General features: G+C 34.3%; 10 protein-coding genes across 16 annotated transcripts; 5 read left to right on the top strand and 5 right to left on the bottom strand.

Moving 5' to 3' along the window:
* Positions 1-2,391: 2,391 nt before the first annotated feature.
* On the bottom strand, positions 2,392-4,683 carry Snap29 (Synaptosomal-associated protein 29kDa). The gene is made up of 2 exons (XM_088268001.1): positions 3,977-4,683; positions 2,392-3,070 (listed from the first exon to the last, which is right to left on the bottom strand). The coding sequence occupies exons 1-2, from the start codon at positions 4,525-4,527 to the stop codon at positions 2,809-2,811; spliced, it is 813 nt and encodes a 270-aa protein (XP_088124127.1). The 5' UTR covers positions 4,528-4,683; the 3' UTR covers positions 2,392-2,808.
* Positions 4,684-5,788: 1,105 nt separating this feature from the next.
* Positions 5,789-16,536, top strand: MED31 (mediator complex subunit 31). 2 transcript variants are annotated; one of them, XM_088268006.1, is made up of 3 exons: positions 5,789-5,814; positions 6,034-6,123; positions 14,935-16,536. In XM_088268006.1, the coding sequence occupies exons 1-3, from the start codon at positions 5,802-5,804 to the stop codon at positions 15,351-15,353; spliced, it is 522 nt and encodes a 173-aa protein (XP_088124132.1). In that variant the 5' UTR covers positions 5,789-5,801; the 3' UTR covers positions 15,354-16,536. The 2 variants fall into 2 exon arrangements, with proteins under 2 accessions (XP_088124132.1, XP_088124131.1); XM_088268005.1 differs by having other exon boundaries at positions 5,792-5,820.
* A 4,405-nt stretch (positions 16,537-20,941) lies between these two features.
* Gos28 (golgi SNAP receptor complex member Gos28) lies at positions 20,942-29,256 on the top strand. The gene is made up of 6 exons (XM_088268003.1): positions 20,942-21,034; positions 23,194-23,369; positions 25,082-25,171; positions 26,142-26,299; positions 27,274-27,390; positions 28,323-29,256. Exons 1-6 carry the CDS (start codon positions 21,004-21,006, stop codon positions 28,441-28,443), a joined length of 693 nt encoding a protein of 230 aa, XP_088124129.1. The 5' UTR covers positions 20,942-21,003; the 3' UTR covers positions 28,444-29,256.
* A 1,497-nt stretch (positions 29,257-30,753) lies between these two features.
* On the bottom strand, positions 30,754-40,968 carry LOC148304648 (uncharacterized). Its single transcript, XM_088268000.1, has 5 exons — positions 40,715-40,968; positions 38,975-39,139; positions 35,606-35,797; positions 32,006-32,074; positions 30,754-31,350 (listed from the first exon to the last, which is right to left on the bottom strand). Exons 1-5 carry the CDS (start codon positions 40,931-40,933, stop codon positions 31,108-31,110), a joined length of 888 nt encoding a protein of 295 aa, XP_088124126.1. The 5' UTR covers positions 40,934-40,968; the 3' UTR covers positions 30,754-31,107.
* A 4,634-nt stretch (positions 40,969-45,602) lies between these two features.
* On the bottom strand, positions 45,603-50,431 carry LOC148304647 (uncharacterized). Its single transcript, XM_088267990.1, has 4 exons — positions 50,005-50,431; positions 49,179-49,274; positions 48,812-48,921; positions 45,603-46,925 (listed from the first exon to the last, which is right to left on the bottom strand). Exons 1-4 carry the CDS (start codon positions 50,320-50,322, stop codon positions 46,844-46,846), a joined length of 606 nt encoding a protein of 201 aa, XP_088124116.1. The 5' UTR covers positions 50,323-50,431; the 3' UTR covers positions 45,603-46,843.
* Positions 50,432-50,654: 223 nt separating this feature from the next.
* On the top strand, positions 50,655-62,731 carry LOC148304646 (phosphoglycerate mutase 2-like). Its single transcript, XM_088267984.1, has 5 exons — positions 50,655-50,843; positions 53,292-53,524; positions 54,655-54,846; positions 55,672-55,744; positions 60,787-62,731. The coding sequence occupies exons 1-5, from the start codon at positions 50,744-50,746 to the stop codon at positions 60,951-60,953; spliced, it is 765 nt and encodes a 254-aa protein (XP_088124110.1). The 5' UTR covers positions 50,655-50,743; the 3' UTR covers positions 60,954-62,731.
* l(2)k10201 (zinc finger protein 511 lethal (2) k10201) lies at positions 62,727-70,851 on the bottom strand. 5 transcript variants are annotated; one of them, XM_088267988.1, is made up of 5 exons: positions 70,761-70,851; positions 66,513-66,672; positions 65,579-65,658; positions 64,323-64,441; positions 62,727-63,553 (listed from the first exon to the last, which is right to left on the bottom strand). In XM_088267988.1, exons 2-5 carry the CDS (start codon positions 66,668-66,670, stop codon positions 63,182-63,184), a joined length of 729 nt encoding a protein of 242 aa, XP_088124114.1. In that variant the 5' UTR covers positions 66,671-66,672; positions 70,761-70,851; the 3' UTR covers positions 62,727-63,181. The 5 variants fall into 5 exon arrangements, with proteins under 5 accessions (XP_088124114.1, XP_088124115.1, XP_088124111.1 ...); XM_088267989.1 differs by having other exon boundaries at positions 70,767-70,829; XM_088267985.1 differs by lacking the exon at positions 70,761-70,851 and adding an exon at positions 70,428-70,636.
* On the top strand, positions 70,145-90,115 carry LOC148304643 (ectonucleoside triphosphate diphosphohydrolase 5-like). 2 transcript variants are annotated; one of them, XM_088267983.1, is made up of 10 exons: positions 70,145-70,361; positions 71,767-71,884; positions 81,923-82,066; positions 82,522-82,601; positions 83,960-84,215; positions 84,889-85,033; positions 85,599-85,745; positions 86,766-86,983; positions 88,160-88,323; positions 89,888-90,115. In XM_088267983.1, exons 1-10 carry the CDS (start codon positions 70,338-70,340, stop codon positions 89,963-89,965), a joined length of 1,374 nt encoding a protein of 457 aa, XP_088124109.1. In that variant the 5' UTR covers positions 70,145-70,337; the 3' UTR covers positions 89,966-90,115. The 2 variants fall into 2 exon arrangements, with proteins under 2 accessions (XP_088124109.1, XP_088124108.1); XM_088267982.1 differs by lacking the exon at positions 70,145-70,361 and adding an exon at positions 70,534-70,772.
* LOC148304644 (uncharacterized) lies at positions 76,189-78,591 on the bottom strand. The gene is made up of 3 exons (XM_088267936.1): positions 78,568-78,591; positions 76,889-77,324; positions 76,189-76,302 (listed from the first exon to the last, which is right to left on the bottom strand). The coding sequence occupies exons 1-3, from the start codon at positions 78,589-78,591 to the stop codon at positions 76,259-76,261; spliced, it is 504 nt and encodes a 167-aa protein (XP_088124062.1). The 3' UTR covers positions 76,189-76,258.
* A 5,190-nt stretch (positions 90,116-95,305) lies between the features above and the next one.
* LOC148304642 (ectonucleoside triphosphate diphosphohydrolase 5-like) lies at positions 95,306-108,016 on the top strand. The gene is made up of 9 exons (XM_088267959.1): positions 95,306-95,470; positions 97,002-97,148; positions 99,147-99,229; positions 101,321-101,579; positions 102,626-102,740; positions 103,351-103,485; positions 104,616-104,782; positions 106,046-106,215; positions 106,947-108,016. The coding sequence occupies exons 1-9, from the start codon at positions 95,407-95,409 to the stop codon at positions 107,106-107,108; spliced, it is 1,302 nt and encodes a 433-aa protein (XP_088124085.1). The 5' UTR covers positions 95,306-95,406; the 3' UTR covers positions 107,109-108,016.
* Positions 108,017-114,118: the final 6,102 nt, after the last annotated feature.

The following is a 114,118-nucleotide window of genomic DNA, read 5'->3' as shown; positions in this document are numbered from 1 at the left end:
CATAACAAAATATAATGCGGCCCGAAATATACGGAACTCAAATTGAAAACCTTAAAAAAAACATGTTTAAACACTTCAAAAAACTTCATGTTATATTATAAAGAGATATCTCTGATTTTTTGGTTTTAAAATTCCATTTTTTTATATATGTGTAAAATAAACTATTTGTCAAAAGTGTAAAAATGTAACTGTCCCGTCAGGGTAGTAATTTTAATACAATTTTTACGCAATGCGAAAGTGTCAATACACTTGACTACGTAAGAAAGTTATCGCGCTTCAAATGCATCTCTAGAATGATAGCCATTTATCACTCGTACCTTTTTGGCTAGCAATATCTGTAAGATGAGCAGTACAATCGATGGTGATTCTTGTCTTAAACATATTTTTAACCTTATAATAAAATAAAATAATAATGAGATAATTATGATACAAAATAATTATATTGTTGAAACTTCTCTTCAAAAAAACAAAGTCCCAACGATCACTTTACACTACTACAAATACTACTTATACTTAAGTAATGTGCAAAGGCAAATAGCCGCAAGTTAAAAACAGTAGTTTTGAGATAAACGAGTTTATACGATGCTTGTTGCCAAAACATGTATCAAATTAATACAATTTTGAGGGTATTTGGATAATGAATATCTCGGTAAAGGAAAGAGATAGAGCGAAATTTGTGATTGTATATGATAGAGGCCAGTTATAAGAATGCTTTGAGCCGTGTTACGCCAAACAGCCGCAATTCGAATTATGGCTAGTTGCCTTTAAACATTAGTTTAGTGACAATACGTTGAAAAGGTATGCCGGCAAAATATACAATTATTTTTTTAATGACTATGTATATATGCACCACAAAAAATTAACTGAATGAACATTTTTAGAGGCCTCCACACTATCCCATTAAATAGGAACATCAGGCAGCGAGCCAAGGGTGTAGGTACCTTGTTTTCCGGAATGTTTATGCGATTTCCTTCAGTGGCCGGGAAGACTGCATACAATTTTGTCAGTACCGTAGAACGGGGCTACTTGAACTTTGATACGTTACTTGAGCCCAGTACTAAAAAAGGATTTAAATCTGTATTTGGTCTACAATAATGAACGTATCTTGACAATAAGTGTCACCTGTCAGGGAAACAATGAATCATGTCGATACATTCATTATTGTGCACCAAATACAGATTCAATTTTTTTTTGTACTGGGCTCAAGTAACACATCAAAGTTCAAGTAGCCCCATTCTACAGTATATAACAGCGTGATGATTTATTTAAATGGTTTATTACGGCAACTACACCGATAAAAGACAACAGCAATAGACTTGCCGATTTGTCAATTCTGAAAGCATCTGATGGCCCGCCATTTTACTTGCGAATTTTGTGACAAATGTGGAGGGACTCTTATAAAGATTTATTAATAATAAAACCCTTATCCGCACCCAATGGTGCATAGGGCACTGCGTCATATAAACGCAGTGTTATTTTGATCGTTTACACATGAAGGAAAGGTGATCAGCCCTCCGCTTCAGGTACCAGTCCAGGGTAATATTAAATAAATATTACAGTGAAAAAATCACTTATATTTATTTTACCCCCCTTTCGGACTCGAACGGGAATCGAACCCGGGACCTCCAGAACGGTAGCCGAGCATGCTGACCATTACACTACGGAGGCGGACAGAATTAAATAAATGTATGACATTATTTTAATCTAGTACCTACCTGCCAAATTCTCTGCCTAGATGTTAACAACAATATACAAAGTCCACCATTTATGATTTTATCATTTTAAACTACAACAACTAAAATTCTTAGTTTCAAATAGTCGAGGAATGATTTACAATACTTATTTTTATACATTATTGGAATAACAATGTTAACAAACATATTCAACGCCATATTTAAAACTATAAGTAATTATGATTCATCTATCCTTCACGGGACATGACTGTCCCGTAATATGATTCATAGAACATATAAGGTCTTATAAGTATATGCCCACAATAGATTTTATGAAAAAGTGGTATTCACTAAGTAAAACTTCATTTTGAGAAAAATTAAATAAACTCTTGTGAAAATTTTCAAGCCAAAAAAATAATGGTGTTTTTTTTCTGGCAGGAAATGATGAAAAAATCTTAATTCACGACCTATTATAAAATTGTAAAGGTATATAAACAAATCATCAAATTAGGGTGGTGACTGACCGGAGCATTTCGTCGTAGCGTAACGTCGTAACATCGCTCGCGGCGAGCATCAGCGAGCATCCGAAACTATGGATGGAGCACTCGGCTCGCTGTACTGACTATACGAATGCTCGCATCGTAACATGTTATGTTACGACGAAATGGCTCCGGTCAGTCACCACCCTTACTGGCAAAAAGGATCCTTATTTCTTGACTTAATGATTTAATTAGTAATTTGTACATTTTTTTAAAAACCCCCTTTTCCCTCAAAAACACCATTTTTGATCATTTCACACTGTAGATACCTACATTTTTTTTGTCACAAATTCCAAGTCTAAAGTTTGTTTTCTATAAAAACAGTGACGAAATGTGTCGACCAATGATATTGAGTCACATTGTTTACCTTAAAAATCTATTTATTACAAAGTTACACAAGTGTATAAAGTGACCGCTTAAGCCAGCCAAATGCCAGGTAAGCCTTGGGATGCTCAGACTTCTATTTTCTTTCATATAAAGAGGAACGATAGATGTTTTACATTAAGTTGAGACACCTATAATAGCAATAATTTTCAGTTAACATTTTTTTTTTCCAGTAATAGGATGATATATAAAATATTTATAGGAATACGGTATTATTTTCCGAGTAGTTTGTTCATCTGCTTATTTTGTCGGTTGATAGTGAGATCGGCCGATTCCGCTTTATCAGATATGACATCCACCAGATCATTCTGACTCTCGATTTCTTCACCGAGGTTGGATGCCAGCCCCTTCAGTCTAGTTATGGAGTGCACCATTTCGTCCAGGTTGGCTTCCAGAAGCTCGTTCATCTTCTTACTTCCCGAGGCCTCCCCGGAGTACGCCTGGCGTTGGGACCGGTCATCCAAACCCCGCAACCTTAAATAAATTATGTTATTAGTTAAATTGTATGAAATAGAACTACAACCTTAAATACCTCAATTATGCCAGTTCCAATCCGTACGCAAGCAAAAGCGGAAAACCTTAGGGCGAAGACTGACCGGAGCATTTCGTCGTAACGTAACATGTTACGATGCGAGCATTCAGGCAGTCAGTACAGCGATCCGAGCGCTCCATCCATAGTTTCGGATGCTCGCTGATGCTCACCGCGAGCAATGTTACGACGAAATGCTCCGGTCAGTCTCCACCTTTAGAGACAAAACCATCATGTCGGACCACGGAAGAGCGGCAAAAGAGGATAAAAGCGAAGTCCCGTTTGAACTGTGCTAGTCTGGAAGTTGGATGTTGGCCATCCACAATAACGAGGAGCTCAACAAGCTGCTTTCCAGCAAGACCTTTCCAGCATCGCTCAGGGAGGCGTCCTGCCCAGCATCTTGGTTATTCTCCAGCCCACGAGGATCGAGAGGAAGGCGTTACAATTTGTCGGCTCATCTTTTCACAGCTCCAGACTCAGCCCACTCGACGTCCCGACACCGATTGACAACGTTTTATTATACTCATTTTCCATGTGTCATTTTTTGTGTATCATCATGTGTCGGCTTGTGGTCCCGTGGTTAGTGTCGCGGACTCTTAAGTCAGAGTCTCGGTTCGAACCCACTCTACCACAAGTTGATACCGATTTCTAAGAACGAGCCGCTTAGGCTCACAGAAATAGTATGAAATTGAAATATTTGTGTAAATAATAAAAAATCACAAATATTTCTCTTTTATAAAAAAAAAAACAAAAAAAACATCCTTATTATTACTCTTTATAAGCGTCCTTGAGGTAGTATTTTACGAAAATGGCAGTATGCAAATTATCCAAATTATAACTGTTACTATTACCTTGCGGAAGGGTGATTGTTGAATAATTCCTCGTTGTTTGCTTCTGGTCTTCGGTTGAGAGATTCGGCCAGCGGGCTGTCCGCGGCTCTGCTGTCCGAAGGAGACGACATCTTCGGCACCCCGTCGTTTTTTCCCGAAATATAATTCTTCAAACTGCTAAAAACTGACTTAATGCCGTTGATGTGCTTCTGGCTAAAACGGAGGTTTGTGTTTATCTCGTCCAATCGCTTGCTCGTTCTCTCGAGTTGTTCTCTTTGTTTCAAGAGCTCTTCGGCCGTGGCGATGCCGATTTGTTCCGAATCGCGCAAAATTCCCAGGCTGCGGGAGGACGAATCCAAAGTCCTTTGTTCGATTTCGATCTTCTTTTGCAGCATCATCTGTTGCTGTTCGTCTAGCTGCGAGGGTGTGGGCATGGAGTAAGGCTTCGGCCCGCCGTATCCCGGATCGTGAGTGATCTTCGGACGCGAGTTATACAAGAAAGTTTCGTCGTCGATGTCCCCGTCGTCTGTGAACAGATTGCTCGTATTACTTAGGTACTGGTGCCCAGACATGATGACCGTCGCAAATGAAAAAACTTCACTAAAATGATTTTCAAAATAAATATTTAACTAAGCTTTATCACGAAAGGTCATTGAAACACCGTAAAATAATATCGAATCCGACGGAATCCAACAACAGACGGAAACGTCATATGCGTCACACAAGACAAAAGTTCATAGATAAATTAGATAGATACAACATTCAGTGCTGCCATATGCCAAACCAAAAAATCTTAATCAAACAATAAAATCTGTATAGAATCAATAACCCAAAATATAAAATTTATTTTTATGCACATTTTTATTAATTTTAGAAATCAAATACTTTTTTTTTGTTTGAAGCATGAATCATTGTTGTTCTGGTAGTAATAATCCTTCCAACGTTTCAGTACTAATTATCAAATGTTAATCATGCTCAAAAGACTTTGTTACAAAAATATTTTGTAACAAAGACTTTGTTTAACGTTTATCTAACTATTTTGAATCGTGCACAGCGATTGAACTGGTTGTTGTATCTATCTGATTTAGAACAAAGTCTTTGTTAGAAAAAAGAACTGGCTAGAAGTTTAGAGCACTCTAAAATGGTGAAAAGGTATTAAAAAAGGTGAAGTTATAAAATAAACATTTAGTCCAAAAAGAGAACAGAAACAACTCTAGACAATCAATTATCATTTTATTGGTATATAAATAATCAGGTCTTTAAAAAAATACGAAAATATTTCATGAACAAGGAAAGTATTTTTTAAAAAAACACCTAAAACGTAATGTAGCATTTTTTCTCATGCTTTACGGTTTGATCAAATAAATAATCTAGGCGCGATATTTATCTCTCAAGCAGTTTTTAGTGGTTTTTAGATGTTTTATAATGATAAAACAATGTACTTACATATTTTACGCTGGGAAAGTATTTAAAAATCGTATGATATAATACGCGTTTTTTTCTTCATATTATGTGGTATAAAAAGTGGTCAGATAAATAATCTAGCAGTGATATTATTTTGGTGGTTTTTAGATATTTTATAATGCTATGGCTATATACTAAAATATTTTACCAAAATAAACCAAATTCTAGTTTTTTTTTACCTTTGACAAACATAAATGTTACCTTAAAAACATTTGATTTGCTGATTTTACCATTCCATGTATATAATCACACGAGTAGGTCCGATGAGTACCTACCAACGTCCATTGTATGAAAATAAATGTTTCGTTTCTACGTAATATAAAAATCTCTGGAATCCATCATTTTTTTTCTTTTCTCTGCTATTTTGCTGTCATAATTCAAAATGGCGGGGAAGGGTAAGTGTGAGTAAATGTCGTTCTGCTATCCTTTCTTTCTTCTTTCCCTCATTTACGTTTTCTTGTCGTATTAAACCTTTATTTCTTTCCTATAACTTTTCTCCTTCGCACAGAACCAGTCTTTGCACGCTTGTAATTGTCGTAAAAGTGTCGTGAGAACAATCAAATATGCGTACTTGCTAACAAAAAAAATCACACCCATACGTATTTTGTTTACAGTTGGTTCCGAGACCGAGGATCAACACAGATTGCGTTTTCAAATTGAATTGGAATTTGTACAATGCCTAGCCAATCCTAATTACATTCACTGTGAGTATTATTTTTTTTCATTATCATATTTGTTTCAACCCTTGTAGACGCCTCCAATAACAAACATATTTTCGTGTGTGTTTGCCGAGGATTTCTATAATTTCGGTTGTCTTTTGCGTTAGATACATCAGTTATCTTGTGTTTTTTTTTATTTATTATTTTGCTAGGTTTGGTTAAGATGTTTTGTGATACATTATCTTCGATGACCTTTAATTTTTATGCGCCATATTTATTTAATTTTTGGGTGTTTTTTTCTGTTCGACGGAAGATCGTTCTAATGGCGGTGATATAAGTTATCGATTTAAAAATATATTGATATCAGATAATAATTAATATGACATTATTCTAAATTTTTAATTCTCAAAATTCTTGCTTCCCTGACTAAGCTATTTTTATGTGAAATGTTTTTTTAACCTTTAGATATTAGACAATATCTTAAAACCTAACAACATATTGAATTTTTCCGAGTGATAAAGGGTTACAGGCAAAAAGCCACAACATCTCTTCGGACGCCCTTTATGTAGTATTTTACGGATTTTTGTCGCTGTATAAATTATCCAAAATTATTATTCCCTTCCCTCACATTGTGTATATTGATCTTTTCACATTATTTGATTGATGGTGTCATATTTTTTCGGTCTCTCTTTGTTTCTATTACCATTATTTCTCTATCCATACTCCTGATAACCAATTTAATTCTCATTCTATGAATAATACTCACCTCATCTTGGCTCCTATCCTCATTCTAATTTGCCACACGTTTTTCCCAGGAATCGGCTATTCAAATCGCGTTTATTAATTACACTTCACTCTGTTTTTATATGGTCTTTTATACGATTTTGATACTACGGTCTTCAATTCTCTTAGCAACAGTTTATAGCGTTAAAAATCCTTCAATTCTTTGATTATCTATTAAACTTTCAACATTCAAAATGTATATATTTTTTTATATTAACAATCGAAAAGCCACGCCTTTAAATTTTTCTATATATATGTACTTACGAATTAATTTTTTAACACCATTTTGTGTCACCTAACCACCATTTAATAGCAGAATTAGTGTATTGTCATTATTTTTCACATCCTTGATGTGGCATATGTAGCGTTGTTTTTGTTTTTGCGAGTGTACTTTGGTTTTAACGGACATCATATATGTTCGTATTACTGTAATATGATCGTTGTATGTCCATTTAAAAAACATAACAATCTTATCACACAACCTATTAAAATAATTTAGATACCAACATATGTAGCCCTGAAACTTATGTGATATTTGTGTTGATTTGACCGTTCATTGTACGGTTTTTTTTTCTGGGAACAGGCGCCAAAAGATATTGTTAAAAAAAATTAAACGTGAAATCTCGTCGTGAAAAACTTGTGTCAATTAATTTTAATGTTAAATTTATCATTTTTTATCGCAAAAATTAGACTTGTTTTGTTGTGTAGTAAAACCTCGTTAATTCTAACGATAATTCGTATCTCGCCATAATTTGAAACGTGTTACGTATTTTTAATTCATTCATGTATGTTTTTATTATAAATGTTCGATAAAGTTTGGTTATTTGTGATCCGAAACAATATTTTCGCCTTAAATCTGAAATTCAATTACGACAGAAGAAAGGTTCGTTGCAAAATCGCAACGAAAATTATTGACAGCCGTTTTATCAAATTGACCTCAGCTGACGTTTGCGGCGCGCGCCGTGGCGGCGCCCAGGCCAAGGGCGGAAGCGTACCTGACATGCGCTCTTATTTTTCTAGAAATCTTTCGAAGCTCTATTGGTTTTCGTTGAGATTACGATTTTTAAAAATATATCAAAGTATTTTCACGTTTTTCAATGAGACTAAAACTAAAAAAAAAATCGATCAATTCGCCCCGGTATTTGAGTAGAGGCGCGAAATGCGCGTCATTTTATTCGAAATACTACGCCGATATTCTCGCATTCTGCTTTTGTTTTTTTTTTCAGTTTCAAACATGTTTAAATTCATAGAGATCGCTGTTTTATCGACCGCTTTTGTTATTTTGAAATATATTTTTTTCAATTTCGCGCGTATTTAAAATTAATACAGATTGCTGTTTTATCGATCGATTTTGATGTATAGATTTTTTTCAATTTCGTTTTTTTTATCATTAATAGAGATCGCTGTTTTATCGGCCGCTTTTATTATTTTGATATATATTTTGTTCAATTTCGAACTATTTAAAATTAATATAGATCGCTGTTTTATCATTCGTTTTGTTATTTAGATATTTTTTCTAAATTTCGAACTTTTTAAAATTATACAGTTTGCTGTTTTATCGATCGCTTTGTTCATTTTGTCAACGAAAATTACGAATTATTTTCGAAACCTCCCCGCGCATCAGTTTGTATACAAATGTAAATATTTTTTATTTTCTTTAATTTCTTCTTTTTCTTCATTTTCTTCTTACTCTCGTCCGCACCCGATGGTGCACAGTTGATGTAATGTTAATTTGATCGTTATTTATATGAAGGCAAGGTAATCAGACTTACGCTTCAGGTACCAGTCCAGGGTGACAATAAATAAATATTTGAGTGAAAAAACACTTGTATTTGTATTATTTTTTGACATCTCATCAAAGATGAAGAAGAATATGGAAGTCTGGGCATTTACGAAGCTGACGACCGTCATAGGCTGGTTTAAGTGATTACTTTACACACGTATAACATTCACCAATTCTACCCATTATTGACAACCACACTACTCAAATTCTTGGAAGTTCTATATATATGAACCAATTTAGAAACCTTGTTCTTGAATCACTAGAACTTCACTAGAGACATCTATTGGTGAGATGTAAAGAAGCTTTTTATTGAGCAGAAACTCTTATATTAGTATGTGAGATCCGAATCCTGGATTATAATCACACACATGAGAAACGCCAGAAAATACCATTTTCATTTTTATTATTAAGCTTATAATTTGACCTTTATATTTTGACCCCCTGGCTTGGTGGCCAAACGCGGTAACCTCTACAATATGCAGGCGGATATTTGCTAATTCGTAATTTTTAATTATTTTTCTAATTTTGGTCCCATCAGTTTCGAATTAACGAAATTAAAATCAATCTCTTTGGTACAATACGGGACAAACATATGTTTCGCAAAATAAAGATAAACTTTTACATCTCTCTAGCTATTGAACAATATAGAAGTGATAACTCCTTAATTGCATTTTTTATCAAATATTTAATATAGTAAGAATTTTTAAACAAACATTTATCTCTAGTTAGGGGTCAAGGACAAACCCGGGCGTGTTTTAATCAACCAAATGAATGAATTTTTATAAGTATCACGCCTTGAGACAAAGCATCTATTTATTTTTTTATATGAAAGAGCATTCCAGAACTTACGACCCGGCATTTGGCACTTTTCGCACACTTGTGTAACATTCACCATTCTGCCCATTATTAAACATTCGTACTGCATATTGATGTTTACATGCAGTGTTGTTGGATTCCTTTCGTATGTTTGTTGTAATTTTAGCTAACGGTGGTTTCCTCGGTTGAGAATTTATGAAGTATCTAGAGAGACATCTTCTTTCATATATAAAATAAGGAGGAAGGCCGAGAAAAACATGGCGCAATCCGGTATGCCAAATACTTGAAAGTGGTCAGGTTAGGAGTCGTAACAATCGGCGGGTATGTATGAGGAGATGCATGAACGTGGAAGAGGCGAAGAATGTTTGCAAAGACAGAGTGGTGTGGCGTTCTATTCTCTCTGCCTACCCCTGCGGAGAAGCGGCGTGATGGTTAGTTAGTTAGTTAGTTACAGAATAATCCAGTGTCATGATTGAAAAATTAAAAACCTTTGTTTTTAATATGTCTGTCGGTGCAGACAACAAAGTTTTTTTAAAGGGAGTTGTAAGTCAGGTCATTTACAGGTTTTAAGTCCTGTAAATGCCCTGTCTTGCATATTCCCTTTTCGAAAAACTTCTTCCTTTGTTGAGGCATATAAAATATCTTGATAACTACACACCGTCTGCATCTCGACATTCCACTCATATAAATTTTTAAAGTTTTTTTTTTATAAAATTACATTGCAGTAAGCAGTAATAAATTCTAGTTTTCGGTATCCAGATTTACATATTAACACACTAAGGATGGAAGAGGTATTTTTACCCGTCTGGTGGATTGATGCTTAATGATGGGAAGGGTATTTTTACCTTTTGCGCCAGCCTCATTTCAAAGGCAGAAAAGAAGAAATTATACTATTATGTTTTTATATATGGATATTATACACCAATCTCTTTGTTAAGGTCTTATCTCTACATAATTATCAAATCCCGTCGCCAGCGGTCTGCAGGCATAAAAAACACCAGTCCTAAGTGTATTAAATATCGTTTTACTTTTTGCACGGTATCGCGTGAATGTATCCACCATGTAAATAGGGAGTTCGGTGTATATAGACTCTTAATTTCGTGCAGCTGTGCTGTATTTCTAGAAACGTTTTATCGTAAGGTTATTTGTACATCGTAAGGTTATTTGTACATCCGGTGACCCCGTGTGCTTGAATAACTTTTAATAATAAATGAGTCACACGCGCTGTATATATATATAGTCACTTACGTTTTCTTTTTTCTTCTTGCAGAGATAATAAGAAAAATAACATCGCGTCATTTGCAATATTGCGTTTGGTAATCAGTAGACAAAGAGAAGTGATGCCAAGATTCGATTCAGTTGTTTGGGATCAGTGATTGGAGAGTTTTGCAGACTGCCTAGTAAACTTCTTAACCTCCCTACTCTGGGGTTATTTTCTGAATTAATTCTATAGAAAAAAATCATCTTTTGTACAGAATTATGAAAACAATATTTGTTGTATTCATACCTAAATTTTTTTGTTGCCATAATAGGTGCTTTTAGGACGGGACTGATGTACTTTTTCGGTAGCGTGTTCCCTCTCTCTGTTTCGCATTAATTATTTTTGGCACAGGTTAGCGCAATGGTGCGGAAAAAAGATGCGTATCGCGTACGCTCGTATGTGCAGGGCGGTTAAATATTATTTCAATTCGACGGCTAGATTATTTCTATTCTGTCCGCTTCCATAGTGTAATGGTCAGCGCGCTCGGCTACCGTTCCGGAGGTCCTGGGTTCGATTCCCAGAAGGGTCAAAATAAATATTAGTGATTTTTCAGTCTAATATTTATTTATTATGACCCTGGACTGGTACCTGAAGCGGAGGGCTGATCACCTTTCCTTCGTGTGTTAACGATCAAGATAACACTGTGTTTATATCACGCAGTGCCTTATGCACCATTAAGGTGCGGATAAGGGTTTGAAGAAGATTATTTATGAACTGTATAAAAAGATGTATCATCTCTGTTGAAACATATATTTTGATATATGGCCTTCAGGGATTAAATCTAGTATTAGAATGAAGTCAATACTGTTAAAAATTTCGTGTTTTTTTGTTGTTCTTTTTATCCTTTATCCACACACAATAGTGAATAGAGGATTCATCCTAAAGAAGCAGTGTTATCTTAATCGTTAAATACACAAAGTAAAGGTCGTCAACTCCGCGCTTTGAGTGCAATTCTTAGGCTTTCCGCCACGTATTTGAGATCATGAAAAAACTGCTTATATAGGATGCATTGCCCCATGCACCATTGGGTGTGGATAAGGTTAAGAAGAAGACATGCCTAATGTAGTATAACATCGAGGAATTATAGAATTATATTTATTTTTGGAACTATACCAGATAATACGCAGTAAACGTAAGAAAAACAAATTACAGACCGGCCCGCAAAAGTTAAACCTAAAATGTAAATCGGATGTGTTTTATTTATGAGTTGGACTTTAAAAGTACCGTGTATTGAGATTTCAACTGCTCAAATCAATCAAGATGGCGGTTAGAAGATTCCAATGACGACATAGAATAAATTTAGACCAATCTTATCCTTCCATCTCTCATTCGTCTTATGTAAGTTATTCATCTGACGCAGTCCTAAGGTCTTAAAAGTCTAGAATCATCAGACTTCATCTCGGATGTGACATCGTAATATATGCGCATAGTTTACTCAACCAAAATATATCCGCAGTTTTCGGCTTGTCTCAGACAGACATGTTTTTGCAAATCAAATGAGTTCTTTTCCATGTGTTTCCGTGGTATGTTCCTCTCGCAAACGTTTTAGGTTCAAATAGTAAATGAAACATGGTCACTCGCAAATCACTGTTGAACTTCCATAAGTTACATGTAAAATTCAAATACTGACCCCCTTCCGTGAAATTGTTATAAACACCAGAAAGTTGTACACCCATGATCTGAAAAATCCCAAATATTTGAGACAGGAAACTAAATTAAGTTATGACGAATTCTTCTGAATTCAGAATTTTTAATTCAATCGCGGCTAATCATTGTACAGATTTGATCGTGTATAGCATATTTCTAGCTACTGCTCTATTTAAAAAGAAAAACTTCAAATATTTGTTCAATAATTCTCGTAGTTGTATCCGACTTTTTTTACTAAGATTTTCCGGAATTTTCTCATCAAGATTTCATTGATATTTCGTTAACCTTAATTCTTCTTTCCCTTCGAATCCATTATACAGATTATCAATACTCATACAATCGTAATAAATAAATAGATTATTATTTGGACTTTTGTCCGCCTCCGTGGTGTAGATTATTATTTGGACTTTTGTCCACCTCCGTGGTGTCAGCGTGTTTAGCTACCGTGCTGGAGGTCCCGGGTTCGATTCCCAGGGGGGTGAAAATAAATATTAGTGATTTTACACTGTAATATTTATTCAATATTACCCTGGACTGGTTCCTGAAGCGCAAGAGTGATCACCTTGCCTTCATGTAAGTAATGATCAGGATAACACTGCGTCGAATCGATGCGGTGCCCTATGCACCATTGGGTGCGGATAAGGGTTATAAGTAACTATTTGGACTAATAATACAAAAATATATGACCCACCCCAATTACTTAAATATCCATACTTTTTTTGTGGTTTTGTCATTTCCATGATATAATTTACTCAATGCCCTTTTATGATTTATTTTTCATTTAACCCTTTACCCACAATTGGCTCACATTCTGTGACGTCTTTGATAATGCCTAACGCGTGTTTGGCACACAGTTCGTGACGGCGTTCTGCTTCAAACACAAACCTCAATTTCTTCACTCCGAGTGCTAGTATTGATTTTTGACTTATAGCGTATCTAATTATACAAACTAATAACATCTGCGTCCTAATAATCCTTGAGTGTAATTATACGATGAAATGTTGATCTTGATGATATTTATACACATATCTGCATCTCGCTCGCGCTGCACTTTGTGATAGTAACTTGAGCACTCGTGCTGGAGAGTGATAGAGACGCACAGAGAAATATTTGATTAACAGTAATTACGTATTTTATTAAATATATCATCTCCTTCAAAGCTTATATGATAGTTGTTATCTAAATGGTTTATTACTTACTCCCATATCTGTTATTCTAATAAAATAAATATAATGGTTTACAAGAAAACAAGTGTTAAAAATAATGAATAAAGATGTCTTAATTGCGTGTTGTTGCAAACATAACAACTGATTTGAAACGCAATGATTAGGTTAATTGAAGTTATCGGTAATTTTAATTTTAGCAACGCAAATATCACATTTTTTTGCTCTTAGAAAGATAAAACTTGTTTATGTATATTAATTATTAAAAATTATTTAACAGAATACGAGAATTGTATGTAATTAAGAAGATCAGCGGAGAGATAATATTTTAATTTAAGTTTTGCTTAGTAAATAACACTATTTCTAATAATGTGGTGTTTACGAAGAAAAATTCAAATTAAAATTGGATAGATTTTATTTACCACAAAGTGACTGCTGAATCAATTAATGAAATAATTATTTTAAACTTTAATGCGAAAGTCATTTTTATATTCATCCTTATATAGAGAGACATTTTGTGAATAGCTAATTGATTTTTAATTTAAGTTTTACCTAGTAAATACCACAGTTTTACTTATAAATACGCGGCAAGGAAACCGAGACCTCCCCGCCTGTATGGCTTGCAAAAGTTACATAAGTGGTATTTACTAAGTAAAACATAAATTGAAAATGGATAGATTTCACCACAAAGTGACTGCCAAATCAATTAATAATAATAAATAAGGATAATTTATATAGCGCCATTTTCGTAAAATACTACCTTAAGGGCGCTTCACTGTGAATGAATTGGGGAAACGATTAATGAGATAATTGACTGTTTTCTTCTTCTAGAATAAAATAACAAGTTTCAAATTTTTTCTGCATGAGCTTTATTTGACCAGTAACTGGGTTTTGTCGTAACCGACATCATCAGACTGGTGTGAGACTAGACAAAATTTCATGTTATATACACAACAAGGCGGGAGTTAAAAACCATGATTTTATATCAGAACAGATGATGTCGGTTACGGCAAAGTACAAATAAAATTGTAATGTATACACCTCTGTAGTGTAATGGTCAGCATGCTCGGTTACCGTTCCGGAGGTCCCAGGTTCGATTCCCAGGGAGGTCAAAATAAATATGGGTGATTTTCGCTCTCATATATATAATATAACCCTGGACTGGTACAAGAAGCACAGGGCTGATCATCTTGCCTTCATGCAATAAACAATCAAGATAACACTGTGTTGCTATGATGCAGTGCCCTATGCACCATTGGGTGGTGATAAGGGTTAAAAGAAAAGAAAAAGACAAATAAAATTCATGTGGAAAAAATTACAAAATTGTTATTTTATTCTATTGTATAAAATGCAGTTCCACCAAGAAATGTCAGTACAAAACTTAAATTTTCTTCTTCTTGTAGTTCTCGCTCAGCGTGGTTACTTCAAGGACACCACATTCGTCAACTACCTAAAGTACCTCCTGTACTGGAAAAAGCCGGAATATGCTCGCTATTTGAAGTACCCGATGTGCCTGTACTTCCTGGACCTTCTGCAGTACGAGCACTTCCGGCGGGAGGCGGTCAACGCGCAGTGCTGCAAGTTCATCGACGACCAGGCCATCCTGCTCTGGCAGCACTACACGCGCAGGCGCACCCGCATGTTCACCATGAACAACGGCACCATCCAGATGACCCCCGAGAGCAACCTCCAGCCCCCCGTCAACCCGGGCAACGCTATGATCAACAACGGCAACCCCCCGATGGGGCAGAACAACCCCCAGCCCCCGCAGAACAACGGCATGGGGCCCAACTCGGGCACCCTGGGGCAGAAAGTGCCCTAATTGGGCACGCTTCCTCCGTTCTCACGTGTGCAGCAGCTCCACCTGTGTCCGTAACGGGACAGTCACTACTATTCGTCTCTTCCCACTTTATTTTCGCGTAGATTTGTTGTTATTTTTTTGTTATAATTTATTTCTTTCTCTAATATAGAATACATTTACTTGTTGACTCAGGTAACATATCGACTATTAAAAGGTGAAACACTTCAGTATTGTTTTGTTTTTTAATATATATTTATTTATCTACTCTTGCAGACCCAATGGTGCATGGGGCTATGCATCCTATATAAGCAGTTTTTTCATAATCTCAAATACGTGACGGAAAGCCTAAGACTTGTACTTGAAGCACAGGCAGACGGCCTTTCCTTTGTGTATTTAACAAATAACACTGCTTTTATATGATGTAGTGCTCTATTCAACATTGTGTTATGATAAAGGTTAGAAAGAACAAATAAAAAACACTAAAATTTTAACAGTATTGACTTCATTCTAATACTAGATTAAATCCCTAAAGGCCATGTATCGAAATATCTCTCAAAAGAGATAATGCATCTTTTTATACATAGTCCATAAATAATCTTCTTCAAACCCTTATCTGCACCCGATGGTGCATACGGCACTGCATCGAATAGAAGCTGTGTTATCTCGATTGTTGAATACACCAAGGAAAGGTGAGCAGCCTTCCGCTTCAGGTCCAGGGTCAATTTAACAAAAATTAGACTGAAAAATCAGTAATATTTATTTTGACCATCTTGGGAATTGAACCCGGGATCTCCAGCATGGTAGCCTAGCGCGCTAGCTACTACACTAAAATATCATTGACCTTGATAACTATAATGCTGTTCAGAACCTAGTTGGAGCATATTATTGGTATTTGAGAGAAGAATGCTACGGTGTCTACAAATAAGCATTGACCTGAGAATCAATCTGATGTGGATACAAGTTATTACGAATTTCTTCGAATTGCACAGCCGTTCCGATGTTTATTATCATCAGTGCCAAAGGCCCTGATGATGGTTCCTATAAAGGTGGATGAAACGTCAGAAAAAAACACGGGGTAGCGACCCAAAAATAAGCAAGCACAAAGATGTTGAGAAAAAAATGTAAATGCTCTTTTGTTCACAGTATTTAATCCTTTTATTTTTAATTATTAATTGTCTATTATGATGCTCAATTTGCCCTTATTTTTAAAAAAATGCCATTATTTTTGTTGAATTATTCATTACTGTTGTTGTTGAAGTGTTTTGCCTTTGATTGGTCGAATCAGTTCACTACCAAATGCGTATTTCTAAGCAATCTTTCAAAGGAACCCATGTAACGAATTCCATATTTATGTGTCTAAAAGTGTATTTATCTGAATTAGAAATGCATACTAATTGGGGATGATAAATATTGTGTTTATATATTTAAATTTATTTACTTTGTGCGACAACCATATATTGCAGTATTTCCCAAACTTAACAAATTGACGGGAGAGATCTTTAAAGCACCACTTTTAAAAAAAAAATTAAATTAAAAGTTTGATGTTGAATACGTATTTTTAAAAAGTATGTATAAATTTTAAGAAATCCAATATTATTTTTTTGATTTTTATTGAGCACTTCTGAATTCAATTGTGTGCATTTTGTTTTGATTGTATTGAAGTCTTTCGATATGGTTCACGTACTTTTCAACTCGTTTCTCTCCATTTTTTCTAAAATATTACAGGTGGAAGAAATGCCTTTATGATGGAGCTGTCGTAACAATTATCTTGTTACTAAGGAAGCTTACGATTACGAGTAGATATTTCTTAACTATATGATAAACAATAATACCTAAATGTTGTAAATTATTTTTAAGTACTCACACAATATTTTGTACGGAACCGACCTCTTATTTTGGCACGTGTGGATTGGATCTATGAGATGGAGTGAAACGCATTTTGGAAGAAGGCTGGCAAAATTATAAATGTTGCCAGCATTGCACTTATATCTTTTCCCCGTTTCCTTTGATTAAGATAGGATGGATAATTTAAACCCAGCAAAAACTCACAGTTCTATAGTGGTTTACTAGTCTTCTCGCATTTGTCCTCTGTCACACTATTTGAAATATTTACTACGCCTTAGTCAGAGGCGTGCATTCTATATAGGCAGAAAAGCAGTGCCTACCCTGGGATTAGGATATTTTTGGTTCTTTTTTTTAAAAATCATTTTATCTTCAAATATTTTAAATAATTCCATAATCTGCAATATCCATGTGCTTCGGTAATATTTTTATTTTCTGTATGAAAATATTTTCAAGATAATGTAATGTCGTTACTTTTAAGTATGACTTTTAAAAATTAACTATGAATTAAAAATAACACCTTTTCCAAAAAACAGGAATGTTTTGATTGCACTGCAAAACTAGAAATGTGTTCAATCAACAATATTTATTTTATATATCTTCACAGTATCTTATCATTCATCCTAAGGGCGTTTGTGCACTATACGGAATTACACAGAATTTTACCATCCGGCACGTCAGTTAGCATTTTAAAACAATGAATGGCTAGGATTGGCTTGTGATTTGTTCATCTTTCTTCGGATCGGTGCATGAACACGTTGCGCGTAAATTCGATCACGCTAAACTGTCGTAGTCACTTTCATTTTTTAAAACTGGACTGCCGGACGGTAAAATTCCGGGTAGTGAACAGGCGCCCTAAATCTTCCTACTTTCAAAATTGATCGCCTTTTGCATTATGATAAATACATAATATGATGGAAAAAGCACAAAGCAAATGTCAAATTTCTGAGAGGTGAGGGGTTTTATGGGATTTTATTTTCACGTAACTGGTTGTACGTTTTTTACTCTTGTGTAAATTTTAGTTTCACACTTCCAAAATGTGTCGCATTCACGCCAGTTTTCTTTTACTAATTAAAGTAAATACGTAATATTTTATACTGTGAATAAAGAAATAAAATGATAGTTCACATGTGATGTATTTTAATTTTTATTGCCAAACGAGAGTGGCATTGTTTTTTTGTTGTTTTTTTTTAATCTTTTTTGTTTTATTGCTTCAACAGAATTCGCTTGCTGATGTCCTTTTTTTAAACGAAAATTAATAGTTCAGATATCCATAACACAAACAATAATGTGCAATAATAGAATAGCGTAGTTACAAATAAAATAATTGTATCTCATTTAGCACTTAATTTGTTGTTTTTTTTCCAAATTCAGTTTGGGCAAGTTTTGCAAAAGAAGTCGGATTATTTTTTAAGTTAAAAATTAGAAACAAATATTTTAAAACTCTCAAACCGTTTTTAAGAATTTATCGGGTTAATGTAAAGAGATATGATTTTTAATTTTTGCATTTAATTTTAATTGTAAGAAAACAACAGTACATATTTAAATACATCGAATATGCATCAAGATATCCCGAGACTTCAAAGAGGTTATCAACATCTGACTGTAAAGGAAGCAGCAGGTCAAGGTTTCGTTGTTACCCATTCCAATAAGCTATTTTTTTTGTTATTCAGCTATCGATCAAGAAATTATACGGTTCCATGTGTGTAATTATTGTTTTTATGTGTAAATAAATAACAGATGAAAGCATTCATCGGTAGTAATAATAAATAATCTTTGATGTATTTCTGTGTGATCTCTTGATGTTATTACCCTGGATGTATTTAAAGTAGATTGTTTTGGTTTTCACAGTTAATTTTACGGTGACAAACATACATTCTTGTCATTATTCCTAAGAATACATTATTTCTCTCATTATTTTCCATAGGTGTACGATTATTATTATTTTAATCTTCTGTATCTGTTTCTAGCAATTGCAAAGTTGCGTTTTATCTTAATTATAATTATATGATTTGTAATTTTAAATAATTTAAATAAAGGATTTTAACATTACCGTGTCTTTTATTTTATGTTTCATATTAACTGCTAAACTATTATATTTTTGGTACATAATGGTAAACTGTGAATGAGTAAATTTTATATGAAAATATTACTACGGGGCTCGGGTATCGGTAATAATAACTCGTAATTAGGATGCAATCAGTTTATTCAACCGGTCGCTATAACAGTACAATGACAAGTGTGTGCAGTCTCCCCTGCATCAATCTCATAAGGGTATAATGTAAACATTACCCGTGTACACTCAGCCCTGCTCCTAGCGGGTGCTTGGGGTCATAGTTCAAGTTACTAGAATTATTGCGCTGTAACAATATATTCCGTTTGGAGAGAATGATCTCTGCCCAAATGAAGCTCGGGAGAAACACTTCCTTTAAGACAAAATGAGATATGCTCAAAGGAGACCTGGGCTTCTCTACATCCAGACATGTCCTTCAGTTATGCAGACTTTTGACACAACCAGATTTAAAGTTCTGATTGATAGGTCTTATAAAGTTATATACTGGAGCACGATTATCAAGCGCCCCTGGCCAGTTTGTTAGGCAATTTGCAATCTATAAGCGAGGCGTTTAAAAAAAATGTATTCAAGCTTAAAAAGTAATTGCTTATAGTAATAATTGTAATAGTAATTGTTTATTATAAACGTTATTTACCAATATCAAAAATGTTTTTATCAAATAATCGTCTTCTTCTCCGTCTTAATCCTCATTGCTGAGGGTTGTGACCCTTGCAGAAGCAATGACTCTTCTCCAGTTATCCCTTGACTGCGCTGCACGTAGCTCTCCAACCACTGAGGTGCCTGCTGCTGCCTTAATTTGATCGATCCATCGTGTGGGGGATCTTCCTCTCCCTCTCTTTCCCTCCAGGCTACCGATCACAACTAGTCGTTCCAGGCTATCCTCGTTGCCACGCGCAACGTGTCCAAAGAACTGGAGAATCCGTCGGGTACAGATATTGGCCAGAGACAAGCCATCCAAGCGTAGTTCCTGGCGAATGGACTCATTGGTGCGTCTAGCTGTCCATGGAATTCGGAGCATGCGCCTCCAACACCACACAATAATCGTCACCTTATTAAAAATTCATGCATAGCTAAAAAAACATTATGTCCTTGGCGACCTGTGGGATTACAGCGCTGGTTCTGCCCTTGATGTTTTGATAAAATGGTGTAAAATAATTAATAATACATATATAATATAATTTTTTAAAATGATAAATATTTATTTCATTCTCATATCGATGATATTGTCATCTTAGCGATATTGGATATATTACGAAGGTCGCTTGAGACAGGGGTAGCCGATTAGTTTTTAATTTGAAAGACCATTCTATTATAATAATTATAAGTTATTCGATCATTCAGGATAAACGATGTTTCTTATCAATTAATTCATTATTAAAATCGTATGCAGCTGTAAGTATCAAATTATTCGGGATAAGCCATATATTCCGATCTGAGCGCCTTCATTTCGCAACGTAATATCTTTCATTCGCGCGTAATATAAAAAAAGGCTTATCCTGAATGATAGGGATTATTTTGTTGCATCGAAACGCGTGTTACAATAGATTTCAAGAAATAGTGGTTTTTACCAAGTGAAAATTAAATTAAAAATATTTTTCTTATTTATTATAATATTTAATTTTTTTTTTATATTCGGAAGATCAATAAAAGCTTTTTTATTTATTGTTAATGGCAACACATAAGCTGATTTGTGTTTTATTTTGCGACAGGTTGTCAAAAAGATTGAAAGCGCTGGAAAGCACGAAATTCGCGAAAATGGCAAGTGGGGCTGCCAACGACTGGGAAGGTAATAACAATAGCCGAGTTTATGAATTTAACCTTAGAAAGTCGTCTCATTAACTAAACTTTAGTTTTGGAATACTCAAAATGTAAAATATCTAAATGCGTTATTTTTATTTGCATATTTACCATCTTGGAGCTGTCAAATTTTGACGTAGGCACTTGTTATGGTTATTCATTATTTGTACGATTTTATCATTTTATTCATACGCACTTTTGTAAATTTATAGTTTATCATAGGTTAATTTTAGTATCAATACAGCTATTTATTTTCTAGATATGTTTTTATCTTAAAATCGTGTTGCAATAACAAATCTCCAATTATTTTACATACTTTAATTCTCCTCTTGGTGTTAGGGCGTAACTTTCGTAAATAAATATAAATGGTATTATTTCCCTGAATGCTAGACATCCCACGATTCTTTAACAAAATATTATCTACTGTGATATTGTTTATTTCGTAGAACTACGTATTGAACCAGGAACATAAAACTTTACAAGATTAAAACAGACGTTTATAATTTATTTGCAAATTCGAATATACAAAATCCTCTTACAAAAATGTGCTTAATTGATGATATTACATCAAAATAAATCTAGCTCCTTATATTGCCATTTTTGAGGTTTTGAAAGAGATTGTTGATGAAAATACACAAAACTGAAACAGTGAAGATCTGATGCCAGATTTTCTTATAGCAATCACTCGCCCGCAAACACCTATTATTTCGTAGAACTACATATTGAATCAGGATCATAAAACTTTACAAGATTAAAACAGACGTTTATAATTTATTTGCAAATTCGAATATACAAAATCCTCTTACAAAAATATGCTTTATTTATGATATTACATCAAAATAAATCTAGCTCCTTATATTGCCATTTTTGAGGTTTTGAAAGAGATTGTTGATAAAAATACACAAAACCGAAACAGTGAAGATCTGATGCTAGATTTTCTTATAGAAATCACTCGCCCGCAAACACCTCACCAAAAAATATTAAACCTATGAATGGCACCTGATACATAAATAAAGTATTTTTTACATTTTTGACATCTCAACATAATTGTAGAAGAATATGGAAGTCTGGACATTTTCAGGGCTTACATAGGCTTGGTTAAGTATCAACACTGGCGGCAGCCACTTGACGGATATCATCTTTTCCACTCAACAGAAAAGGTCCCAATAAAGATTTCCATCACTCAAAATATATTTTTTTATTTGGTAAAAAAGTTATTTAACCACTTCTGTGGTCAACCTCTTGGAAAAAAGTGGGTCAAAAAAAGCCACCCTTTTTTTCACTATTATTTCAAGTGAAAATTACGACACAAGTCACTTAGCGCGCCATGCGTTCTCTAGACTGGTGGGGGAATGACCCGAGCTGGGTTCGGGCAAATCACTGTGTTAGTAAAATACTTACCCGAATTGTATTCAGGCAAATCACACAAGGGGTTAAAAACAAAATTGGATGATTAATTTTGAGCTACTCTAAATCTGTAGAAATACTGCAGCTGTCTAGTTCATAAATGTCAAATATTTTTGACATACAAGGCCATTTGTAAAAATTATAACATCTGAGAGTGATTTTGTCATTAATTGATTCGGCAGTCACTTTTTGGCTAAATCTATCCATTTTTAATTTAAGTTCCACTTAGTAAATACCACTATATCTTAAAATCTACTGTGACACGTGTTTCGATGCATGCCGCATTATTTTCATACACCGTATTTGAAACACCGTGTTTGAAAATGATGCGGAATGCGTCGAAACACGTGTCACAGTAGATTTCTAAGAAATAGTGGTATTTACTAAGTAAAACTTAAATTAAAAATGATAAATTTTGTGCCACCCTGTATTATTAAACAGTTGCATTATTATTTCATGGATAATACAACGAAATGCTCCGGTCAGTCACCACCTTAAGAAATTTCCCAATGTCAAACATGTAAGGGTAAACCTTTCGCAAACATTTTGACAGTCAGTGTTCAGTTTATTCCAAAAATTTAATTGACAAAATACAGAAAAAATGCAGCAACTAATATTTTCCCGCTCTCTACAAACAGTATGTATAAGACGCTAAGTATTTCCCGAAAACAATCTATTAATATAGAAGTTTGACTGTGTTTTAATATAAATAAATTACTTAATTAATTCCTACTTTTTCAGAGCTCCGCAAGCAGGCTCGCAACTTAGAGAATGACATTGATGTAAAGCTCGTGGCATTCAGCAAACTCGGAGCGGGGGCCACGGGGGGCGCCCTGCAAGCCGATCAGGTCCCTCTACTTAGTCCTGAGGACATGGTGGAGACCATGGCTATGGAGATACAGCAGCTTATAAACAGAGTAAGAGTAACAATTTTGCATCAGCTAAAATTGCTGAAAATTTTTTTGGGAATATGGTCCTTTTGAAGATGTGTGTACAAAATCAAAAATATCTTTCTCAAATATTGACCAATTTTAGTATTTATTTTCTATTGTGTTGGTGGAGAAAATATCAAACTACTTAAATAGAACAGCATTTCGTAATAAAAGTATTTATTAGATTTTAAAAGAAATGCAATTTTTAGAAGAAAAAAGAAACAGAAAATATATAACTTTGTTTAACCACGTTTATATTGTTACACCTTTTCTCCAACCGGTTTCAACAAGAACCTTGTCATCATCAGGGTTTAACATGTACTAATTCTAAAACATTGAAATACGGATAGTTAGGTGAGTGGGTGGGTTTTACCCTTCCCTTACGATGCCAAAAACTTCCGCGCGCTCCGATGATATGTATTCCGTACACCATATGAAAGTGTGATTCTTGAAAGTGTGATGTTGCTTTTATTGAGCATTGTTGAAGTTGAAACGCATCAAACATAAACATCAACATAAACATAAACATCAAACATCTGGTAAATACCTAAAAAGAGAAAAATACATCGCAATTGCCGCCGAAGCTAGCGCGCAGCGATACGTCCCAAGGTTCTTGCCGAAACCAGTGGGAGAAAAAGTATACCAACAAAAAAGTGGTTAAAAACAAAGTTGTTTATTTTATAAATTTTATAAAATGTGCCACAAAGTATCTGCGAAAAATATTCAAGAAAATAAAATATTATAATTAAAATCTAATTAAAATGTATCTTTGTTTTAAAAATCACTATAAATATATAGTGATTTTTAAAACAAAGTGACATTTTAATTATGAAATGGAAAATCACAAAGTTAGTGCTTCTAATATAAATTATACAAAATTTATTTCACAAGAATGTGTCAAGATTGTGTGAAATTGGCTCGTCCTCGGAGTTTTCACTATGTATGCACATTTTCTGATTGGTAAACATTATAATTTCATTGTCACCGTCACTACTTAGAGTATAATAAACATTTTTATGCGCTTTCGATGCAATTAAATTTTATTCAACAAAAAAATTAATATATCCATAACAAACAATATTCAAGGTGTATTTATTAAAAGTAAGCAAGAAGACTTAAAGGTGTAGAAGACTCCCGCTTCGGAAAACTCCTTCGGACACATGGGTCAGATCAATATCCAATGTGATAATGTTCACCATACTGATAGCCCTTCCTATAGGCATAACCATTGGCAGGTTGGCCCTGTATATAGGAATGTGAAACAATCTATGCCGACACTGACTTAGGTAACTATCGGGAACATACAGACCAATGCTCCGGATAATTTCAGGATTATCGATCATACTGCGCAACAATCGATAAAAATGCGTAGTCAAATACTCATTCCTTCTAGTCTCTAAACTATTGTAGCCAAGCATACCCTGGAGAAACTCGGTCGGGTAGACCCAAGGATAATCGCTGTACTCTCTCATGTAGAGATAACTGAGAAACTTCTTCTGAAAAGCTTTCAACATCACTGTTGGAGGAATCCAACATTGTAAGGGCGAAAATTATAGGTTTTTACAAAAAATCTGTTTTTCACTAAAAATTAGTTAAATATGTGAATATTATTGACATTATATTGGTTAAATTGAATCCGTAGAATTGTTCATTGTATTGATATATTTATTTCATATATTTATTTCATTATAAATCAGTTGGCCGCAGTGAATGACAAGATGGCGGAACAAGCCCCGAGCGGAGCAGCCATGCTTCACACAAGGCAAAGGCACAGAGAAATATTGCAGGTATGATTATACATTCAAATGAAATTAATTAAATTTTTCATTGATACTTAAGTCAGATATTCTCTCTTATGAGTTAATAAAATTAGTATATAACCACTCACCGAGATTTTTACGTCTACCGGTTTCGAGACGTACCCGTCTCTTCGTCAGGACAATCACTAACACAGCATGCAAACAATACTACCCTTCACCACCATAGCACCATTTACACACTCAAAACTACACAAAATGTCTAACACATGCGATTTTTGGTCGACCCGAAGACCAACATGCACTATAGTTTTCAATACAGACATGCGTTACGAGCCGAGGTTAAACGTACATTAAAATTAGACCTGTAATCGAATCAACTTATATACTTGTAGGATGAAAGGAGTGGGCGGGGTTCGAATTGGATATTGACGAATCGTGTTTAACCGATGTCGAATCAAACAATGGACTATATGTAAAATTTATTTGGTTGTTAATTAGAGGAATATTATTTTTAAGTGCTTTCCTAATATAAAAAATCTCCATATTATTTAGTTTTAACCCTTTATTATTAGTGTTTAATATTTTTACTCCCGTGTCTTTTTTGAAGACGTGATTTGATTCTATGAGGTGATTGGCAAATTCGGAGAAGTTATTATTGTTTAGACATCGTATGTGTTCTTTTATTCTGGTATTAAAATTACGCGACGTTCTACCAATATATTTAGAAGGACATGAATCACAAGTTAATTGGTATATACCAGAATTGTCTCGGATATTATTTTGTGTTGAAGCTTATATTATTCATTTGAAGATTTTTATTGATAACTCACTGCAGATAAAGTCTATTGAGATGGATGTATAGATGTCTGCGTAATTATTTTTTATTTTATGAATTAATGCTCTGTTTATGGCTTAAAATATTTGTAAAACACCTTGGTACCATTTTTTATTTTATTTTCTTAGTCGCCATATTATGATTGAGTCTCTTATATTTTAGGACTATCAGCAAGAGTTCAGAAAGACCCAAGGCAACTGGGTGTCGCGGCGGGAACGGGAGGATCTGCTGAAGGGTACCGGAGCAGCTTCTTCAGATGGAGCGGCGAGTGGACTCTCCCGACGGGACCAGTACGTCAAGGAGAGTGCACATCTTCATAGGTCGGTTGTCAACATTTTACATGTGTTATTTGCGGAAGTTTGTTATTTGCTTCCTATTCCGCCACAGCCCAAAATAAATCCTTTATTTTGACATCTCAACATAGATGAAGAAAAATATTGAAGTCTGGGTATTTACAGGGCTTATACCCAATCACACGGTGTTTAAGAGATCAGCGAATTTGAACATATTAAAAAAAAAAACAATCTATTAAATTTTTTTTTAAAGAAGGGAGAAATATTTGTGTTTTTTATTATTTACAAAAATACTTCAATTTCATACTATTTCTGTGAGCCTAAGCAGCTCATTATTAGTAATAGGTATCAAACTGTGGTAAAGTGGATTCGAACTGAGGAACTCTCACTCAAGAGTCCGCACAAGAGACACTAACCACGGGACCACAACCCGACACTAAATAACTCTTCATATTTATTGACATATCAATAAGATGAAGAAAAATGTCTTCTTTCATTCTGTGCCACTTCTAACGAAGATCGGCGATCATCATGGCTATCTTCACTTTTGATGCTGCAGCTCGTAATAGAGATTTGGTGCTTCTGCCAAACCATTGACATAGGTTTTTCAGCCATGATGTCCTTTGGCGTCCTTGAGTTCTTCGCCCCTCAATCTTTCCTTGTATGATTAGGTGGAGAAGACAATATTTTTCATTTTTCATGACGTGTCTGAAGTACATCAGCTTTCTCTGCTTGATGGTTGGGTTAGGTTAGGTTAAGAACATGTAAGTGTGGATATTTACAGAGTTTATGACCCTTCACTGGCTGGTTAAGTGATCACTTTACATACATGTGACCAAAATATAAAGTTTTACGGAGCTTGATTGTTGTGAACAATTTGCTGTATGCAGTACTTCAACGTTACTAATCACTCCATACACAGTATTTGATTTTAAGAGATAGTGTTTAATTTTAATTGAAAATATCCATATTATTGTAACTGAAATTTGTTTGTCTTCCAGTTCTCACCACCTGGTCGATGAGCAGATCAATATAGCCATGGAGACTAGAGACCACCTAACTTCACAGAGACATTCCTTCAAGAGACTCCAGACAAGATTCAATGATATGTCTAACAGGTTAGTCACGACCGTCAAAAATAATCCACTAATAATATATAATTAAAATATATTTTTATTTTAAAATCACTATAAACATTTTATCAAAACTTAATTATAATGTCTACCAGTTTCCAAGCTAACCGGTAAACATTATAATAAGTTATAATAAAATATTTATAGTGATTTTAAAACAAAGTTACATTTGAATTATTATAATTTCTGAAACTGGGGCTCAAATCTACTATAAATATTGAATAAGAAAAACAATTTTACTAATGTGAGTGAACATTCCAATTTTGGACTTTCTCACTCCGTGTCCTCGTCACTTCTGTTGTGCCCGTAGCCGCGCGCAAAAACCTCGGGAACACCATTCACGGAGCTTCTCCATCCATATCTGTCTCTGACCTGCGACTCCCAGTCACCATCAATCCCCGCCAACCTCAATGTGGCATTCAGTTGATCCTTGTACCTCCTGTACCGCCCTTCTCGCGATTAATGACGTCACAATGAACATGAAGACTTATTTTTCTTATTCTTCTTCATCTTGTTTTAGGCCTTGTGGCCTGTTTTTTAAGAGGGATTAGCCTCCTGCGATGTCTATTCCCAGGTATCGACCCATCTCTTTGGTAGTCTGCCCGGGAGTCGTCTACCATGGGGTTGGCCGTACAGTGCGATGTGGGGGGAGTCTGGATGGTTCCACATGTCTCCACTGTCTCCTTCGTTGCCTTCCCCACCTAATGACATCTTCGGTCTCGCATATTTCCCTGATCTTGGCATTTCTTATTCTATCTCGAAGACTCTTGCCTGATATGCTTCTTAGAGTCTTCATTTCTGACACTCTAAGTGCGTTTTTTGTGGCAACGGTGTCTGCTCTACTTTCAATTCCATACGTCATGTGTCGGACACAAGTTTTGTAAATCCTTGAAGACTAATTGTGTTTATTTTTTCAGATTTCCAGCAATACACAGCCTCATCCACAGAATCAATTCCCGGAAAAAGAGGGATTCCCTCATCATCGGAGTAGTAGTCGGAGTTTGCACCTTCCTGCTGCTTCTCTACGCATTCAATTAATCCTATTGCAAACCTACAAACGACTGAAGGACGCGGTATTAAAGATTCTACAGTGATAATTAATAATCTTTATATTATCTAATAAATTATTTATAAGCTCTGTAAATTTAAAAAAATATATTTTAGTCATTTACAAATAGATATTTTCGGTTATTGATTTTGTGATTTCTTTTGGTTTTGGATATGTTTTTATTCGAATATCTGTTATATTTTTTTATTAGACACTGAGTTATTCACCATACGGATGATAACGCTCACTCCTTTCAACAACGTCATATATCAAAAATCGACAAATTTCAATTTTGCATGTTTTCAGAATGCCTGTATCCCAGCAAAAGCGGCATATTTTTAACTTAATATTTACCCCCTACAGGGCAGAAAGTGTTGTTATTGCATTTTAAAGAAAATGTATTGTATAATTATTTTTTTAAATGAACTAAATATTTTTCAAATGGAGAAAAAACATTCAGCTTTTACCTAAAAAGATCTGTTGCACAGTAAAAAGTTCAGTAAGTGGCTTGATATTTATTTTTAATACATTGTATTATATTTTTTAACATTAAAAACGATCTCCTGAAAATTAAATTTTTTGAAATATGACGTTGAAAGTTTGCCCATCTTTCAATGTACTCTATATTAATTTTCTCATTGAGAGTTACATTGAGACCTATTTATTTATCATTGAAAGGGAAGAATAAATAGATTTGTATCTAAAAATTTTTAACAGGTATATATTTTATTAAGATACGCTTCCCTCAAAGATAGAGAACGAATGATATGTCATCAATTAAAAATATTATATCATTATCCAAATATCATATTTTTAGTAATTAACATAGAAACCTAATAACCTAACCTCAAACAACATAAGGACACTTGTTTATGGGTAAAATGCATAGAAATTGTCAAAATATAGATGAAAATCTATTCTATAATGTGGTGGTTTCTATGTATATGGTTGTATTAGAATATGTATATCAAAACTTATGCCAAAATTAAAAGCAATATATAAAGAGCATGGTACAAAAAGCTGTATCCTAGTCATTCTAGGATACTAAATGCGGTTTGTATATGTGAACATGTGTATAGAAACACCAGATTTTGATGTTACTCAATCACAATCGCTCCTATTTTCGCTCACAGTGCGAACACAGCTTTAGTTATAAAATGAGTTAAATATTTATACATTTTATATCAGATTATTCTTCTGCCAGAAATGTACCAATGCTGGAATGATAATTGGGAGAAGGCATTTCTTGGTGGAACTGCGTTTTATACAATTATCGACAACAATGTTACACAATTATCACATTGTTATCGGGTGGTTTTTATATCAACCCCGACTGTAATTATACTATTTTAATTAAATTAAACACTTGAATAATCCACTGAATTGAGTTTTGTTTTGATATTACGACTAGTTTCGAAAACGACAATTGTTTTCATCTTCTGGTACAAATTAAAAACAAAACTCAATTCAGTGGATTATTCAAGTGTTTAATTTAATTAAAATAATCATGTCATTCCACAAAGTTAATGCCGAATCAATAAATAATGTAATTATACTAATTACAAGTAACAAGTAAAAGTTTTTTTTTCATTTAAATTCTCTATCATTACCTAATTTATTCTGCTACACCGTAATGCGATTTTTTCCTGGGGTAGGCAGAGGATAGATCACACATCTGTCCTGATATACACTCCTCCTAGGTCTCTCTATATCCATACATGATTCAGGTTCTGATTGATTTGTTCATGCCAAGTCTTTCTCAGCTCTTCTGTCCTCTCATTAGCATTTTACAAATATATATATTCATTTATTCTTTCGTCATCCATTCGTCCTACATTTCCAAACGGCCTCAAAGAACCTTTCTCAATGTTTTCGATTATCAACTGTACGTTAACTCAACCTTAACGTGAGACTGACTGGAGCATTTTGTCATAATGTAACACGTTACGATGCGAGCATTCGGCCAGTCAGTACACCGAGCCGAGCGCTTCATCCATAGTCTCGGATGCTCGCCGCGAGCGATGTTACGACGAAATGCTCCGGTCAGTCTCCACCTTTAGATTCTTTTTAATATTCTGACCATACTCTCTTTTCAGTAAAATTAGTTATTCGTGGATGTTACTTTTTCAAAACTGATTTTTTATTGTATAACATGCTTAAAGTATGGAGTCAATTCTATCTCTTTCCAGTATCAATACGTTTATGTAGGTAGTCAAAAATATAGTTTTTTACCCTAAGATGAAATATTTATATTTTTTGTTGAATAACAATAGAAAGTAATTTAATAAAATGACACTGAATACAAAAAAATAGTATTTTATTAATACATTCATCAATTATAAATCATAACCCATATTACAGTCTGGTAAGTATGTATGCAGACAACAAGAAGATCAGCATCATCTCCGCCATCTGTAGTTGGTCATCAGCAATGACGAACTTAAGTAGTGTGGTTGTCAATCATGGGTAAATGTTGTAAGCCCATTCTTCCACATTCCTTCATCTATGTTGGATGTCAATATCAAAATGGCTCCTAAGTGGACACAATCCAGATTTGTGAACAAAAATTGAAGCACAATCAAAATATTGTACATAAAATATGGAATATTCAATTGTTGTGGATTTATAATCCTTATTTTGCAATATCTCGATGGCTATTTTTCCATCTTGTCGTGTAATTTGACATGCGCTTTCAGCGTAGAGTTTTGAGCGAATGCCTTAGTACATAGGCTGCATTTGAAGGGCTTTTCTCCCGTGTGTGTTCTGTTGTGTTTTTCGAGATCAGATTTGCCAGTAAAGGACTTTTCACAAACGGGGCAGTGAAATTTTTTGGAGTCATCGTGTGATCTCATGTGAAGGAATAGAGACACTCGTGACGGACATTTCTTTTTGCAAATCTGTAAAGAGATTAATTATTATTACAGTATTAGTACATGCGGTTATATTAGGTTAGGTTAGTCTTAAAGTAAATTATTATTTCGAGAAATAAAAATACTTTGTGTTTTGATCCACTCACATCTTTATTGACCAACTAGTTTCGGTAACAACCTGTTGCCCTCTTCAGGGTTTAATTTATGACTAAACCCTGAAGAGGGCAACAGGTTGTTGCCGAAACTAGTTGGTTAATAAAAATGTGAGTGGATCAAAACACAAAGTATTTTTATTTCTCGAAATAATATATCAATATGATCCACAAAGTTAATGCTTTCAATATTCAAAACATTAAAGTAAATTGCTTAATAATTAGTATTATTGTAAAGAGATTAAATATTATTATTGCCAGATTTAAGTTTTGTACTGACATTTCTTGGTGGAACTGCATTTTACATATTTGATAAAGACAACAAGTTTTTTCTGCTTCTATTTTTTTTGACCAGTGACTTGGTTTTGTCATTACCGACATTATCAGCCTGCTGGGACTGTCTTCTAATATTTGAGGTGTTAGCTATCCCACGCAACTTCAATTTACAGTCAGCCAAAACTATTTTGTGGACTATTTTTGTCATCCTACAAAATTATTGGGTGATGGATTATGTATCAAGCTTTACGAACCTTGCAGGTAAACAGATTTTCAGATTTCTTTGTAGATTCCGAAATGACTGTACTGCTAGAAGGCACTTCCTAGAAAAATAATAAATACTTAATTACCACGACTTGCACCAGGGCTCTGACAAAAAGAATCGCAGAGAAGCTCAAAAGCGTACAGAGAGATCCATGATCCATGCTTGGTTTAAGCCTGAGATAAAATACGAAATGACAACAGAATAGAAGGTATCATGGATCGCGTAACAAGACTTGCAAGTGGAAATGGGCGGGACATGTTGACAGACAGGACCCCTAAAATTTGGAGATGGGGACCTTGGGAGAATAAGTGGCGTTGGAAGACCTCAGAAAAGATGATGCAACGACATAGCCGCTGTTGGGGGTAGAAATTGGCTGCAAACAGCAACAGACCGAATTTTTTGAAGGAAGAGGCCTCTATCCAGCAGAGGAGGAAAGAAGATGATTTGCATCAACATAAAAATTGGTTCATATATATAGAACTTTCAAGAATTTGAGTAGTGTGGTTGTCAATAATGGGTAGAATTGGTAAATGTTATACGTGTGTAAAGTGATCACTTAAACCAGCCTATGATGGTTGTCACCCCCGTAAATGCCCAGACTTCCATATTCTTCTTCATCTTTGATGAGATGTCAAAAAATAATATAAAAAAGGTGCTTTCAAGATGATCAAAATGTTGGACAATCAATCCGAGACATAAATCTCAAGACTATGAAAAGTCTGAATTCATACTGGATATCCTTAGCTATCAATTTATGGAGAAGAGAAAAGTCATATTTCTATCAGATTAACTGCAATGAAGAAAATGCATCTGCATGTTTTGGGTAACTACCATAGACAATGACGTATCAGACTAATTTATCTTCCAGTTTCCAGGACCAACTTACCAAAGACGAAACCAGTCAGGAGAGAATCAAGAGCCTTACTATATGTTGACCGTGTTTCTAATTTTCATTCACAAATTCTGGACTTGCTCCACTTAGGTGTTATTTATATCAAGTTGTTAAAACTAAAAATAAAGTTTTATTTATGCTTCAATTGAAAAGATCTTTTGTATCTTCGTCTTCCTGGCTCTATCCCAACTTATCGTCTTTGTAGACTATTGGGATCAGCTCTCCTCATCCTCGGGTTGTAGGTCCTTCTATCGTGGACAACGTCACCTAGGCCATTCCTTTGAATCGTGTTTTCTTTCTGCAGCATCCATGAATTTATCATCCTCTAGATGTCTTTCGAGAAAGATCTATGGTGATTGCCTGGTTCACAATATGATTCTTTGGCCTTCTTCTAGATGTTTTTTGAGGAAGATTCATGGCGATTGCCTGGTTCAAAATATGATCAGGTATGGTACTTCTTTATTGTGAATAAATAAATAAAACTGGTCTAAAAATGTTTTATTACCGTTTATAATGATGTGGATGATATGATGATGATAATAATTGATAAAAAATCTCGGGGCATTGAGTAGGCAGAGTCTGGCGGGGAGAAAGAGAAGCCGATGCATTATCTTCTCAGTCTTCTTGGGCAGCATGGCCTGGATGTTGAGCAGGACGCTTCCCCGTGCGATGGTCACCCCGGAGAACAGCTTGCCTCCTCCTTGGGGGATGGTGTTGGATTTCTCGTTGTCTCTGGCGGTGTCGCCGTCCAAATCTTATGCCTCGGCGGGTAGGTACTCCATGACGACGGCGAGGCAGACGGCCACACCGGCCCCTAACTTTTTGACGCAGTTGCCCTTCCCGAACGATCTGTGGATACGGCCGACAATCATGCCACATTCTAACATTCTGGTCTGACCCTTCGAATCCCATCGGGAAATACGTCTCATCAGCAGATTAAAAACACCAATATTTCAGATTTGCTTCGCAATTGTGAAAACGTATTCCATTAATTGATTTGGCAGTCGCTTTGTGGTAAAATCTATCAACTTTTAAATTAAGTTTAACTTAGTAAATACCACTATTTCTTAAAATCTACCGTGACACGTGTTTCGAAGCATTGCGAATCATTTTCAAACACCGTATATAATCATACGGTGTTTGAAAATGATGCGGAATGCATCAAAACACGTATCACAGTAGATTTTAAGAAATAGTGGTATTTTCTAAGTAAAACTTAAATGAAAAAAATATTTATATTTATACATATATGTTTCCATTGGTCACTTTTAAATTTCCCTCACTCATGCGTGTCAATAAGTGACTACGAGTTCCCATTTTTTGCGTCAGTAGTGACACATGCTGGTGTTTGCTATCATATTTTCAAATTATCATTCTTGGGACATCCTTATTATACGACATGCATTTTTTATATAGTGGGACAATATATCCCAAACACATTTTTTTATGTCTTTACATTTTAACCCTTTGTTCTGAAAAGTTTTTTTGGTATGTGCATATCGCCAACTCAATCAAAATCCGAGACTTATTATTATTATTTTTTTCTATATTTTTAATTCTTTTACATTTCACAATACATTATAATTACAAGTACAAAAAATGTATAAAATATTAATACAAAAAGATCCCACAAAGGCATGGCCTATGTGTGGGTGTCATTATATTTTAGGTTATAATAAAGGGCGCTGGCAAGAATACAATATATATTATCAGAAATAAAATTAAATTAAAAGCGCTAAAATAAAATACAAATATTTGATTTTAACAGAAGAAAAAAAAATTAAAAGGATGAAAAAAGTTAGCAATATCTACTATGTATATAGTTATACTTTTAAAAGAAGAAGTTACACTAAGTTAAGTTATGTCCGACTCCGTAGTGTAATGGTCAGCACGCTTGGCTACCGTTCTGGAGGTCCCGGGTTCAATTCCCAAGGGGGGTAAAATAAATATAAGTGATTTTTTCACTGTAATATTTATTCAATATTACCATGAACTGGTACCTGAAGCGGAAGGCTGATCACCTTTCCTTCATGTGTAAACACTGATCAAGATAACACTGCGTTAATATGACACAGTGCCCTATGCACCATTGGGGTGCGTATAAGGGTTTTATTATTATTATTATTACACTAAGACCTTGCTTTGCGTCGTAGATACGTTCCAATATATCGCGGCGCGAAATTGAAACAACACAAAGTGAATTGCTTTTTCCATTGGAAATCATATAAACATCAAAGACAGGTTACCGTATTTGTCGTTCAGTCCTTGAATGTTATAAAAAAAAAATATTTACATAACAAAACAAAAGTAAGACTTTGAAACAACGCAAAGTGAAACGACGCAAAGCGAGGTCTGAGTGTACTTAGATCTATTTTTTTAATAAATAATTTGTACTTATTTGATTCTGGTTTAATTATATAAAAACAATATATTAAAAATAAGACTTTATTTTCTTGGTGCTATAGCGGCGGCATGCGGGTAGTACGGCAAACCACGCATGCCGCCTCTATGGCGGCACTCCAGTGCTGAGGGTTAAATACCTTTATAAAAAATGCGATATTTCAGAAATGATCTTTTTTTATAATATAATATCTGATTAGTAAAATAACTAAATTTAAGAAAAAAATAATCAGACTCAAAAGTAAAAAAAAAAAAATTGAACATAAAATGTATAGTTTAACTTACAGAAGAACTCACGGTTGATTGTTTTGTTTCAATATCTTTATGTTTATCTTTATTTAACTTGGAAATGTGAATGTTGTCGGAACCTCCACTTTTTCCATTCCGACGTTTTTTTTTCTTTCTTTTCTTTTCATCAGTTTTGGAGCTACTTCCGCTACTTCCAGTGGAGTTTGAAGGTTCCTCATTCTTGGCTGGCTCCATTTCAACCTAAAATTATTTTTTACCATATCATTTCAACATTCTAATACCATAAACAGTTTTTTTATTTTGTTTTGAATATTGAAAGCATTAACTTTGTGGATCATATTGATATTTTATTTTGAGAAATAAAAAGACTTTGTTTTTTGATCCACTCCACAATTAGTTTAAATTAAACCCTGAAGAGGGCAACCGGTTGTTGCCGAAACTAGTTGGTTGTTATTAAAAATGTGAGTGGATCAAAAAACAAAGTCTTTTTATTTCTCAAAATAATATAGTTTTTCTATTTTTTATATTTACATAAATTGTATACATTTGTTTAAAGAACATTTTTAAAGATATTTAAAATATTTTTTTGTAGAGACCCACCAAGCCATCTTGTGTCTTGTCGGTGGAGTTCTTTTTACAAATGTTTTTTATTGTTTTTATCCATTTTAACCTAATATACACACAAAAAAGAGATAAAAAATTAAGAATATAAACTATTTTACAATTTTGATAGAATTAACTCTTGATCATTTACCTATTCCGTTATTTTGCCTTTGTTCCATATTTTATTTTGACCTCAATAACACATTAACACATAATTATTATTGCTTGTAAAAGTCTACGTAATCGGAGGGCATATATTACTAGAAGTTTGGATTTGAAGGAAGCTAGAAGTGCATGTCAGGATAGTGCAGCGTTTCATCCTTTCTGCCTACCCCTACAGGGAAACATTAACTGCTTGTAGTAGTATTTTTTTTTCAAACCCTTATCCGCACCCCAATGGTGCATAGGGCACTGCATCATATAAACACAGTGTTATCTTGATTGTTAACATACGAAGGAAAGGTGATCAGCCCTCCGCTTCAGGTAACAGTCCAGGATAATATTGAATAAATATTATTCCGCCTCCATAGTGTAATGGTCAGCACGCTCGGCTACCGTTCTGGAGGTCCGGGGTTCGATTCCCAAGGGGGGTAAAATAAATATAAGTGATTTTTTCACTGTAATATTTATTCAATATTACCATGGACTGGTACCTGAAGCGGAGGGCTGATCACCTTTCCTTCATGTGTAAACAATCAAGATAACACTGCGTTTATATGACACAGTGCCCTATGCACCATTGGGGTGCGGATAAGGGTTTTATTATTATTAAATATTAGAGTGAAAAAATCACTTATTTTATTATATATTTATTTGACCCCCTCTGAAAATCGAACCCGGGACCTCCAGAACGGTAGCCGAGTGTGCTGACCATTACACTACGGAGGTGGAGGTAGTAGTATTTGAGAAGCCTTAATCAAGCTTGCCTTTTTATAAGGCATCATTTTTGTGCCGCCCAGAACGACCACTGCTGACAATTTGTCGGCAGTTCTCGTCAGAACTTCGGGACGCAGACCTGATTTGGGAGGATGCAAGGGAGCTGGCAGCCGATAGAAATGCCTGGAGACAGTTTGTGGACTTCATTTGCTGGGGAGCGGATATGGTTTAAATAATAAATAAAGTACTAGAAGATAAATTATTTATTTTTAATAAAACAGGCACCATTCACTCTGTTCAAAGCATTCGCTCTTCTTTCCATATCACTATCAATCATTAATAATTTCCCTCTGCCTATCCCTGCGTGAAGCGGCATGATGGTTAGTTAGTTCTTTAGTTAGCACATTGTTTGCAGGAAACGCTTAAACGCGTCATTTACATGTTGTTGGTAGAGAGCGGGAGACGCTTATAAGCATTCAATATACTTCTTTTTGGTAGAGCGCGACAGACACCAAAAAAAAACGTTCTACAGATTGGAATTGGGTTTGCGGTTACTTGTAATAAGTATGAGTCCACCTCGGTGTAATGGTCAGTACGCTCGGCTATCGTTCTGAAGGTCCCAGGTTCGATTCTCAGAGGGGGGGTCAAATATTAGGGGGTTGAATTAGTTCTTGCCGTTTATAAAAATTTAAGATTTCTCTGTGATTTAAATAGATTCCTTTCGTTTTTTTTGTTTTCCTGTCCCCCGTTGCCTCGAACACCCCCGTGGGACTTTCAATCGCCTCAAACCGCCTCAAAATTAAGGCCATGGGCCTTGTTCATCGGCAGGGAAACTGAGTCCCGTATGCTCTGAAGGAGAGAGATATGGAAAGGCGACTTTGCATGTGTGATTCACTTTTGCAACGGCATCACAGGAAAGGTTTTTTGCATCGCGTCATCACCAGCGATGAGAAGTGGATCTTCTTCATCATCTGCCAGCCACTCCCTGCTGAAACCAGCATTGCAAAACGCAACATTCACGGCTCAAAAACGATGCTTTGCATTTGGTGGGATCAGCAGGGAGTAATTTTTTTTGAGCTTCTCAAAGCAGGCCAAACAGTCACAGCAGAGGTTTACAAGCAGCAAATGATCAAACTGAAAACAGCAATTGAAGAAAAACGTCCAGAATACGCAGCCAGGCACGAGTCGATTCTCATTCACGGCAACGCGCGCCTACATGTTGCCAAAGTGGTAAAAGAACAGATAAACTCCTTTGGCTGGGAGGTTCTGTCACACCCGCCTTACTCCCCTGACGTCGCACCATCCGATTATCATCTGTTTCGGTCCATGCAGCATGGATTATCGGGAGAAATTTTCAAAAGTTATCGAGAAGTCGAATTATGGGTTGAAAATTGGATTGCCTCAAAAGACAAGGTTTTCTTTTATAGGGGAATACGACTTCTTCCTGAAAGATGGGCCAAAGTAGTCGAGAAAGAAGGGCAATACTTTTAATAAATTCTTACTTTTAAAAAAAAATATTTTTTCAATTCAAAATACTACAAAAAACGGCGAGAATTAATTCAACCCCCTATTAAATATAAATGATTTTTTCACTCTAATATTTATCCATTATTACCCTGGATTGGGACCTGAAGCGGAGGGCTGATCACCTTTCTTTCATGTATTAACGATCAAGATAACACTGTGTTTATATGATGCAGTGCCCTATGCACCATTGGGGTGCGAATAAGGGTGAGAAGAAGAAGTAGAATTAAGATTAAGGGTGAGAAGATTAGTATACTGAGGGACGGGCGGCAGACTGTCTGAGTATAATTAGGGTCGAGGTTGATAAAAAAACCGCCCGACAACAATGTGTTGATATGTCAAGAAAAATATGGCTGCAAATGTTTTAAAAATGGTGCGATAGTTTGAAAAATGTAATTCATTTAAAATACTTACATTTTGGGGGTCTGGCATTACAAATATGAAGTCTGGAATTTTGCCACTTATATATTGAAGCCGAGAATTTGTATAAAGTGCCGTTTTTCTGAAATTTATTGCAATTTTGAGATTTCTTCGACATGAAATGCAAATACTTTTGGGAAATTGATCGTTTTCTGTGACCTGAAAAAAATCATACGTTATTTTTAAGAGGCAGTACAATTTATAATCCAAATTTTTATTTATTTTTTCAAGACATATTAAGGTGGAGACTGACTGGAGCATTTCGTCGTAATATAACGTCGTAACATCGCTTGCGGCGAGCATCACCGAGCATCCGAAACTATGGATGGAGCGCTCGGCTCTCTGTACTGACTGCCTGAATGCTCGCATCGTAACGTGTTACGTTACGACGAAATGTGAAGGTCAGGCCCCACCTTTACATACATAAGTCATTTGTATATAATATTCCCGATGAGTAATTTCTATTTCTCATTTTGGGACATGGGATTAAGGTTAACAAGACTGGAACACAAATAATAAAGTTACAAAAAAGATTTTTTTTAATAACCAAAACTAATACATGGCAAAATATAAAAACAAAAACAGGTATAATAAATAGGCACAAGAAGCACATTTAAAAGAAATAAATGAGAAAAACATAAGGTAAGAACCATATTTAAAATAAACAAATGAGAAAATATAAAAAATGAGAAAATATAACAAATGAACCAATGTGATTGCGTTCACGGAACCAACATCATCAGGTTGGCAACATCTGTTTTTGGGAAAATTGGTAGTAAATCCCCATCTTTTATATCAATGGATAGTCACACGTATTCACAACAAAAGTCGAAGTTTGATTACAATAGCAGTAGTTAGATTACATTATGCAAATTTATTATAACAAGTTTTGAGTAATGCACATTTTTAATTTGTTGTTGACGGAGATAAGAAGTCAAAATAAAATATGGAACAAAGGCAAAATAAAGAAATGGGTAAATGATCAAGAGTTAATACTATGAAAATAATAAAATAGTTATAATTTATTTTTTCTTTCTTTCTTGTGTGTATATTATGTTAAAATAGATAAAAAAAATTAAAAAAAATGTTAAAAGAACTCCACTGACAAGGCACACAAGGTGACTTGGTGGGTCTCTGCAAAATTTTTTAAATTATGTTTATTAATTTTTAAATGAATGTATATATGTATTTATATGTAAGTATATAGTTAACAAATAAAAATTTCAATATAAAAAAGTATTTGATAACATCTGCGGTCACAATAAGCTAATCCCACATATAAATAAAAAAATAAAACATGATTCTTGATGTCATTTTAATGATTATGATATTTGTGCGGACCGCAAAGCGTTTTTAATATACCGCAAAGCGTTTTTAATATACCGCAAAACGAAAAATGTTATTTCGTAGAACATTATTTTATCTTAATGGCACCTCAAATAAAACATAATAATGTTGAAAAATCAATGAAGAACTAATAAAATTAATTATATTGTAACAATGACGTCCCTATATATTTATTTTTTCTTTTAAAAGTTTGGCGCGGGATCGTATCTAGTTTGAACAGCCCTGATGTATATAATGTAACAAAACAAAAACAGGAAAAACGCGATGAATGGAAAACCGATAAAATAAACCGGAGATATTTATGGATTAATTGAAAATTAAAGTGCTTTTGACGTAATGACATAAGATGCAAAAGGCATATCAGTTCATGATCTCAAACAAACTAACCTCCAAATTAGTTATATGTCGTATATCCTTTACAACACTGGGATTATCCAATATATTGATTGTTCCATTATTTTCGAGGCAAATTCGGCATTTATCTATCACCAGGGCAAGAACATTCTCCTCGCCAGACATTTTTTGTTGTTGTATAAAAAAAAATGCGTAAACACAGCTGACAGCGTCGACAACCCCGCCAAATCCTGGCAGATTATACATACACATACAAATATTATGTACATATCGCTCACTCCTTTCAAGAACGTCATAAATCAAAAAACTTGATTTTTCAGGAGAACGTTTTTAAAGTTTACAAATATAATACAATGTATTAAAAATAAATATCAAGCTACTTACTGAACTTTTTACTGTGCAACAGATCTTTTTAGGTAAAACCTGAAGGTTTTTTCTGCATTTGAAAAATATTTAGTATGTTAAAAAAAAATTTATTGAACAATACCTTTTCTTCAAAATGCAAAAACAACATTTTCTGCCCTGTAGCGGGTAAATATTAAGTTAAAAATATGCCTGTTTTCAGTAAAACTATATCTATACTATATCCCAGCAGATATAGTATATTCTCTGGGCATTCCGAAAACATGTACAACTGAAAATTGACGTTTTTTGATTTATGACGTTCTTGAAAGGAGTGAGCGATATGTATCTTCAAAGTAACAGCATATGTATATAATTATACATATATGCTTTTTTATGTTAAATCATTTAACAAAAAAAAGGTAGCATCTTTCTAGTATTAATATGGGGCAAAATTAAAAAGTTATTTTTTTATCTATATTTCATTATTCGTATTTGCTTTTTATTTACACAATAAATTATAAAAATTTAAAATAATACAAATTAGTACCTACACGCACATATTGATATTTTAAAAATATACTCTATTTGAAACAAACCTATACAATGTATAACCCAAGCTAGAGATTAACATACGAAAGGCCTATTTTATAGGATTATTGGATTAAAAAAAGCATTTTATTGTAATATAATAAAACAACAAATATAAAGATTTTATAGAATGTATTACCCAAGCTAGAGATTAACATACAAAACGACTATTTAATAGGTTTCTTGGATTTAAAAAAGCATTTTATAGCAATATAATAAAACAACAACTATAAAGATTTTCCCTACTTTTATTTTATTTGAGCAGTGACCGTGTTTTGTCATTATTGACATCATCATACTTGATAAATAAAATAAAAATGGAAAAAACTGTACAGTTGTGTAGTTTCACTAAGAAATGTAAGTAAAAAACATTAAATTAAAAATATATGTTAATTGATAATACTCTATTTCCCATTGTGCCTATGAAATTGTAGCCTTCATTTCATCAAACCATAACTTTCCTTGGGAGCGGTATTGCCACTATTATAAGTGACATAAGGAGCAACATAACTTTTTCCATCCATATCTAACTAACCATCACGCTGCCTTCCCGCAGGGGCAAGCGGAAGGAATAGAATGCCACACCAATCTGTCTCTGCAAACAATATTCGACTCTTCCACATTCATGCATCTCATCGTACATACCCGCCAATCACTTTGACCTGATCACTTTCAAGTATTTGAAATACTTGATCATGCCAAGTTTTCCTCGGTCTTCCTTTTGCTAATATTTATTAACTACATTTGCCATATACATTTTCTTCTTCAAACCCTTATCCGCAGCAGATGGTGCATAGGACACTGCATCATATAAACACAGTGTTATCTTGATCGTTAACACATGAAGGAAAGGTGATCAGCCCTCTGCTTCAGATACCAGTCCAGTCAATATTGAATAAATATTGGAGTGAAAAAATCACTTATATTTATTTGACCCCCCCCTGGGAGTCGAACCCAGGACCTCCAGTATGGTAGCTGAACGTGCTGATCATTACACTACGGAGGTGGACAAAATGCCATAGATTATTCATCCGTATCTCTTTTAATTTATTAAGAGGTATTTTGTTTTAGCCTCAAAAAAGTATTTTTCTCTTACTCAAGTAAACTGAAGCCTCTTTTTAACTATCAGAACCACCTCTACATATTCATTACTTTACCACAAAGCTGGGGGATGTTTTCCTTGTTGATTTTTGCCTTTATAGGAGGAATATTTCACTAACATTCTGATTCTGTATGATGATAAGATATCGTAAAATTTCATTGCGTTATCTCTTGTTGGAGCGGTATCCGGAGAAACCCTTCCATTTTATGTCTGCTGTGATGTGCCTGGTCGGCACAAACATCCAGGGGAGCAGTTCAGATTGCAATGACTACGATTGGACATATCGACAAGATAGTGATCCCTAACAAGGGTGCCATGTTAACACACTATGGACGGGAAAGGTATTTCTACCCATTCGGTGGATTGATGCTTAAGGACGGGAAGGGTATTTTTACCTTCTGCGCCAGCCTCATTTCAATGTCAGAATAGAAAGAATTACATATTTACTGTTTTTATATGAATATTATGTACCAATCTCTTTCTTAAGGTCTTAACTATATTATGTTCATAAATATCAAATTTTTTAATGTATTTTTTTGTGCCTGCAGGCACAAAAAACACCCGTTCGAAGTGTGTTAAAAAATATTATTCTTTGAGATATATCTATATATATATATTTTTTTAATTTTATATCACCATTTAAATAATAATATGCTACCTCAAGGCAGCTTATGGTAAAACAAATAAAATAAAACACATTTTTAAATATTTATTTATTATTTCATGTTATAAAGAGTGAATACTTTTACAAATACATATATTAAAAATATCAGCAGTTTTTCGATTATACCTTTGCTTCCTAAGCTGTATACCAGACATTTATTTTATAATATGTATGAAAATGGCAAAAGGCTTCGATATTTGTAAGGTATTATATAATAATACAAGGATATTGTAAAAGTTAATATAAAATTTCAAGCACATAATCACAATTATATTCTTGCGATATGTCATACAAATATTAGATACAAAAATATCTCCGTAGCTACAAATTATTTAAACAAAATTTTAATTTTGGTATTGTATAAAGATGCTGAATGAGAATGATCTAATCATTTATTTTGGGAAAAAATGCAATAAAAACGTTTCACAAATGTTACAATAGAATTATAAAAAAAGTCCAGCTTAACAGATAAATAATAACACAAACTTTGACATAAATACACATTGATAGAAATGAATTAAATGTAATCATAAGATATAAGGTTTAAGGAATGATACTTTGTACTACAATTTTATTGTTAATGATATTATATCGCTCACTCCTTTCAAGAACGTCATAAATAAAAAATCGTCAATTTTCAGTTGTGCGTTTTCGGAATGCCTAGAAAATGTACTATATCCCAGCAAAAGCGGTATATTTTTAACTTAATATTTACCCGCTACAGGGCAGAAAGTGTTGTTTTTGCATTTCGAAGAAAAGATATTGTTTAATTATTTTTTTAAATATACTAAATATTTTTCAAATGGAGAATAAACCTTCAGGTAAAAGTTCTGTTGCAGAGTAAAGAGTTGAATAAGTGGCTTGATATTTATTTTTAATACATTGTATTATATTTTTAAACTTTAAAAACGTTCTCCTGAAAAATCAAGTTTTATGATTTATGACGTTCTTGAAAGGAGTGAGCGATATGCTAAATTTGCAACTAAATTATTTCAGGTGGGTATTATTTGTCATATTTTAAGTTTTAAAAAAGTGCTAAAGATTTTTTTGGTTCAAAATCAATAGATTTATTGATATGGCAGTCTTAATAATAATATTAAATACAGATATATTTAAAGAAATAACTTATTTTCACATACATTGTCTGTCAAAAAAAAAAATAATAATAATTGGGAAAATATTGGAAATACAACCAATTTTTGGGGTAGGAACATCAAATTTTGTTATTGTCATTTGAATTAAATATAAAGTTGTTTGAGCGTGGCATGACACTTAATTCAAATACAGCAGACTCTCCATTTATAGAAATCAGATCAACTGAAAATCACATTATTTTGGTTTGCTGTTTGCACATGGTTTGCTGTAGTTAGTTTCGTAATTGTTATTTGATATATTACGATCTTATAAACATTTGAATGTTGCCACAAGTGCTCCACCAGTTCCCAAAATTTTTTCTACTCATTTTTAACAGAGTGTAATACTATTACGTACACACACATTATAAAAAAGATGTTTCACAGCTTTCACAAACACGCTATTTTCTCAGAGAAATCCCACATATCATTAATGAAAACTTACCAATAAAAACGCAACAAATATATACATTTTTGTATACAAAGATGTCCAATGAATAAAATAAAACTAGCCAAAAATGCTAAAATGCGTTTTGGTACATTAAAATTAAGCATCATTAAACCGTTAAAACAATTTAAAAAAATCATCTTTAACATTGAAATGAAATGGGTTTCAACTTTTGTTAAATTGTTGAATGAAACCCAAATGTATAAATTTCTGAATTACATATCTTAAAGATAATAAAAATGCAGTCGTTTTATGAAATTAATCACTTTACTTATTTGCAAAAAATAAATACATAAATTTATGTACTGAAAAATAAAAGATTTATTTATTTTTCAGACATTCACGGTAATCAAGTATTTCAAGAAACTTGGTACAATGCGCAATTTACCACCCTACCTCCGGGTTATTTTGAGGCATATTTTTTACAAACAAGCAATAAAATCATGTTTGTTGTCACAAAATATTGTCAGGTATGAAACCTGACAAAAATTTGTCGGTGTATCCGGTACGCATAAAATATTTTTGGAACAGATACCTTTTCTCGTGCGCCTAGGTCATGCGCGTTAGCGCGGAATGGTGAAGAAAAACCGCGCGTACCATGTACCCCCCTATGTGTAGGGCGTTTAATTTAAAAATACTTATTTATTGCTTTCAATTAATACTTTTATTTATAATACCTATAAGCTAAACTACATTTAATAATATTGTCTTGGTATTTATTGATCAACGATCAAGATAACACTGCGTTTATATGATGCAGTGCTCTATGCACCATTGAGGTGCGGATAAGGGTTCGAATTTATTTGACAATTTAAGTAGATTTATCCATCACAAATTAGAGCCATTGTGAAAAGATAAAAATAACATTTGAGCACATTTCAATAATTAAAAAAAATCATGCCCATTAGTATTTTACGAGAATTTCGTAAAAAAATTCGACAATTCAAAGAAAAATATAAGCAGAGCCTCGTCAATAAAAAAAAACTGCAAAATTAAATAAAAATAAAAATTTATATTTCAGAACAAAGTTTTAGAATACTTGAAATGTTAATGAACCAGAATGTTAGAAAAACATCATAACAGAATTTGAGAAACAAATTCACAAAATTCGAAATGTTCTTCGCCATTTAACCTTTTGCCCATGCATACTATTATACAGTGAAACCCTTTAAATGAAAAAAAAACTTAAATGGAGGGAAAATGTAAATGCGGGGTATTGAAAAAAAATATTGAATTTTTTTTTTGTGAAAATCATGTAATGACTTAAACAAATAAAACAACCAAAAAATGTAAAAACAGCATGTAAACGATGATCGCGACTATGTAAAAAAAAATCAATACAAATCGAGTAAAAAATCTAATGACAGGATATTTCCGACGTAAACTGGGGGGAAAAAACCTAAATGCTGGTAATAAATGTGCAAAAATATATCGGAAATAACTACACGCAATTTGTAGGAAAATGTTAAAACCGGGTTTCACTATATATTTAAATTTATTAATACTGAATAAGGGTTAGAAAAGAATCCAAGTATGTAATGTGAAGAGACTGAACTGAGGCTCTACAGTCATATTTCAACAATAAAAAAATGCATTACTTGCAATTAAGATTACACTAGAAAAATAATGTTTTAAGTTAGCCTAAGGAAACATTCCTGTAATATTTGGTAAATTTTGTATAAAAAATGCGTACAAAAATGGAATACACACAATCGGTTAAGTCACATAATAATACAACATTATCGTATAGTTAATATTTTGAGTATATATGATTACACGTCGCGTTCCGTCAAAGAGCTGCAGCTGCCGTTGAATGACGCATGTCTGAGATTGCAGGAAAGCTGATACATGTTTTAGCATAGGGGGGAGAGAGAGTTCCGGATCAACGGAATAGGGATCGCGGGCGGCTGCTCATGAAGTGCCATGGGTGGCCGGCCGCGCGGTGCTTCTTGCGCGGGGACGATCTGAATAGAATATTTAGTATTTAGAACAAAATTAAGACAATACATTTTACATTGCATACACTTGGCACGACCAAATCCATCGGAACCTAAAATCTAGTGTCAAAATCCTACGTAACCGAAGGACATGTCGCTCACTCCTTTCAAGAACGTCTTAAATCAAAAATCTTGATTTTTCAGGAGAACGTTTTTAAAGTTTAAAAATGTAAAACAATGTTTAAAAAAAATATATCAAGCCACTTATTGAACTTTTTACTGTGCAACAGATTTTTTTAGGTAAAACTTGAAGGTTTTTTCTCCATTTGAAAGATATTTAGTGTATTTAAAAAAATAATCAAACAATACCTTTTCTTCAAAATGTAAAAACAACACTTTCTGCGCTGTAGCGGGTAAATATTAAGTTAAAAATATGCCTCTATTGCTGGGATATAGTACATTTTCTGGGCATTCCGAAAACATGCACAGCTGAAAATTGACGATTTTTGATTTATGACGTTCTTGAAAGGAGTGAGCGATGTGTGACTAGGTGTATGGATGTAGAAGAAGCTAGGAGAGTATGTCAGAACAGAAGAGTGTGGTGCTCCATCCTATCTGCCTACTCTGCAGTGAAACACTGTGATAATAATAATAATAAAAGTAGTAGCAGTAGTAGTAATTAAATATTAATTAAGTATCTGTCAAGCGTCATAGATGATGGGGTAGATGACACCATCTACATATTGTTTCTTGTGATTATAGATCAGGGGTTCCCAATCTTTTCAGCCCGCGGCGCACATACAAGTTTAGTATTTTGTCACGGCACGCAACTTTAATAAGCTATTTGGAAAAGACAATGTGACTATATATGTATATATGTACATATATTATAGTCGAAAGAAATAGGTAGGTACCTACAATAATAGTAGATGGGTAGAGAGATGCTAGCTCTCAAAAAAGAAATTGTTGCTTTATAGGCACCCGAGAATATTTGTGGTTTCGGATAAAGAAAGAGGATTGACTCATGGCGCCCCTCTTTACTTTCGCTGCGGGTGTTGCGGCGCACACTTTGGGAACCCCTGCAATAGATTATTTTATCCATGCTTTTTAGATTACTTTTCGATAGTAACCCTAAACATTTAGTTTTGTAATAAAAGTGTCGGATTTGTGATCACATCAGCGATTCGGGTCGTAAGCTATCAATATCCAATTCTAATCACAAAAGTAGAAATAGCATCACAGGAACAACTGTTTTATATGAATTACTATCAAATAAATAAAACCTTTAAGTGAAATTTTAATCTGGAGATAAATTGCCTCCAACATCCTGATATGCCGTTATTATATATCATACCAGTAGTGTCCTCGTAAAAGAAAAGTTTGAAGGTACAAAAAATAACTAACTAACTAACTTACCATCATGCCGCTTCACCGCAGGGGTAGGCAGAGAGAATAGAACATCTTTGCAAACATTCTTCGCCTCTTCCACGTTCATGCATCTCCTCATACATACCCGCCGATTGTTACGACTCCTAACCTGACCACTTTCAAGTATTTGGCATACCTGATCGTGCCATGTTTTTCTCGGTCTTCCTCTGCTCCTTTTTCCAATTACATTCGCCTCATAAATTTGTTTTACCGTTCTTTCCTCACTCATTCGTTCTACATGTCCAAACCATCTCAACACACCTTTCTTAATTTCATCGATAATGCTTATCTCAGCTTTGCATTCCTTCCTTATTTCACTATTCGAACATGTATCATACATCGGTTTGTCGCACATTCTTCTGAGAGATTGCATTTCGACTCGAACTTTCATCCTTCTTTTGCCAACTCCATGTTTCACTTCCATACATTAGAGTTGGAACCAGGACAAAAAATAATGACAGGGCCAAATAAAAATTTGAACTTACAGATGTTCAGGTGTCTCCGGATTAATGTGGGAGTCATTCTTGTCAGTGATATAACGAGGGGTTTCAATACCAAACGGGCTGTACAATTTTGTGGGAGTCCTACCCAAAACCTGCAATTAAGATAGTAATATAGTAAAACCTCGATGTAACGGACATCTATTTAAGAAATTTCGGATATAATGGACAAACATCCGGTCAAATGTTAATTTTAAAAAAAAATGTCCTGTTAACATTATACATGCTTAAATTCAATGGGGATTTCAAATTCATGCTTCAGTTCCCAGGGGGGGGGTAAATAAATATTAGTGATTTTACACAAAAATATTTTCAAAAATAAATTTGTTTGCATTAGAAAAAGGGTGTTTACTTTACGACATCTTGCCTGCGGTGTAGCGGGAGTGTGGCACGGGGTGTTGCCAGCATCAGTTAATCGCTGGCGGCGTCGAGATCCCATTTGCAAATGCTGAGGAAAAAAAATAGAGTTATATGGCAACACAATAATAGTGAACAACATTTAAAAACACAAGACAATCGGCACTATTCTGACATCTCAATTTAAACATCAATTCATGTGTGAGCTATCGGCAGCCACCATGATTGAAGCTATTTATTTAGCTCTTATTTAAAATGTAAGCGAGATATTCTTATTGAAATCAGTTAAAAAAGGGGGAGAATATATGATTAAAATCTAGACATTTAAATTGCCTATAAGAAACATCAAACTAGTAATCTGGGCCGGTAAAAATGCACAATTACTAAACTAACTACATATATAGTTATATATATATATATATAACTGATTATTAAAATTACAATTTGAAAAAAAAATAGAACAAATGTTATGTAAAATTTCAGGCATTTAAAAAAAACTGTTATAAATGCACAATTTTCATTCATAAGCAAGATGATTCTTTAGTTTAATAATACATTTATTTGAACTGTTCCATGAAAAGTATTTTAATTAAATTACATAAAGTAATTTGGCGACGGAACCATCTGTCTCATCATCAATATGATAGGTATTCAGGAAGCAGGTGTCCGTCAAATAAACATATTGCATATTTGTGCATAATAATGCACAAATATGAAATATAAGATCATGCACACGAATTATATGCTAGAGAAAGGTATAGTTTCATTAAAAAAAAAGGACACAAAATCTTAAATAATCCAATTTGAAGTTTCAATTTTACCAGGGTTAAAACGCCGAAAGAACTCCGGACTCTTCTAAATGTCCTCGTTATTTTCTCAGCCCCTGAACGAAAGGCCTTTTTAGAATTCGACAAATTCATTCTTGTCAAAACTCCGGGATTACAAGACGTGAATTTCGATTTTTCTTTCAAAGGAGTCCCAGACGGTTCCTCCCGAAACTTTTCGTCTAAATTCTTGCATATCTTCCTCTTGTTTGCCACCGAATTTTCGCACTCGCGGGACGGACGAAACGAGAGGATCTTATTTTCAGACTTCATGTTCTTAATATGTTTATTTATACAGCGCAAAATGATCTTCATCAAAAGTACGTTACAGACCGGCCCAGCCGAAATTCAAATTTTCTTTGTTTCATTTGTTTGGATGAAATTTGACATTGATCGGTGAACGGCCAGTGGTATTGCTAGTACTAAACAAAACTTTGTAAAAATATGTAGTTAAGTACTTACTCATTTTAAAAATAAAGCTTTAAAAAAGTTTTAAGCATTTTGAGTCAATAAAAAAATTACATTACATTAAAATATGTATGTATAAAATAATTACACTATTCCAAAAATCTTATTATTCAATTTTGTGCTGAGCAACCAAAAATAGACAATGACCTTAAACGTTTAGAGGTCAGAAAAGTCAGATCAGTTTTCACAAAAAGTCTCAGTGGTCCGTCAGTTTTAGTGCGGTGCCGGCGAAATAGTAAATTTAAAAAAAAAATCTCAATAATAAAACATGGCTAAATACAAGGTTGTTATGGTCCGTCACGGAGAGAGCGAGTGGAATCAAAAGAACTTGTTCTGTGGGTGGTTTGATGCTGAACTCAGCGATAAAGGTAATTTACTTAAAGTTTTATTCGAGTTCTTTTCGAGTACACTTTTCATTATAACTAGATCAGATAATGTATCTAGTTTTATCTATATATCTCTATATATTTTTTCTACAATTGATGACTGTATTACACAATAACTTCCGCATTACTGCCTGTCAAAAACAATTAATTACTGAATCTTCTTCTGAAAATATGACTTACTGATGGATTATATCTTCAAATATCTAATACTACTCTGTAAGTAGTACAAAACGTTATTGAAAATACACGACAATGAAATATATACTTAAAAATTTGAATGTATTCTTATCATTTTTTGGAAATAACGATTTGGAATGGGAGGGAGGAAAACAAATGAATAAGTCAATTTTCAGTTCTTTTTTCAAAAAAAAATTTGTATGGTAGGTACTTTTGCCTGCCTCCGTGGTGTAATGGTTAACGCGTTTAGCCACATTGCTGGAGGTCCTGGGTTTGATTCCCAGGGGGGGGGGGTTAAAATAAATATTAGTGATTTTTTACTCCAATATTTATTTAATATTACCCTGGGCTGGACCCTGAAGCGCAGGAGTGATCACCGTGCCTTTATGTAAGTATTGATCAAGATGACACTGTCTAGACGATGCAGTGCCCTATGCGCCATTGGGTGCAGATAAGGGTTAGAAGAAGAAGAAGGTACTTAATTATAAGGAAAATTGTTTAATTGGCCAAGCAAGCAATTAATTTACTTTTGATTTTATATTTAGATGAGCAGTTTTTATTTCTATATTTAGTACCTACATATGATTGATAAATATATGATAGCCAGCATTGTAATTTTAGGATTGACCTCTAAATATGTTTATTTTATTCTATCAAGCTACTATGACCTTTATCGAAGGTCAAAACTATTATTTTTTAAATGAAATGAACTGCATATATGATTTCATCTCTCAATTAAATAATAGCAAACATATTAATTAATCCTTAATATTTTTTTTATTCAATTTGTCCGCCTCCGTAGTGTAATGGTCAGCACGCTCGGCTACCGTTCTGGAGGTCCCGGGTTCAATTCCCAGGGGGAGGGTCAAATAAATAAAAGTGATTTTTTCACTCTAATATTTATATAATATTACCCTGGACTGGTATCTGAAGCGGAGGGCTGATCACATTTTCTTCATGAGTTGACGATCAAGATAACACTGCATTTATGCGATACAGTGCCCTATGCACCATTAGGGTGCGGATAAGGGGTTTGAAGTTGAATTTATAAAATAAGTGCTATGCAATGAGAAATAGATTCCAGCCTACATAAATTGTAAACCCACAATATGTATGTAACTAACTAACCGTCACGCTGCTCTCCGCAAGGGTAGGGAGAAACAATAGAATGCCACACCAATCTGTCTTTGCAAACAATTTTTTTTTATTTTTAATAAAAACTCACTACGGATACTGCTTTCTCTATAAAAACCCATTCCCTGACAGGTTGATTTATATGCTATTGGAAAAAAATAGTGCTACTCTTTTGCTTAGTTAGGTGCTTTAGCCCTGTTATGTGGTATAATGGTGGAAGATTATCAGGAAATGATTGCTAGTTCTCTGACTTTGGTGTATTCTAAATATAAATTACTAGGTAGCTCTACCCTGGTATTTATTAAATATTATGGACTGGTACCTGAAGCAAAGGGCTGATCACCCTTCTTTCATATGTCAAGATAACACCGCGTTTATATAATGGCTATGCACCATCGGGTGCGGATGAGGGTTTGAAGGTGAAGAAGTGAAGGTAGCTCTTAATTATTATTTTTATTTTTTTAATTGAAGGAATAACCCGCAAAGCCCCTACTTTGAGAGAGGCTTGTCTGCAGGTATGGAATATACAGGCATGGTAAGGATAAGGAAGGCAAACATGAAAAATACATTACAAACACCCAGACCAATTGAAAATATTTTTTTCTTAAATTCATTTTGCAATTGGCGGGAATCAAACCCACGACGCCAGTTTCGCAGTCGAGCGTCTACATATATATATATATATATATATATATATATATATATATATATATATATATATATATATATATATATATATATATATATATATATATATATATATATATATATATATATATATATATATATATATATATATATATATACACATATATACACATATATATACATATATATACATATATATACATATATATACATATATATACATATATATACATATATATACATATATATACATATATATACATATATATACACATATATATACACATATATATACATATATATACATATATATATATATATATATATATATATATATATATATATATATATATATATATATATATATATATACATTGCAGCTATGTTGTCACCACTGTGTTCCCAACATACCTACATTCCTTACAATCCTTACTGCAAAAACTTGCCACGTTTGATTGATTTTGTCCACAGGCAAGGAGGAGGCGGTCGCTGCTGGCAAAGCCCTCAAGGCAGCCGGCCTGACATTCGACATCGCGCACACATCGCTGCTGACCAGGGCGCAGAAGACCCTCGCGGCCGCGCTGGCCGAAACGGGGCAGACCGACCTGCCCGTGGAGAAGACCTGGAGGCTCAACGAACGCCACTACGGAGGCCTGACGGGCCTCAACAAGGCAGAGACATCAGCTAAATATGGAGAGGAACAGGTAACTAATAGTATTCCTCAAGGACTCAGAGGGTATTTTTTTCCTCACTGATTTTACATTCAATAGGGACACTAAAAAAAAATCCGGTCCAGTTCTAAAAAAACAAAATAAGAGCAATTAAAAAATGTAAAAAAACTATAAAAAATTAAGCCAGTCTAAGAATAATCTGACTATGCTGCGTTATTATTTTTAAGATTGTAAAATAGAAATGTCCAGAAAATGAATTAAATTATTTAATCTGTTGTAACTTAAATTAAATAAGAAAAAAAATAATAATAATAAAATGCTTTAAAAAAAATATGAAAATTGTCTATTTATATAAGTGTCAACTTGTATGAACTCAGTTCCGTTATTAACGCAACCAAGTCGAATAACGCGAGCAGTGCTCGGATTGACGCGCTACGATACATGCACCATCTGCGAACAAAAGTGCAAAAGTGGTCAAACATTTTAACGTATTTGACATATTATATCGTAAAGTTGAATTTTATAGACTTTGTTACAATTAGACCAGCAAATGAGAGAGTGAACGTGCATGTATGTTTGTGACAGATTTATAAGACAAAAATAAATAGACACGTAAAATAATTGTAATACAGCTTTAGATCATTGTGTAAAATACGGTACAATGATGATTAATGCTTATTTTAAGCACTTGGGCGCTTACGAATTAAAATGTTTTGATCTTCCCGAATAGACTTATTAACACTCCCTAGTTTTCTACCATTCTTGATGATCATGGTTGTCCGGAGTTTGATTTTTCATGTGTTGCACCGGTCTATTCAAACTTTTTGACCCATTTTTTATTTAAAGGTATGCTCGACGCATAATTTGAATGGCAAGACCCTTGAATATTGCAGACAATCCCCAAATCACTGTCTTTGTAAAACTCTTGCACACACAATGGGCGGTCCGCTTTTAAAAAAACACTATATATTGACCAAATTCCCTAGAGCCAGGCTACCGATTGACATACCCCACGTGCCCCTTGGATTCGTTGCCCTCACACAGTCTTCTTCTTCTTGTAGCCTTCTGTCCTCCACTGCTGGATATAAGCCTCTGACATATCCTTCCATTCCCTTCACGCAGAAAACTAAACAAATCTAAACATTCTTTTTAAATACCCTCAGGTGCACATCTGGCGCCGCAGTTTCGACGTGCCCCCTCCGGAGATGACCGCCGACCACCCGTACTTCGACGCCATCGTAAAGGACACCCGCTACGCCGGCTCCCTGAAGCAGGAGGAGTTCCCCAAGTGCGAGAGCCTCAAGCTGACCATCCTGCGCACTCTGCCCTACTGGAACGATGTCATCATCCCTCAGGTATCTCTCTCGACCCGTCCCCCAGTCAGATGTGGCGTGCGAAGAAAGGGATTGATATTTTAATGACGCACTTAAGGGGGACTTTGTGGCTGTATGCAAATACATCCAATTCAGTAAGCGACTGGCTGGGCGAGAAGTCACACATGTGATCTGTGCTCAATTTTTTTTCCAAATACATACATATATATTGTAATTTGTTTCTTTTTTAGGACATTTATATTAAAAAATAATTTTAATTTTAAATAACCTTTGTCCGCCTCCGTAGTGTAATGGTCAGCACGCTCGGCTACCGTTCTGGAGGTCCCGGCTTCGATTCCCAAGGGGGGTAAAATAAATATTAGTGATTTTTTCACTGTAATATTTATTCAAAAATTACCATGGACTGGTACCTGAAGCGGAGGGCTGATCACCTTTCCTTCATGTGTAAACGATAAAGATAACACTGCGTTTATATGACACAGTGCCCTATGCACCATTTGGGTGCGGATAAGGGTTTAAAAAAAAAAAAAACCTTTAAATAAGTCTTTTCTTTTCAAAACCATATATTTATTTCGAAGAATTTTTTTTTTTCAATACAAAACTGGTGTTTTAAGAAAAGAAAAACAATTACACTAAATGTTACCCGGCCTTAAAGAAAACTGATAGAAGACTGGGCCTTAATAAATAATAAATGATTTTAACAGGCACAAAATCATTTTCAAAAATCAACAACATTTCTTCATATGTATAAAGCGAGCCATAAAATCAGTAATTTAACATATTAATTTTTATTTTATTACTTCATGCGTTTATATTTCAAACCCTCAATGCCATATATCTTTGCAGATGAAAGCGGGAAAGAAAATCATCATTGCTGCCCATGGAAACAGTTTAAGAGGAATCGTCAAACACTTGGATAGTGAGTATTCTGTTTATATTGAATTAATGATTATAAAAGCTTGACGTGGTGAAACCACGTTTCTCCTCTAGCCTGGCAAAAATAATCAATTATCAATCGTTTAATTTAATTAGTCTTAGAAAAAAAAAAAAAATCTGTGCGCTCAAATATTTTTTTGTGGCTCCGACCTTTTATAATTTACCTGTCGTAAAACTAAAATGTATTTAAAAGGTTTGAATCATAAAAAAAACTGTCGCCAACCCGCTGGCCTGTAAAGGGATTATTTGCCGGCGGTTTTTATGATTATAGTAAAATCATTTGTTTACGATATAGCGCAAATAAAATTATTGCTAATTGATGTCTAGACGTTGAAAATTTTGGGGGTGGATACAAGCGCACCGTCAGCCAATGAAAAATGGTTTCGAGGGCGTGATCTTCAAGAAGAGAAACTGAATATAACGGGAAGAAATCAGTGGGATCGATCTCTTGGAAGCCGGCAGTTGGTCGGAATAATCTCTTGGAAGCCAACAGTTGGAAGGATCAGTTGGGAGGAATCAGTCGTAAAAGGAAAGACCGACCAGTCGGACTGGTCGGAATAATCACTTGGAAGTCGGGGACTTGGAAGCGATCTCTTGGAAGCTAGCTCTTGGAAGCCAACAGTTGGAAGGATCAGTTGGGAGGAATCAGTCGTAAAAGGAAAGACCGACCAGTCGGACTGGTCGGAATAATCACTTGGAAGTCGAGGACTTGGAAGCCGTCTCTTGGAAGCCAACAGTTGGAAGGATCAGTTGGGAGGAATCAGTCGTAAAAGGAAAGACCGACCAGTCGGACTGGTCGGAATAATCTCTTGGAAGCCGGGACTTGGAAGCCGGCAGTTGGCCGGAAAAGAGTTGGTCGGAATAGTGACTTGGAAGCCAACAATTGGAAGGATCAGTTGGAGGGAGTAAGTCGTAAGAGGAGATCGACCAGTCGGACGGCTGGTCAGCCAGAAGACACAGAGAAGAAGATGAGTTGGAAGGAGCATCCGGGAAATCAGTGGGATCGAGGAGTTGTAAGCTGCAGTCGGGAGAGATCAGGGGGATCGAGCAGTCGGGAGAAATCAGTTAGAAGAAGCATACCTACACCAGGTTTTAAGACTTAAGTGAGGAGAAGAGCGGGAGCTCTACACAGGGAGAGAGAAGATAGAAAAAAGGGAGTTACTCATCCGGAGTATCAAAAGCAGACCCACGCCGGGTCATAAGCCTCAAATTAAGAGCTGAAGCTCTACTAGGAGAAGAAGAAGATAAGAAGCAAGAATCATCGCACGGCGCCCCGTCATAAGAAGAACCTCATCCCAGCATCCAACGGCGCAGCTTTTTCACAAAGGATCACGGCCACCTCATCATCACGGCGCATCTTTTCCACCAAAGGTTAGAATAAGTTTAATTTAAGATAGGGTTAATTAATTTTAAGCTAATTTAAGATAGCAATTTAAGATTAGTTTAAGTTAAAGTCACTTTCGTATAATTTTTATATTTTTAATTAAATCAATTTAAGTATATTTTTTGTGCTGAATTTTCTTTCATCTCCCTACCCCTCCTTCTAATATTCCCAAGGCATATCAGCTTGATAAGGTGGGCGACGTCAATTGGCGCCCAAAACGTGTCGGCCATCGAAATATTGTAAATTTCGAGGTTCGCGACCCTGAGAAAACTTACAAAAAAATTTATATGTATAGGAATACATATTTTTTTTTTTATTGACAGTCCCATTTTAAGCTGATTACCTTGAGAAAGGGGTAGGAGATTGTAGAAGATAAAGAAAGTAAATATTTACACATTTTATGCATATGTTTTTTTTGTCAAATTAATTTTAAATGCACATTTACATATATTTTTTTGCTCTCTCTTGTTTTAATACAATACAGGTGTGGTGTTAGGTAATTCGATTTTTTTTTATTGATCGATTAACGTGACCGTAAACAAACAAAAATATGCCTCTAACTAGAAACGGCACGTTGCGTGAGCAAGGGGAGAACGAAGAGAGAGAAATAGATGCTTGGGAAAATGAGATAAAGAAAGATCTCCGGATACATTTATTAGGAATAGGATTTAAAGTCCAAATGCAAATCGGAACGCAAGGAACATTTTTGGTAGACAGAGGAAATAAATCTGTATACGACTTACGCGTAGCGCCGGGAGTTACTGAACCACCCGAATCTAGGGATAATTAGTTTAAATATTATATTTACCCACTAGTATAACCATGTACGAACAGAAGTAGTAAATAAGTTAGGAAATAGACAAATATTAATAATTTAATTGAAGATTGATTTTTTTGCCATTACAAGGCGGGGTGGATTGACGTGGTGAAACCACGTTTCTCCTCTAGCCTGGCAAAAATAATCAATTATCAATCGTTTAATTTAATTAGTCTTAGAAAAAAAAAAAAAATCTGTGCGCTCAAATATTTTTTTGTGGCTCCGACCTTTTATAATTTACCTGTCGTAAAACTAAAATGTATTTAAAAGGTTTGAATCATAAAAAAAACTGTCGCCAACCCGCTGGCCTGTAAAGGGATTATTTGCCGGCGGTTTTTATGATTATAGTAAAATCATTTGTTTACGATATAGCGCAAATAAAATTATTGCTAATTGATGTCTAGACGTTGAAAATTTTGGGGGTGGATACAAGCGCACCGTCAGCCAATGAAAAATGGTTTCGAGGGCGTGATCTTCAAGAAGAGAAACTGAATATAACGGGAAGAAATCAGTGGGATCGATCTCTTGGAAGCCGGCAGTTGGTCGGAATAATCTCTTGGAAGCCAACAGTTGGAAGGATCAGTTGGGAGGAATCAGTCGTAAAAGGAAAGACCGACCAGTCGGACTGGTCGGAATAATCACTTGGAAGTCGGGGACTTGGAAGCGATCTCTTGGAAGCTAGCTCTTGGAAGCCAACAGTTGGAAGGATCAGTTGGGAGGAATCAGTCGTAAAAGGAAAGACCGACCAGTCGGACTGGTCGGAATAATCACTTGGAAGTCGAGGACTTGGAAGCCGTCTCTTGGAAGCCAACAGTTGGAAGGATCAGTTGGGAGGAATCAGTCGTAAAAGGAAAGACCGACCAGTCGGACTGGTCGGAATAATCTCTTGGAAGCCGGGACTTGGAAGCCGGCAGTTGGCCGGAAAAGAGTTGGTCGGAATAGTGACTTGGAAGCCAACAATTGGAAGGATCAGTTGGAGGGAGTAAGTCGTAAGAGGAGATCGACCAGTCGGACGGCTGGTCAGCCAGAAGACACAGAGAAGAAGATGAGTTGGAAGGAGCATCCGGGAAATCAGTGGGATCGAGGAGTTGTAAGCTGCAGTCGGGAGAGATCAGGGGGATCGAGCAGTCGGGAGAAATCAGTTAGAAGAAGCATACCTACACCAGGTTTTAAGACTTAAGTGAGGAGAAGAGCGGGAGCTCTACACAGGGAGAGAGAAGATAGAAAAAAGGGAGTTACTCATCCGGAGTATCAAAAGCAGACCCACGCCGGGTCATAAGCCTCAAATTAAGAGCTGAAGCTCTACTAGGAGAAGAAGAAGATAAGAAGCAAGAATCATCGCACGGCGCCCCGTCATAAGAAGAACCTCATCCCAGCATCCAACGGCGCAGCTTTTTCACAAAGGATCACGGCCACCTCATCATCACGGCGCATCTTTTCCACCAAAGGTTAGAATAAGTTTAATTTAAGATAGGGTTAATTAATTTTAAGCTAATTTAAGATAGCAATTTAAGATTAGTTTAAGTTAAAGTCACTTTCGTATAATTTTTATATTTTTAATTAAATCAATTTAAGTATATTTTTTGTGCTGAATTTTCTTTCATCTCCCTACCCCTCCTTCTAATATTCCCAAGGCATATCAGCTTGATAAGGTGGGCGACGTCAAGCTTAAGCCGTCAGCCAAACATCATGGCAAATTAAAATGACAGTAATAACTGATTTTGATTTTGTACACAAGACAAAAGACTGAAATGATATAGTGATGATGATGAAGCAATTTGTTATTTAACTATAGCATTTTTCATAGCTCCAAAACTGTTCAATTTATTCCACAAAGACTATTTGTTAGATGTTAATTACCTAAGTTTGTGTAGATTTAAAATTTTGCTTAGATTATTTATTGAAGAGACAGATTTAAGCTCCTTTTTCTTGTAGACGTATCACTCATGTAGTACATGCTTGCTAACTTGCATGCTTTTTCATCTTTATGTTTTTAATTTTATTTTAAAAAAAAAAAACTTTTTTTGTTTTTTTTTGGTTTTCTGATAGTCAAGTATTTTTTGTATTTTATATTAACACTATTATTCTAGTTCTACTTATAATACCTATTGTATTCTTGCCAGTGCCCTTTACTATGACCTAAATTATTTTGTATACCCACACACAGGCCATGCCTTTCTGGGATATTTTTTTGTACATATTTATATTTTATTAATATTTTTTTGTATTTGAATGTATGTCATGTTTGTATAATGCAAAAGAATTTAAAAGTAAATAAAATAAAATAAAATAAATAAACCGCCCTGCACATACGAACGTACATAATTCACGCGGTTTTTCTTTTTAAATTTTCAATTTCAACTTCAATTTATTCAATAATTAATACATATATACATTACAAACTAACATTTAAAGCATATACATTTAAAAATAAACGATTTAAAAAGTAAGCAAGAAGATTCTTGTTAAATGTGAAGAAGAATCCCGCTTCGGAAGACTCCTTCAGACACATGGAACAGATCAATATCCAATGTGATATTGTTCAACATAGCGGTAGCTCTTCCTACAGGCAAAACCATTGGCAGGTTGGTCCTGTGTACAGGAATGTCACCATTCTGCGCTAACCCATATGACCTACGCACGAGAACAGATATCTGCTCCAAAAATATTTAATGCGTACCGGATACACTGACAAATTTTTGTGAGGTTTCATACCTGACAATATTTTGTCACAACAAACTTTGTGATTTTTTGCTTGTTTATATAAAATATGTCTGAAAATAACCCGGTGTGTGGTTAATATACATATATCTTTTCTTCCCAGACATGAGTGACGAGGCCATCATGGAACTGAACCTTCCGACCGGAATACCCTTCGTGTACGAACTTGATGAGAACTTCAAGCCAGTGGTCTCCATGCAATTCCTTGGTGACGAGGAAACCGTCAAGAAGGCCATGGCCGCCGTCGCAGCCCAAGGAAAGGCCAAGTGAACACGTCACGAGAATACTTCAGTCGCAGATACCCTCGGTCTAATCGCCCAAGTCATATTATAAAATTCACAAACCTAACCTTAAAGCATTAGCGGAATCAAAAGTTCGTTGAACTTAAATAAAATTATGTATTATGTTTAAAATTTAAACACAATTTATCAGCGGGTATATGAATTGATGTAAGGCACAAATAAATAATAAATTAAGAAGAGTTTTTAGAAAAATTGTTACATTCTTCTTCTTCAGCTAGGACTGTGTCCTGTTGTTCTCGAAGTCCGCTCCTGGGAGGTGGATGACCAGCTACTTTTCCATCATTTAGGTGGTTTTCCTGTGGGTCTGCTGCTATCCTCACCACTCGATCCCAACTTGCTCTCTCCAGAAACGTCTTCTTACTCTTACCCGCCGCACAACATCTTCGACATTGCAGATTCTTCTTATTTCAGAGTTTCATATTCTGTCACAAAGTGTTAGGCCTGCAATGGGTAGTGGAGTCTTTATTTCGGTGGTTCTTAGAAGGCTTTTCATTCTCGTATTGATTAATTTGTTTAATTTCTCATGCAGAATACAACAGCTTACAACAAACTAAAAATAAACTAGTAATACAAGTCATGGTTTGTACCTCATACAGATGATTTTAAACTTCCCGCAAAGGAGTATGAGCTTTGTAACTAAGGCCCGGTGACATAAATCTCTAAAATGGCACTTGTACTGCCATCTGTGGTCATATTTCAACACTAAAACCTAACTTGAGATTATTTTTCTATTTTATCCATGACATTTTACTTAAAACATAATTTGTGTGACGTCATCGTAATGACGCTGTCAAAGAAAACCCATGAAATAAAACATGGATAATTTTGATATAAATCGTGCCTACTGGTGCAAGTACATATTTTTTATTCAAGAAAATATGTTGCTTATAGCATTGACTAGGATATAAAATTGTAGAAAGTAAAAAAAAATAGAAAATAACCTCACATACAGTTCTGTGTGCAGAAACTTACTCCCGGACAGGTTCAAAGGTTAAAGTTTTTAAATATTCTTCTTCTTCTTCTTCTTCCATGTTCGCTCCCTAGGTGGAACATATGGCCAACACGAGTCGTCTCCAAGTCACTCTGTCACGCGCCATCTCCTTGGCTTCCTCCCAGGTCAGTCCGGCGTCTCGAAGTTCCGCTGAGTATAGTCGGCGAATGGTCGTCAGCGGCCTTCCGAGGCGCCGGAATCCTCGGGGTTGGAAGAAGAGACATGAGGGGTTGATGCCCTCAGGTGGCATTCTAAGGACATGTCCCAACCATGTCCACCTTCTTCTCTTCAGGACTTCCAGTATGAGGGGCTGTTGAGTTCTTCTCCTCACATCGTCATTCCTGACGAAGTCATACCACTTTATACCCAGTATTCGCCTCAGGCATCTATTTTCAAAACTTGCTAGTTTCTTGCTTTGAGCTTTGGTGAGGTGCCACGACTCACATCCGTACAGCAACACTGTTAGGATGCAGGCGTTAAAGAGACGACACTTGTTTTTTTGTTTTTTTTTTTAAATATACCTTACACCAATTCACATTTCCCGTGATAATATTTAAATAAAATAAATATCTATTGTAATAGAATAATAATTAGTATGCATAATAATTTATTGTGATGAAATTCGTCTAGTGTTTTGGTAGCGCTAATTCCATTGCATTTGAAAAGATCTATTATTTATTTGAAATGTTTAAATACTTGTTGTTGTAAGAGAATATATCATGCGTTCGAAATCAATAAAACAATATTATAAACAATTTATTTCTTTTTATTATAAAAATCCAAAAAAAACATGGCAATGTTACACTAGCACACACAGTAGTCTGCAATCTTATGTATGTATTCTTCTTCTTCAAAACCTTAAAGATCTTTTCCCCGATGGTGCATAGGGCACTGAATCATATAAACGCAGTGTTATCGTGATCTTCAACACATGAAGGAAAGGTGATCAGCCCTCTGCTTCAGGTACCAGTCTAGGGCAATATTAAATAAATATTAAGAGTGAAAAAATCAGTTTTATTTATTTGAACCCCCCTGGGAATCAAACCCGGGACCGGCGGTACGGTAGCCCAGCGTGCTGACCATTACATTACAGAGGCGGACAATTTGTATATTGGACCAAATGTGTCAGAATACACTGCATGAATAAAAACGTAATTGACTTAGGATAGTTCTGGATTCATGTAACAACAATAAAAAGGCTTATTTTAACATTCTGGAAGACTGGCTTTTAGATCTACAAACATATCCTCCGATTCTAAAGCACTTTTTCCCGTATTGTCTTTGGGGATTGGTAAAAATCCCCTATTTTTCGAATGTCCGAAATTAAAATGCTTAATAGGGATATAAGAGTTACTGCAAGACGCGGGGATTTCTTCAGTAACCATCTCCTCAAGAGAACTGGAGGGCGAGAACTTTTTGGGGGTTTTGTTTTTCCTCGGCGGTTTTTCCCTCTTCTTGTGTTGCCGCAAGGCATCGAACCTGAAGTCTGGGGGGAATTTGTGAACGTCGATGCAGTGCTTTCTTCTTTCCTCTGGATTAAGGAACTTGACGGTGCACTGTTGTATATAACAGCAATACTGAAAGTTAAGAAAAAAAATGTAAATATGACATCCATCAAAGCAAAAGATCGTTCGAGTCTGCTTACTTTGAAAAATTAAGAACAATATTGGATATTTGATAATTGTCGATTGATAACTTATTTCACCATTTGAACATCTATCATACATCGTTTTGCTGTACATTCGTCTGAGAGATCACATTTCGAATGTATTCAGTCTACTTTTATTCTTCAGCCAACTCCACACTTCACTTCCATATAATAGTGTTGGTACCACGACTTTATAGTGTACTGCCAGTTTAGCTTTTAAAAAAATTAACACATTACTATCAGGCAGTGTTTTCACCAACCCCGACCCTAATTATACTCAGAGTCTGCCGCCCGACCCTCAGTATACCGATCACAAGAAACCGCAAACCCAATTCTGATCTGTACAATGTTTTTTGGTGTCTCTCGCACTCTACCAAAAGTAATAAAATAGAATACTTATAAGCATCTCCCGCTCTCTACTAACAGTATGTAAAATACGCTTTTAAGCATTTCTCGCAAACAATGTGTTAAATATATCTTTATTTTAAAATTAAGCTTTCGTATATTTGTGTCCGCAAAACTTGAAAAGCAGTCGATGGATTGACTTGAAATTTTTATAAAACGCTGCCCCATGTTGAATCTTTGATTAAACATGAGGCAGCATTAGATAAATAAATGTGGCCTTTAGAAATGAAAAGGTTCCCCTTGGTCTAATACAGAGTTAAAAAATGCTAGTTGATCATATAACTTGGACTTACGGCTGCTCCTCGCTCGGCCTGAACTGCAAAAAAGGAGTCGTGAGATTCCGCACAGTGGAGGTCTAGCAGATGCGCACTGGGAAGGTTCTTCTTGCATACGCAACACAGATATCTGTGAGCTGAAAATATACACGCACATTATAAAGCGGAGAAATTGTCAAGTTGCTAGTATCAGAGATAGTTGAGGGCAAGTTCTCAAGGGGTCTTCCGCAAGGTGGACCAACCAAATGGAACCTTCATCTGCTCTTAACACATTAACTACCAAACTCTGACTAGAAAAACGACCAAACACCGATTAGTCGGTTTTTCTACCCCATGTACTGGAAATAATTCTCACAATTACGCAAACTCAAGCCAGCGATTCGCCGGTTTGTCTTTGAAGTGATTATTTTTTACATTAAAACTGAATGACAGTAACTTTATTCATAAAAATGACATAAATAAGTTTATTTCGGTTACTGTAGAACGGGGCTACTTGAACTTTGATGTGTTACTTGAGCCCAGGATAAAAAAAATATTTAGATTGTGGTATCGATCGAAGTATCGAGACAATAAGTGTCACCTGTCAGGGAAACAATGAATCATGTCGATACTTTCATTATTGTGGACCAAATACAGATTTAAATATTTTTTTGTAGCCCCGTTATACGGTACTGATTTCATAATGAAATGTAATAATCACAATTTAAAAAAAAAATGGGTTTATGTTTTCCGATTTTTATTTAGTGTGCTATTTAGTCTTAATGTTTTTGTAATAAAAAAAAGTGTAAAAATTAAATAGTGTGCTGTATGAACTAATACAACATACCGCTCACTCCTTTCAAGAACGTCATAAATCAAAAAACTTGATTTTTCAGGAGAATGTTTTTAAAGTTTAAAAGTAAAATACAATGTATTAAAAATGAATATCAAGCCACTTATTGAACTTTTTACTGTGCAACAGATCTTTTTAGGTAAAACCTGAAGGTTTTTTCTCCATTTGAAAAATATTTTGTTTATTTAAAAAAATAACTAAACAATACATTTTCTACAAACAACACTTCCTGCCCTGTAGTGGGTAAATATTAAGTTAAAAAATTGCTGCTTTTGCTGGGATATAGTACATTTTCTGGGCATTCCGAAAACATGCACAACTGAAAATTGACGGTTTTTGATTTATGACGTTGTTGAAAGGAGTGAGCGATATAGGACAGACAGTGTCTATTATAAAAATCAATTATATAATTTAAAAGCAAAAAAAAAAGTGATATTTGTACCTGTGTTATAATGAGCTTCGTAGCGCAGCAATGTATCAAATCTTGATAAGCATCCGGGAATATGGCAGGCAATATCCAGCCTGCAAAAATATTATTTAAAATTTGTAAAATGAAAAAAAAAATCCTTAGGGATAATAATAATAAAATTATTGATAATTAACTGGTCAAATAGAAATCTCTAAATTTTTTTATGTTAATTCATTCTCCTGAACAAATGCATGTGCTTTTTGATATCTCAACATAGAGGAAGAAGAATGTAGGGGTCTGGGTATTCACAGGACTTATGAACTATCATAGGCTGGTCAAGTGATCACTTTACACACATGCAACATTCACCATTCTACCCATAATTGAAAACCACACTACTCAAATTTTCAGAACTCCTGGATATATTGATCAATCTCATGACACAGTACATATGAGTTCACTACAGCCATCAATGTTGGATTGAGAAGATTTTCCATTTAGCAGAGACCCCTATTTTGCTTAATTTAATTCATGAAAAGCTCATTTTCTTTTCTCCCATTTTTATCATACACAGTTAATTAATTTTTTTTTAAAAACTTTTTTTGGAAAAAATCTAACTATCCGAATTTTCAATCATCCGATACAAGGTCCGGTCCCAATTGATTAGGATAATTGGGAGTTTACTGTAATAGGGGAAGAGGGATATTAACACACTTCAGACGGAAAAGGTATTTCTATCCGTTCGGTTGATTAATACTAAGGACGGGAAGGGTATTTTTACCTTCTGCGCCGGCCTCATTTCAAAGGCAGAAAAGAAGGAATTTTCCAATGTTTTTACATGAATATTATATACAAATTTCTTTGTTAAAGTCATAACTTTATGTACATAATTATGAAATCCCATTGCCAGCAGTCCGCAGGCTTAAAAAATATCCATATGAAATGTGTTAAAAGAAAAGATGCTTACAAAGAATGACACAATCCTTCATCATCTATGTCCGTGAATCCCAAACGCTTCTCCAAGTGAGCGTAGAGTTTATTATCCGCGAAGAAGTCATCGTTGTAGGGCCGTATTCCTACTCCCTGAGACTTCAGCTCTTCGATTAACAGATTCAGACCCTCCATTACTGAAAATAATGATTTATACATGATTGTAATGATTATAATGACTTAAATTGGACAGGCGCCGTTGCGTAGTTGGGTAGACGCTAGTCTGCACAACTGGCGTTGCTGGTTTGATTCCTGCCAATTGCAAAATGAATTCAAGAAATATTTATTTTCAATTGGTCTGGGTATGTGTGATGTATTTTTCACATTTACCTTCCCTATCCTTACTATCCTACCTGCAGACAAGCATCTCAAATAGACGCTTTGCGAGTTATTCCATTTTAATTTTTAAAAAAACCTCTCAATTCGAATGATTTACATAACAATTGAAATAGATTGTGAAAAAAATGCTCCAGTGACATTTCGCATGAGTGATGCAGAAAGCAATAGTCCCATCTTCTGTCACTTGAAATATAAAAAAATATATAACTGATCACTAAAATCTTCCGTCTGCAGCGGTGATGTATATGTATTTTGTACACCATATCGTCTTCTACTTGGTGTAGGCCTTGAAGCCTGTTTTTCAGGTTCAGTGCTGCAGAACAGCGTTTATTATTTAATATAATTTTGTACTTAAGTTATACATATTTATATATAAACATATATTTATTTTTATTTTTTTTTATTGGACACTGTCTATCCTCACTAGGTATTTGGAGATACCTGTTCTGAGGTAGGCAGGGTATGCTTATTCTTTTTATAATACAGCTTTATATATATTTTAATGATAATATAAAGGTGGTAAGACTGAAATAATATGAAATAATAATTATAAAAAGAAAGCAAATAGAGAGTTGAACTAAAAGAAAAGTAAAATCTAAAGGAGTAATATTATAAAATTAGAAAATAGGATTAGAAAATAGGATTATATAATTATAAAACACTGACACATAGATTAATCACACACAAACTTTTATTTGCTGCTCCAGCTGGGATCTTCCAATTTTTAGGAGCCATTCTTTTGTGTGCATTTTGAATTTATTTCCAACTGAACATAATATTTCTTGTGGGAGCATATTATAAATTTTAGGGCCTATAAAATTAGAATGTCTTTGGGCAAACGAAGATCTCACACGAGGAATATTTATTTTGCCTTCAGTTTTTGATCTTGTGCTTTTAGTGTGGTTAATGACGTATGGCTCTTTGTTTTTGTGCAAGTCCTCTAAAATTGACTTAATGAAAATCTGTCTTACATTCAAAATATTTGCCCTACGAAACAAGGGTTCAGACTCACAACGGAAAGGCTTTTTAAAAGGGATTAGCCTCCTGCGATGTCGATCCATCTCTTTGATGGTCACTTTACACACCTAAGTGGAGATGTCAAAAAATAATATGAAAAATAACTCCTATAATTGGAGACAATCCAGATTTTGTGAACAAGTATTTGGACACACTCAAAATGTTGTAAATGAATTTCTTTGTTTATAATTTATACTCTGAAGCATTGTATTTGTAATCTCATATGTTGGTAGAATGTCAAAAAGATCACCTAATTTTGAAGCATAGGCCAAAAAAAGAGTCTTAACCATCAAACTCGTGGCTCCGCTTTCAAATTTTGTTATCAGCTCTCTTTTCAGCTCGATGTCTTTTTCACTGCCTTCCGTTTAGGCTCGGCAGAATCACTAATCTTTTTCGGACTCATCATTACATTTATTCTAGATGGAATTATTATCAAAACAGGAAAGAATGACGCATTTTCAAGTGAGAGTCAAGCAAGACTGACTGATAAACGAAATGTGTGAATTAAAATTTTACTGAAAAAAAAAGTTGAATGATGTATTCACGAGAAAACAAGTGAACGAATGGTGAAATTTCACTCGGTGGCGTGCACGGAGAAATAATTAGGGAAGGCAGTAGAGGTAGGTAGTAAGCTGGTACTACTTACTAGGGTAGGCAATAACGGTAGGTAGTAAGGTAAGCTGGCGTGCACGGAGAAATAATTAGGGAAGGCAGTAGAGGTAGGTAGTAAGCTGGTACTACTTACTAGGGTAGGCAATAAAGGTAAGTAGTAAGGTAAGCTGGTACTTTTTACTAGGGTATGCAGTAGAGCAGTGCTCCGCAACCGGTGTGCCGCAGTCAAATTAATGTATTTGACACTTTATAATTATTAATTATGTATTTAATACACAGTGACAAATTAATTCTAATAATTTTGTTTATTTTTCGAAATGTAGTAAAAAAATAATTACTGTAACAAAATAATTTTTCTATGGCTGATATTTTTAACCTATATATTTTAGCTTTTGGTGTGCCGCGGAGTTCTAGGAAGAACTTTGGTGTGTCGTAGGTGGGAAAAGGTTGCGAAGCACTGCAGTAGAGATAGGTAGAAAGGTAAGCTAAGTACTACTTAGTAAGGTAGGGTAGGCACTGGTTGTGTTTTTATATGTCACACGGGTAAGTTAGGATAGGCACTGCTTTTCTGCCTATATGGAATGGACGACACCGATTTCACTGTATTCTAATAAATAAATTCAATAGTGGCTGCTTCCACAGTGTAGTGGTCAGGTTCGATTCCGGGGGAGGCTAAAATAAATATGTGTATTTTAATTCTAATAGTTATTTAATATTATCCTGGACTGGTACTGGAAGCGCAGGACTGAACATCTTGCCTTCATATAATATAATAAATGATCAAATTAACACTGCACCAATTTGATGCAGTGTCCAATGTACCATAAGAGTAAGTAGCAATAGTAGCTGTAATAAAATAAATTATAATAAAATAAATTGTAATTAACTTGGCATGGTCAAATATTTCGGAATAATCGGCGGGTATGTATGAGGAGATGCATGATTGTGAAAGAGGCGAAGATAGTTTGCAAACACAGATTGGTGTGGCGTTCTGTTCTCTCTCCCTACCCCTGATGGTTAAAAGTTTTTAAAATTTTATTTTAAATAAATTGTATTCAGCTTACCAAAAAACTAATTTCAGAATGAGTCGAAAAATTTGACACTACAATCATAATTTATTTCTACCTACTAAATTTTGACAATTATTATAATATTAATGTCACCCATTTTATTATGAATCATTATTACTTACATACTCAGATTTTTATTTTTAAAAACGCTATTTATATTAGCATTGTAGAAACATGTGCTGGTCTGACACTGAGGTATAAAAAATTATTATATAAAATTTTCAAGGCAGGTAGGTACCATCTTGAGTAACAGGTACGGACTGAAATGAGTTTATTTAGGCAAAAAAAATATCACCTTGATTTTCTAAAATGCATAATGAATAATTTGAAACACGAGGCTATGATGTTTTGTATAATAAATTTGATGGAACGAATAGATAATGTTTTTATATCAATGACTCGCGATAAATTCGGATTAATTAAAAATAAATATAATCTTAAAATGGTTCGGTGATTTCGATGTCATTTGAGGTACAATTGCCGATGGCGCCGTGTGCTTTATTTGCTTCTGTAATTACGGAGACCTTGGCGGTGCTGTAATAAGTTATATATAATGATAACAGTTTACAGCAGTTCAAGGTTCACGTAGCTTAAGTAACTAAACTCAGCTCTATTGAGACTCAAAAATCACAGTTCCGCATCGTCTTTCTAGAGGAACTGTCACAAGACACGACCTGACTAGTTAAAATTTAAATAATCTCTTAAAACTCGCGTTGTGAGCGCCATCCGACCGTTAACTCAAAGTGAAAAAGAAACGGTACAATATGAACCAAATCCGCCAAAGAAAGGTATGTATAAATTATTCAATTTCACCTACATTACGTAAAGTAATCGTGATGGATTAAAACGCTTACCTTGGAAGTGCCGCGTCTTGGGAGTAAAAAAAATACGGGCCACGCTATTCACATATGCAAATAGATCAACGCCAACTGTTATTTGAGTGTATTTAATTGTAAATTTGCAGTCTGTTTTGTGTTTACTCGGGTCGAGTCTCGCTTGACAGTCGCTTCTGACTTTGACATTTCGTTTCGCCACTCGCTACTGTCAGCTACAATCGAATGTCTCCGACCTAACCTAACATAATTATACGTGTTGTTTGTGAAATGTGAATAGGAACATGGTGTTTTCTTGATAAATTTAATATAATTTAGGCATGCTGTCGTACAATGGGAAAGTTCAATACATACAGATACCTTGTGGTGAGCTACAACTGTAATATTTTCCATTTACATTTCTCCAATAATATGTGAAAGAGACTGTCACTTTTCGTAGACGTTTTGGAAAATCGCTTTTGTTCGATTTTTAAATAAAAATTCACAAAAATCCATTTAAATTCTTGTCATAAAGTAGGTTCCTACGCTTACGATTTTTTTGTAAAATCTACGTCTTGGAAATCTACAACTAGAAATTCAAATGTATTATAGTATTTTTAAGTGTATTTTTGGAATTACCATGTTTGAATAGACAATGTATTGTTGACATACAATCGCAAGCCAATTATGAATTCTCTCTCTGCGGTCTCAATCTTGTGGATTGGTTTGCAGCAACAAATGACACCTCCTTTGCCATTCCGGTCTATTAGCGCCACCCTCTCCTGCTTTTCATACGTTGAACAGCCCATATCGTAGTCATGCAGGAGAAAGTGACCAAGTGCATTTTTTGCCAAAGCGTGATCATTGACTATTTGATATTTTACTAGCTTAATATTGCCACGAAAAATATCCAAAAGGATTTAAAACTTGGAAGTATAGTATATTGATTTGTTAAAAATGACTAACTGCATTGGTGTTTATTTTCTTGCCAAGCAAAAGTAACTTAAATGACCCTCCTGAACATTTCACGTTTTGGTAGTTGGTCACTTTCTCCTGTACGACAACGATATCCTCGTAGAAGTCGCAAAGGTATTTGCGGCATATTATTATGAATCAAACAGCAATAATATGATGTTTGATTCATAATAATAACTTTGATTCATGTGTTAACACATGAATCAAAGGTGATCAGCTCTCCGCTTCAGTACCAGCCCAGGGTAATATTAAATAAATATTAGAGTGAAAAATCACTTATGTTTAATTGCCCACCCCTGGAAATCAAACCCGGGATCTCCAGTACGGTAGCCGAGCGTGCGACCAATACACTACGGTGGAAGACATTTATTTAATACCTGGCAACTAATTTGTCTCGTTTTTACAGCTAAAGGATGTCGACAGCGACAATGGAGGGAAGAAATACCAGAGAAAACCAAAGCCTCCTGCGAAACTGCGGCGATTATTTGTACTTACATCTTTTGTCTCCGTAATTGTATTTTTAAGTAAGTACATTAAAAAAAACTCATTATTATCCTTAAGGTGGAGACTGACCGGAGTATTTCGTCGTAACATCGCTCGCGGCGAGCATCACAGACCATCAGAAACTATGGATGGAGCGCTCGGCTTGGTGTACTGACTGTACGAATGCTCGCATCGTAACGTGTTAACACGTTACTACGAAATGCTTCAGTCAGTCTCCACCTTTATATTGCTCAATTTTTGTTTACTAACTAACCGCCACACCGCTTCCCTGCAGGGCTAGCAAACAATCTTCACCACTTCCACATTCATGCATCTCCTCGTACATATCCGCCTATTATTCCAACTTCTGAACTGACCACTTTCAAGTACATGAAATATTTGATCACGCTAAGTTTTCCTTGATCATTCTCTGCTCTTATTTCTACTACATTCGCCTAATATATTTATTTTACTGTTCTTTCTTCACTCATTCATTCCACATTTCCAAACTATCTCAAATCATCCTTTCTTTTTTTTATTGGAGATAAATAAATAGGAGAAAAAACTTCAAAATGTATAAACTGACAGAAAGAAATATAATCTAGAGAAATAATATGTAAAATTTTATAAAAAAACATTTTTAAATACGACACACGGACAAAACAAATATATACCGTAGAATGGGGCTACTTGAACTCGATGTGTTCCTTGAGCCCAGTACAAAAAAATATTTAAATCTGTATTTGGTCTATAATAATGAACGTATCGACATGATTCATTGTTTCCCTGACAGGTGACACTTATTGTCGCGATACTTCGATCGATACAACGATCTAAATATTTTTTTTGTACTGGGCTCAAGTAACACATCAAAGTTCAAATAGCCCCGTTTTACGGTACCACACTCAAATTATAAATTGCTGCTATAACTGGCTTCTTCCCATTTTTAAAACCATTCTTCTTCAATACACAAATGTTGCCATATTGCAATTAAATAAAATGATTTCGTGATGAAGCCTATAAAACAAATTATTTTTTCATAAATATATGATCATAAAAAAAAGTTATGACTTTGCAGTCATGTGCAGTTAATTCGTGAGTTAATAACCTATACAATAGGTACTTAATTTGTTAAGTTTGAATATTATGATTAGAAATAAAATAATAAAAAAAACAGCTACTTATTATGTTGAATTTAAATTGACATTTAAATATGTTGACATCTCAATAGATGAAGAAGAATATGGATGTTTCGGCTTATGACATGTCATAGGTTGTCAAGTGATCAAACTTTACACACGTGTCACATTCACCATTCTAACCATGATTGATAACCACACTACTCAAATTTTTGGAACTCATATACATATGTAATAAATCTCGTGTCACTTCATCTTTGAGCTTGCGGCAGCATCTATGGTTTTTTTGAGAAAACTTTTATTTAGCAGAGGCCTAACTGGATTATTTTACATACTAGGAGACGTCTGAAAACATGATTTTTAATTTTTTTATGCAGTTTATAATTTGACCAGTTATTTTATCACCATTTTGGGTGTGTCAAAATCCTTGTTCACAAATCAGGGTTTCTCCACTTATCATATTAACTTAGTTATTTTTTATATAAACTTTATTATATAGCAAAGTGAATGCTGTTGAAATGCACTCCCTCAGAAAATCATTGTCATATGATGATATGGTGAGTGTTTATATTTCTTCTTTTTTTATTGAGAACATTTGAAATGTTTTAATGATTTATATGCTTTTGCAAAATTATACAGATTTATATGCTTTTTTTGTTACGTTAGCGGAATACGTCCAAGTCACCCATTAACTTACGCTCGACCGACCCTCCTCATTAGATGTGTCAATATTGTGTTTAGTTCTTCTCCTTCTTCTGCTTGGTGTAAGCCTTGTGGCCTGATTTTAAGAGGGATTAGCCTCCTGCGATGTTGATTCCCAGCTATCGATCCGTCTCTTTGGTGGTCTGCTCCTGAGTCGTGCAGTGCAATGTGAAGCAGTCTGGATGGTTCCATTCTCCTCACATCGCGATACCATTGTCTTCTCCGTTGTATTCCCAACCTAACAACGTCTTGGATCTCGCATATTTCTCTTATCCTGTGTTTAGTTACATAATTTAAATTTATAATTTCTTTATTTGGTGTACACAGGTGTTGGCACTTGTGTAATGATATGGTTTATATTACCGCAGATGTTAGTATTGTTTTTATTTTGCATACTTCAGATAATTTTTCCAGTAAGTAAGAAAGATATGAGACAAGGGAAACCTCATTATCGGGTTGTTAGTTTATATTCCTGCTCCAGCTATGAGATATTGTTATTATTTTCATATTATTAAAAAATCTGTCAAAGGCTGGTTGAGTGATCACTTTACACACATGCAACATTCACCATTCTACCCATTATTGACAACCACACTACTCAAATTTCAGCCTATGACAAGTCGTACATATGTATCCAGACTTCCATAATCCTTTATCTATGTTGAGATGTCAATATCAAAAACTTTTATTCAGTCTTAAAATATAATAAAAGTTTAAAAAAAATATTCATTTGGTACCTTTGTGGAGGAATTTGGAATTACTTTTTATTATCAATTATTAAATTAATTTTTGGAACTCCTACATATATTGTTAATCTTATGACGCTGTATGTGTGAGTTCACTAGAGCCATTTGTTTGGATTAAGTAAGCTCTATTCAGCTGAGACCCTTTTATTCACATGTAGCCTATGACAGGATATAGCATATCATAATTCATAAAGTCAGAAAACCTGTAAACACCCAGACTTCCATATTCTTCTCCATCTATGTTGAGTTGACAAAAATGTGAAAATAATTCCTGGAGGAACTCAGATTTGTGCACAAGTATTTGGACACTGAAAATGTTTTTTTGTCTAAAAATTATCGCGCATCTCCCATCGACATTACATTTCATTTTTCAAAAGCTTATTTGCTTACTAATCTAGATAAGATTTTGTATTGCATGTAATAAAGTGTAGTCATGCACGATAGATATTAATAATATTGTAACATGACTGATTGCCCTACCTTTTATTATCCCTCCCTTCCCGGTGTTGTGTACCTTGTACACATTGCTTCTAATAACCATCAATATCTATATACATATAATAAATACAAGGCTAAGATTTTAGGTACTCCTCCATAGTATATTTACGATTTTTTGATTTAATACTTTAAATACGGTCATGAGTCGGAATAATCGCCAGGTATGTGTGAGGAGATGCATGAATGCGGAAGATTGTTCTCTAAGACAGATTGATGTGGCGTTCTATTATCTGTTCCTACCCCTGCGGGGAAGCAGTGTAAATGTTATTTAGTTAGTATGATTGATTTTTTTATTTACATAAACTGTATACATTTGTTTAACCCTCCCTTCCCGGTGTTGTGTACCTAGTACACAACACCGGGAAGCTTGCAAACAACATTGCTTCTAATAACCATAATATCTCTATAAATAGAATATTTACAAGGCTTAGATTTTAGGTATTCCTCCATAACATATTTACGCATTGATTTAAAAAATAATATTTATAATAATCAGAATTTATGGGGTACATCGGAGGTATGTTGTGAATATCAGAAACAAATTTGCGCATAAACAACGCGTGAAGAGTGTGCAGGAACCGCGACACTATATTCGCACTCACTCTTGCATACTTGCACTGTGCAAGCGTCAGAAAATCAAAGCTCAATGTTTTCTGGCTAGCGGCAGTAGCTCTTGGGCTTCCGACAAGAGTGCACCTATGCTAGTTCCGTGAGCGTTGCCAGATGGTTTTTTAATGTTTTCAGCAAGAAAATCTAAATTATTATAATTTTTTACTTCATTTATAATTAATTAAGTAGATTAGCTATGAATGTCCGTATTTTTCCGATTTAAAATCGCTAATTTTTTATTGTGTAGTGACTACCCAACACCGGGACGCGCGTTTATATTTGCGCACCAGAAGGGAAAGGTTGATGTAAAAACGACTAGTTTTGAAAAATACAAATTCTTATGATGAGTTCTCATTCACAGTTGATAAAATTAATTGTGTTTACATTAATTTACTCAGAAGTGGTCTTATGCCAGTCTTTCGTTGAATCAATTGAAATCATGCATAATGTGAATAATATTTGCAAACACAGAGTAGTATGGTGTTCTATTCTCTCCGCCTGCCCTTGCGGTGAAGCGGAGTGATGGTTAGTTTTATTTTTTACCACTTTTTCACCCTTTAGCGGTAATTTAGCAAATTTTCAGTTTATTGAAATAAAAAAAACCTTATTTCTAATACATGCAGGTAAATAAAATATTGAATATAAACAAGTCTACTATATTTATAAATATAAACAGTATAGGTACTTTCTAAACATGCTATTGATGCTTGAAGATGCTCATTTAGTCGCCAAATCTTATCATGTCGGGGGGTATGTTGGGATAACCTGCCAAAAACATAAACAAATTATTATTTATATTAACACATCTCATGTGAGAAATATACAATAGACTGTGTTCCTTGGTAATGTTGGTAGGGAACTAAGTTGTAGTCCTATATAACCTGTCTGGGAGTGTGGCCATACATGATTGTCCAAACAAAACTTTCCTCCAAGGAGTATGGGCTTACATAAACGGCTGCACTTTTTACTAAAGCCCGGTGACATTTATTTCTAAAATGGAACTTGTACTGCCATCTGTGGTTGTGTTTAAACACTAAAACTACACTTCAGATTATTTTTCTAGTCCTAGCAAAGAACGCAATCTACGAGTTATCTCATAGTTGGCAGTCAACGTGTTAAGGTGGGACTGACCGGATTCATTTCGTCGTAACGTAACACGTGACGATGGGAACATTCGTATAGTCAGTAGAGCGAGCCGAGCTGCTCGCCGCTCGTTCCGAGTGCTCCATCCGAAGTCAGATGCTCGCTGCGAATGTTAGGTTATGACGAAATGTGGAGGTCAGTCCCCACCTTTAAAGACGCTGTTAAGCGTTTCTCGCAAACAATGAGATTTTCTATTGTAATAACTTACTGGTAGGCCTTAGCGTGGTTGTACTAGGAAATCGTGTAGTAGTCGTGGACACAGTAGGGAATCTCGTGGTCGTGAGGGGGTAAATTGCAGTTTGATATCCGGGATAATATGGGGTCGTATACCCGGGATATGCGGTCGTGTACCCGGGATAAGGCGTCGGGTAGCCGGGTGGATAATACCCATTGGGATATGGGTATCCCAGAGAGTTGGGCATCATGGCTTGGTAGTAGTACCAGGGATAGTAAGCCGGGTTGGATCTGCGCTCGTCAGACTCGCTGCTACTGCTGTTGGGGTTCCAGGGGTTGCCGCCTCGGCCGCGGCCGCCCCACGCTCCCCCCCACCCGCCGCCACCCCACCCGCCCCAACCGCCGCTTTTCTCCTTCGCTAACCTCAATTTTCTGCCGATGCCTCTTAAATGTCCCTCTCTTGCACATGTCTACAAATTGAAAAATATTTAAAACCTTGTTGGGTAATATATCCAAAATAAAACAAGGTTTGTTGGATTGAATTCTACATTTATTTATGTATATGTTCGTCTTCTTAGGACATTATCAAACACTGACTAAAAATATTTACAAAATGTCCTTATATGCCAACAATAATTGCTATTATTAGGTCTAGGAGTAGTACTCCTAGACCTAATTATAGCAATTATTGTTAGCACATATATAATGACATTTTGTAATTATTTTTAGTCAGTGTTTGATATTGTCCTAAGAAGACGAAACGCGTCACGTATTAACATATAATAATAATAATAATAAAACCCTTATCCGCACCCTAATGGTGCATAGGGCACTGCTTCATATGAACACAGTGTTATCTTGATCGTTTACACACGAAGGAAAGGTACATATACATATACATAAATAAATGTAGAATTCAATCCAACAAACCTTGTTTTATTTTGGATATATTACCCAACAATTCAATATGGAATTCTACCAACTGTCTGCAGTTAATAATAATAATAATAAAACCCTTATCCGCACCCCAATGGTGCATAGGGCACTGTGTCATATAAACGCAGTGTTATCTTGATCGTTTACACATGAAGGAAAGGTGATCAGCCCTCCGCTTCAGGTACCAGTCCATGGTAATATTAAATAAATATTACAGTGAAAAAATCACTTATATTTATTTTACCCCCCTTGGGAATCGAACCCAGGACCTCCAGAACGGTAGCCGAGCGTGCTGACCATTACACTACGGAGGCGGACTGTCTGCAGTTACAATAAATAATTTAAAATGTTATTGAATCAATTGAACAAACTTCTATTTCACATAGTACTCTTAATAACGAATATTTTTATTAACACTTTAACCACCACACACGGCACGTTGGCATCCAGTTTTAACTGTACATTATCAATTGGATACGCCACTCTGGTGTCGCCTATACATAATTTTGCAAAAAACAAACTTATACAGTAAAACCTGGATTTTACGTCCCTGGATTTAATATTTTCTCGCATACATTTACTATCCGCATTCAAGTTTTTTTTTCCCAGTTTACATCGAAAATATCCAGTCATTTGATTTTTGATTCCATCTGTAACACTTCTGATCTGTAATGATTCACGATCATCGTTTACTTGCAGTTTTTACATTTTTTGTTTGTTTTCATTGCAATTTTTACAAAAATTTAAATTGAAATTTAATTTAATGTTTTGCCATACCCTCAATTTATACTTTCCCTCCATTTAGGTTTTTGTATGCAAAAAATCTCGATGATTTTCACAAAAAATAAATAAAATTAAAATGTATTTTTTCAAAACCTCGCATTCACATTTTCCCTCCATTTGAGTTTTATTTTTACAGCCCCTTAAAAAACGTAAAATAGGGGTTTCATTGAATTTAAGCTTCGAAATTTTCACTACTCAATGGGAGGATATATTACGAAAAATGGACTAAATCACACTTAATTTTTTATTTATTTACTATATCTTCACCTTCAAACCCTTATCTGCACCCCAATGGTGCATAAGGCACTGCTTCATATAAACGCAGTGTTATCTTGATCGTTAACACATGAAGGAAAGGTGATCAGCCCTCCGCTTCAGGTACCAGTCCGGGGTAATATCTAATAAATTTTAGAGTGAAAAAATAACTTTAAAAAAAAAATTAATAACCCTCAAAGCCTCTACTTTTAGAGGCTTGTCTGCAGGTAGGATAGTAAGGACGGGGAAGGTAAATGCGAAAAATACATCACAAACATCCAGGCCAATCGAAAATAAATCTTTGTTGAATTCATTTTGCAATTGGCGGGAATTGAATCACTGGCGCCAGTTTCGCAGTCGAGCGTCTACCCAACTACGCCACTGCGCCTGCTACCTTATTAACGCCTCAATGCGCGCTCTAATTTAATAAATATGTTACATTCTATAGAAAAAGGGGAAGGAATATTCCTTGATGAACTTTCCATTTCCTTTTTTTTTTTTTTTCTTTATTTGAAATTTTTTTGCATTACATAAATTCAAAAACAAAAAATATTAATAAAAAATAAAAATTAATACAAAAAAAGATCCCACAAAGGCATGGCCTGTGTGTGGGTATACAAAATAAATAGTCATAGTACAGGGTATAAGGGTATAGGTTTCTAAGTATAATTAGTTAATACAAAATACAAAAAACTTAATATAAAATACAAAAAAAAATAAAAAAATAATTGACTCTCAGTAAGCATTTTTTTTTTTTTTTTTTTAATTAAAACTTAAAAAACATAAAAAAGATGACAAAGTAAAAAAGTAAAAATCTAGCGATCATGTGCTAAATGAAAAAGGAGCTTAAATCTGTCTCTTCTATAAATAATCTAAGCAAATTTTTAAATTTACACGAACTTAGGGAATTAACATCTAACAAATAGTCTTTGTGGAATAAGTTGAACAGTTTTGGAGCTATGAAAAATGAGTGTCTTTGCGCAAGTCTGGATTTACAAAAAGGAATTTCTAATAAATTATTAATTCTTTGGCTAGTTCTATTATTAATTAATTTGATAACTATGCTTTTATTGCTACCCGTATTTCTAATTTCTGTTTTAAACTTAATTTACTTACTGATATCGGTAGAAAAGAGGCAATAGAAAGCACTAGTACAATACTAACATACTTCATTTCAATACTGAAAAAATTATATATTTACTAACTCTCACAAACCAAACATGCAAATGGTCTATTTTTCCACAGTAACCAAATTTATATAGTTTTTAATTCATAATATAATGGTAGATATACATCAGTCTATTTTAATATGTCAATTATGTATTATATTTGTGATAATTCATATCCTGACTGGGTATTTTCGTTGCATTGTAGTGGGTTTTTTTTAAGCATTTCAATAGGTGGTTTTACGTATCATCCCATTTATATGACAATGTTTAGTATATTAAATTCGAATTTTCTATTAATTTGATATTTATTATGTGGCATACGTCATATATTTATAAAAATAAATGTAAATCCCAGTTTCTTCAAAATGTTAAATCTCTGATTGCTTCGAAATTTGGACACAATGTTGTATTCAAATATGTGCATGTTTTTACCTATGTATATCAATATAAATGTGAATGTTAGTTTGTTCTAAAACACAAATCTCCTCAAATTATTCACCAAATGCTTTGAAATTTTGACATAACGTTGCATTTAAATATGCGCGTTTTCTGTGACATCTGTTTTTACCAGGGATAGATAAAATTATATTTTAAACACATTTTTGCTGCAATGGCAGCGCCATCTGTTGAATGTAACAGAAACTTGCAATACTCAAGATTTCTTATGGCAGACAGCGTGCTTCCTGACAGATGGATTTTCAAGGTTTTTATTGCATCACAAGCATTGTAAAATCAAACATGTGCTTTCTACTACTACTACTACTACTACCATCACGCCGTTTCCCCGCAGGGGTAGGCAGAGAGGATGGAACGCCACACTCTTCTGTCCTGACATACACTCTTCGCCTCCTTCACATCCATACTCCTTCACAGTCATACATGCCCTCCGATTACGCAGACTTTTGACACCGCCAGATTTTAGGTTCTGATTGATCTGATGTGATTCTGGTGTGCTTTCTATATTATTTATTTCCCATTTTACACATTAACTGAATGTTGAAAGTAGTCTAAAAAGCCAATTTCACAAACGAAAAAATATTATTTTACTTCTTTAATTTTTTTAGTAGCGAAGTAATTTTTTTAGTAGTATTTGGCAGTCACCCAGCGAAAGGATGTTTCTGAATTTTGAATATTTTTTTAATAATTATACTTTCTGTTCATTTATTAATAAATTTTCTGTTCATGTAAGCCAGCATTGATTTTTTGTTCTCTTCCCATGCGCCATCTATCCATATTAGCACTGATATACTAGGAATTTCATCATAGCTGCACGAATATGGCAAGTATCTACAAGTTATCTCGTAGTTGGCAGTCAACCAGACTGGGTTACAGCTAGTAGCTAGTGTATGTGTGTTCTCATAATGTATTATTTTTTGACATCTCATCAAAGATGAAGAAGACTATGGAAGTCTGGGCATTTACGGGGCTGACGACCGTCATAGGCTGGTTTAAGTGATCACTTTGCACACGTGTAACATTCACCAATTCTACCCATTATTGACAACCACACTACTCAAATTCTTGGAAGTTCTATATATATGAACCAATTTAGAAACCTTGTTCTTGAATCACTAGAGACATCTATCGGTGAGATGTAAAGAAGCTTTTTACTAAGCAGAAACTCTTATATTAGTATGTGAGATCCGAATCCTGGATTATAATCACACACATGAGAAACGCCAGAAAATACCATTTTCATTTTTATTATTAAGCTTTTAATTTGACCAGATAATTTCTGGCAATTATCTGGTCAAATTAAGCAAGAAGTCTGGGCATTCCATATTCTTCTTCATCTTTGATGAGATGTCAAAAAATAATATGAAAATAACTCCTGTAATCGGAGATAATCCAGATTTTGTGAACAAGTATTTGGACACACTTAAAATGTTCTCATAATGTCATTGAAAATATATGTTTTGTCTCAGGTCTGTACACATCAGTATTATTCCCAATAATGGACCGGGTAGCTGACAGCCTGGGTTACACTGAGCCAATATACGCCGTCATAATAGATGCCGGCTCTACTGGTTCCAGGGTGCTTGCCTACTCCTTTCACAAATCGTTCCTTGGTGAGTCATTACTCATAGAACACACATTTAAACAAAAAAAACCCGCAAAGCCTCTACTTTTAGAGGCTTGTCTGCAGGTAGGATGGAGGAGATCGTTTTTAAAGTTTAAAAATATAATACAATGTATTAAAAATAAATATCAAGCCACTTATTGAACTTTTTATGATGCAACAGATCTTTTTAGGTAAAACCTGAATGTTTTTTCTGCATTTGAAAAATATTAAGTATGTTTAAAAAAATAATTAAACAATACTTTTTATTCAAAATGCAAAAACAACACTTTCTGCCCTGTAGCGGGTAAATAATAAGTTAAAAACATGCCGTTTTTGCTGGGAACTAGTAGATTTTATGGGCATTCCGAAAACATGCACAACTGAAAATTGTCAATTTTTTATTTATGACATTATTGAAAGGAGTGAGCGATATGTATTGATTATTGATAAATGTGTTTTCAGGGGGCCAGCTAGTATTAGATAGTGAACTATTCCATGAAGTCAAACCCGGACTATCCTCCTACGTTGACAATCCACAAAAGGTAATTATTGTGTTGGTATTTGTGTTATAAACTTAGTGTGTTGATGTTTGTGTTATACAATCTACACCTGGATATAACAAATTATGCAAATGGCACTTAATTTGCCACCTTCGTCATTATTAATAGCAATTTGAATAATAGATCATCAAATTACACCGAATAAACTCAATACAAATCTGTCATGGCGTCCATGCTACATGGCGCAAAATTATCTTTTGTTTTTAAATTCTTTTTTTAAATTACAACAATAGAAATATAAGAAGGTCAATTGATTTTGAACAAGACAATATCAAGTAAAATATGTGTCTGTCTCTCTTTCTCAAACGTGAGCTATCTATAACAACTAGCTTTCTAGAGCAAGACAGATATATTTTATCTGCTTACAGTGGACATTAAAATTACCATAGATAAATTTGATCGTTTATCTATGCAAAATGATATCAGAAGTGTTGCCATCTGCAAAAAATACATGGGAATGTAACATTTTTAGTTGTTGTTTAATCATATTATAATATTAATTTTTGATAATTTACATAGCGCCATTTGCGTAAAATATTACCTCAAGGGCGCTTACACAGACGTAAATAATGATATGAAAACAATGATGATAGACTAAAAAAATATTTAAAAAAACATCATGAATTGGCTGGGGAAGGGGTAAAGTGGAACAGCCATATTATTGCATCTTCTCCTCGGTCTTCATGGTCAAGATGTTGGACAGGATACCTCCCTAAGCGATGGTCATATGGTCCTGAAATTATCCGGAATTATCTGTATGTTCCTGATAGTTACCTAAGGGCGTTTGTCCACTACACGGAATTACACGGAATGTTACCGTCCAGCACGTCAGTAAGCGTTTTAGAACGACGATTGGCTTGGATTGGCATGTGCTTTTGTCCACATTTTTTCAGATCAGTGCTCTTGAACGGTGCATGAACACGTTGCGCGTAAATTCGATCACGCTAAACTGTCGTAGTTGCTTTCATTTTTCAAAACCGGACTGCCGGACAAATTCCGGGTATGTAGTGGACAATCGCCCTAAGACAGCATCAGCATAGATTTTATCACATTCCGACATACTGGACCAACCTGCCGATGGTTATGCCTGTAGGAATAGCTACCGCTATTCTGAACAATATCATGCTGGGTATTGATCTGTTCCATGTGTCTGAAGGAGAACTCCGAAGCGAGATTCTTCTTCATCTTTAGCAATAGTACTCTTGCTTATTTTAGATTTTTGTTAATGTATCCGCCTTTTTTTGTAATGTGTATATTAATTATAATAAATCTAATTGAATTGAATCAATAAAATGGTCTGCTCAGCTGCATAATAAGGGTCGTTCCTTTTCCTTTCTCAGGGTGCCCAGGCCATACTAGACTTAGTGGCTCACGCCTATCCGGTGATACCCTCGCACCACCGGGCCGCAACCCCTCTCCTGCTGCGCGCCACCGCGGGGCTCCGGCTGCTCCGGGCAGGGTCAGCGGAGCGGCTGCTGGACACCGTGCGGGAAGCCCTGACCCTGTCCGGGTTCCGACTAAGCGCTGACGCTGTCGAGATCATGGACGGCAGGGATGAGGGGATCAACTCCTGGTTTACTGTCAACTTCCTGAAGAGTAAGGGGTTTTAAATTTTTTATTTAAAAATTGTCCTTTTTATTAGATGTGGACTAAATCAATAATATATTTTCTGGCATCGGTGCAGAGCATATCAAACTATATACTGAAATAAGATAGCACTTTGTAATAAACACACTATATAATTAAAAATTAATGCAATTTGAGAGGGAGAGAACAAAAAAACTGAAAATGTTCATTCACAAAAATTAAAAAATCTTATTAGAAATTTGGGAAGACTGAGTATCTTCAGAAATTTTAAATTTGCCGTGTGCTTCCATGAATAAAAGAATTTTAATGGTTATTAAAAATAAGGGTGATATGACAAAATATTAAATTATTTAATATGTAATAAACTTGTTTATTTAAAAATGTCTATATTTAAAATAAAGACATATTAACCTTTCTGAATATAAACAAAAAATCAAATCTTTCAATTGTACCTTCAAAGACACCCTAAAAATTTCTATTTACATCTCAGGAGCATAAAGTTTTGCTTAAATTTGCTTAAATACTAAATAGTTAAGAATATTCAGATACGTAAATTAATTGAAAAAGACTGATTTGTACACAAGTTAAATAAATTATAGCCAATTTGGTAATTTTTAGCCAGTGCGATGGTTTTCGTGTCCACTGTTCCGGAGTCTAATTTAGCTGCTTATTTTCATTTCAGGAAAGCTTGACACTATGACTACTGCCGCCTTGGATCTTGGCGGAGGCTCGACACAGATCACCTACGAACCTCGCGGAAAGGGAACCCAATTGCCCCTTGTGACCTTACCCGGACCGAATAGAAACATTTCCCTTTTTACTTACAGGTACTATTTTATGAAGTTTATGCTCTACCAATGTTTTGCGGATAGTCAAAACTCAGGCAAAGAATAATAAAACTCGATTTAAGATATGAAATGTTGCGGGAATTGGTTAAAAGTGTCTTTAACATACTGTTGGTAGATAGCGGGAGACGCTAATAAGCGTTCTATTTGCTTACTTTTGGTAGAGCGCGAGATGCCGAAAAACATTGTGCAGATCAGAGTTTTGTTTGCTGTTACTTGTGATTAGTATACGACCCTGATTAGTATACTTATTAGTGTCGGGGTTGATGAAAAAACCACCTGACAATGTGTTAAGCCAGTTATTTTATTTTATTTTATTAGAAGCAAAAACAACAGTTTCAATACATGAAAAATCAGAATACAAAAAAAAATCATGAATACCAATTACAGTTATTCACATTTATGCATAGAAAAAGTAAGAGAGAAAAAATCTATATAAAAGAAAAGATATAAGATAAGGATGGGATAAGGAGAAAAGGAGATGACAGTGATAGGAAAAGAAGAAAAGGAGAGGACTGAGAATAGATTATATTTATTATTTTTGCAGCTTTCTGAATTTGGGATTGATGGCAGCCCGTCGCGGCGCTTTTCTGGCACAGAACGGAGAAGATGCGACTCACCTCCAGTCAGACTGTATCAATCCTATCATCAAGGATCACCCATGGAGATATTCTAATGTTGACTACTTTGTCAGGTAAAATTATAATAATATTTTTTTAAATAGTCCACTTCATATGGAAACATAACGCTCACTCCTTTCAACAACGTCATATATCAAAAATCGTCAATTTTCAGTTGTGCATGTTTTTGGAATGCCCAGAAAATGTACTATATCCCTGCAAAAGAGGCATATTTTTAACTTAACCTTTTCATAGCCGCAAATAAATTACGCCGCAGTGCTCAACAGGCCAAGTATTTTTTTGAAAAAAAAAAGTTGTCTAAAGATTTTTTTTTTGTTGTTTTTATTGAATTATAATTTACTTACCAAATATTATATCCCGCATCGATTGTTAGAGTTTTATTCTTGAAGTTAAACCAGTTTCAAATTTTCAGGGTTGTCACACTAAGTCGCACACGCAAGTTTTTATTAAATTTAATATTAACACACAACTATTATTTATCAATGGAATATTTTAAAATAATAAGAAAAACACAAAAAAATTGAGCAAAATAAAAACCCCTGGCGTTCAAAACAATCGATTAAAATAATCAATATTTCAAGTGGTTTGAGTGGTAGCCCTAATGACATCTGTCAACTGTCAGCTGAAAGTGATACCGATAAATCACTTAAAAGTATTTAAAAACTTTGTAAAATATTTTGTGACAACTTCAACTGATGGCAATGTATGTTCCGTTTTTGACAGATTGTCAATATGAGTTAAAACTGCGGAGTAATACGTCATCAAAAGTACTGACGAGATATCTCGTCTCTGGCCATACGGGCACTCCGCCATTTGCCGAGATATCTCGTCTCTGGCAACCATCGGGTTAATATTTACCCGCTACAGGGCAGAAAGTGTTGTTTTTGCATTTTGGAGAAAAGGCATTGTTAAATTATTTTTTTAAATATATTGAATATTTTTCAAATGAAGAAAAAACATTCAGGTTTTACCTAAAAAAAATCTGTTGTTAAAAGCTGACCGTATGAAGGCGGATAAAAAAAATATAAATATGTACACAATCAACTCCAAATGACCAATCTTTTTTTTTCCAGTGGCGCCGAGTCAGACTTGAATTTCCTAGACGTCAAGGAGACCCAACTGTCGGTGTCGGAACGCGTACCCATCGTGAAGTTGGAGAGCTGCCGCTCCTTGCTCGTCAAGATGGTCCGAGGCCTGCTGCAGAGCACCCCCATTCCGTCTGGACTCATGATTCAAGACATCAACGCCTTCAGTTACTACTACGACCGGGCTACCGAGGCCGGACTCATAGGTAACTCTAAACTAAACTAAACTAATCTGACCACCACGCCGTTTCCCGTAGGCAGAGAGAAAAGAATAATAACATCACACCACACCTTTGAAAACTATCGTCGCCTCTTCCACATACATGCATCTCCTCATACATCTTCTTCTTCTTACCCTTATCCGCACCCAACGGTGCATAGGGCACTGCATCATATTGAAGCAATGTTATCTTGATAGTTAAATACGCAAAGAAAATGTGAAGAGCCCTGCGCTTCAGTTACCAGGCCAGGGTCATATTATTAAATAAATATGAAAGTGAAAACCACACATATTTATTTTGAATCCTGGGACCTCCAGTATGGTAACCGAGTGTGCTGACCATTACACTACAGAGGCGGACTCATTCATACATACATACCCGCTGATTATTCTGGTTCCTGACTGGACCACGCTCAGTGAACAGTCTCGGAACGCTTCTTTTGTGATGTCTTTCAGCTCTTTCATAGTTTTTGCGTTAATCTCGGGAATTGTATAAAATCTTCTTCCTTTCAAAAATCTTTTAGTTTGGAAGAAGTTAGTTCCTAACAAGAAGTCAGAAGGATCGAGATCATTTTCACAAGTGTGTGCGTCGGGGAGGTGAATACTTTGAAATATACATGTAATTTCTAAATAATGTACATTTTGTTTTATGATGACAGTGTGTGTAAGCGCCCTTGAGGTAGTATTTTACAAAAATGGCACTATATTGCGAGACCGAGGCGACACACATTGCGAGACCGAGTAAGAAATACCGACATTCGGAGCATGTGTAAGACGGAAGATATTGTGAGGTGACGACGACAACAAAGGTGATACTGGAATGATCATGTAAACAGAATGTCAGATGAAAGACTTCCACATATCGCCCTTTAAGGAATCCCTGAAGGACGCAGACCCCCAGGCAGACCTCCAAAAAGGTGAAAAGACAGCTGGGAGTCAACATCCCAAGAGCTACAAGCGGAGGCTCAAACAGATCCTTAGGATCTAGAAAAAGAAGAAGAAGCACTATATGAACTATGGGAAATTATTATTATTACGTATTAATTAAACAGACCACGTATATTCTATAAAGGATTTGGACACACTAAAAATTTTGTGAATTATTTTTGAGGTTCTTGATTTTTGATTAGGATATATGTGTTTTTCTGATTGATTGTTTCAGACCCAGTGACTGGTGGCAAAGTAAAGGTTGAGAGTTTTGCTCAAGCCTCGGAGAGGGAGTGCGCCTCTCCCAACGTGGACCAACCCTTCGCTTGTCTGGACCTCACCTTCATATCCATCCTTCTGCAGGAAGCATTCCTTCTGGACAAGAACAAGGAAGTGGAGGTATGATTTTCCCATGTTTCATAATAAATCCAAAACCAAGCAATGAACCAAATATGTAATAATAGCCCTAATGTATGGAAGTGAAGTATGGAGTTGGCGAAAGATGGATGTAAGTAGACTGGATGCAGTCGAAATGCGATCTCACAGTGCGGCAAAATGATATATGATCCAATTAAGAGTTTGAGTGTGTTACAACTTTGTTTTGTTAGTGTCATATTTAAAATTTTAATTTTATTAATTTTCATATATTATATCGATTCATTGTAAGATCAGCGGTCCCTAACCTCCGGATCGCGGACTGGTATCGATTCGTGGATCAAATGGTACCAGACCACCCAAAACCCTACTTAAAAATCAAAATAATAAACACACCCAATAAAAAATTTAATAATTGTGGAGAAAACCTTATTATTCAGTTGAAAACCCTTTTTGTGCCAAGTTACCACTGGCACATTTCTTCTAACCCTTATCCGCACCCAATGGTGCATAGGGCACTGCATCATATAGAAGCAGTGTTATCTTGATTGTTAAATACACGAAGGAAAGGTGATCAGCCCTCCGCTTCAGGTACCAAGTCCAGGATCATTTTAAACAAATATTAGACTGAAAAATCACAAATATTTATTTTGACCCTCTTGGGAATCAAACCCGGGACCTCCAGCATGGTAGCCTAGCGTGCTGACCATTACATTACGGAGGCGAACTGGCACAATACCTTCTTAGTAAAAAAAACACAACTTATTTAATCAAATAAATCTAAAATATAAACAATCAATGACCCCTACTCAGCAGGCCGCGATAAAATTATCAATTGTTGACCAGTCCACGGATATAACATGTTAAGGACCATTGTTGTAGATGTTCGAATGGTGAATTAAAAAAAAATTAAGGCCTAGTTAAGCACTATCGATAAAATTAAGAGAGATGTGTTAGATGTTTTGGACATTTGGAAGGAATGAGTGAGGAAATATTAGTAAAACGAATTTATGAGGCAAATGTTGGAAATAGGAGCAAAAAAACTTTGCATGGTCTAGTATGTCAAATACTTGGGCATGGTCAGGTCAGGAGTGGAAATATCAGTACAATCCGCGGGCTTGTATGAGGAGATGTTCAAATGTGGAAGATGCGAAGACCGTCAAAGATAAATTGGTTAGGCGGAGTTATAAAAAGCTAACTAACCATCGCGCCAATTCTTTCTGCGAAGAATTGGCCTATTGGTTAGTTAGTTTTTTATAACTTGTAAAACCTTCTCAGGGTGCCCAGGCCAATTCTTCTTCTTCTTTCTGTGCCACTTCTAACGAAGATCGGCGATCATCGTCATGGCTATCTTCAATTTTGATGCTGCAGCTCGAAACAGAGATTTGGTGCTTCTGCCAAACCATTGTCTTAGGTTTTTCAGCCATGAAGTCCTTCAGTTCTTCGCCCCTCAATCTTTCCTTGTATGATTAGGTGGAGAAGACGACATTCTTCATGTCTAAGGCCAACATTAGTGCAAAATGGCGCAGTGCTTAGTTTTTTACTTTGTAACTTTTACATTTTTATTTATAAAGTTTGAATTTTTCAGCTTGTGAAGAAAATTGACGGGCACGAAATATCATGGGCCCTCGGTCTTGCCTACAACACACTGATCAGGGATTTATAACGACTCACCCAAAGTGAAAATCAAATAAAACACTAATAAACACGACTAGCCAAATTTACTATATATTAAACTAATATTTTATAAAAATATTTTTATGTGTAAAATAATTTATTAAAAATTATATTTTTTGTTAAACTATTTAAAAACATACGCATTTGTATGTATCTATCTTTGTCTGTTTTTTTTGTATTGAAAAAAAAATGGTAGCTATCTAAGGTTTTGAAAATTATAGTACATATTGTAATGCACTTAAATTTTAACATTTTTCACATCAAATACTGATTTCAAAAAATCCTATTTTTGTGATTTTTTATGACTAGTATTCATAAATCACATTTTCGTGAATCAGATGTTCATAATTCAAATGATACAATTTTGTCACTCAAATACAGTGGAACCTCTCATAAAGAGTAATTTTCATAATAAGGAAAATACATATGAAAAAGTTGCTCCCTTACGAGCGACATTTCACATAAGGAGAGGTTCCACTATATTCCATGATTTGTATTTCAAGTGTTGTAAATTTGATACAATTTTGTTAGTCAAATATTTCAAGATTCGTAATTCAAATGTATTTAAATAGAATGTTCATAAATCGCTCACTCCTTTCAAGAACGTCATAAATCAAAAAACTTGATTTTTCAGGAGAACGTTTTTAAAGTTCAAACATAAAATAAAATGTATTAAAAATAAATATCAAGCCACTGATTTAACTTTTTACTTCTGCAACAGATCTTTTTAGGTAAAACCTGAATATTTTTTCTCCATTTGAAAAATATTAAGTTTATTTAAAAAAAAAAATTATAATATGAAAATACCTTTTCTTCAATATGCAAAAATAACACTTTCTGCCCTGTAGCGGGTAAATATTAAGTTAAAAATATGCCGTTTTTGCTGGGATATAGTACATTTCTGGGCATTACGAAAACATGCACAACTCAAAATTGACAATTTTTGATTTATGACGTTCTTGAAAGGAGTGAGCGAAATATGTAAACACTTGTTAAATGTTTGTAGAATGAACATTTATAAACCGAGAATACCTGTATGTATTTTTCAGCGCGAGTTATTGAATAAAAATATTAATAATGACGGATTTAAAAAATCTTGTATAATATAAAATATCATCCTTGTCCAGAGAATAGTCACCAACTAACAAATGACATCGCAATGTTTAACACCAATACATACTGATAATGCTCGTTTTTGTCTCTCTTTGAATGATATATGATATAGTAAGCATTGGATTCTGTAGGTGCTTACTTTGCCTTTTACATTTTTATTTGGTGACTTTACTAATGTGAATGATATAAACAAACATTTGGGTGCTAATAAACATTTTTAATTAATGTTTATGAATAAACTAATGTATACTAAAGAATTGTTAAAACGAAAAAGCTAATAATATTTTTGTACGTAAGTCTTTACTTTATTTTGATGCACCTTTGCGATTTTTGATCCTCACATTATATTATAAGATAAAACGTTTGTTAAAATTATCAATTTAAATATATATTTATCGAATTACATATTATGTACGGAGAATATCCTGGTGACATACTCATTAAGAGTCATAATAATAACCTTGTTGACTTTATTTCACTTTTAAATTGCCATTTCAATGAGAGGCATATCATGATTTGTGTTGAAAAAATAACATATTTTTCTGACGACTTTCCCACATGACTTTTGACGCACACTCCACTTTCTATGTTACACAATTTCAGCACCATAATACCTTGAATATGGTCCGTTTAATCGCAAATATCAAGTTTAGTGGAACCTCTATAAAACAAATCACTCACTCCTTTCAAGAACGTCATAAATCAAAAAACTTGATTTTTCAGAAGAACGTTTTTAAAGTTTAAAAATATAACACAATGTATTAAAAATAAATATCAAGTCACTTATTGAACTTTTTACTGTGCAACAGATCTTTTTAGGTAAAATCTGAAGATTTTTTCCCCATTTGAAAAATATTTAGTATATTTAAAAAATTAATTAAACGATACCTTTTCTTAAAAATAACATTTTCTACCCTGTAGTGGGTAAATATTAAGTTAAAAATATGCGTCTTACGCTGGGATATAGTACATTTTCTGGGCATTCTGAAAACATGCACAACTGAAAATTGAGTGTTGTTTTTGCATTTTGAAGAAAAGGTATTATTTAAGTATTTTTTTAAATATACTAAATATTTTTCAAATGGAGAAAAAACCTCCAGGTTTTAACAAAAAAGATCTGTTACACAGTAAAAAGTTCAATAAGTAGCTAGATATTTATTTTTTATACATTGTATTATTGTGTTAAATTTTAAAAACGTTCTACTAAAAAAATCAAGTTTTTTGATTTATGACGTTCTTGAAAGGAGTGAGCGATATGTACCGTCCGGCACGTCAGTTAGCGTTTTAATACGACGATTGGCTTGGAATGGTTTGTGCTTCTGTCCATATTTTTTCAGATCGGTGCTCTTGATCGGTGCGTGAACATGTTGCGCATAAATTCAATCACGCTAAACTGTTGTAGTCGCTTTCATTTTCAAAACCGGACTGCTGGACGGTTAAATTCCGGGTAGGGGACAATCGCCCTAAGACCATTTTCTCATGTCTAAAATATGTTGTTTGTATAAAAAAATTGGGACTTAATTTACACAAAAAGCACAATAAAATACTAATTGTTGTTCAGTATTTTTCTCTGTTTACATTTATTTGAATTATTTTTAAATATAACGCTTGCACAATTTTTATATTAATTTATAGTTCTTTGTGAATGAATTGATTAAATATATTTTATATGCTGCAATAATTCTTTATTTATTATCCAAGACATAGGTCGGCAACCTTTTGTTGTAAAAGGGCCAAATATTTTTCATGGGGATCAGTGCGGGCCGCACTTGCAGTAGGTATACATACAATATTTATGTACAAATATTTTAGTTTTAAAAATAAAACGCTAAGTGTATATTTTAACGACATTTATTGTATTTAATAAAATCAATGAGATTCCCTTCGCTCCCTTTCTCGCTTCCTTTCACTCGATTGTGTATAATATCGTCCATCATGTGCGTTGCGGCGAGAATCTCGCGGGCCGCACCAAGATGTCCGCGGGCCGCAGGTTGCCGACCCATGATCCAAGATATTAAATATATTTTTTTAATATTGGTTAATTTACAATTTTTTTCTTTTTAAAACTATGAATCGATTTGAGTACTTCTTCTCAAAGAAACTTGTAAGGTATTAAAATGTTATTACATTTATTTAATTTGTTTTTAGTTGTGTATTTATAAAAATAAAATAAATCAGTACATTGTCAATTATAATATGTAAATATATATCGCACACTCCTTTCAACAACGTCATATATTAAAAAAATTGATTTTTCAGTAGACCGTTTTTAAAGTTTAAAAATATAATGAAATGTATTAAAAATAAATATCAAGCCTGTTATTGAGCTTTTTACTGTGCAACACATCTTTTTAGGTAAAACCTGAATGTTTTTTCTCCATTTGAAAAATATTCAGTTAATTTAAAAAATAATTAAAAAATATGTATCTTCAAAATGCAAAAACAACTCTTTCTGCCATGTAGCGGTTAAATATTAAGTGTAAAAAAATATGCTGCTTTTGCTGAGATATAGTACATTTTCTGATCATTCTGAAAACATGCACAACTGAAAATTGACGATTTTTTATATATGACGTTGTTGAAAGGAGTGAGCGATATATGTAAATTATTATCTTTCAGATTAGTTCATAATATTTACCCACTAAATGTTATTCAAAATTTGTATAAATATTCACGATATATTGTTATCTTTGAAATTTTCCTAATTATGAATGTTGTGATAAATTTTGTAATATTTTCTATTTAAATAAATGTGGACCAAATTTCCTAAACATAAACTTGGTTTTTCTATTTTTGACATATCAACGTAGATGAAGAAGAATATGGAAGTCTGGGTATATATCGCTCACTCCTTTCAAGAACGTCATAAATAAGAAAACTTGATTTTTCAGGAGAATGTTTTTAAAGTTTAAAAATATAACACAATGTATTAAAAATAAATATCAAGCCACTCATTAAACTTTTTAATATTCAACAGATCTTTTTAGGTAAAACCTGAAGGTTTTTTGTACATTCAAAAAATATTTAGTATATTTAAAAAAAAATATTAAACAATACCTTTTCTTCAAAATGCAAAAACAACACTTTCTGCCTTGTAGCGGGTAAATATTAAGTTCAAAATATGCTTTTTTTGCTGAAATATAGTACATTTTCTGGGCATTCCGAAAACATGCACAACTGAAAATTGTCAATTTTTGATTTATGACGTTCTTGAAAGGAGTGAGCGATATGTGTCACCTATCTTCAAAATCTGCCAGATCCATGTAAGTCAATTTTACAAAAAATGAATGAATGTTTCTAAGATTTTATGGAGGGCAAGTGTGTGATTGACGGGAGTGCCAGAGCAGGATATTTAAAGAAAATGCGTACTTACAGTTTGTTTATTGAATATAAATTTCTTACACTTTGATTACGATTTGATAATGATTTATTTTAATTTATCTAATTGATAATTGAACTTTAAATTAAATATGAAGCTAAAATATACGTTCTTTAACAATCAAGCGATGGCAGGCGATTCTCGCCCCCGCGCTCCGGTTGGCTGCTTTTGTTGAATCCGCTCAGTGTTGTCAACCTGACAACAGTAGTAGTAGCTACCCGCCTACAATTTGTCTACCTTTAGATAAAAAATGAAATAGAGAATTTTCCCATATTTTTGGAAATTGTTTCATTATTAAAAAAAAAAAAAACAAAACACGAAACAAACCGACGATGACTTCATCTTAATTTTTGACCTATCCCCGCTCTCTGATTGGCCCATATGGGTCAGAAGGCAAGTTTCATAAATATAGCGGAATTTGAAATACAATGCTGTTTTTAAGTATTTTTAGGAGGGTTTTCAAGTATATAAATATTTTAAACAATAAAATCCACAATTGGCATTCCGATAGAGTATTTATTTTAAAATCTTATAAAATTGGATCTGGCGGATTTTGAATGCAGGTGACATATATGTAAATCATGTAAGTCACACGTCGGATTACCGGACAAGAGTCATTCCTTCGACAACCCTCAGTAATTTAATTTAGTTTTGGATAATTTATATAGCGCCATTTTCGTAAAATACTACTTCAAGGGCTAGAGTATTATTTTAATATCTAGAAGGCACTGAAATTTAAATAAGGCCCTGTTCAGGTGAGCTAACTAGTTGTATGTTCAAGGATTGCCTTGTGTGCAACTAATTCTATATTTGAAATATAACAAAATGTTGAGATTGAATGAACTACCAATATTTTTAAAATGTCAAAATTGCCTCTACGATACAGAATTATTTTGATAAAATAACTTGGAAATATTTAGATATATTAAGTTAACAAAATGAGAAAAAATGTTATAAAATTTGCCTCAATCGGAATTATATTTCCATTAATTTTTATTCTGGGTAAATACATAAATATTTTTTAAATTAATAACTAATTAATAACTAAGGTGTGGAATGTGAATCAAATGAGTAGACAAAGAACAGTAAAACAAATTTAAGAGGCTTATGTAGTTGGTTATAGAACTAGAAAAAGACAGAGAAGAACTTGGCATGATTTAGTATATCAAATACTTGAAAGTGGTCAAGTCAGGAGTTGAAATAATTGGTATGAGGAGATGCATGAATGTGGAAGAAGCGAAGATTGTTTGCCAAGACAGTTTGGTGTGGCATTCTATATTCTCTACCTACCCCGACGGGGAAGGTAGAGAATATATAGCATGATGGTTAGTGAGATAATTAGTGTAGAAGGCACTGAAATTTAAATAACGCCTCGTTCAGATGAACTAGCTTGTTGTACGTGCAACGCTCGCCATCCATACAACAAAAAAAGAGATATTTCATTCTCAATATGTATTATTATTATTTAAAGCATTTACTTTGTGGTTAGTCATTTTTACTTATTTATTTTTTTACAAAATGTTAATAATATTAGTATATAACCACTCACTGAGATTTTTATGACCAAAAATCGCATGTGTTAAACATTTTGTGTAGTTTTAAGTGTGTAAATGGTGCTATGGTGGTAAAGGGTGGCATGCTGTGGTAGTGATTATCCTGACGAAGAGACGGGTACGTCTCGAAACCGGTAGACATAAAAATCTCAGTGAGTGGTTATGTACTAATATTATTAACATTTTTGTAAAAAAAATGAATAAGTAAGACATATTTCATTTATTGTTTCGGCATTACCACAAAGGGTAAGACATCATGAAATTTTAAATGAAAAACACTTGTTTTTTTACCACTTGAAGATGGAAGCATAGCTTCCGAAACTAGTCGTCTTAAAATAAACTCAAGTGGTAAAAAACAAGTGTTTTTCATTATAAAAATAGAGATATCAGAGGAATTTTACTTTAAAAAATTTCCCACAGATGCCACTAGAAGAATACTATTACCAAAAACAAAATAACATGTTGCCCTGAATATACGGAACACAGATCGAGAACCGCCAAACAATGTTATATTTAAATACTATGGATGATAAAGAAATATTAATGATATTTTTGTTTTAAAATACCTACTGGTTTAAGATTTTTGGCCATTTTGAAAAAACAATGCAATTTTTTGGCAGATGTTTAAAACTTCTCCGTTACAGTAGTAATTTTAATACGATTAGTACCCGATGAGTGTTAACATTCTTCTTCAAACCCTTATCTGCACCCGATGGTGCATAGGGCACTGCATCATATAAACGCAGTGTTATCTTTATCATTAACACATGAAGGAAAGGTGATCAGCCCTCCGCTTCAGGTATCAGTCCAGGGTAGTATTGAATAAATATTAGAGTGAAAAAAATCACTTATATTTTTTTGACCTTCCCTGGGAATCCAGCCCGGGACCTCTAGTACGGTGGCGGAGCGTGCTGACCATTACGCTATGGAGGCGTACCATTACACTACGGTGTTTAACATTATCCTCTGTATTTTTTCAGTAATGACTTATATAGGTTTGAAACCTATCATGCAATATTTAACATATCGAATAAGTTCTCAGGAATATTTGAGGTATGTTGTCTTTTTGGATGCAGATGTGGAAACTACCGAAATATACGTCTTCGCTTTTTCCAAGAATTTTTTGGGTAAGAAAAATTGTAGTCTTTATTTAAAACCTGTTGTGACACTTATTTTGAGGCAACCCGCATTGAAAATGATATGGAATGCATCGAAACATGTGTCACACTGGATATTAAAAAATAGTGGTATGCACCAAGTGAAATTTAAATTAAAAATGGATAGATGTTACCACTGCTGAATCAATTGATGAAAAGTAAGGTAAACCATTTCTAGAAATACTAACTCACTGGTAGATTTCTGTTACTGAAAATTTACCCAAAACTGTGGATGTAGTAGTCCTTAAACTGAGGACCACTGAGGTGTCATTTCTTCAACGGTCTCCAATTATATGATGGTGGAGACTGACCAGAGCATTTCGTCGTAACGTAACATGTTACGATGCAAGCATTCAAGTACAGTGAGCCGAGCTGCTCGCCGCTCCTTCCGAATGCTCCATCCGAAGTCGGATGCAATTTTAGGTCAGTACCAGGGTTGCCAATCTGTTGGGAATTCCCCAAACTGTGGGGGATCTTTCTTTATCTTCGTCTGCTGTAATTTATTAAAATCACGGAACCAAGAATCACGTCTTCGTCGTCCGACATTTTAACTACGAATGCAAAGATTCATACAGATTTTGGGTTATTGATTCTATACAAATTTGATACAGATTTCTAGACTGTAATTCAGATTTTTGGTTTGGCATATGGCAACACTGAGCACAAGGCCACAAGCGAGCAGTTGTGTTCTAAACGAGCACTGATCGCAGTCAGTCAGCAATGCCGTAACGTCGTAACATAACATGCTCGCCCAGGCGATGTTACGTTACGACGAAATGCTCCGGTCAGTCTCCACCATAATGAAGTGCCAAAAACGATGTAGGAAATTATGCCGTAAAACAGATTTTCATTGACTGTTGCAGCATGGGTCTTGGAAAGACAAAACAATTGGTCTTAATATCTTTCTTTAGTTTTTTAATTATTGAAGTAACATAAGTTAATAAATTTCTTTAGTCATATATGTATGTGCAGTAGACGCTCTCTTGATCGGCCTTGAAAAGACCGACCCAGGGCCGAATAACGAACAAGCCAGTTAAAGAGAAAGTAGTGAAAAACACATTAACGGCTTCACTAGCTAATGCTATTGAAAGTATAGATTTATTTAATATATTGTTATCCACCTTGAAGTCTGTACTTTCTCAGCATTTCTTCTCCATGTTATAATGGATAAATTTAAACTTGTGTTTCACTCTCTCTCTCGCTGCTCGCTGATAGTGTGTGAAGAAGATGTGTATTTATCAGTCAGCTTACTATGTGTTATTTTATTATTATTTTATGTTTAAGTCTTTTTGTTTCTCTATTAGTGTATTCATTAGTGTATTTTCATATTAGGTACTGTATATATGTATAATGTTAAAGGCATTAGCCGTTCAAAAAATAAATTAATTAATATATTAAAAAAACACTTTCGCAAGGAACAAAAAAAAAACACTAAGAAAACAATAATTTTCTTCTGTATTGGAAACTCCCACATTAAAATTAACATTTCACAAACTGTAAAAAATAGTACAGGAAAACACCACTCATCTTTAAAAAAATGGATTAAAATATTCTGTTTTTTTTTGCTACTTCTTGTGTTGAATCGACTTTTTAGAGGCCGGTTATGATAGCGTCTACTGTATGTATATTTCTATACATACTAGTACCGTAGAACGAGCTACTTGAACTTTGATGTGTTACTTGAGCCCAGTACAAAAAAGAGATTTAAATCTGTATTTGGTCTACAATAATGAACGTATCGTGACAATAAGTGTCACCTGTCAGGGAAACAATGAATCATGTCGATACGTTCATTATTGTAGACCAGATACAGATCTAAATATTATTTTTGTACTGGGCTCAAGTAACATATCAAAGTTCAAGTAGCCACGTTCTACGTTAGTTGAAAAGTGGAGTTTTTAGTGGAATTACACAAAGTGAACAATGATAATGAGAAGAGTGTTATTTATTAATGACTTACACTTACAGGAAATTTGATTGTGGAAAATGAATTTCACACTAATACTACTCCCGGCATATTCACCTTGAATCACTTTGAGCATATGAGAAACGTAAGTTATAATCTTGATATTTAAACATTTCAAATTACTGCCGGTACGTGGAATATTGTGGATGAGTATCATCACTGAACAACAAACTAGACAAAAATATTGAAATCTTTTAGTACACAACCATGATACACGATTTACACACAACGAATGTTTGATAGTCCCAAGAATTAACAATAAATATGGGAGTCCAACACTGCGATATATCGTTCCGAACATTTTTAATTTGTTGCTGACAGATGTTAGAGGTCAAAATAAATTATGGAACAAAGGCAAAATAAAGGAATGGGTGAATGATTAAGAGTTAATTTTATGAAAATTGTAAAATGTTTTTATTCTTAATTTTTCTCCCTTTTGTGTGTATATTAGGTTAAAACCGTTAAAAGCAATAAAAATGGATTAAAAAAGAACTCCACCGACAAGACACACAAGGTGGCTTGGTGGGTCTCTGCAAAAAATTGTTACAGTTAATTGTGTGCAATTTATGTTAATAAAAAAATAAAATTAAATAAAATAAAAAAGAAATTCAATAAATACAGACAGCCATATTAAAACTATGACTATATAACACATGGCAACAAGAACTCTTCTCTGTCCTATTCCTATTCTGTTACTGAGGGTTGTAGCCCTTGTGGATGCAATGATTCTTCTCCAGTTATCCTTTGACTGCGCTGCACGTAGTGCTCCAACCACCGAGGTGCCTGCTGCTGCCTTAACTTGATCGGTCCATCGTGTGGGGATCTTCCTCTCCCTCTCTTCCCCTCTAGGCTACCTATCACAACCAACAACAAGAACTACGTGTAAATAATCTTTGCACTGGGCGGAGCTGACATGTTTAGGTGCAGACTGACCGGAGCATTTCGTCATAACATAACACGTTACGATGCAAGCGTTCAGGCAGTCAGTACACCGAGCCGAGCGCTCCATCCATAGTTCCGGATGCTCGCTGATGCTCGCCGCGAGCGATGTTACATTATGTTACGTCGTAACATTATGTTACGACGAAATGCTCCGGTCAGTCTCCACCTTTTTACGTTTTTGTACATACTTCTCTGCAATATTGCGTGGAATCAAAGTTTTACAATACAATTCACAGAATGTAGTCGAAAATAGAAGCGGAGGAAGACCAAGGAAAACTTGGCAAGAACACTTGGGCGTGGGTAGGTCAGCAGTCGAAATAATCTACGGGTATGTGTGATGAGATGCATGAATGTGGAAGAGACAAAGTATGTTTCCAAGGACAGAGTTGTGTGGTGTTTTACTCTCTCTGCTTACCCCCGTGGACAAGTGGGGTTGATGGTTAGTTAGTTTGTTTATTTATGCAATCAATATTTAAACATTGAACTTTCAAGGATTACTGAAGTAGGTAATTGAAAATAAAGATGACAATAATGAATTCGAATAGAAATAGTGTATTCCATCAATAATACTCCATTTGTTCTGTCCCTGCTTAGTGTAATAGTAAGAACATTTGCCTACCATGCTGGAGGTCCCAGGTTCAATTCCCAGGGGGGTCAAAATAAAAATAAAAAGTTATTTTTCACTTTAATATTTATTTAATATTATGGTAGACTGTAGAACTTTAAGCGCAGGCCTGGATACAAGAGAGCCGAAGGGGCCAAGAAATACTTGTCCTATGAAGAGGTCTTTTTTATATCCGTGCTTTCTTAAAAGAAACTGTAATAATGTAAAAATTCTGTAAACGGAGGGGTAAATCGTTGGGACTTTAACCCTTTCCGGTCCCCCAAAATTAAAAAAAGAAATCTAGGTAGACAGTTACATTCCAATTAGAGAAAAAATCTTTTGTCCTCTGCTCCACATACTGTTGTAATAGATACAAGTGACAAAAATGTAAGCTTGGAATTTAAATAAATAATCCTGATGAAAAAAATGTGGAATAATATCCGACATGGGACCTAAGAGCAAAAAATCAATGTCGAATGAGATTTGATATTGGACCCGTAAGGGTTAAGCCAGCTCTCTTTCACAGTATTTTTACCTTTGTCTAGGTCTATTATATCCCGATTTGACTGTACTCATATATAACCTTTGTATAAATGATGCTGAGACATCTAATATTGCATATTTGAACAGGACTTTAAGCTGATTCAACACTGCCTTGATATAGTGCGGAACATTGTACCGGAAGAGCATCGTCAGCTGACCCCTTTGCTGTTGAGAGGCATTCGTGATGAGTCCTTCTCGGGAGACATCCGGAAACAATTTATGGTTCTGGATAGTATTACTTCCGTGCTGGAGGATTCTGAGTTCTGTGTCCGTCCCGACTATGTTCGAATGAAGAAGGATAAGGAGAGCGACTTTAGCAAATGGTTGGCTCTCAACACATTACAAGGTTGGCATTATGTATAAGGAATATTCATTAATTTAACGCTTTAACCACATCACACATGACATACACTGAAAAAGACGCGCAATGACAGTAGCTTTAAAAAATAGTCACAGATGATCACGACGCGAAATAATACTAGTAACGCCCTCTCACAATAATTTATTTTTATTAAATATATTCGTTTATTATATAAATTCAATCATTATTTTTGAAGCTGATGAAACAACAACGCTTGTGACAATGCTCCAGCCTATTCACTCGATCACTGTTCTTCCCCACCCACCTTACTCACCTGATCTCGCTCTTCTGACTTCTTCTTGTTCCCCAAACTCAAAAGACCTTTGTAAAGAAGAAGATTTAGGACGATTCCCGAGATTGAGGCAAAGGCGGCAAAGGATCTGAAGGAGAAGCATCACAAGAGAAGCGTTCCGGGACTGTTTCCAAAAGTGGAAACACCGTTGGGATAAGTGTGTGCGTCGGGGAGGTGAATACTTTGAAGGGGACTTAGACATGTGGCTTCTAAATAAAATACATTTTGTGTTTTGACATTTGCTGTTTGAATATTGCTTATCGACGTGCTTGCTTTGAAAAAGGAATCAAGTTTTGATGCAATATTTGATGTTTGGTGTTTTTTTTTATTATAATGAACTCTCAAAAATTACGAAAATACATATAACATAGTTGATCTTCGCAAATAGTCAATAATTTGACCGGATTTTTGTCCGTTTTCCATAGATATAATATTTTCTATAAATGGAGGTCCATTATATTGAAGTTTTACTGTACATCATTACCTATTTATAATTTTTTCCGTGAAATATGCAGATGTATCCATTGAAAATTTCTTTTAAAATGTCAATAATTATCAATTCATTGATATTTTTTGTTGCTAAATTACAAATATGAGTGGACTCCCTTAAACAAATGATACAGCTGCGCATCTCCGCACACTAAACTAAGAAACACATTTGTGTTTCTTAGTTTAGTGAGAGTAAGTGCCTTGTTTATTGCTCTTGTGTGATGTATGGGTGTATGATTTATTTTTTCAGAGGGGGATAAAAATTCTCTTTTGATACTTACGGACCAGTACTTAGACATGTTTTTCAAACCAAAATCGTATGACAGTGACAACGAACCAATGGACCCCATGTGGGACAGCCACAGGTAAGTAAACTTCCATGTCAAACGGTGTGTATAGGGTACTGCACCATATTGACACAGTGTTATCTTAATTAAGAAAGGTGTGTTGAGATGGTTTGGACATGTAGAACGAATGAGTGAGGAAAGAACGGTAAAACAAATTTATGAGGCGAATGTTATTGGGAAAAGAAGCAAAGGAAGACCGAGAAAAACATGGCACGATCAGGTATGCCAAATACTTGAAAGTGGTCAGGTTAGGAGTCGTAACAATCGGCGGGTATGTATGAGGAGATGCATGAACGTGGAAGAGGCGAAGAATGTTTGCAAGGACAGAGTGGTGTGGCGCTCTATTCTCTCTGCCTATCCCTGCGGGGAAGCGGCGTGATGGTTAGTTAGTTAGTTATCTTAATTGATGATAGTTAGTATATTTAAAAAAAGCGGGTAAATATTTAGTTAAAAATACATTACATAAAATACAGTACATTTTATGGGCATTCCGAAAACATGCACAACTGAAAATTAATTATTTTTGATATATGACGTTGTCGAAAGGAGTGAGCGAAATGTCTACTTTTTCGGAGATATGTTTGAAGTGCTTTCTATAACTTTGTCAGGCAGTCGTTTGAATTTTCAGATACAACGCGCTGGGACTGAAGAATATAAGAAAGTCAAGCTTGACCAATTCCTACTCACCGGGCAAATTCACCCACGAGTCGGAATGCTTGAGTCCATCCTTCAACCATTTGGAATGGGACAAGTTTGCAAACATGTAATATACATTTTTCATTGTAATTTTTGTGCTATCATTGCCTTATAAGTCTGGATCCCGAGGGATCCAAAAAAATCCCGCACAGATCCCGATGAATCCAAACTGTGCGAGTGTGTAATCATTTATTAGTATGTATTTCTTATTCTATCGGAGGTTTTTTGCGAGATCCCATGGAATCTAAAAAATCCCGAGTGGATCCCACAGGATTGAAGACTGTGTAGGTGTGTTATTCTTAAATGGCATGTACTTCTGAGTCTACTGGTGGAATTCCGCTGGATCCCATGAGGTACAAAGAATCATGAGTGGATCCCACGGGATTGAAGACCTGTGTAGTTGGGCAATCCGTAATTAGTATGTACATCTGAGTATATTGGTTGAATTCCGGCTGGATCCTACGGGATCCAGAAAAGATACGAATGGATCCCACGAGATTAAAGTCTGTGTAGTTGTGCAATCTTTAATTAGTATAAGCATCTTAGTATATTGGTGGAATTCCGGCTGGATCCCACGGGATCCGTAAAATCCCGAGTGGATCCCACAGGATTGAAGACTGTGTAGGTATGTAATTCTTAATTAGTATGTCCTTCTGAGTTTACTGGTGGAATTCCGGCTGGATCCTACAGGATCCAGTAAAGATACGAATGGATCCTACGAGATTAAAATCTGTGTAGTTGTGCAATCTTTAATTAGTATGAACATCTTAGTATATTGGTGGAATTCCGGCTGGATCCCACGGGATCCATAAAATCCCGAGTGGATCCCACAGGATTGAAGACTATGTAGGTATGTAATTCTTAATTAGTATGTCCTTCTGAGTTTACTGGTGGAATTCCGGTTGGATACCACGGGATCCAAACTATTACGAGCGTATCCCACGGAATTGAGCACTGTGTAGGGGTGCAAACTTTAATAAGTATGTATTTCAGAGTGGAATTCCACTGGATTCCATGGGATCCATAAAAGTCAAGAGCCGATCGCACGGGATTTTACACTGTCTTGTGCAACCCTTAATTAGTATGTGCTTCTGAGTCTATTGGTGGAATTCGGCTGGTTGCCACGGGATCCAGAAAGGTCGCGAGCGGATCCCACTAGGTCTGGAGCTCACACTCAGGGACTGATTTTCTTTTCAGTATGGCCGCAAAAAAAGACGGGGAGAAAGGAATTAATATTTTTCCGATTTGCCGCCAGACGTTGAATAATATCATCGGTGATCTGTCAAAACCTTATTTGTTTTATCCGTATATTATAAGAGAAATGGAAGTGTTTACTTTTGGATTTTTTTCCATACTAAATCCTCGTAAGTAAAAAATTAATCATTATGTTGTACTTAGCAAGGCAAGATGGCTGCTGTTTCTGCACACAGCAGAGTTTAAATTTATTTTTTATACAATTACCTAAGGATAGATTGCGCAAACTACAATTTATCTATTTATTTATCTTTATCCACTTTGTGAGTTTACATATGAAAGAGAATTGATGAGCGTGTTAATTTTACATTTACCTATTAAATATATAATTGAAATAATTTATATTAATTAAATCATTATGATATCAGGTTGCGCGAAGGAGCATATTCGGCAAAACACACATAAAAAAGACAAGACAGTCTCTTGACTGAACACACGCGAATAAAGCATACTTTAAATAATTCACGTGAAAGATACCAAGAAAGTTACACAAGCAGTTAGTTACTTGAAAAAAACTGTGAAAATAGCATAGGAAAATAGACTAGGAAAAACTAACTTAAAACCGCGCTTGAAAAATTATACATGAGAGTACACACGCAAATAAAGCACATTAAAAAAAAAACGCGAATTAATAAAGACACCAGGAAAAACACACATGATAGCACGCTTAAAAAAACACATTCAAAAATGCATACTGAAATACATATACATAAAATAACATATAAACAAACACGGGTATAAAAAAAAATATATATATATATATATATATATATATATATATATATATATATATATATATATATATATATATATATATATATATATATATATATATATATATATATATATATATATATATATATATATATATATATATATATATATATATATATATATATATATATATATATATATATATATATATATATATATATATATATATATATATATATATATATATATATATATATATATATATATATATATATATATATATATATATATATATATATATATATATATATATATATATATATATATATATATATATATATATATATATATATATATATATTTATGTATACCGATGGTTATAAATGTAGGAAGAGCTACCGCTATGTTGAACAATATCTCATTGGATATTGATCTGTTCCATGTGTCTGAAGGAGTTTTCCGAAGCGGGATTCTTCTACACCTTGAGCAATAGTTCATGCATGTATTTCATTTTAATGTATACGATTAAAAAAAAAATTATAGTTATATATATGTATATATATATTTATTCAATTTATTTATTTCAATTAATATATACATTACAAACTATAAAAAAAATTTATAACTATATGTATACATATATATTTACATCGTTTTAGTGATGACCAATAGTCAGAAAGCTGAGATAGTGGTTAGCGATATATACAAGGGAGCTCAAGACGCGTGCACCATTCCTGATGACAAATTACCCTGGAAATGTCTGGACTTGACGTACATCTACATACTGCTGCATGACATATTGAAATTTCCCGACACGAAGTCTATCAAGGTAACGTATCGTCTTATTTACCGGTAGGTCCGGAAGGTCGGATAACCGAGACTCTACTGCAGTGTTCGGCAAACTTTTTTTATTCAAGGTACACCTACCAAATTAAGAAATTTCAGAGGTGCATATTTACCATATAATGGTAACATGTTTAACATATTATGTTTGATGCGAAATGTGAGCCTACTTACCTGAGCACAGGCAATCAAAATTTGGAGCATTTCTCTCACTCCTTTCAACAACGTCATCAAAAAACTTTTCAGGAGATCGTTTTTTAAAGTTTAAGAATATAATAGAATGTATTGAAAATATCAAGCCACTTATTGAGCTTTTTACTGTGCAGCAGATCTTTTTAGTTTAAACCTGAAGGTTTTTTCTCTATTTGAAAAGTATTTGGTACATTTAAAAAAATAATTTAACAATATCTTTTCTTCAAAACACAAAAACAAAACTTTTTCCCCTCTAGCGGGTAAATATTAAGTTAAAAATATGCCGTTTTTGCTGGGATATAGAACATTTTCTGGGCATTCCAAAAACATGCACAACTGAAAATTGACGATTTTTGATTTATGAAGCTGTTGAAAGGAGTGAGCGAATTGTGTTATTTTCACAAAACTAGACTTTTTTACGCGGCACATCAACTAATCACCACGGTACACCAGTGTGCCGCGGCACACACTTTGCGGAACAAAGCTCTACTGTATTTTTGAATTGTGAAATTTTTTGTTTTTTAGATTTTACCCAATTATTTGGTAAAAGGTCACACTGTGTCGTCGCCTCTCGGGATAGCGCTACGTGCGTTTATGAGCTATATGGAGCCTTATGAAGTCGAAGCTCCAGTTTTGCGGGAATATATCGCGCAAGTAAACGTGGTGAAGGATGACGTTTACGACTGACGGGAGAAAATTGAAAATGCGGTGAAACAGCACACACGAAGAAACGCACAGGAAAAAAGGATAATCAAAAAATGGGGATGAAAAAAATACATTTAGAAAATCGCAGTTGAAGAAACACACGTGAAAATAGTTTACTTTAAAAATAGGCACGAGAAAAACAAATAAAAAAACATGGTTGAAGAAACTCGCGTTTAAAAAGCATAATTTAAATGTAAATATTCATGAGAAAAACGATCTTGAAGCATCACAGTTATAGAAGAACACATTAAAAAGCATACTTTGTAAAAAATAAATTGGCATAAGAAAAACACACATGAAAAAAGCATACTTAAAAAAAACAAATAGGAATGAGAGTACACACGTGGAAAAATTATTCAACACAATAAAATACTATGTTTTAAAAAAAAATATTAATAACATCATCATCATCTTCTAAAGGCAGCGCCTTGTTGTGTCAGCCACTTGTCTCTGTCAGTCGCCATCCTCTTGAGCTGCGAATAGGAGGAGACGTCCATGAGCCGCTTCAAATCCTGGAAGTATGAAGTTCTTGGGCGGCCTCTTGTTCGTTTTCCCAAGATTCTTCCTTCGAAGATGTTGCTAAGAAAGGTGCTATGTCTAATTGAGTGCCCTTAGCTTGGCCTTCCTCTTCAAAATATGATTTATAAGCTCTCTTCTTTCTTTTACGTCCTGCAACACCTTTTCGTTGGACTTCCTTACGACCCATGATGTCTTGGTCATCTTCCTCCAACATTTTAATAACATAGGTACTTAAAATATATGTATGGAAGAAACCCACTGTCATAAATATGCCTAAAATGTATACATGTAAAATTAATCTTCTATTTGCTATAAAAAATGTGTAGTAAAAAGTTTGATCAGGAAGGACTTGTATATTTAAAAATATATTTAAAAAAATATATTAATATTTATATATATATATATATATATATATATATATATATATATATATATATATATATATATATATATATATATATATATATATATATATATATATATTTCACGGTTCGAAAACTGGAATTGTATAAAGATAAGAACTTATTGGAGCCACGATAAAATCTATTGTTACAAATAGAACCAACAATTACATAGCTATTATTATTAGACAATAGGTTCCATAGACCTGTTATGTAAATTATCCGTACTACAAATGTAATGTTAATTCAATAAAGACTAACAATTGGCGTCTTACGCAACCACGTATTATTGTACCTCGACATTTATTTATTTAAATATATTCATGTTTCAAATTTTCAGGTATAAAGTATAAGCCTCTGTGGTTCATATGGTATTACCCATACCTTATTTAACCTTTAGAATGCTGAAAATCGATATATCGACTGTGGATCGATAAAGCGCACTAGTCTATATATCGACGATGACACCAGTGTATTTTGCGGGCGAGCTGGCGGGTTGTGTCGCAGCGTGAAACTTTATTTTTAAATGATGAAAACCATTTAAATGATATTATTTTAAAAAAAGAAACGTATTATTTGTCTAGAGAATTATCAATTTTTTATTTGAATTTTACTCGGTAAATACCACCCTTTCCTTAAATCTATTGTGACACGTGTTTTTATGAATTCCAAATCATTTTCAAACACCGCATAAAAATGATGCGGAATGCATCCAAACACGTGTCACAATAGATTTAAAGATATATTGGTATTTACCAAGTGCAACTTAAATTGAAAATGGATAGATTTTACCACAAATTGACCGCCGAATCAATGTATGAAATTAGAGAATTATCTGAGATAAGCATTATCGATAAAATTAAGAAAGTAGTGTTGAGATGGTTTGGACATGTAGAACGAATGAGTGAGGAAAGAACGGTAAAACAAATTTATGAGGCGAATGTAATTGGAAAAGGGAGCAGAGGGTTCTCCCACCGAGAAAAACTTGGCACGATCAGGTATGCCAAATACTTAAAAGTGGTCAGGTTAGGAGTCGTAATAATCGTCGGGTATGTATGACGAAATGCATGAACGCGGCGAAGAATGTTTGCAAAGACAGAGTGGTGTGGCGTTCATTCTCTCTGCCTACCCCTGCGGGGAAGCGGCGTGATGCTTAGTTAGAGAATTATCATTTGGGAACATTTCTTCCAATATCAAAAGTTTTTCCTTCGTAATTGAATTTCTTTTAACATGCTTCAAAAGTAAAAGTATCGGGACACTTAAAATTTATGATTAAAATGTAACTTTGTTTTAAAATCACTATAATTTATATTAAATTATATTAAATTTTAGTAAATTTATATTAAATTTTAAGTATAATTTATATTTGAAGCACTAACTTTGTGATTTTCCATTTTATAATTAAAATGTAACGTTGTTTTAAAACCACTATAAATATTTTATTATAACTTAATTATAATGTCTACCGGTTTCGAAGCTAACTGCTTCTTTATTTAGCTTCGAAACCGGTAGACATTGTAATTAAGTTATAATAAAATATTTATTGTGATTTTAAAACAATGTTTCGTTTTAATTATAAAATGGAAAATCACAAAGTTAGTGCTTCAAATTTAAATTAAAAAATTAAAAATTTAATTCAGGGTCCAGTTTCGTGAACACCTTCTCTATTGAGCTTTACGTGATGGGCGGCATTGTCGAAAATCCTAACGAAAATCGACGGTGGAGAAGGTACGATAGGTATGAAGGTAGGTAGGTACTACAAATAAACAGTTGATTCAAAACAAGTTTCACTTCCTAGAATATATAATAGATAAAACCTCCAAATTAGACCAATTAACAGTGTGTTCTAATTATTAGCTGAAATGCAATTAAACTTTTAAGTGTTTTTTGGAGATATCCACAAATTGATCACTTGACCAATGACAGTTGATAAAATTACATTTTCAATATTGCACATTCAATCCTTTAAATGCGAATCTATTGTATTTACTGTATTCTATCGAAATCTTAATTAAATTTGCGACAAAACGTGTCCAATCCTGTGTTAAACCAATATGAAATCGCACCGAAACGTAACAATTTTACACAAGCTAGAATTCCTGATTGCCTTAAAATCATTTATAATGGAAATGTAACGTTTTGGTGATGACCCCACAGTTGTTGTAGCCGATCGAAGCGTGAAATGTCTATCAATCAATTCGTCTGGAATGCACAGCTCTTTTAGATCGTTTGGAGGCGTATTATGCATTGATTTATACATGAGCAGACGAGTTTATATTCAACCTTTGCGGGAAAGAGTATCCAGTGTAGTTGGTGAAGTATTTAGTAGAAAGAGTGTGAGATGATGTATATCGCTCACTCCTTTCAACAACGTAATATATATAATACTTGATTTTTCAGGAGATCTTTTTTAAAGTTTAAGAATAAATTAAAATATATTAAAAATAAATATCAAGCCACTTATTGAACTTTTTACTGTGCAACAGATCCTTTTAGGTTAAACCTGAAGGTTTTTTCTCCGTTCAAAAAATATTTTGCATTTTTTAAAAAATAATTAAACAATACCATTTCTTCAAAATGCAAACACAATACTTTCTGCCCTGTAGTGAGTAAATATAAAGTTATAAATATGCCTCTTTTGCTGGGATATAGTACATTATCTGGGCGTTTCTAAAACATGCACAGCTGAAAATTGACGATTTTTTATTTATGACGTTCTTGAAAGGAGTGAGTAAGTAAGTAATATGTACAATCAAACATTTATTTGAAATCCTGTCTTATAAGCTCGCAGCAGCTTCCCGCAGGGGTACGGGGTGAGAATAGAACGCCACACCACTCTGTCTTAGCAAACAATCGCCACTTTCACATTCATGTATACCCGACAATCGTTTATTTAACTACAATAGATCACGGAAATGTCATTGGAAGGTTTGTTTATACCTTCATTTATGGATTAAATTCTTATATGGAAGGTAAATGAGCTTGCTATGAGTATTATTAATTTAATGAGATCTATGATAACACTTTGCCTAACGAAATAACACTTATTTTTAATGATATATCGTATCATTATCAATACTTCCAATGTCATTTGTAATAGCATAATAAAGACATTTAAACTTTTTTTAAAACTATTTTCAAGGTTTTATGAAGAGGAAACGTTAAGTAAAACTAAACTAACCATCACGGCGCTTGTTCGCAGGGGTAGGCAGAGAAAATTGAACTCCACACCAGTCTGTCTTTGAAAAAATATTCGCCTCTTCCACATGCGTGCATCTCCTGCCACATAGCTGCCGATTATTCAGACTCTCCACCTGACCACTATGAAGTATTTAAAATATTTAATAACCAAGTTTTTCTCGGTCTTCCTCTGCATCTATTCCATTCGCCTCATAAACTAGTTTAACTATCCATTCTTCCCTCATTCGGTCAGGGGCCGGAATAATCGGCGTGTGCGTATGAGAAGTTGTATGAATGTGGAAGAGGCGAAGATTGTGTGTAAAGGCAGATTGGTGTGGCGTTCTAATTCTCTCTGCTTATCCCTGGGGAAAGCGACATCTGTTGAATAATAATTATATTTTTTTAAATTCTTGAATCTATATATAATCTATATATAACCCCTCCTCTCTTCCTTAAACTTTCTACCTGATTCCCTTTTCCCATGCCTTCCTTACTCTATCGTCATTTTGTTTTTCTATTCATGTTACCCTGTTTAAATTCTTATTTTGTAATTATGCCCTCTTATGTTTCTTTGTTTTTCTTTTTTCTTATCCTTGTCTTAACCCGTTCAAGCATTATCTCCCCACTAATTTCTAACAGACATCAAAAGGTACAAGCCTAGATCGTTCACACTAGTCTGTTTTTTTTTTGGTTGGTTGGAAGATATTGCTTTATAGCAATAAGCCCGACAATGTACACACATATTGTACAAAAAGTTCAAATAAATAAATAAATAAATAATATATTTTATGTTGTTTTAAAATATTCAGCCACTCTTGTAAGCGCATAAAACTGGATTATCTTGAAATATTGTATTGATAATGCATTAAGCATATAATTTAGGTTCAGTGCTGCAGAACAGCGTTTATTATTTAATATAATTTTGTACTTATATTAAATAATAGTTATACATATTTATAAATATATATATATACATATATATATATATATATATATATATATATATATATATATATATATATATATATATATATATATATATATATATATATATATATATATAAATATATATATATATATATATATATATATATATATATATATATATATATATATATATGTATATATGTATATATATATATATATATATATATATATATATATATATATATATATATATATATATATATTTTTTTTTTTTTTTTTTTTTAATGAACACTGTCTATCGTCACTAGGTATTTGGAGATACCTGTTCTGAGGTAGGCAGGGTATGCTTATTCTTTTTATAATAATAATAATAATAAAACCCTTATCCGCACCCCAATGGTGCATAGGGCACTGTGTCTTATAAACGCAGTGTTATCATGATCGTTTTTACTTATGAAGGAAAGGTGATCAGCCCTCCGCTTCAGGTACCAGTCCACGGTAATATTGAATAAATATTATAGTGAAAAAATCACTTATATTTATTTTTACCCCCCTTGGGAATCGAACCCGGGACCTCCAGAACGGTAGCCGAGCGTGCTGACCATTACACTACGGAGGCGGACAATACTTTTTATAATACAGCTTTATATATTTTTAATGATAATATAAAAGTGGTAAGACTGAAATAATATGAATTAATAATTATAAAACGAAAGCAAATAGAGAGTTTAACTAAAAGAAAAGTAAAATCTAAAGGAGTAATTTTATAAAATTAGAAAATAGGATTATATAATTATAAAACACTGACACATAGATTAATCACACACAAACTTTTATTTGCTGCTCCAGCTGGGATCTTCCGATTTTTAGGAGCCATTCTTTTAATAATACCTTCATAGTGATGTCTCAAGGTATTGTTTTATTGAAATGACATTTATTCACCAAAATGCGGAATAAGTCTTTGAGATATTAATGAAGCAACTAACCAAACATCACGCCACTTCTCCGCTGGGGTAGCCAGAGAGAACAGAACGCCACACCACTTTGCGTTCGCTTCATATACTTCAACCAAGCTACCACAAAAAGATTAAAGCAGTCGAAATAGAAGAATGCTTAAAATATCATGGGTTCCTGAGAGAGTTTCTAGCCAAGAAAATTTTCATTGCCTATTACGTACTTGTCCGCCTTCGTAGTGCAATGGTCAGCACGCTCGGCTACCGTTCTGGAGGTCCCGGGTTCGATTCCCAAGGGGGGTAAAATAAATATACGTGATTTTTTTCACTGTCATATTTATTCAATATTACCCTGGACTGGTACCTGAAGCGGAGGGCTGACCACCTTTCCTTCATGTGTAAACGATCAAGATAACACTGCGTTTGTATGACGCAGTGCCCTATGCACCATTGGGGTGCGGATAAGGGTTTTATTATTTTTATTATTTATTATGTACAAGGATTTATATATTTAGTTTTATATATTTATTTAAATATTTTGGCATATTTAGTTTATATTTCTTAATAATGGTATTGGATGTGCATAGTTCAAAAGAAATGTAAATGAAGATGTAAATATATATATATATATATATATATATATATATATATATATATATATATATATATATATATATATATATATATATATATATATATATATATATATGGATATATATATATATAGCGCCATTTTCGTAAAAAACTACCTCAAGGGTGCTTATACAGGTATGGATTATGATATGAAAATGATAATGGGAGAAAATTTAAAAAATATATAAGTGAAACTATTATAACTAAAGAAATAAAAATAAAACATTAAAAAAATATCTTACATCAATTATTTGTCACATAGTTTGTCTATTTTTCACATTTTTTAAAAAATAAGAGAAATATTTGTGTTTTTATTATTTACAAAAATACTTCAATTTCATACTATTTCTGTGAGCCTAAGTGGCTCATTATTAGAAAT

The sequence above is a fragment of the Brachycentrus maculatus genome, unplaced genomic scaffold (assembly GCF_059751285.1).
Source record: "Brachycentrus maculatus isolate JH-2025_06_01 unplaced genomic scaffold, ASM5975128v1 h1tg000310l, whole genome shotgun sequence".
NCBI lineage: Eukaryota > Metazoa > Arthropoda > Insecta > Trichoptera > Brachycentridae > Brachycentrus > Brachycentrus maculatus.
Note: the sequence above shows the minus strand (reverse complement) of the source record. Positions and strands in the feature narration are given on the sequence as shown.

Bases quoted from the DNA above. Each gene is read 5' to 3' on its own strand.
- Snap29 (XM_088268001.1), bottom strand. From the start codon at position 4,527: ATGTCTGGGCACCAGTACCTAAGTAATACGAGCAATCTGTTCACAGAC. The intron at 3,071-3,976 runs GTAATAGTAACA...AATTTATTTAAG, and splicing joins AACAATCACCCTTCCGCAAG to GTTGCGGGGTTTGGATGACC.
- MED31 (XM_088268005.1), top strand. The intron at 6,124-14,934 runs GTGAGTATTATT...TTCTTCTTGTAG, and splicing joins CAATCCTAATTACATTCACT to TTCTCGCTCAGCGTGGTTAC.
- Gos28 (XM_088268003.1), top strand. From the start codon at position 21,004: ATGGCAAGTGGGGCTGCCAACGACTGGGAAG. The intron at 25,172-26,141 runs GTATGATTATAC...CTTATATTTTAG, and splicing joins GGCACAGAGAAATATTGCAG to GACTATCAGCAAGAGTTCAG. The intron at 26,300-27,273 runs GTCGGTTGTCAA...TTTGTCTTCCAG, and splicing joins GAGAGTGCACATCTTCATAG to TTCTCACCACCTGGTCGATG.
- LOC148304648 (XM_088268000.1), bottom strand. From the start codon at position 40,933: ATGTGTATGTATAATCTGCCAGGATTTGGCGGGGTTGTCGACGCTGTC. The intron at 39,140-40,714 runs GTTAGTTTGTTT...GATTTTTTTCAG, and splicing joins GACATATAACTAATTTGGAG to GTCACAGAAAACGATCAATT. The intron at 32,075-35,605 runs GTGAGTTCTTCT...TTATTTTTCTAG, and splicing joins TTGAAACAAAACAATCAACC to GAAGTGCCTTCTAGCAGTAC.
- LOC148304647 (XM_088267990.1), bottom strand. From the start codon at position 50,322: ATGAAGATCATTTTGCGCTGTATAAATAAACATATTAAGAACATGAAG. The intron at 49,275-50,004 runs GTAAAATTGAAA...TTTTTTCCTCAG, and splicing joins CTTTCGGCGTTTTAACCCTG to CATTTGCAAATGGGATCTCG. The intron at 48,922-49,178 runs GTAAACACCCTT...TCTTAATTGCAG, and splicing joins CGCAGGCAAGATGTCGTAAA to GTTTTGGGTAGGACTCCCAC.
- LOC148304646 (XM_088267984.1), top strand. From the start codon at position 50,744: ATGGCTAAATACAAGGTTGTTATGGTCCGTCACGGAGAGAGCGAGTGG. The intron at 50,844-53,291 runs GTAATTTACTTA...TTTTGTCCACAG, and splicing joins TGCTGAACTCAGCGATAAAG to GCAAGGAGGAGGCGGTCGCT. The intron at 55,745-60,786 runs GTGAGTATTCTG...TTTTCTTCCCAG, and splicing joins AATCGTCAAACACTTGGATA to ACATGAGTGACGAGGCCATC.
- LOC148304643 (XM_088267982.1), top strand. From the start codon at position 70,740: ATGGGAAAGTTCAATACATACAGATACCTTGTG. The intron at 82,067-82,521 runs GTGAGTCATTAC...ATGTGTTTTCAG, and splicing joins CTTTCACAAATCGTTCCTTG to GGGGCCAGCTAGTATTAGAT. The intron at 86,984-88,159 runs GTAACTCTAAAC...TGATTGTTTCAG, and splicing joins TACCGAGGCCGGACTCATAG to ACCCAGTGACTGGTGGCAAA.
- LOC148304644 (XM_088267936.1), bottom strand. From the start codon at position 78,591: ATGGAGGGAAAGTATAAATTGAGG. The intron at 77,325-78,567 runs GTATGGCAAAAC...TTCAATTTGTAG, and splicing joins AGGGAAAGTATAAATTGAGG to ACATGTGCAAGAGAGGGACA. The intron at 76,303-76,888 runs GTAAGTTATTAC...TGTTTTTGGCAG, and splicing joins AACCACGCTAAGGCCTACCA to GTTATCCCAACATACCCCCC.
- LOC148304642 (XM_088267959.1), top strand. From the start codon at position 95,407: ATGAGAAAAAATGTTATAAAATTTGCCTCAATCGGAATTATATTTCCA. The intron at 101,580-102,625 runs GTTGGCATTATG...TTATTTTTTCAG, and splicing joins GGCTCTCAACACATTACAAG to AGGGGGATAAAAATTCTCTT. The intron at 103,486-104,615 runs GTAATATACATT...TTTTCTTTTCAG, and splicing joins TGGGACAAGTTTGCAAACAT to TATGGCCGCAAAAAAAGACG.